This window comes from Danio aesculapii, chromosome 9 (assembly GCF_903798145.1).
Source record: "Danio aesculapii chromosome 9, fDanAes4.1, whole genome shotgun sequence".
Classification (NCBI taxonomy): Eukaryota; Metazoa; Chordata; class Actinopteri; order Cypriniformes; family Danionidae; genus Danio; species Danio aesculapii.
The window spans coordinates 29,417,076-29,561,254 of NC_079443.1; the positions used below are offsets into that span (position 1 = coordinate 29,417,076).

Sequence of the window (144,179 nt, forward strand, 5' to 3'; positions counted from 1 at the left end):
GTTTTCCCTGATCAATTTTCAGTCTGATTTTTGCATAATCCAGTAAAAGTCAGAATCATTAGCCCTCCTATTAAATTTGAATTCTTTTTATATTTTCCCCCAATTTCTGTTTAACAGAGAGAAGACTTTTTCAACACATTTCTAAACATAGTTTTAATAACGAGTTTCTAATAACTGATTTCTTTTTATCTTTGCCATGATGACAGTAAATAATATTTGACTAGATATTTTTTAAGATACTGGTATTCTACAGTGGCTGAGAGAGCTTACTGTGCTGCAATTTAAGAAAACACAATAAATGCAATTACAAAAAAAAAAAAAAAAACACCAGCAAATTGAGAAAAGACCTTCATGCGTTTGACGGCACAAGTTAAAAAAACAAAACGTGCTGCATTTTCTCAAAACGCAAAAAGACAGAGCGAAAATGTTTCAATATACATTTTATTATTTTATATATATATATATATATATATATATATATATATATATATATATATATATATATATATATATATATATATATATATATATATATATATATATATTCATTCCTTCATTTTCTTTTCAGCTAAGTCCCTTTATTAATCCGGGGTAGCCACAGAAGAATGAACCGCCAACTTATCCAGCATGTTTTTACGCAGCGGATGCCCTTCCAGCTGCAACCCATCACTGGGAAACACCCATACACACTTATTCACACACACTATGGTCAAATTTTTTTAGCATACCCAATTCACCTGTACCACATATCTTTGGACTTATAGGGGAAACCGGAGCACCCGCAGGAAACGCATGCGAACACAGGGAGAACATGCAAACTCCACACAGAAATGCCAACTGACCCAGCCGAGGCTCGAACCAGCGACCTTCTTACTGTGAGGTGAACATGCTACCCACTGGACCACTGCATCGCCCATATATATATATATATATATATATATATATATATATATATATATATATATATATATATATTATACATACATACATACATACATACATACATACATACATACATATATTATACATTTGCATCATTGTGTGTATATATATATATACATATATACATACAGATAGTTTTGTCCTCAACTGTACATGTTTAAATTTTTCTGAAGAAACTGCTAGTTTTCAGGGTTTGTGTTGGGTTTTAATCAAATAATCCTAATAATTATTCCTAAAATGCCAAGATTTCTATTTTACCACAATAGGTCATTGCTGAATGGACAAATGTATTTGTCTAGCACATCCTGTCACTGATTTCTGCTTAATCAAGAATTGTCAATTCATAGGCTGTAACCAACCCCCCCCTCATACCCTCATCCACTTTTCTCTAAATTAAGTGGACTATTTTAGTACTAAATCAAAATAAGAGAATTTGAACATTCAGTGCATTAGAAAGGATGCTATTTTGTTTGTTTTTCTGCTTTATAAATACCCGCTGTAAAAAATGTTGGGTAACAATTCCTTCATGTTGTTCCAACACAAATTGATTAATTTAACTGATTTTTTTTGCAGATTTAAGTGGATTAAACCATAAAACATTTAAGTTTTCCTTCCAAAAACTGTAGAATTGTGTTGATTCTGCTCATTTTAAATAAGTAGTTTGAACAACCAGCAAAAATAATTATTTGAGTGAATTTCATTTCTTTTTTTTCTTAGACATGGTCTGGCCTGTTATGTTTATGCTAATCTTCTGATAGCCCACATTCAGATTTAACAAATGTTTATTTTTTTATTTTATTTTTCCTTGTCTGAATAAGTTATAGTCATGTGGTTGGCAGAGGAGTGAGGAATACTATTTACAGCAAAACAGTGGCAAAGGACAGACAGATCTAGCACAGCCACATCAGAAGTAATCAAAACAGATATTTCGTGAGGGTACTAGAAAAGTGTTTTGGGAGTGTGTGCGCTTGACAGTCTGCTGGGGAAATGTTCATCATGTTAAGTTTTGCAAGGCTGTGTGTGAGATCCTCTATTCTTGGAAAGAGGCAGTCATTTCACAGGGATTTCTCTTACTCTCTTTGTTTGGACCAGCAGAAATGCTGATTGGATGCATATTTCTCAAATATTTAGTTTATCTAATATATAAAAATAGGGTGAAGCTAACAATGTCTACATGGACAACAATATTATGATTTTAACACTATTAAGACAATACTCTGTTTAAAGTCTTGGGATGATTTTTTGTTTATGCTTATTGCAAGTATTTTCCGAGATGATATACAACATTTATGCCCAAAAATTTTCACTGATGAGTGGAGTGAATGTGCACAATGACTCCCTGACTTTAAATGGCTCTATAAAATTATGATAACCTGGTACAAAAGGTGGGGTAACACTTTATTTTGATGGTTCATTTGAGTATTAGTAGACTGTCTGCTTAATATCTGTTGATACTGCTCCATCAACAGACCTTTAACTGACTATAAGAGACTTTGCAAGTACATATCAACTTAAACTAACCCTAACCCATAACAGTCTACTTATGTAAATGCAATGTAACTGAAATTCAACAAACAAACAATGAAAATAAAGTGTGACCATGGTCTATAACAAAATGAACCGTTTAAAGACACGAGCAAATAATTACCTTTGTCTTTAAAGCTTTCATAAAATTAAAAAAGAAACATAGTCGTATAGGGTACCGTAACTAAGATAAACAATATGATATGTAAAATTCTGGAGTGAACATTAAAGGGCATTGCTTTGGAATGTAAATTAATTAATGTATGTGCTTTATGTAAAAAAGCATTTCTTGTGAACACCTTGATAACAATGTTGTTTTATTCAGCGTAATGTAAATAATTAGATTACTGATGTCCTTGTAAACTTCCTCAATGCTGTAACATTTTACAATCAAATGCAGTCCATAAGGCCTAGGCTATTTTTTCCGAACACTCTTTGTATGTATACTCATAAACTGAAGCTGCATCCGTCTGCACGGAGGCAGTATTGTTCCAAGCACATGTTAGTTGAGCTACAATGTTTGCCATCATTTCCTGCTTCCAGCCTGTCAGGATACAAGTATTTCCTGTGCTGGGACAACCATGAAACCCTTCATTTTATGCCACATCCCACTCCAAATACCATCTCCTCTGGCACTTAATATAATTCCCCTCCTCCATGGGTTGGAATAAATTGCTGGCTTTTATGGGAAAGCTCTCATTGTGCCCTAACAGCAGATATTTTATATGTGAGTTAATGAAACAAAAGCATATTTATTGCCATCTTAAGATTAAAGGTTTAACGAAATGTGATCATCCCTCCACAGAAAGCAAAGCAGACGTTAAATTATTGCCGAATATACAATGCTTTTTTTTTTTTTTTTTTTAAAGGTTTTTATGAGTCATTTGACATTTTTACCAGTTTCAATCAAGTTTGATGGCAGCACATTTTTTGTTGAATCGCTGGTGAGTGAAGATGCTGATATTCAACACTCTTAATAAAAGGAATAATTTTGACCTCTTTTATCATTTATAAATTTAAAAGAAGTAACCTTCAATTTTACATGCCTTATTTCAGCCTTTATTTGTCCAATGCCCACCAAGTCGGCAGTTCAGTTATGTTGTGTAATCTTATTAGAACCTTTTAATATTTGAACATATTAATTCATTAATAATTTATTTTTCTTATATTTTATTTCTTATAAATTGATTTTAAGAAATGCATTTTAATTAACTTAATCTAATTAATTTCTATATTGTTTGTCTAAAAAAATAAATAGAAATATAATAATTTTTTATTTCTGTTATTAGAAAGTTGATTTTGTTTTTTACATTAATACCCCATGTGTCACCATGATGCGAATCATACATTGACAATCGAGCGGTCAAGTTTTCGGTAATATGCCTCAGTCAACTAAAATTATCTATTTAATTCAATTACATCCAATTTATTAATCAAACTTTTGTTTTCAGTGTTATGAGGGATATTGAGTGGTTCTCAATGACATACGTGACATTAAATAAATGGTGACAAGTTTGCATTCCTGCACCTATGAATGGATGACCATGAAAGGCTACACATTTTTTAATTTACGGTTTAACTTCCATGTGCGAGCAAGTGTTAAATGTGTATAAAACACAAACTATGCATCAAGTTTTAAGGACACCTACAGTACAAATGCCTATTTTACAAGAAACATGTTTTGTGAACACTTACACTGTCTGTTGATGCTCTAGATTTGCCGCTAAATTATTTTTGATACAAACATGCATTCACAATAGTATGAACCATTATGGGGTCAAATGTATATTTACGCTGTATGCATGTATAATGCTGGGAAAAACGGGAGGGTTGACAGGTATCAAAATTATTATGCTAATTATTCAATACCATTAAAGCAAAATCTTATAATCTGTTGCAAACTACTGTGGGGTTTAGTAAAAATAGTTTTGTGTAGAGGTACAAAATGGAACCATGGGAAATTCCTCATGCCTTTTTCTTTCTAAAGCATTCACTTGCATCCCAGAATGCAGTCTTAAGGGAAAATCTGAGCTTGTTTACTATGGCACAATCAAGGGGCTCACAAGAACATGTTGTGCACAACAAAACATTGTTTTCCTGTCCCCAGCCATCTCGAGAGTCCTGTAAATTCCTGATTATCTTCTGCTATCACTTCCTTAATTAAGTGACCTTTTGTTAGTTAGAATCAGTTACAGGGGTTTAGCCCTATTAAAGCAATAATCACATCAGTGGCATAATTTCCATTTAATCAACACACTAATTTTAGTACCATTGTCTCGGCACACAAGGGCACGGGGACGTATTACATTAATAAACTTGGCATGGATGAATGTCTTCTCCGCCACCCAGACGATTCGACCCCTGTGCCAAGAGCAGAGGCGGGGGTGAATGGAGGGGCTGGATATGCACATTAAGCCACTGACACAGATCCCAAGAGACCGAGCTGGAAATTTGTCGCCTGCCGAATTCCCTTTTTTTCCTGATTAGCCTAGGTGAGATTATTCAGCAGTCGCTGACACGTCTATTCCTACAAATTAACAATGCAATTAATTGGGTTAAGGTCTGAACAGTTGACACCAGATGTGTTATGTAAAATGTGGGGAAAAAAAAATGTATGTTATGTAGTTTGGGACAAAGGGCAAGAATATATCTGACAATTTATATTTCTACTTAAGAATAGGGATGCAATGATTACACTGTTTTACTATTAACCATGATTTAATTCGTTATGGTTAATTAATCGTAAAGGCTTCTCAACACCGCGTTTTCTGCACAGAACAAAACAGCTGCACCTAAAAGTGATGCCAACTGTGCACTAGTTTAAAGTTCCAAGCTTGTACACAAAATACCCACGCACACCGGATTAAAGGCTAATTTGAACTATGGCTGAGGCTATTAACTAAGGGCTGTAAGTTCGTTATTTTTAATGGAGGCACGCAGCTTGAACCCACAGGCACTCACGTTTTCCAGGCGCACCTAGTTGAAATGTTGAATGGTGCTTCATACTTTGAATGGAATATACGCATTTTTACTCCAAAGAGAAAAAAACACTAAAGAAAAATACCAAACAATTTTGTAATATAGTTGATCAAAAGTGCATTTTTTAGCAGTCTTTGACTACATTTGTTCTCTTTACAAGGGAAATACCTCCCTGTGTTGGCGTGGATTTCCTCCGGGTGCTCCGGTTTCCCCCATAGTCCAAAGACATGCGCTTTAGATGAATTGAACAAGCTAAATTGGCCGTTGTATATGCGTGTGAATGTACTGTAAGAGTGTATGGGTGTTTCCCAGTGTTGCGACTGGAAGGGCATCCACTGTTTAAAAACATGCGCTGGATAAGTTGGTGGTCCATTCTGCTGTGGCCAACCTCTGATTAATAAAGGGACTAAGCCGAAAATAATATAAATGAATTAATGAAAGGGAAATACTCTGCTAAGATGTAGCTTTGATTTACATTAGACAAATGCTATTTGTTTATTTATTCTTATTTTAATTAATTTATTTATTCGTTGTTCTGTCATTTATTTTCAGTGTAAGATTCTGATGTGTATCTAGAAATTGCCATGTATGCAAGATGCATCATTGCTTCTTTGCTGTTGGTTGTAATGTGAAGGAACTCCACACTATGCTGAAAAAGTGTTAGCAAACACTTGAGAAACAACTATGCTACCATGAACGCCACCATTATTGTGTTTTTGTAGATGGTACTGTGCATGATGTCATCAATTTCAGAGACTCATTTTTGGGTATTTACAAGGACACAACTATTGCGACATTTTCAAAAACTTCCACTTTGAAATCAGTTCCCATTGTTAGCCATAAAAAAGGTTTGTCTTCTACAGGTTGATTTATACTTCTGCATCAAGCGCATGTGTATGCTCTGGCCCATAGCCCTTGCCATGGCTGACGCACACCTTTAAAAAAAAAATGTGACTAAGGCTGTGTCTTAATTGCAAGAACGCTAAAAAAGACCTTACAAATATATGTTGCACAATACAAATAAAACAGATTTTAATGTGAATTTCAACAAATAAACACCCTTAATGTGTTTATGCCTTTTATAAAGATTTTGATGGTAATGTTTACTTTCAACTTTATTTGTTTTTAAGTATTTATGAGGTAATTTCCAAATTTTGGACCATAACAAATCATTAACATAGCTATTCCTGAGAAACAGCCTACATGTTGAAACAATGTGTAGCGCAAGCTCTGCGATTGGTCGTCTTGGTAGCTGTGACAAGTGTGGGCAGTGCTGAGAGCCGCGAGCCCAATGGAGCGAGTATTTACAAGTGTCGAGTGGTGTGAAGGAGCTCCGGATGGAGACTTTTGTTTTGTGACTTTTGTTTTTGTGTTTACCTTATAAATAATGTTGTTGCACGTCCGCCAGTTCCCGCCTCTGAATGAGTGAGTTTTAGCTACTTGTAGTGTTCAGAAAAAAACTAAATACTTGTGAAGAAACTTAACACAGAGGAACATAAAACTTACTGTCAGCTTAGCGTTTTGGAAGTGTTGTTGCAGGGCAACACAATCAGCACGCAGAATTATAAATCCACGACTACGCACAAGACAGGCATCGTGGGTCATGCCGATCACTCGATGCAGAAGTATGAATCAGCCTTAAACGAACAGGCAAAAGGGAGACATTTTAGCATTATTTGCTGAAAACATCATGTAAATGGCCTCTAAGATATTTTTTTTAGTTTGCAAGGTGTATTATTCATGTGCATTAACATGGGTCAAAGTTTATTTCTTTGAGCTACGTTTATGCTAATCCTCAAAGTCCATCTTTATTTTAAAACATGTTTTTTAGCCCTGTCTAGGTGAGTTATAGTCATGTGGTTAGCAGAGCAGTGATGAATACTATTTACAGCAAAACAGTGGCAAAGGTTGCTGGTGAATGGAGGGGCTGGATATGCACATTAAGCCACTGACAGGGATCCCAAGAGACCGAGCTGGAAATTTGCTGCCTGCCTGCCGAATTCCATTCTTTTCCTCTCTGATTATCTTAGGTGAGATTATTCAGCAGTCACTGACACGTCTATTCCTACAAATTAACAATGCAATTAATTGGGTTTTGTCTGCACAGTTGACACCAGATGTGCTTTGTATCAGGTTGCTGTTGTTGAGACAAACGTGCTGGTGTTTGAGCATCTGTCAGGAGTACGGCTTGCGTCAGGAGCTGGATGACGCATAAATCTCACATTTGCTTTTGGTTTGAGGCGATGACAATGTGAATTTCAATTACCAGCATCAGCTATAATAGAGCGGAGCTGATGGAGGAAATCTCACTGGAAGACATTTAGAAGGCTGTGAGAATGTGCACTAGAAGTACCTTTTCTTTCACATAATTACTCTCTAATTAACCATTAGTTATTCGATTAGCCCTTTTAATCCTTGAGTCATGGGTGCGAGTTTCTAAATGGTGGCTTAGTCATTGGCAGCCCTGTGACGACTAATTAAAGGATGTGATGCACAAAGTGGCCCGCGGAGGGAAGTTCGAAAGGGAGGGTCATTAATTTGTAATAAAAATTAAATTATAGTTGTTGTTCGAAAATCTGATTGGTTGAGGGTTGTTCGCAGTCATTGCGAATTTGACTATACTCAACACACCTGCAGTTAAAATTCTGGGATTGTTGTACCATAGAGGACCTTTGTGGGCCCTCATCTAAGGATGCTCATTGCAGAATTACTTGTGCTTATTTACCTTCTTTAGAAGCATTAAATCTGATTGTTTTATGGGCTTCCATAGCAGTCAGAATCGGCCATTAAAAATCAAGATTGTTTAAATAATTAATAGCCAAATTGTATAATTTATATCTTTGTACAGTTGTGCTCTAAAGTTTACACACTCCTTGAACACTACCCTAGAATCTGAAGATCAAGGTAAATTGTGTTCTGGGATGAATCCAAGTATTTTCTGTTATTTCCGAAGGGCAGTGCTAAATGAAGGAAAATTTTTTTAAACAAAGAAAGAAAGAAAAGGATATTTTCATCCTGGTTAAAAGTTTTTACCCCCTTAATGCCTTGTGTTTCTTTCTGGAGCATCAGTGAGGGTTTGAAACTTTTTTTTTTTTAAGTTGTGTTTGAGTCCCTCAATCATCCCCAGTGTGAAAAGATGAATCCCACAATCATACAGTCACTGCTGGAAAGGGTAAAAATCTGCAGGAGATGCTGGAAAACCAGCCTGATCTCATGAGAAAACGTAAGTATTTTACATTGTCAGTTGAATGGCTAATTCATACCAATTCGTACGTGTTCAGTCATACGAAATTGTACGATTCATAAAAAAGGAGGCGTGGCACCCAACCCCACTCCTAAACCCAACCGTCATCGGGGGATGAGCAAATTGTACTAAATTGTACGAATTAGATTGTACGAATTCATATACGTATTACCCACTAAATCAAAAAGTTACGAATTGCCGTGAGATTGTGTTGCGGAAAACATAAGAATCTACAGGATCTGCAGTCAGTTTAACTCTTCAGAGCAAACAAGAGACTCATAATCAACTATCACAAAGCAGAAAAAGCACCCGTAGGTTATCAGGAAAGCACACATATTATTGAAAACCAAGGATATGTAAACTTTTGCAGGGGGTTCTTTTAATAATTTCAGCTAGATTTTTGTGCAGTGAACTATATATTAATATATTTTATGTAAACTATCTTACTCAGAGCAGCTAAATAAAAAAAAAAAAAACATGCATTTTGTATGATCTCTTTTATTTTGCTTAATTATTCACATATTTACAAATTCTGCGAGTGGTATGTCGACTTTTGAGTACAACTGTACCTATAGATTCATTTATCATGTTAGTTTTATTCCGAATTTTGATTGATTGTTAACAATGTGGAATGTGAAATGTTGAATGTGGAATTTACTAGAACCCATTCATTACTATGTCTTATCACTCATAGTAAATAGCAATAGTTTTCACAGCATCCTTCGAAATTTGAATTCACATAAAATAGTAGGAAGTTTAACAAGTGAAATAGTTAAATTTTTTTATACATGTATTCGATATTCAAAAACTTGTCTTGATGTCTTTCTTGTGTTTGTTTAGTATAACCATATGTTGAAATCTATCACATCTACTGTATCTATTTGTACGGTTGCATTGCACATATATATGAGCAATATCATACGTCCCCCACCAGTGCCAATATACAGCCATATCGCACTGCTACGAGTGTGATATAGTGTTTATACAACAGTTCGACAGAATAATTGTGTATTTAAAAAAGAAAATCAAACACAGAGAGTCTCAAAAACCCTTTTGTACGAGGAACTACTTCATCTGCCATTTTCTTCTGCCATCTGCAGCTGACGTCAGAACAGTAGAAGCCGCTGTCAGTTCACAAATGTCACTCTAGAGCTAGCATTTGAATGATTCTCTAGTGTTATGTTTAAAGTGATGACAAAACAGGTCATTTTTGCTGACATTTTAAGATTATAGGGCTGAACGGCATGAAGTGCAGAGATTTCCCAGTATTTCACTGTAGCAATCAGGATATCACAATAATTAACCCTGAAAAAGCCAGAGCAAAGCAAACGCTATCAGTTTCTGTGGTATAAATACAGCACTACAAAATACAAAAGAGAGAGATCGACTCAATGTCCTTATAAATAATCCTTATAAATAAACTACATAGTTGCAATCTAAACAATTACATTTTCGACTAAAAAGCCTTAAAAGTACATTATGTTGTCAAACAGCAGCAATATTTGTCAAACTGTAGAGTGTCCTCTGCTTCTTGCTGTATGTGGGCGGAATAATACACAAGGGTGAAGAGGCTGTACCATTGTTATTATTTGCAGAGTATTGCTCTGCTTTCAGCCAATCAGATTCGGGAACCAGACAGTACTGTTGTATAAATGCATTTATGCATACATACAATCAATTTTGTCAAGTGTTCACAGACCAGTTTGACTATTCCAATAGTCAAACTGCTTTTATATATTGGCCTAGAGAAAGATACGCTAATGAGGGCACAACCACTGCTTGTTTATATTCAAATATCCAGCCATATTCATCTGCAAACAAAGCATGATAGTCTTTGACCTTCACAGAGTTTCTGTTGCTAGTCGGCTTTCCAATTCCAATGAACCCTGGCCACAAAAAATCCATTCAGAGCCAGTGTACACAAAGCCATTGTTACAGAGTGGTGATTTCTGGGACAAAAATTGTCTAGTAATGAGTCTTGACTATTTGAAAGCGCTCCAACCAAAGGTTATGAAAGGCTATGAAAAGACGGTGTCTCTCTCCCTTACTGTCAAAGTAATTTCTCGTTCTCTTTTTATTTTTTTTCGGTCAAAGAAAGCATCAGTCAGAGGCGTTCAGATTCTACCATTTATTACACTTATTACATTCTTAAATAAAAATGCTCCACTGAACAGTTCTTGCATAGATATCTTACAATACCAATTTAAAAAAGAATTATGAAACAGACCAGTAACAAAAATAAATTTCATCTTCTTCCTTAATAAAGAACATTACCATACTAACATTATATCATACAAATAATAATATTTTAAACACTTTGTACAGCAAAAGAACCGATAAAGAAAAACACACAAGGAAAGAACAGAATAGAACAAAAAAACAAAACAAAACGGAGAGGAAGAGTGTGAAGTTTACAGGAAGTGAGGGGGTGGAGTGTTAGTGATGTGGCGAGGGAAAGAGGACAGTGAATATGAGGGTCCCTGCTCTAGCGAGAAACTACATGCTTCAGCCTACATATGGCAAAATGTCGTCCTACTTCCATACAGATAAATCAAGATGGCACATAACTGTTCTATTTTTCTTTCTTTTACCCTTTCTTTCTATTTTTTTCTGATTTGTACCTGCTTTACCAACTGGCAGCTTTCTGCGAGATCCATTTATTGATAAAAGAGAGCACCTGTAAAAGCACTGAGGTCTGTTGTTGGCCGGTTGCTCCCTGCTTAGTAATGTCTAGGGACATTCATAGGTAAGAAATCGCTGACAGCTGGTAACACGTAACCGGAGGATGAAACTGAGGTGACTGTGTTTTAAGGACGTGATTGTGGTTCTGCAGGTGCAGGGTGGGGTAGATAGGGGTGGGAGGTGAGGAACGCAAAAAGCTGAAAGGAAAGACCCGGTGAAAACTTTACGCACTGACATATCAAGTTTGGACAAACACAGATACAGATGCACTTCAAGATGCAGTATATCCCAAGACAAACAAGTCTCTTCGCTGTCTGCGAATGACTGGGAACCTATGGATGAATATTCGAATGTACATGCAGATTTAGTCTCTTTTGGTGTGTCGAAATAGTTTAAGCTTTATCAATCAAGCTGAAGAGTGAATTGTTCCCATGTTCTTGTGATAAGTGCATCTCGAAATGCCACTAAATGTTATGTAGACAATCGACAGCAGTGTCATTTTAACAGACTAAGCTAGCGGTAACAATGACGAGTGTTATTTATGCAGTGAAATGTTGTTGCAATACAGACAATAACAAAAAAAGAAAACGGAAAAGTTGTCACCTCTGACCTTTTATCATAAAATCCCCTTGTGATGTTTCAAGCATCTTTTTCATATAAAATTTAAGCTGCCAAAAGCCTCTTTGAAGCTGAAAAGCAAACGGCTTGGGAAGGGAGCTTCACTGGAAGAGTGCCCAGATCTAGTACACTTAAAATTGTTCCCTTAGAATGTCTTCGAACATTCCTACTGTCATGTAAAACGTTCTGCCACAGCATTGTCTCCGTTTTGAAGTTGTACGGATAACTCGTGGTAGAAAAGGTGGTCTTCTGTACAGCTAAATCAGAATCAAGAGTGTTTTAAAAACATTCGCCTGGATGGTGATTTCTAAGGACATGCGTGACCTGCACTGACTACAGAAGCGCTAGAACCAATGCAACTAATTCGCTGTTTGTTTACGGCTAGGCTTTAAACTCATCCTCAACTTTGCATTCAAACCGTATATTACAAGCACACACACTCGAGACCAAGCCAATGGTCATATAGATGTTCAAGAACGAATCTTAGGAAGCTGGTGTAGGGCACAAAGAGATACTGTGAGAATAATGCAAAATAAGTTTCTCTCTTTCAACACCCAGCAGGTTATTTGCAAATGCTTAAATCTTTGGGCAAAGCATCAGGCGCCTGTGCAACTGACTAGACCGCTGCTGTCGCTCGAAGAGTGAGAGATTGGGGGTTTCGAATGGCACTTGATATGTGATCGGATATGTACGGCGTGTTGCTTGCTAATGAATTTGATTGGCCTGTTCCATATTCATTTGGTAAAGTCTGGAGTATGTTGGCAGAAGAAGAGAGTTTCGTTTGTAAGTTTGAATTTGTCGCTTTGCACTGTATTTTAAATAAGACAGTTACAGTATGTGTATATTCATGGTTTCATTTGAACTGAATTCATATATCGATGTCGAAGAAAATGACAGGATGTTCTTTTGTTTTTGTCCCTGTGTTCTTGCTGTTGTATCCCATATGGTGACTGAACGAATCGGAATTGTCATTTTGTCAAAGCAAAAACAGGAGAAAAGAGCAGTTTTTCATGACTGCTATCTCCAAGTAAAATGGAAATGTAACCCTTTCAAAGCTTTTCTAGCTGTTGTACACTGTCAGTAATAACCGCATTTGTGAAATTGTGGGATAGTACACAATGCTATTATGACACTGTAGCAATGCACCTTCTTGCTTAATTTACAGAAAATAATACAAACAATCGTCACACACACAGGCCGCTTCTTGCGGACAAAAGTGCCACAACCCACAACTGATTGTACATTACTGGAGAGAAACTGATTCATCTCCTATTTAGTCAAAATTTTGGCATGACTTTGCATTTTAATGAAGAAAAACTGTTGAAATGAAAGGAAATCAATTGAAAATGGCAACTAAAATGGTCTAACTGAAGAAATGGTGTGAGTGTGTGGGTCTGTGTATGTTTGTGTGTGTGTGTATATGTGATAGAAGAGCTGCCTTCAGCAGGCCTCAAACCAAGAGAAAGGGACCAACTCTTCACTCTGCACTCAGCATTTCTACACTGAGTTTGTGTATTGATCATTAAGCTCCGGTGGTCCCCTGAGGGGTAACTCTGGGATTGTTTAGTAAAGTCTGCCATGATTCTAAACATGTTACTGCTGAATCGTAGTCTTCCCTCCACCCTCACAGCCATTAAATCAATGTAGAAGAGTAGGGTCAGTAAGGGAACGCCCTGATTGCGACGCCACGACAGGCTTCACGACCTTGGGGATGATATGTTTTTTTGTCCCCGTGATTTAGAAGCTGATTGTTAACACCAAGCTAAACCTAGGCCCGGTTTAGCATAATTTACTCGAGTGTATCAACAAGCTCTCAACTGAACGTCTGACGTCTGGATGGAACGCAATCCTACAAAACAACAATTGCTAAAACCCTGCTGTGAAGATTTTGGTGCAAAACAAATAATGCTGAGAGGCAAGCTGTGCATGTATGTGTGCGAGTGTGTGCATCTATCTGAAAGAGGCTGCCATGCAGTGTTTCGTTTTTAACGCTGTTCATTAACTTGGTAATTATTGTTCTATTTTTTCTTTCGTTTTTTTTCAGGAAAAAGCCAAGAGCAAAGAAACCATTCTGTCTGTGTTGTGATGTGTCTGTAAAAGAGTTTTTTTTTTGTGTGTTTTTTGTTTTCTGCTTTTTTCCCTCCAAGATGTTTTTTGTTTTTATGTTTTTTTTTTGTTTTGTTTTTGAGCTTTTTTTTGACAGTATGAAAAAAAGCACAGAGAACATTGAAAAAATCAGTGCAGACAATGGATACGAAACAGGCAAAGTTTGTCTGGGCTGATGCCACCAAGTTCTTTTGGATCCTGATCCCAGCAGGTGCTCCAATCTGAGAGTCAACGTCCTGCCAACTGTCCCTCCCCCATAACGTCTCCTCTGTTGGCCTCCTACAGTGCACTGGACGACTACGTTCTTACACAGGTGCCAATATCAACACAAAGCAAAAGAACTCTTTCTTTCCAGTGTCAAGAGCATCACACAAGGTCTGTGACAATTGGTTAACTTTTCCCAGATCAAGTCGGTGCAAAGAAAAATGGAAAAACAGAAGACTTCTGTCCTTTTATACCAAGCCAGCAATCCCAATCTTTTTTGGGGGGTATTCTGTTCCTGTCTTATGCTTCAAATGTTTTGTTTCAGTGCCAGATAGAAGCTACTGAACCTTGTGCATACAGAGAAAGCCTCAAAGTTCCCTCTTGTTGCCCGTATGTGCACATTAACGCTTGTTTGCAAAGCAAATTTTCACCTTTCAGAAGTTTAAGACATTTTTAGCTCAGAAGGAAAACAAACCATCTTTTTTAACACTGTCTTTAAACAAAAAACAAAGGCAAGAAAGTGTCGCTGCGCATCATTTTATTCACCCGTGAGGTGACGGGCGTGAAGAGCAGAGAAGAGTTCGCTCCTGAGCGAGGAGTACGAGAAATCAGCACACATCCTGAGCGTTGCCGTATTTTTTCTTGATCACTTTTCCCCAGCCTGCTTCAGGGGCCAGGCATTGCATTTGGCCACTTATTCCATTGGTCACTCCTCAGAACGTATTGGCAATGTTGCTTTTTGTGTTTGGTTGTTTGCTGTATACAACATAGCTGCAGGTTGGTTATTGTGATCTGTCCTTGGAAAAAGAAATTGAAACTCCAGAATGTACAATGAACATGATTCTCCAGTAGAACCATTAGGCTATGCGATGAATGAAATGTGCGTTTCCATTTTGTACATGTAGCGCTCAGTTTCCCGTTCCATGCTAGTGGTGATTTACTGTACAAAAAAAAAAGAGAATGAGGGGAGAAAAGAAAAACCTGGTGTTTGGCAGTGTCTGACCTCCAAGCTAGTGCTCGGTAAGGCATGGCTAATCGCTGATGAAAAGGCTTTTGGACTGTCTTGAGAGTGTGTAGAATCCAACAACGCTTGCCCACGCTGCCTAGCATGTTCTTCCTCGTGACGTTTGCAGCCAGACCCCTCTTGTGCACCCAAAGTCTGTTGTGAATGTTCCCGTCTGGATGGTGCACACCTGTTCTCCTCTTCGTTTTCTCTCACTCTCTTTCTCTCTCTCTCTCTTTCTCCCGTCTTCCTCTGCCTTAGATATGTCGCTTCATGTGCAAAGCCAAGTGATCAGACCTGGAAAAACATCTGTAAAGAGAAAAGAAGAGACAGAGTTAGCATGGATACATTAAGGGAAAGCCAGTTATCATTGAGCTAAAGAGGGTATGAGTCTGAGTTTCTTGGAAGACGTGTGGCAGCTTTGCAGATGGAATAGAGAAAACAACATTTGGCGTTTGGGGAAAAAAAAATGAATTTTTAAGCATAGCCAGCTTTTTTGCTCTAAAACTGGTGACAGATCGTTTAGAACGGATATCTTGCCAATGCAGTTAGCAAGGAAGTCTGTGCCGAAAAAAGTCCTTTTTTTTGGGAGTGGGACCACAAATCACAGCAAGCCTGTTTGAATAAGAAAATATATTTCGAGGCTGGAGGTGCAATGGTATTGTTTAAACTGTGGGACTGCATTAGTTATGTAGCACTTGAGTCATAGCGGTTGGTTTCTCGTCGCAGGCCATGGGCTTTTTTGTGTCATCATCAATTAATATCACATGTAACCACTGCTGGTTAGGAGCAATACATAACCGTGCCTAGAAAATACTGTTGCAATGCCATGTCTGCTTTGCATTAATACGGCTGTGAGGATTACTATTACAGCCATAGTTTTGAAAGTGAATCTTAACTGGAATGAATAAAATCCCGAAGAGTGGAGACTTAGGAGTAGAGAATTATAATTTCAATTCGCCTCTGGCTGTATCCATTATTAATTAGTCGAGAGCTACAGTGTTAACTCCTCTGTTGCTTTTTGGATGGGAAGCAGCCAAGATGGAAATTGGGGTGAGATGAGGGTGTATATATACAGGTAGACATCGTTAGTTTTCAAATCAAGTGTCATCTTGATGAATTTGTGCTTATGTCAGCTGCAACATTTCTGGTTTTCCCTAGTTATTATTTTGTGGAATTTTATTTTAAACATCTAACAGATTTACAGTCATTTCTCTTTCTCTGTATGGAGTTTTAAAGGGGTGGTCCAGAGTGTATTTTTAAGGCTTGGTTGTGTTTCTAAGATGCAAAGCAATGTGTGCTCATGCTTCATTTGTAGAAAATCCTGTTATTTGTACATATATCTTACTTGATTATATACAGCTACTAAACTTACATGAAAAACGGCTGTCATATTTCCTAGTTCCTCTGAAAGGCACACTCTCAAGGGGCTCTGATTGGTCTGCTAACATAATGTGCTGTGATTTGCGGATCGGCTCCACGTCACCAGGAAAAGCGGCACAAAAGCTCATGCTTATAGGCACGTGATATGTAAATACTGTCAGTCAGAGTAGCTGTTAGCCGTATCAGTTTGTGCCTGAATGAGAGATAAAATGAGCGGACACAGCTGAACCTGAACGCCTGCTCTCTAAAATGAATCTTTCACATATATTCTAATAAGCATGTGTAAGTAATATGAAATATTCCTATATGTTTTGCAAGTTTGTTATTTGAGATGTTAAATGCACAGAAAGCAGCCGCATAGAGAGATAATGCTGCAGCTGGTGAAGATTGTGGGTATTTACAGCGATTTGAGATTGCATCGAACTTTGAGCATATCACATTCAGAGATGTTGTTTATGTTCACACAGCTACATTACACATGAGCTAAGGTTTAAAATATGATATCATAGTGGACCACCCCTTTAAGGCAGATCTTTTAATTTAGTTTTCCAAGACCAGTCATACCTGTTTGACCAATGAGGGCTTAAGGTCTATGGAGCAAAACAGCTACATATTCTTAAAGCAACAGTCCCATTGTATGTACACATTGATTAATAAAAGCGTTAATTACATAGTCCCACAGTCCCCCCCACCCCCCAAACTTTTTGAAATAGAGTATTGTGTAAATGTACAGTGAGACTGAGTAATTAATGCTTTTAATGAGGATAAAAAGCTACAGTTCCACAGAGCTATGCGAACAACACAACCATATATACATATATATACATATACATATACATATCATATACAACAATATATACATATATATACATATACATATATATATATATATATATATATATATATATATATACATATACATATACATATATATATATATATATATATATATATATATATATATATATATATATATATATATATATATATACATATACATATACATATACATATACATATATACATATATATATATATATATATATATATATATATATATATATATATATATATATATACAAATATATATACATATACAAATATATATATATACATATACAAATATATATTAATTAATTAATTTATTATGATTTTTTTAAATATTATTATTTGCACACTTTGACTGCAGTATTGACCAGTCACCATCTGTTAGTGGATTTGCATTCATGTGAATGATGTGTTCATTTCACTTTCATCAGGTGTTTACATTTTAGCAGACTCAATGACATGTGCATCACACAATTTTATTTTTTTGGAGATTTGCATCAATCTAGGTGTGAAGATTTTTTTTTAGGTGTGTGTGTGGAGACAGGGCAGAGCGACTGGACAGATGGTCCTGTGACTCACTGTAAGTGGCTGCTCCACCAGCTGGCACACCCTTAGATCTCATAACCCTCCCCCCACCTCTCACTCAACCCCTCTCAACACCCGACAGGGGGCTGTGCTTGATTAGGCAGGATTAATGATGCCCAAAACACTGGTGTGAGTGACTGTGAGACAGTATGACTGTGTATGTGTTGGCTGACTGTATTTACTGTTAGACTGCCCATGACTGCTGCTCCTCATAACCATTGTGATGCTAACCCAAACATGTGTGCAGTCAGTAATTACACCTAGAAGATAAAAAAGCACTACTTCTGCTGTTCCAAACCTGGATGTCTGTTTTTGATTTACAGATATCTTGATTAATGGTTTTTTAATATACCATTTAAAAATATTTTATTTTACCTATTTTGTTTTTCAAGGTTTGATACCTGTAATTTAAATCAGCAATGGTTTTTGAGTACCCACTGACTCGTACCACATTTAAAAATGCATATTAATGAAAAATGTTAATTTTAAAGGAAAGATTGGCACGGAATAACTGAATTTTGTAAATGTATCGAATTGCTTAAACTGCAGTCACAATTTCAATACCAACAGCATGGAGAACTACACAACAGTGAAACAACTTTCAAACCAATCAGATGGGTTAAATGACCAACTTAAACATGCAAAATGTGAATGAATTTTAATCACAAAATTTGCATTGAACAAATTAATATTAGAATAATCCTAATACTGGGCTTTGGTTTGCAAAATTGATCAATGGTAAATGCATACTGGGATATTTTTTATACTACCCAGCAAACAATTTTGTGTTTAATAGTCGTTTAATACACATCAAAACGTAGACAGTTTGGCTAAAACAAGGCTAATCTTGAGCTGTCAGTGAAAATCTAATATTTGTCTAAAAATAAGCCAAAACTAGACTAGTCGTCAAATAGACAGATTAGACAGACTTTATATGTGTAGTCATTCAATTCTGTTTATTTGATGACTAGTCTAGTTTTGGCCTATTTTTAGATGTCTATTAGATTTTCTCTGACAGCCCAAATTTAGCCTTGTTTTAGCCAAGATAACTATGTTTAGATGTCTATTAGACCTCTATTAGACATCAACTTTTAAAAACAAAAAATGCTTACTGGGAATATTTATATCCAATTTCATATTAAGTTTTCTTTGTTTATTTTTAGTAATTTTATACAATTTAACCATTATTTACTTTTAGATTTTAAAATATATATGTTAGTAATTTTACAACTTTTAAAAGCAAAACTTCTTTGAGCTGATGTTGAAATTTGTGATTTATATTGAGCTAAAAGGTTGTGGGTTTAAAACCTGCTTGAACAGGAAATATAACAGCAGTGAGAACAACTTTCCTAGAAGCTCTTCTTTCTCAAGCTGTTTGAACCTCAAGCAAACATGATATTGTTTTAAATGACGTTACACTAGATTGTTTATATATTTCGCTTGAAGTAGCCTTTATGCAAGACACTTAAACTGCAGAGATGCTCCTTCTGGAATAACCTGAGGTTAAGACTGATGCATACAGTTGAAGTCAGAACTATTAGCCTCCCTGTTTATTTTTTTCTCCAATTTCTGTTTAACGGAGAGATTTTTTTTCCAACACATTTCTAAGCATAATAGTTTTAATAACTCATTTCTAATAACGGATTTATTTTATCTTTGCCATGATGACAGTAAATAATATTTTACTAGATATTTTTCAAGACACTTCTATACAGCTTAAAGTGACATTTAAAGACTTAACTAGGTTAATTAGATTAACTAGGCAGATTAGGGTAAATAGGCAAGTCATTGCATAATGATGGTTTGTTCTGTAGACTATCGAAAATAAAATTAAATTAAAAACTGCTTTTATCCAAGCTGAAATAAAACAAATAAGACTTTCTCCAGAAGAAAAAATATTATCAGACATACTTCCTTGCTCTGTTAAACATAATTTGAGAAATATTTAAAATATAAAAACAAATGCGGGGGGGGGATGGGGCTAATAATTCTGACTTCAACTGTATGTCTGCAACTATATTATAAATCAAGGAAGACTTGCAGTATTGTGTGTTCGTAAATATGTTCAGTTCTGTTCTGCAGGGATGTTACCACATGTCTGCAACTGCCTTTGTTTAATAAGGACATGGACATATAAATTCAACAACACAAAAGCTAGCTGAATTGTAATGACAAGAAGACAGCTTATCGTCGGTTGTACAGGTTTTGGCAGTTCAGGTGTTTAACCAATCAGAAAGTGGACAGCTGCAAAAAATAATAATGCCATAATGGGCAATTTTGCACATTTATTTAAACAATATGCACTCTGAATCACCTTTTGCCCCTGGCTTATTTGATCCAGATTCAACTGGGCATCAGATGGTACAACACAGCGTCCTTCCACCGTTCCAGCATATTATTCTGGATTGTTGTCCCAGTGAACAGAAATAATCTTTCACAACAAGGCCACCTTCACAATCTGGTAACATTTATATTCTTTTTTCACTATAATTCAATGTATTTTTCAATCAAAAATGGATATGCTATTAAGGCTTACCATGATGTGTAAGGCCCTGTTTACACTAATATGTTTTCGAGCCTCAAAACGGAGCATTTTGGAAATGCTGAAGAGGACATTTTCGTTTCAAAATGCTGCTCTGTATCAGTGTGGACGGGGGAAAACCAAGACATCTGAAAACGGAGGCATGGCTGCCGACATTCACACTACCTGATTGGGGCTTTTTCTCAATCTCAAGTAGCCTACATAAAGTTCAGACTTCTTTCCTTGTAAGTTCAGACTCTGCAAGTTTATAATGAAATACTGAGGACACATTGGGTAAATCTTCAAATGTAACGGCAGTGTACAATATATGTTGTCATTCACCCTGGCTACGTTTCGCTATCTTAACAATAAAATGAAAACATGGCATAAAGCACTGTCTTATAATTTTTATATTAAACTTAAACATGACGACACCAAAAATGTTAAGGCATCCTATACATATTTATGACCATCAGCTTCACTGTATGCAAATGTAAAACAAAACGGAGCCTAATAACTGCTTCCTTACATTTTCATTGCAAAATTGGAAACATTAGGCTCGCTGTGTGGTTTTGGCAATATGTGCTTAATGTCAGGCTTTATGCACACAATAAAGATTATCAGTGGAAATGCATGGTGAAGTACGAAATAGATGTCTCTTTTGCTGAATATAATTATCAGTAAGCTATAATTTTAATAATCAATATTAACAACTACAGAGAAATGAGATCCAGCAGTTGATTCGGGATGGATTGGCCGATGTTAGGCTGCTCTCAGCCAGGCAGGCGTACTCCGAGTTACTGCTGACTGCCTGGAGCTCAGACATGTGAATACACTAAAGCAGCTTTCAGCACAGAGTGCATGTAGTCACGTGATGAGCTTTTTCAGTGGTGTAGCATGAACTGAGAGCTTTTCAGAAACGCTAGATGAAACACCAGTGTGGATGTGGATCGTTTTCGTTCTAAAATGCCGTTTTAAAACGAAAACACATTAGTTTAAACGGGGCCTAAAAATCAAGGTAGTGCTAAAATTGTCTGTTATACCGTTCGGTATGCGCAAGTTTTTTTAAAGACTATTTTATTTAGTTTTTTTTTTTAGGGGAACCGTATCTCCAGCAGAAATGAACAATCCACAATAGAAGCCCACGATTCGGCAAACATTTCACTAAACAAATTGATATAACACATTTGCACCAACATCCAAGCATGCTATAACAGTGCACTGGATTACTTTAAATCCATAAAAAAGAAAGATATCCAAAACTGTATTTACAAATTGTAAAGAAATCTGTGTTTTTAAAACTAATGAAGAGAGCAGAAGTAAATGATTTATTATATTTATGTAGCCTGACAGGTTTACTGATCTAAATTATTTCAAATATTTCTTAAAATAAAATATATTGTGTTCAATGGAGAAAAAAAATCTGATTTTTTTTTTTTACCGTATATTTAAAAAGAACATATTTCAGAGCAGTAATCACAGTACAGTGAAACTTTGATCTTTCCGGCCCATGCCTACCCAATAGTACAAATTTTCAAGGTTAGTGCAAAAGATTTATAAACGAGAATGCTGGGGGTTTATCTGCAGCAGGAAGTGCTTGGGCTAGGTTCCAAATTCTGAATATGCCCTTGTTTATACCTGACATCAGAGAGAAAGAATTGCCAATGTAGATTTGCTTATCCAAACGGGCTCCTCCTCCTTTTGTCATGCAATAGCTGCCAAACACTGAGTAATGAGTATAGGGACACAGATTTCCCCATGTGTTCCCCCTGAGAGTTCACAAGCTCTGCTGTGCCCGGGGGAAAGCGGCGCTGTTCAGGTGTCAGCAGCAGTCTGCAGAACAGAGGCCGTCCCAGTCGCGACTCGTCCGCTGGGAACGCAATGGCTTCATTGTGATGGAGCGGCAGAGAAATGTTCAATGGACAACTTTTCAAAAGGCTGGGACAAGGTTGGTTTGATGCCGACGGCGAGACAGGGAGCCGTGTCTAATTGTGCTTCCACCTGGAGCTGGCTCAGTGGGCACGCGGCCTCCGCTGTGTAATTGCTGCCCGCATGCCAGGCCCGAGTGACAGCTCCCTAATACTGTCACCTGACAGGCTATCACTCTTCCTCCCCATGCTAATGCAAATCTCTTCTTTTCTCTGCTGCTTCGGTGTCTCTTCACCTCTTTATCACCAAACGCGTTTGAACACGCTGCCTCTGCATCGCCTGGATGTGTGTGTCAAAATGTAGCTATTAATATTTAAATATAGTTCCATAGACATGTAAAACCTCCAAATGTAGAGGAACTTTCCAGACTAAAATTGTCCTGATGTTTTCTCTCACTACTTTTTATGGTTCATTGAAAAACAACTCTTAAATGGTGATTGGACTCCCAGAGAGCAGTTTTTCTGCCAACAAAATATTTGAGGAAAAAACAAATCTAAATTGCATCCCAAATTTGCATGCTCCAGCGCACTCAAAGTGTTGTATTTTGCTGGTGATTGCAAGCTACATACTTAAGCATGTGGACTTAGTAAGTCAATTTTGATTCACAGACTTCTTTATTGCATCCATTTGCATTTACATTTGGTTTTATTTATTGCTTCTTGAAGTAAAGTGTATACTTTCTGTACCACAAGCATCATTTGGACACATGGACGCTGTTGTCCGCTATTGGTCAGGTAAAATGTATGTCCATCTTAAACTACAGCTCATTTCAACCATTTTTACATTTTAAAGATTAAATTTGCATCTAACTCGACTTTAAAGTTTGTTTAAAAACACTACTAGTCTAATAACATTATTAAATGTTATCTTTAGCTAATACCAATTTCAATGCCATATTTTGGACAAACTAAAGTTAATATACAGGTATCCCACTTATAGTCCACAATGACACCAAAACAGTTATTGCACCATTGCGTTGACCACAATTTTAATATCAGTGCACAGGGCTGGGCGATAAAATTGGTATCGATATTTATTGATTGAACACCATTGTCAATATCGATTAAAAAAAAAAAAAGGTTCTGTTTGAAGTTTAGGTATGAAGAGCTATAGTTTTATTAAAATGTGGCTGCTGAGCGCACACCTTGCAAGCAATGCCAAAGCTTAGGGTGTAAGTTTGTCATTCCCAATGGAGGCGCGACGCATGTTTGAAAGCAACGCGCACAAGTTGTACAAGCAGTGCACATGTGACACGCATGCATTTTCCAGCCCCACCTAGTAAAACATCTGAACTTTTCTGAAGGGCGCGAGTGCACAGCGATTCATGCAAGCAGAACTAACCAGTAAAAATGGTAGACTAATTACCTCAGACAAACACAGCTCACCCAAACACTGCAGTGCTTTTTACTTTTTTCCATAAACTTGCATCGGAGCTGCAGCAATGGTTTGTCTGTTTGATGGTCATCTATGAGAGAAGCCAGGGAAACGCGAGTGCAAAGCCCGTTGTAATGGTCAAGGAAACCTTGCGCTTGACACTGACTAGGTCAGAATAACAATACATGCCAAAATAAGTGTGGTGTCTAGCAGCAGTGAGGAGATTGTAAATAAAGGATGTAAGGATGTCGCCAGAGTGGCTTTTTGGCTTCTTTTCTTGCGCATTCCAGCCACTAGCTCCCCATCTTAAAGATTTTTTTTGCATGGGGTAACCAATCTGTAAAGTTGCAATGAGTATTTGAAAAATGATGGTTGGTTCCTTTACTTGAAAGCTCAGATTTGATTATCTTATTTTGTGTTGTTGGCAGAATTTGAGGTTTACTGTATCATTATCACACCTTAAAGTTTGCTTTGATTGTAAAGTATTTACGCTTTACCATTGCACACACTTCGTAACATTTTATTGATCAAGTAAAGAGTTTAAGAGACTCTTTAACACGTATGTTTGTTTTATTATGAAGAGATGAGATTTTTTTTTGCTTAAATATTTTTGTTTTTGACTATTAAATCTATTTGCCTTATTAATGTTGTTAAATTAAAATGAAGTGTTTTTAAAAAAAAATCCTAACATTCCTAAATGTTTTGTTAATCATTATTGTTCAATAATTATCGATATCGAATGATCTGAAACAAGATATTGTGAATTTTTTTTTTTTTTGCAATATCACCCAGCCCTATCAGTGCCTCACTAATCGTATGCAAATTATGATTATTTATTCCACATAATGTCCTACAAAAACCGCTAACTGCATGCTGATGTTTCAGCATACAGCCAAAAAAGAAAAAAACAACCCTCATCAAATATGCTGTGTCTTTCCTCCAGAGCTCTACGTGCATCCATTTCCTCTCCTGTGCCTCTCTTCATCTCTTTTATATTACTGTTATGTAACTCCTCTTACCTTGGAATGCATATCCATGCCTCTAACTTCTCTTTGTCCCTGCACTCGAGCCACAGTGTGGGCATACGCCGTACCGATGGGAGGACGGAGGAAAGTGGAACAGAATGTGAGAATGAGATATTCGCAGTAATTCGGTAATGGGTATCACAGGACCAGACTGTGAATGAGTTATTCAGCAGGGAACCGGGCCTGTGCTAACTTCCAATGAGCCCGATGCAGCACTGCTATGTGCATGCCATCAGAGAGAATTTAAGAAAACAAGAGCCGAAGGGAGGGTGCGATGGATTCTTTGAGAGGGAGAGAGTTTAGTCCTGTGGTCTCATAACTGGAGGAATTTGTTTATAGGCACTTGAGGACTGTGGACTAGCGTGGTTGAGTTTGTGTGTGGGAGTGTTACAGAATTAAAATGGTTAAATGCATGCATGCAAAGCTAGCTTTGGAGCTTTTGCTGTACGTCTCTTACCTGTCGCAGTGGTTGCACTTGAAAGGTTTGGCACCAGTGTGTTTGCGGTAGTGCCTCGTCAGTTCGTCGCTTCGTGCGAAACGCCATTCACAGCCTTCCCAGGAGCATTTGTAAGGCTTCTCACCTGCATGCACAAACACACATCATTTAATCCCCGCTTCACCATTCACACACACCTGTACACAGATGGTGCGCCTCTGGAGCGAGGCTGCCGCTGTGCCACTGCGAGTACAGTCAGCAGTTCCATTATCAACATCATTCATTACTGTTTCTCTCAATCACACATCCTAGCCAGCCAATCAGATCACTCAATTTCTTGACTAGTTGTCCAATCACAGCCCTGTAGCTCAAACCTCCTGCATTCTCAGTAGTCAAATGTAATATATATATAGAGAGAAAGAAAATGAACCAGAATTTGATTCAATCAAACGGCTGTTTTACATTTTTTTTTTGTCTGAAACTGAAGAGGGGCTGCATAAATGTGCTCAGTCACCATAACAGAACGAATTCATAACCCAAAGTCAAGTATCCAAAATGAAGCCATTTGTGCTAAATGTTCTCCACCCTCCCAGTGAGCTCTGAAATTCAAATGAAGTTAAACAGATGGGAAAGGAGATACCAATTGTTCCACATGCTGTATTTTTATGCCTCAGATTTAAAATATGGCCTTGAGTGAGGAAGGAAGGGGGGGTTCCAGCACCCGAAGAGAGGGTCCCGGCACAGTGGCAGTGTTCCTAGGGAACAGAACGGGCTTCAGCCTGGGGCCTGGGTGGGAGTGGGGAGGGTGTCGATGGCACTGATTCAGATCTGGAGGTGGTAATGATAATTGGGGTCTTAATGATGCTTAATGGGAAACAATGCCGTATTCACAGCACAAGAGCTGCCAGGTTTTCAAGCAAATGTTGTGTGCACCAATGTTACTAACTACAATAAAGCTCCATTTAAAATGAATGTTGCCCAATCAGAAAAAGTTCTTAATTAAATTGGTGCCTACCATGCTTCTAAACTAGGCTGAACACCAGGTAGGGATAAGATTTAGGGGTTTTATGTACTGTATGTAATATTTTACACATTGACTACTTTGTTGAATTTAAACAACGTGTTAAAACATAATACTGTTGTTGGCTTGATCTTCTATATATATCTGGCTGTAATAGACTAATAGGTTAGTTGATTATGATTATGATGAAATTATGCATCATTGCTAGGGTGTTCTGGGAGGTTGATGGGGAAGTAGCTATTAGGGGTGTAAATCAGACGTCTCATCACAATGTAATATAGTATCAATACTCTTAGCCAGCGATGGGATATTTGATGATACAAAATTGTATGATTAAATTCTGATTGAGTGTGAGTCTGTGGAATATTGATCAATATATCTACTGTGTACAGTACCTGGTACTCATTTCCAATTGAGCTGTACATTACATGCAGAATGGAAACTGCAGATACTGATCGGACAGAGAGTCACTACACGCTTTGTTGGATTTGCTATAAGAGATACCAAACCCACTATATTTAAATAAACAGTCACGAAGAGCCACTGTAGGATTATTTAAATTACTGTTGCATGCAAGTTAACATGGCTGCATCATGATCAGTAAATGAGATGCAGATGTTCCTCTTGTCGTGAAACATCTGTCTGAGTATTATTTATAATCTGCCCAGGTGAGGTGAAGTTTGAGAGGCGTGAAGAAAAAAACGTAACTGGTAGTCTCAAACTTTTTTATGAGCCCACAACACGCAAAGGTGTGAAAAGGGGATAGAAGGGAATTAACACACTTACAAATGTTACTGATGAAATTAAACAAAAAGAAAATTATTAGCTGCACAGCAAGTCTCTGTCTCGCTCTCCATCGATGTGCTCTCACACACAAGAGGAACTCTGTGTGTCCTCACAATAATGACATATTTACTTGCTCCCAGGGCAGTTTATATCGAAGTTGATATTTAGCCGCACCATGTTGGTGTTTCGCAACATCTATTTTTTTTCGAGGTGGGTCGTTAACCCAACGCTCAACCCCCAATCTGGAGGACCCCACAATGATGACATACAATTTAAAAATCAAATTGAAGTAATATCACCATCAACTGGTGGCTGAGCAGTAGATATCGCACTAGATGAGGCAATTCAGAATGCCACAGCAGAAGAGGTGGTGCAACTATAACCATACCTCTATAATCACACTGAGTATGAAGTGGTACTAAAATCTAATGGAAAAGCAAACCAAGTTGAGCCATACGGAACTGTGTCCGAGTCGTACTTTGCAGTGGAAAAGCCCCAAATAATACATCATTCTTAAATTGGCTGAAACTGCTGCTTTGTTGCTTCACAACGAGGCATGCATGTAGACCTCTGATTCATAAATACATAAGAAAATGTGTAGATGCACATGAAGATGTGAGAGAGAGTCTAAATAAAAGTAGATCTTAAATTAGAGGTGGTATCTACAGTTGAAGTCAGAATTATTAGCCCCTCTTTGAATTTTTTTTCTTTTTCAAATGATGTTTAACGGAGCAAGGACATTTTCACAGTATGTCTGATAGAATTTTTTTCTTCTGGAGAAAGTCTTATTTCTTTTATTTCGGCTAGAATAAGAGCAGTTTTAAAAAATTTTTAAAACCATTTTAAGCCAAAATTATTAGCCCCTTTAAGCTATATTTTTTTAGATATATTCGATTTATTGATTTTAAAGATTGATAATCAAAAATTAATGATTAGACATTAACAATCCGTTTTTAAATAAAAAGATCATACAAACAATTTTAAACTGGCCTGGAGTAGCGAGAAATTCAAGCAGTTCCACGTTAGTCTTTAAGAATGTGTCTGCACCTCTGTGACTGACTCTGAATACTGACGGAGAAAATCATAGAGAGGAGTGGAAATGATTACAGGCTGCTATTTTCTTTTTTTCCCTTTGTTGTGAGGAGAATATGATCCAATAAGATGTGGGGAAAGTGGAAGGCATTCCCTAGCAATATTTCATATCCTAAAAATGTATGCAGCTCTTATGAGAGCACGTATTTCTGTTATGAAATCAAAGAAATCCAGTCTCGTATTTTAGCTTTATGATGCAAGATGAGGTAAAAGATGACATAACGTCGGGTTTACCGCTACATTGCTCGGTCGGTCCTGAAAGTCCTATGATGCAACGCAAAGTAAAGAATGACACTGCAGGGTTGACGAGGAAAACGGCTCCACGTAAGACGTCTGGACAGTTCCTTTTTCTTTCCCCATAGATATATTTCTTGACTTTCGATGACAAAGAGAAGAGGATTTTTAAATATAATACAATGTATTTGGCCTTTTTTTTTACCAGTAGTTCACCTTTGGGAAAACGGAAAACAAGCAGCAGGCTTTCCTTGACATCCCTCATCTTTCTTTGCCAGGCAAGATGCAACCAGACAAACAGCAGGTCAAAGTGCCTTGAGGTTTATTTTATTATGTTTGCCTGTCCTTGAGCTCCTTCAATATATAAAATCAGTTGGAGGAAATATAGCGGTGTCTGCTCTCGTGTGTGTGACTGCTACAAGTGAGCAGAAAGAGCATCTCTGTGTCATTTGAAGAGTGGCGGGGCCGCAGGTGTGAGACAGCAAACGTTTCGCACTACACTTTCAATAATTGGCCAAAGACCCCCTCGTGCTTGCTCCCTCCTTATGCCGTAGCCCCCTTCCTCCCCCTCTTTATTTTGTTCCCTCACTTGCTGTCTGACAGCAGCAAGGCAGGCTTGGACCTGCAACCACGGCAACCATAACACAGGCCAATTATAACTTGGAGAGTCATGGATGCATGATGGAGTCTCCTAGCAACCAGCTGAGAGAGAGGGGAGAGAGAGAGAGTGTTAAAAGGAGAATAGAGAGAGAGAGGCATCCAGTTGGTATGCAACCTATGGACACTCCGCAATACCAACCAATTATTGCTTGCTTTAGATATGCATGATGTAGTTGCCTGGCAACCTCAACTGTACCCAAAGAGGGTAGCAGAAAGGTGGGATAGGTTTAGAATATTGGAGCTTCTATTGGCGTCTAGAGCTGCAAAAAATCAACCCATTACAGTCTTTTGATGGTCTCCTAGCAACGGGCTCCTTCCAAAACAGCAAGTTCCTTCCCTCGCACCAGTGTCCTAGGTGTGTATGGTGTGCTTAATTACATTTTCCTCAGGACAGAGTGCCGGCAAGCTATTATTGTCTGCAAAGTTTAGATTTCAGTGGCAGGGTCCAATTATCATCCATTCATTTCATCATCTCCAGTGGCTCATGATGCTTTTCAAAACGAGCTCTCTGATTGTAACCCACTTTTACCTTGCAAATCCCATTCAGGGATGTGTTATTAGCTGCTGAAAACACTGTTGACAAAGCAAAGTAGGGCCATGTCATTACCACATGGCACCACAGCTGCTCTGTGATTGATTGTGCGCATTTCAAAACATTATTTGAGAGACTTTAGACACTCAATCAAATGTATTAATGCACTTATATGATCAGAATAAAACTCCTTGATTCCTTCCAGAGTTGGGTGCAACACGTTCCCCAGTAGCAGATTACTGTATTCTAATGATATTTTAGGGGAACGCAGTAATGTAACGAACTACATTTGAAATTTGTGTAATTTGATTACAGTTACTACAGTCAATGACATTGTGTTACTTACAATATAGGTTTTGGAAGAAAAAAAATGTTTCTTTTAAATCCCGTTTTCCTCTGCAACATCATTTAATAAGCATGCGATTTTAAATTGCTGGAGAATATGAGCTGAAATGGTTGCTCTTGAGAGTGGTTGCTTCTTCAAGTGGAAATACAAACATCACTTTGATTTCATTGAGCGTAAAAACTAAAATATTGCTGTGAAATTGAGTCTGTGTCCAGTCTCTAACAAACTTTCGACAGCTTTTAACTCGAACAGCAACTTGTTCAAGCACTTGAATAGAAAGCATTCTACAACAATACTTGAAGGACACTGGCGCCCAAAAACACGGCGTACCAACTCAGCCTAAACAGGCTAAATTGAATTTTTGTGCAGGATCTGGAGTGAAGGTATCTTTTGAATGTGAAGGCAAGCAAAGCGGTATATGGGGCCGTTCACAAATCGTGTCTTCTGTGCGCGCGCACATATTAGGAGCACTTCCCAGGTGCACTCTGTTGAGTCACAGGACAAGAACGGACCGATCAGGAATTTGGAATATACAAATTAAATTAGACTAATTACCTCAGACTAACACAGAACACCCAAACACTGCGGTGCTTTTTCATGCTATTGATGTCAGTGATTAGAGGTATTCAGTTTTCTTCTAAATGTTTTCTTTTCCGGTTTGGAACAAGTGAATGAAGAGAGAATTTTAAGTTTTGGGCGAACTCTTTAAGTCTTTTGAATATGTCCAGCTGCTGCTATTTTGTATTTTTATAGGTATATTTTATATGTTTTAAAAGTAACTTCAAAGTTAAGTTATTAGTAATCTGATAAGGGGCAGCACGGTGGTGCAGTGGGTAACGCTCTCGTCTCACAGCAAGAAGGTCACTGTTTTGAGTCGTGGTCACTGTTTGGATCAGTTGGCATTTCTGTGTAAAGTTTGCATGTTCTCATGTTTGTGTGGGTTTCTTACGGGTTCTCCGGTTTCCCCCACAAGTCCAAAGACATGCAATATAAGTGAACTGGGTAGGCTAAATTGTCCGTAGTGTATGTGTGTGAATGGATGTGTATGGGTGTTTCCCAGTGATGGGTTGCAGCTGGAAGGGCATCCGCTGCGTAAAACATATGCTGGATAAGTTGGTGGTTCAGTCCACTGTGGCGACACCAGATTAATAAAGGGATTAAGCCGAAAAGAAAATGAATGAATGAATAATCTGGTAAGTAATTAGCAATGTAATCAGATTATAAGTTTCCAGTAGTCGTCAGTAATTTGAAATCGATTACTTTTTTAAAGTAACTTACCCAACACTGATTCCTTTTGTGTTCTGGCCAAATCCTCAGATAAAGAATGGCTGCATGTTTTTCCATCATACTTTCCTATGTGTGTTGTAATTATGAGGGTATAGTTATACAAAGATGTAGGCTTACTAAAAACTTGAAAGGTTTTGTTTTGCATTTTTGAAGAGTTCGGAGTACTGACGCCTATGCTGTCAGAACAATACCTATTCATGTGCATCTGCAAAGACATCATAAGGCTGTATTATGCATGTCAGGCCAGCTGGTAAAGAATAATTATATCGTGTATGTAAACATATACTACTGTTTTTGCTATTGTAAATTGTCTTTGTATTTTGCAAGGTATTTATGTATGATTTTTGTACAAAGCGATGATAAATTAATTGTTTCAAGAACATAGACTTTTAAAAAAATTATGTTGTCATGCAAATAAAAAAAAATAAGTTTTTAGGTAAACAGTTGTGAAAATTACTTATAAGACATCTTCATGTTCAAATACAGGTAAAACGTAGCAGGATTTATTTCACCCACTGAGTAAAGCGTACACCTGAGAGTAAAGGCTAATTTATACGTCTGTGTAATGTGCATGTGTATCCTCCGGTGCAACCTGCATGGTAGCATAGCCCTCGCCGTGACTGACGCTGAAACGCACCTCCCAAAAATTGTAACTACATGCCGCAACGGCACATAGTGCAAGGTCGGCTTAGGTAGCTGTGCCGCCACGGAGGGTTGTGAGCCCGATAGAGCGAGTGCTTACAAGTGCCGAGTCCCAAGAAGGAGCTCCAGATGGGAACTTTTGTTTTGTGTTTACCTTATGATTAAAGTTGTTGCACGTCCAGCAGTTCCCACCTCTGAATGAGCGAATTGGAGCTACTTGTAGCGTTTATATCCGTTATAGTAGGAATATAACATAACCTACTCCCAGTTAGTGTTACAGAAGTGTTATTGCAGAGCACGAACAGTGTGCAGAAATATAAATGCACGACTATGCACAAGGCAGGCACCATGGGTCACGCCAATCACTCAATGCAGAAGTATAAATCGGCCTTAATGCATTTATGTCTTGCAGCCAATTAAACTCTACATTAGTCTACAAGCCTACATTAAATAATCAGGCTTTTCTCTTAGTAGAATTTCTAAATCGAAACATGAATATATTGAATAAAAATGGGGTAGTGTGTGCAGGTTAAACCAGATATATTGACACTTCATCATTTTTTTTCTTCCTCTGGCTAGTTTAAAATGTAAAATGTATCAGCTTAAGAACCAAGGTTTTACGTTTGTCTTATTTCTGAATCCTGAATAAACTCTTGATTCTCTTTTCAGGGTCAGAAGAGCTCCTAAACTAAATATTAGCATAGAGTCCTGCAGCATGTAGTCTTCCCTTAAATCCAGTTGTAATTTTTCATCTCCCCATTTTTGTAATCTATTAAAATAACTGAAAAAAAAAAACAGGATTAAGCTAATTAAAAGAATAAATCTGACTTATAATATGATGAGCCAAAATGCCTCTTCAGGGTTTTTTTTATTTTGCCATTTTACCTGTTATTACTATATTCCAGACATCTAGAAAAGCTAAAGTGCCTTCAATACGCTAGTCAACAGCTGGCCACAGGGGCTAGATAAGCTGCATTGAGGCCACTGTCACAGTGGGTTTCGGGGCCACGGCAGAGTGCAACATGCTCTCAGGTTCAGCGAGAGGGCAGCAACGACAGCACCAGAGCGTGCGAGCCTGAATTAGCTGGGAAACGAGATTTAGCTCAGCTGGTCTATCAATCATCTTGCAATTACTGACTGCAGTGGCAGGTTTTGAATGGTATGGCTAGGCTCATTTTAGTCTGAGATTAAGGTGCAGGGAGAGAAAACCAGCTATCTTGCTTTGGGGCTGTGCTGCAGAAATCGAGTTAGCTTCACAAGATATTGTGTGACCCTTCTATAGAATCGAAACCTAGGCAAAGGAGATTTTCCAAACTCTAAAACTTCATCGCATTCCGTGCACAGCTACAGTTGCTACACACTCTACAGGGAAACAACATGTGAATAAAAATAGACAATCTTATGTCTGAAGTCAATCACCTGTATGTGTCCTCTGGTGTGCCTTCAGGTGGGAGCTTTTTGTGTAAACCTTTCGACAGCCATTAAACTGGCAGCGATGGACCCTCTTTTTGTTCTCTGGGATGTCCCCTCCGCCTACTGTTGCAAGTCCTCCCTCGCCATCACTCTGTGTGCCACGATTTGGTGGTGAAGGTATCGAATGTGTTGCAACCAGCTTTGCCGCTCCAAGGCCGACTTTCTTGGCCACCAGTTTCAGTGTGAGTGTGCCATCAGCTGTGGCAGTAAGAGTCTGTGTGGGCTTAACAAGATGGCGACCCAACTCTGGGGAGGAAGGTGGCGTGAGGGACGTGACTGCATTTAGCTGGGCAGGATTAACCCCTCCACTGGCTTCTTTCAGCCCTGCATCAGTACTCTTAGTGTTGGCTGGGGTATGGAGGGTTTTGGGAAGGGACACAAGTAGAGGTGGGGGGCTAGGCTCGTCAGATAAACCGGGCAGCAAAGGGTCCATCAAGTCCTCGTCGCTGTCTCCCTTCATGAATGCTGGCGTAAGAAGGCAGTCTAGCTCCTCGTCAAAGAGTTCTGAAAGCCTTTTGGGCTCTGTCTGCAGGTACCTCTCCAGTTCCAGACATGTCTGCAGGAAAAAGAGAAATGCATAAACATGAGATTTTAGCCTCAGAAAACTTTAAGTACTAAGTGTCTGAAAAACTCTGGTATAGTTGAATGTGCTACAATGAAACACGCGGTGCGCCAACACGTTTTCAGTTGGGGCTGGTTCAGTTGGTTGCACTTTGGAAGGTGTAAATGAATACATCTGCTACAAAGAGACTTTTTACACAGAAAATTGTTCAAGTGCAGCTGGGGGTGCAAGACTTTCTGGGAGAAAAACCGAACATCCATGGAATTTTTATTGCACTTGCTGCGGTTGAGGGAACAGTATTTATCCATGTAGCGTAGCACATTTCGTACTGTGCTTATTGAGCGAGAAATGACCGTCTTATTACTTAAGATACCTTTCCTCTCACTCTGGTTTTTCCTCTGATGAATACTTTGGCAGACAGAGGGAGGACGAAAAAGAAAGACGGCACTATCATGGCTCACTGACTGCTCACTCAGCAGTTTCTTTTTCAGTGGTTTAACATTATTGTTCCCCAGTCACAGTGGCCAGTTTGGATATTAGACAGTTCTGTTCAGTGTGTTGCACTAAAAGCACTTTGGCACTGCACTGGAAGTGGAGTAAACCTTATGGTTATTTAATTCATGTCAGTTGTAGGTTGCAGCTGCTGTATGTGATTTATCTACACTTATTCGGTCATCTACTTTATCTCAGACCTAAATAAACTGTCCAAAATGTAATTTTTAATCTATCATGTCTGCTAATAAGGTAATTTTTTAGTCTTTTTAATTAATTAAAATACATATGTGTTTTTACCACTAGGGAATCTGCAAAAAAGAGAAAGATATATGATTGTACAGAGTCTATTTTGCCAAATAATAAGTTTGGTAACACTTTGTTTTGATGGTCCATTTGGGTATTAGCAGACTGTCTGCTTAATATCTGTTGATACTGCTCCTTTAACAGACATTTAACTGACTACAAGAAACTTTGCAAGTACATGTCAACTTACACTAACCCTAACCCCAACCTAACAGTCTCCTTATAATCTAATGAGAATTAGTTGGTATGTAGATGCAATGTAACTTAAATTCAACAAACGGACCATCAAAATAAAGTGTGACCTTACGTTTTTGTCTTCATTGAGATAGGACAGTATAGTGATGACAGAAAGCAAAGAGGGAGAGAGCAAGATAATTTGGGAAAAGGTTCCCAAATTGTGTCTTTTGACTGTCTTTGACCAAGAATGCTACTGTATGTCATATTTAATATTTCCAACACTTTATAAATGTAATTTAATGCATGTTATTACAAAACCCACTGTGCATGCATGACTTTATTTGAGGTTACTGTTCATAATGCGCTGAAGACTCAGTTATTGCTTAAGTGAAGTATTGATCATTCATTTAACCTGAAGCCAAATGGTTCCTGTGCACTTTCTCTGACCTCATTGGTGACATTTAAAGAACAGCTAATACTGTAGCTACAATCTGACTTGTGTTATGGAATGCGGCATGGGCTTTAACAAAAACTAAAATAACTAAATCAGTCCACTGCAGCAGCTACAATTTACCACTGCAAGCTCTCCCAGTGAGCTCAGTATTCATTTATGATTCTGAGCACTACCTGGAAAGCACATAAATTATCCATTCACTAAGGCTTTTTAAAGCCATGTTTTAGTGAGCATGAATTTTAGCAACCAAGAAAGATCATGCACCTCTGGAATGATTCCATTCTTGTGCATTTTGTATTCCTTATTACTTTAATAGATACTCCGTGGACATACTCAACCTACATTGATACGCACAGAGCAGCATAAGGATACATTTTTTCTATGTCATGCAGCTTAAAGCAACATGCTATTGAGGGATGGCAGAGGGTTGAAAGAACTCAGGATAAGTAAGCACACTGTACTTTTATAGGCATCTTCACATACACATAAACAAAAAAAGAAAAGAAAATGTAGGTGCGATGCATCAACTCTTCGGGACTGGCTGCTAGAGTAGAAAGCCCCTTCATACCCAGATTATATTGTGCGTACTGAGCTCCATCTATTATAAATGCAGTGCCAGGGGGTTCATAGGCAGCTCTAAGAGGCAATGTCAGACAAAGAGCGGGCAGAAAGAGATGAGGGGGAGAATCGCAAAACTGTTATTAGCAAATGTGGATACAGTCCAAGTTAGACACAAAGGGGAAATTATCGCCAATCTCAGAGTCAGTTCCTCTCGCTGTCTCCGCTCCCTGCTTGGATAATAAAGTCGGCACATTATCTAAACTAATGTGTTTATATCTCCACCCGCATCTAACAAAACAGCCTTTTTTTCACACCCTCTCTATTTTTGGGGTTGAAATTATGATGATTTTTTCCTCATACAAATAGATTTTAATTAAGCATTTTGGCTTTCATCAGATGTCGTTTGAAGTTCTACCTCTTGATGCAAAACCGATCTCTCTCCAGCGCTCCTCTCTCTCTCTCTCTCTCTCCCTACACAGCATGCGCTGATGACTAATTAGCCACTCAAACGACCCAGCAAAGAGAGGCTCTTTATTCAGTTAATTTGCTGATGGGAAGCCTAAGTGTGTATGTGTGTGTCTGTGTGCTTGTATGTGTGTAAGATGTAGTGACTAAGAACAACACTCGAGTTAAAAGTGCTGTATTTATATATTTATTTAACATTTTGTAGGACTGTAGGAAGCACTTCTGATAAACATCCTATAAAGGGTTTTAGAATCTAATGCAATAGAAGAATATTCTAGTTTTTCATCCCTGATGAAAAACTTGTGCTCCATCTTATGCAGATATGTCCGCACGGCTATTAAAGAGTTCTAAATTGCAAATTAATCGAGTATAGTGGAGTTCAACACATGCGCAGAACCACTTGGTGGACTAACAAAATTCACCTCACACCTGTGCTATTGTAGGCTCACTATCCATGTGGACTAAAAATTGGGCTGCAAATGCAAATATTGCATCACAAGGAAAGTGCATGGACCTTTATGGAATGGCGGAAATATACATTGAGTTTAAGCATGCTCATCTTAGACGGTCTCCCAGATGGGACAATTTGGATTTCAGCTGTGGCTAAGCAGGGTTTCCAGGCTGACTGGCTGACAAGTGCCATAAATCACTTTAAACCAACATGGTCACTTGACCAGCCTAGAAGACCGGGTATTAGCAAACTAACCACAAAAAGCCCAACCAGGAAAAGGAGAACTTGAATAACTTTGGTGTCTTCATTCATGTACCAATGTTTCATGGGATTAAAGGCTTTAGGTTTCCTCTTTTTCAACATATAGCTAAATTAAAGGACCTATAATGAAACCTCACAAACTTGTTTGTGCGATCCCAATCTGTGAACCATATCCAGTTGAAGTCAGAGTTATTAGCCCCGCTTTAAATTATTTTTTCTTTTTTAAATAATTCCCAAATGATGTTTATAACAGAGCAAGGAATTTTTCACAGCATGTCTGATAATGTTTTTTCTTCTGGAGAAAGTCTTATTTGTTTTATTTCAGCTAGAATAAAAGCAGTTTTTATTTTTTAAGAACCATTTTAAGGTCAAAATTATTAACCCCTTTAAGCTATTTTTTTTTCGATTAGTCTACAGAACAAGCCATCATTATAAAATAACTTGTCTAATTACCCTAACCTGCCTTGTTAACCTAATTAACCTAGTTAAGCCTTTAAATGTCACTATGAGCTGTATAGAAGTGTCTTGAAAAATATCTAGTCAAATATTATTTACTGTCATCATGGCAAAGATAAAATAAATCAGTTATTAGAAATGAGTTATTAAAACTATTATGTTTAGAAATGTGTTGAAAAAAATCTTCTCTCCGTTACACAGAAATTGGGGAAAAAAATAAACAGGGGGGCTAATAATTCAAGGGGGTTAATAATTCTGACTTCAACTGTATACTAAAGATGAACCAAAGAAAATTATTCTTTAAACCTAAAATATTATTAATGTCATTCAGAAATATGAACGATCCAGCTGTTCTATCCATTAAAACCTTTCCTAAGCTCTGGCAATGTTTTGTTCAGAGCACAAGCACTCTCAATGATCTGGGAATGAAATCAGCCTATAATATCCTATCATTCCAACCTACAGAGTTCATAATAGTTTCCCAGGGTGCTGTGATTCCATCATACCCATTAACTCTTTTACGATCATAGCCATTCCCTTGTAAGACAGAATATGCGTCCTTCATGTACTGATGGGCTTTTGGCCTTTTTGCACACCATTTATCTATATTTCGTTCGTGTGTGTATATATTATTTGTTTGCTTTGGGGTGGGGGTAAACTATGGATGTTGCACAATTACCTTCGTAATGACACAACAATTACCCGGGAACCCTCAGAGAAAACCAAACGACACACACTCGCCATCAGCCTCAGACTCCTGAAACTCTATAGCCCATAAGGACCTCCCTCCAGGATCTGTCTGTCCATGCACCGAGAGAGATACCGAGTCGCCTGCAAATTTGCAGTGGAAGGCATATCCTATCTGTCCTGATGACATATAAACCATCATCACAGCAGGGTGGACATCAGAGTCATCTGAGGCCCTCACCGTCATGGATAGGATTTCACGGATCTCGCGTGCCTTTTCAACCGCTCTCTCTGTTTGGCTCCTGCACCTCGCTGGCTGAGCTCAGGGAGGGGAGCTGTCACTGCTGTCCTGGTGCTGGAGTGTTGGGGTGAGTAATGGTGGGGAGGCTGACAGGGGTCCGGGGAGGGGGAAGTGAGTGTGGAAGAAAACAGCTGTCAAACACACACAGTAGAGTGAAGCTTGAATCTCTTCACTTCGTCTACTGTCATCGTCCCATCCCCCTGCATCCCCCAGCTCTGGGTCTCCTGACATTTAGACAATACAGTTACAGCATGGGGATGTGCATAGTTTGTGATTTACTGTGGACCTCGGTGTGTGCATGATTGTTGTGGATGGCCAATTGATAAGTGTCCATAAAACCAATAAAGTACAAGACTTCCCAACTAAAAGAGCCACAGTAAAGTAGTTAATAACCAATAGAAGAGCTCTAAATTGAAAAGTACACATCAGTGTGGTATGATCCTGAACGGCTACTGCTCCTTTTCATCTTGCTTGTGATTCTTCCCATCAAAGCGAGCGCAGTCAATAAACGGCTGCTTCCATCGCAACCTCACTCTCACAAAAGAGATGTCAGCAACTTGTTAGGAGTCTATGGAGACACAATTGCATCTGAAAACGTAGCCCTAGCCTTCCCACTACCCGTCACTTTCACTAAACTGCAACATTTGAACAACAAGCAATCTGTGTGGCTTGAGATTGCACCAAACACTTGCAGAAATATAGTCGTATGTCAGTTTCCAAAAGTACAAGGAGAATAAACCTTAAAATATAGGTCAACAACATTTACATATATATACAGTGCTCCATATATATGAGTACACCCCCCACAAGTCTTTCATTTAATTTAATATTTTCTAAAGGATGCTTTACAATATGATATTTGTGCATATTCATTAGTTTAGTCAGTACTGAAGCCAAATCTGGAGTTAATCTAACAAAATAACTTATGATGATGGTTCAAAAATTAGTAACCCAAATGTATATGTTACGGAAAAATATAAAATAAAATTTGAAAAATAGCCAATCAAGAGAAACAAAAAATATATATAATTTTTGGCAATATTTTGCATAAATTTAAATGAATTATCTTTCAATTTCTAAAGATATTCTGTGACTAAAATATTATTTTAATAAATATATCTGTTTAATAATTCTGTTTTGTTCAAATGCACCAATAAATATTACACATATTCACTGGATAAAAATATTTTTTTAAATGGGGTGTACTCGTTTATGTTGATATATATATATATATATATATATATATATATATATATATATATATATATATATATATATATATATATATATATATATATATATATATATATATATATATATATATATATATATATATATATATATATATATATATATATCATATATATATATATATATATATATATATATATATATATATATATCATATATATATATATATATATATATATATATATATATATATATATATATATATATATATATATATATATATAGCTGAAGTCGGAATTATTAGCCCCCTTTGAATTTTTTTTTCTTTTTTAAATATTTCCCAAATGATGTTTAACAGAGCAAGGAAATTTTCACAGTATGTCTGATAATATTTTTTCTTCTGAAGAAAGTCTTATTTGTTTTATTTCGGCTAGAATAAAAGCAGTTATAAATTTTTTTAAATCCATTTTAAGGTCAAAATTATTAGCCCCTTTGAGCTATTTTTTTCCCTGATAGTCTACAGAACAAACCATCGATATACAATAACTTGCCTAATTACCCTAACCTGCCTAGTTAACCTAATTAACCTAGTTAAGCCTTTAAATGAAAAATATCTTGTAAAATATTTAGTAAAATATTATTTACTGTCATCGTGGAAAAGATAAAATAATTAGTTATTAGAAATGAGTTATTAAAACTATTGTGTTTAGAAATGTGTTGAAAAAAAATCTGCTCTCCGTTAAACAGAAATTGGGGAAAAATAAACAGGGGGGCTAATAAATCAGGGGGCTAATAATTCTGACTTCAACTGTATATACACATAATTATTTTTAAAAAACATTAAACAAAAATAGAGACCCTTTTGCAGTATGAAACCTGCATATGTACACCAAAATTACTGTGGACACCTCAACCCATAACCATACACAAATAAAGCAAATAAAACTACTTCCACTCCATCTACTTCTACTGTTTTACCACTACCTACAGCAGACTCTCCCCTTTGGCCCCCTCCTATGAAATTTTAATCAGGGGTCTGTGATGGAGTGACTTTTTGCAGACTCTCCTGCTGTGTAATAGCCCTCCTTTTTCCCTGTTTCTGCACCTGTGTCATCCCTCCCTTCCCCCATTTACACTTCCACATCCCCTTTATGCCAAATCGGTAGACTTCTCAGGAACACACACATGCACACACAGATATTCTCAAGCGTGGTGAGGCAATTAGCACCCAGGCACCACTCTTTGGTCCCCTCTGCCTTACTTTGGCCTAGTCAGACTGATAAATGTAGATTTCAAAATAAATGAATGGCAGGGACACGTGGGAGATAAATGCTAACAGCTGTTAGCAGGGACAAGACAGATATGCTCTTTTAATTTGGATGGATAATTTAATCCCGGTTCCCTTGGCCCTTGGCCACTAGTGCAGTGGATGGAGGGTTGTCTCAGGTCATTTGTCAAGTCAGGGTCTCTGTCCTCCAATGTGCAGCATTTGTTTACTGAAAAAAACGTAGATTGTACAAGGACAATGTTTCACTTACAGTGGGTTGAGAATTTGAAGGTGCAACCACATATTTTAGATCAAGTTCTTTTAGCTTATGTGTGTGTGTTATCCGGAAAATTGTGTAATTTTCGTAAAAAGCAGGATGCTAGAAAGCCATGTCTAAACCATTTGTCATTCTTCAGTGACATGCTAATGACCACCTGCCACTGATTTCTCCTTTGCTGCATAGCTGAAGAGTAGACTGAGATGCTGGTGTTGAGATGGAGCTGACTATCTGTCATGAGGAGAGTGCTGGTTGCATGTTAAGAATGATCCATTTTAAAGAACAACCAAAACAGACATCAGAGCTTCAGGAGAAAATGCAGAACTTTCACAGGCAAAATTAAAATGTGCAGAGCAGCGATATAAAACTGAAACAATAAAAAAAATGGCCTATTACTCACTGAGGATGGTGTCCTATTAGCGAGTTGGCAAAACTGGACACTCAGTGACGAATAGGCCATTGCAAATAAGCCCAAGGCTCTGGCAACGCGACTGCCTGAACGTTTTCAGGGCCAGATTTACTGAACGGCTCTTTAGTGGAAGAACCTCTGCCCCAGATTTCTCGAGAGAAAAAGACTTGATTTTTGTGTCCTGCATTTACATATAGGTTTCATTATTGTTGTGGTTGCCTGGGAACCAGATGATATTTAAATCCCGTGTGTACAACTGCGAATGTAACTTGCATGGCTTGTCAGGAAGGCATTCTGCACAAACAAAAACACATTTGGAAGGCTTACGCTGCAAAACGTCATAGGGTTGTCATCAAATTGTTCGAAACCACCTTAGCACTACACATTTGATTAATAAACAAGTGCCTTTTATACAAAAATGTAGTAGTTCATTATGGAATTTCGCATTGCAGATCCTAATTTGAAATTATACCGTACAAGGAACATTTCAATAATGAGAATAACCTGGCTTGTGTAATATCCACAAATATTTATTTACATGATAAGGTTCTACAAGGATAAATATAAATACTTGGTTTCACTTGAGCAGAATTCATGGTTTATGTGGACGTCGTCTTACCAAACACATAGTATTACATTTATCTGGATCTTGTAAATATAGAATATCTAATTGTGAATAATCATTTGGCACATTTTTACATTTTAGATGACCAGAAGCTTTAATTTAAAATACTATTGATTTTAATATAATATTTATGAAATGTCGGACTGTACATGCCTTCTTTCTGGATAAAATGTAATGGTTATATTAGTAATGTACCTGTTTTGTTTTCTTAAATTTCTTTTTATTCATGATAAAATCAAAACATGGAAGAACAATTGTGTTGTAATTAAAATAAAGGTTAGAGTTTACAAATTTTACTGAACATAATAATGCATTTGCCACAGTTTCTTTGATTTAAGCCAGATATTTATTTTAATGTGACAAAGATGCTTTTCAAAGACACGAAAGTTCAAAGTTTTGAGCATTTTGGTTAGATATACAGCACTACTTTTGATCAAATCATCCAATATTACCTCAGCCAAGTTACACATACAGCTAATTTGGTTTTAATGACTGGATTTCAGACCTTTTACAATAGATGTGTTTATATTAATTACATTAACAAATTGGTTATAACCTTAGCCAGTGTGTGCATGGCATTAAGGCTGGTTTATACTTCGGTGTCAATCGATCGCCGTGACCCTTGGCGCGTACCTTGCGTGTAGCTATGCATTTATACTTCTGCGCGCTGTTTGTGTTGCTCTGCAATAACACTTCCGAAATGCTAGCTGTACGTGCAGTAGTAGGTGATGTTATGTTTCTCTATGTTGAGTTACTTCATGGTTGTTTTGTTTTTTCTGAATGATACCTTAATGTACAAGTAGCTAAAATTTGATCATTCAAAGGCGGGAACCAGTGCACATGCAACAACTTTAATCGCAAGGTAAACACAAATCAAAAGTTTCCATCTGAAGCTCCTTCACAGGTCTTGACACTTGTAAACACTCACTCGTTAGGGCTCGTGGTTGTCAGTACCACCCACACTGGTCACAGCTACCAAGCTAACCAATCACAGAGCTTGTGATACACGTCGTTGCGACATTTAGTGACATTTTTTGAGCAGTGCGTGTCACTGTTTGCGTCAGCCATGTAGTGTAAAGTAAATTAGTTATGGGCTGGTATAAGATTTTGACGGTATGATAACCTTGGATAAAAATATCACGGTTTCACGGTATTGTGATTACTGCTCTAAAATACATTCTTTTTAAATGTCTGGGTAAAAAACAAAAACTTTTTTCCCTTTAAAAACAATATATTTTACGTAAACCTTATAATATATTTATATTACAATATATTTAAAACCTTGATTTTTCCAAACCGTGGTATACCTTAAACGGTTATCATCCCATGCCTAGTATAAATCAGCCTTTAGATGCTAGGTTCTCTGCTATGTGTAGATAAATACTCAAGTTTTATTTTCCTTTGTCTAGTGGCCTGTCTGTCTGCCAAACCTGTGAGCTAGTGAGTGTCTGAGTCCTTGGTTATGTAATGACTGCTCTTCCTAATATGAAGACATTGGCTGCAGTTTAAACCATTATGTCTTAAATATCTGTGTACCGAACTTGACCTTGCTTAGATGTGTACTTAGAGTAATTGAATCACTGGCCCTCTCCCAGTGCACAGAATCTGTTGTAACTGCTATAATTTTAGACAACAAATTTGACAAGAGCAGCTAGTTCAGAGTCATATTTTAAGGAGTCAAACATGCTTGCGCTACTGTCATTTGGAATCGTATCAAGATTATAGTTTTACCTCTCATTGCAGTCTCTTTGATCCAAAAGGAAACACGGTGTCTGTGCTACTTAATGCTCTGTTCATTTGTCTGCCTCATATCTATCATGTTTCCAATCTTGTATTATTATATATTGATGAAGGTAATGTCTAGAGCCATTTTCCTGATGCGGCTTCTGTTCGTCGCTCCTGTTGAGTTTTTTTTCTTGTCTCAGCGTGTTCACATCTGTTCGGAAACAATATTACGTGACTCCACTAAGAAATCAGATACTTGACACTAGACTGCTTCTAAGCGCTTGTAATGTCCCTCTTCTCGAAGACCATAAAAAACTCCATGCAAACACAATGCAAGGATGATCCCGCCGAGCATAATGGTCGTACAGAGCGCTCTCTAGAAAGGCTAAGCTTGGCTTTGGGTTTCAGATTAGCGTAAACTCCATGTACTCATTACTGTGTGTCAATATTTACACTTGCACACAAAGCTAATTACATGTTGACCGTGTAATGCGATTTGCAAATTTGTTTTGAAATCCTCATCCTTTCCCTGCCCTCCATTTTCCTTCCTAGCCTTTGCGTCTTGCTTATGCAGCTGCACCTTGTGAGAGAAAGAGGCTCTCCAGTGCCGTTCCTGCTCCTGTGTCTTTCTTTGGCTGGTAAACACAGACCAGCTCCTCTGGGAAATGAGAGGAAACAGACAGACAGGAACTCGGCCAGAGATGAGCACAACAGGCTTGGCAGCTGTTTCCATAGCAGCCACATTGTTGGGTTTTGAAATCTAAAAAGACAGCAGGACGCTGGTTTGGGACGTTATTGTGCGTGTTGCCTGTATCAGAAGGCACATTTTCCTGTTTCCATTATCAAGTGCAGGATAGAGCAGTGAGACCAGAGTCTGGTGAAGCAAGTAAAGAGCAGAAATGTTCTTATAAAATGAGAAGTTTTTGTGTTTATGATCAGTTATTTCACTTTAAAGGCAGTGAAATGTACCTATTCTTTGTCATAAGGGAATTTACTGAACCTACATGCATGCGGATCATTTCAAAAGTAAATTTCAAACATCACTTATAGAGTTCAGATGCAAAAACCTCTAAGTGTAGAATGTCCAAATAACAGGGCAACAGTAATGACCACTCAGAGACTTGAGAAATTCAACTTTAAATTACTTCAGCTTTGTATTAGTGAGAACAACAGCATGCATCAGCATGGAAAAATCTATCTTCTATCCATCTCACTACATACTTTTTATTCCTTCATGTATGCTAGGGCTGTGCGATTTAATTGAAATCGAATCACTATTAGCTAATCACAAGAGGCTGAGATATGAATTTGTATTATTTCATTTGCCCAGAGCACTGACTGCGCAGGTAGCAAAGAATTCTGGCCTAGATTTGGCATAAATCTGGCACAGAAGGCATACAGCATGTGGGCCAAACACGGCTCTGGTTTGGCAGAGGTGGCACCATCTTTAAAGCGGCACAGAATACTTGGGCCAGATGTAAATTGTAGTATGTGGCCCAGATGTTAATAATTGATATGTGGGCCATGTAAGTTTGGCCTATCTTGATCCACATTTAAAATACATTTTTAATATTTTCAAATAAAGAAAAAATATTCTACCAATCAAGTCACGTAAAATAAAGCACGCCTAAAGCGCAATGATTAATGGATTTATCAATTTCACTGCTGTCATGACACACCAACATATCTGGCCCAATTCAGATTCAGTTATAGGTTATTAACTTGGCTGAGACTTGGCCCAGATATGGTCCATGTTTGGCTCTTGTCTGGAAGCCAGACTTGGTCCAGTCATATACCGTAATTCACTGCTGCATGTGGGCCAATCAAAAGCTGATTGTGTGGGCCAGAGATATTTTGCTATGTGTGTGCTGTCTGTGTGTAATAGTCTTACTAGCCAACTGAGTGAGCACAACAAAGTGATGAGTGTCTTACTAAAAAGTCAGCCGGAGAGTATTGCCAGTGTCACTTAATCTAGAAGCAAGCAACAGTAAAGTACAATTTCAGAGTTGTTTCAGCCAACCTAGTTTGCTGAGTGTTCTGTAATTTTATAATAATATATATTTTTTGTTTTTATAATAAGTTACACCATCTCCCTAATTTGAGTTCAACTTGTTTACAGAAAGGTAAGGTAATTTCCTGTGTGTTTACTGTTTGCTCTAGAGAAAAATTAGTGTTTAATTTCTTAATATTTAAAAATAAATCAGAATAAATGTTTAGGTTAATATCTTTTCAGTTCCCTTTTTAACTAACACTCACTGCATTTTAGCAGTAAGAAGCTACGATGCAGATTATTGAGCTGAAGCTTGACTACAAAATTAAATCGCAAATCAAATCGAAAATCGCAATATCTGTCAAAAAATATCACAATTAGATATTTTCCCCATATCACACAGCCCTAATGTATGCTGCAATATACACAACCATTCCAGTGTATTTCTGTCATTAAACCATCAATGCGTCCATTTACATATTCTGCCAAACACTGGTCAAATGTTTTTTTTTAATGCCAAGTTCAGACTGCATGATTTTAGCCCCGATTTTGACTCTCCGACAGCTTTTGAGAAATCACATTGGTTTTCGTTTTATCACATAGATTTTCTTGATTTCTTGATGAAAACCAATCTTCTGTCCATCTACCTACATACTTTTTATTCTTTCATGTATGCTGTAATATACACTACTATTCTTGTGTCTTTCTGCCATTAAAACATAAACGCATACTTTTTCATATTCTGCCAAACACGTTTTTTTAAAACGCCGAGTTCAGACTGCATCATTTTAGCCGATTTTGACTCATTTTTGAGAAATTGCTGACAAATGCCTGACAAAATTTGCTGACAAAAGATATACTACGTGACCTTGCGTTGTTTCCATGTCACTTCTCGCATGTGTTTGGTTGCGAGACATAGTTTGAGGACCAAGACAAAGTTGTCAGTGATTCTTCCTATTAGAATATCATGCAGTGTGAAATCCCCTGTCGCTGATCCATCTTGCAGTGTAAACACAGCAGCGATGAAATGCTACCCAAGATAGTCATGCAGTGTGAAAACATCTGTGACATGACTATTTTGTAAATCGTGTAGTCTGAGCCATAACAGTAAACCGCTACTTGGATGTATTGCATTTTTTTTAAACTCTAAAATGCAAAATGAAAACTAACTTGAAGGTGAAGAAGGAAAAAGCTCTGAGAACGTTGGGCAATTAAAATGTATTCATTCCAGTAATGACAATTTTACAATTCTCAATTTTATCAGCCTTTACTCCAGCCTTCAGATATTAATCTAATATGCTGATTTGTCATCAAAAACATTTGTTGTGGTATATAAATTATGTTAACTGTGTTATAATAAAACCATAATACATTAAATTGCTCAGTAACTTTTTTTTAAAAGATAATAATTTATTTAAATGCTATTAAATAATTTATTGCCATGTTTGATCAAAAATAATAATAACAACTCATTCATTTTCTTTTCGGCTTAGTCCCTTTATTAATCAGAGGTCACCACCGCCAACTTATCCAGAATATATTTTACGCAGCAGATGCCCTTCAAGCCGCAACCCAACACTGGGAAACACCCATACACTCTTGCATTCACAAATTTACACTATGGCCAATTTAGCTTATTCATCCACCTATAGTGCATATCTTTGGACTGTAGGGGAAACCGGAGCACCCGGAGGAAACCCACGCGAACACAGGGAGAACATGTCAACGCCACACAGAAATGCCAACAGACCCAGTCAGTGCTCGAATCCGTGACCTTCTTGCTGTGAGGCAATTGTGCTAGCCACCGCACCACTGTGACGCCCAAAATAATAATGATGATGATAATAATAATAATTTCAAAAATCTTGCATACTAACAAACTATTCGAAATCCCAATTTAATATTTGGACTTGAGAATTGGCTTGGGCCTGTGACAATACACTTGAGAATAGTCTTCAACTCTCCAAGACTTTCTGCACATATCTGCTGGCTAAACATTTAGTTACATTTCTGTCTGGAAGTCACCTAACCATCATTGGTGAGAAAATACTAGCTGATAAAAATATCTGGCAGATTCGTCACCTGGTGGAAGAGGGTTGGGATAGAAAAGCATTCATTAGCCATATTTGTAGACGAGTTTATCCACGCTGACAGCTCTTGGCGGAACATTAGGGCCCTGATCAGGTTCATGACATAACCGAGACAGCTTTATTATGACAAGAACACTCATGAGGTCAGGAACAGGAAATATGCACCCTTGGCTGTCCAGTCCATCAAAACAACTGGCAATATCACTGAAGCTTTTCTCCACAGACACATGCCCCATTTCTCCACAATACGTAGAGTGATTGAGCATGCATGTAATGCGAAACAAAGAGCAATGCTAATCATGCAAGATAACAAGCAAACATTATCTGTGCACTGTACCCTTAGAGGCAGGATTACTTCACAGATGGATGCTACTACAAGCAGAGAAGTGTTACTGAGAGCATTATGACACACTTGGCACCAAAAAACAGCAAGCTAACATTGGTCTGTATATAGAGTTGTTCTGTCAAATGAATAATCCCGATTAATCGCAAAGTTTGTATTTACGTATTGTGAATGTACTATGTGTTTTTATGTATATACAGTATAAATATATGAACACAAAATATTTACATATAATACAAGTGTATATATAAAAATAAATGTATGGAAATATAAACAGGGTATACAAGCATGTGTATACTTAAACATGCATAATAATACAACCATATATATTTTGTACACGGGTAAATGTCAACCGTGCCATGGAAAAAAAAAGTTTTCACCAAAATAGCAAAAAGCTCTTTCTAAGTTCATGTGCGTAGGTTAATATTTAACAGTGCTGTTAAAATACTCAAATATCCCTGTCAACATTTTCAAACCATTTGATTTATCAGGCACATCAGTAGCAGAGAGATGTCCCATCTATAACAACACTTTTTCCTCATAAATGCAGTCATGTAAATAAATACATTTTTTTTCTATAGGGAGCCAACTCTTATCTTTTTGTGTTGTGCAGCTTAATTCACAGAATTTGTATAAAGCGTGTTGTATACTGTACACTATCTGACAAAAGTCTTGTCACCTATTCAAGTTTTAGGAACAACAAAATATAACTTGACTTCTAGTTGATCATTTAGTATCAGAAGTGGCTTATATGAAAGGCAAAGGCCTCTAGATTATGCTTATTTTACCAAAATAATATATGACCATGCCTTGATTTTTAATTATTTAATTAAGACAGTAAGGTCTGATTTTGCTTAGACAAAAGTCTTGTCACTTAACAGAAATAATGTACAGTATAGAATATAAAGTCATGGTGCAGTGGAAAAATAAGTAATTTTATGTAAGACTCCCATGAGCTTGGAAGACTGCTACTTGGAAGTATGAGAAGGAGCACTATCTTGCTTAATATTTTGCCCTCTCCTGTGGTTTGTAATGTAATGGGCAGCCCAAATGTCTTGATACCTCAAGCTGTTGATGTTGTCATGAACTCTGCATATCTCTCGCACATCCTATACTGAATGTAGCCCCAAACCATGATTTTTCCTTTAACAAACTTGACTGATTTCTGTGAGAATCTTGGGTCCATGCGGGTTCCAATAGGTCGTCTGCAGTATTTGTGATGATCGGGATGCAATTGAATAGATGATTTTTTCAGAAAAATCTACCTTCTTCCACTTTTCCAGATGATCAACTAGAAGTCAAGTTATAATTTGTTGCTCCTACAAACGGGATCAACGACAAGACTTTTGTCAGGTAGTCTAAACTTGCATACATTTTGGACACATCCCTAACACATGCTTACTTTCCTCATTTAATATATAAGACACATTTAAAAGATCGATATTTTTATGATCCCCTAACTCTGTGTGTTAGTTGGTTTGGAAAATATAAACCAATGTATTTTCTCTGAATTCAATTCTCTCTGTTTACAGCATCCATAACGCCGGAATTGCTCAACTACTAACTTTTATTAAATATGCAATTCATGACAACACCTATAGGTATATATTTGTGTTGCCTATTTTTTTTTTTTTAATCGCCAGGTAATTAAATAATATGTTGTATTCTAGCTGAGGCCACGACTTAAGCATTAAGCTCAGTCATAATTTGATGGCAATTATCTACTTGTTTCTCTCAAAGTTGTATTTTTAGTTGTTTTGTAACCCTTTTAGGCTAGATTCTTTCATGCCAGCCTTCAGTCGACGTCTCATCAAAGCTTTTACTTGATAGAGACTTTCAATAATTTAAGATTGACAGTGAAAGACCGTGTCTACCGACTGCTCCATCTGCATCCAGCCGCACAAGGAGACTTTAAGTCTGACATGGCGCAGCTGCAGCTAATGAATACCTCCATTTAAAGATGGAAGAGGCGGCCTGGGTGCCAATCAGGCTTTGGGTTTTGCTTGTATGGAACTGCTGAGAGCTATTTCTGTGTACACAAACACTGGTTTTGCTTTTAAAGTATTGTGGGACTTCAGCAACAGGGGTCACAAAAGGGACAAAGAAGCTGTGAAAGGACAGAAAAGGCACTGTGGCATCTCTCAATAACTTCATCAGCACAGGATTGTATAAGGACATAATGCGACCTTGATCTTGTTCCCTAATGAACAATGTCACTATTAACTCTTGGTGAACTCTGTGAGAAACACCTGATGAATTTGTAGTGGGGAGGAGGGACAGATGAAGCTGCTGTTGTGATATGTGCTACAATGTGGAGTCTGTGAGATGACAGAAGGCAATTTGGTTAAATAAGCAAACTTGGTTATTTGAAAGATTTTGGTTTCATGCATTTTAATCATAATCAGACTGCTGGTCATGTTGTCCATAATGTGATTAAAGTGGTGCTCTGTAAATATGCTTAGTTTGAAAAATGAATGAAGTAATTAATAAATATGATATAATGTGGTAAATGTGTATACCCCTCTTGTTTTTCTGAATAAAAATTAATGGTTAAATTAGTAAATCAGGAAATGTTATTTGCCTGTTTTGTTTTCTCAAATTTCTTTTTATTCACGATAAAATCAAAACTGAAGTACAATTGTGTTGTAATTAAAATAAAGCTTGGGGTTTACAAATAATACTAAACATAATATTGCATTTGCCACCATTTCTTTCATTTAAACCAGATATTTATTTTAATGTGTTTTGTTGTATACTATAAACTCACATAATTTTTGGTCAAATCCATAATGCATGTTTATTTCCCTCATTTAATGTATAAGACATGCTTAACAGATTGTTATTTTTCTGATCCGTTAACTTTGTGGTTAATTGTTTTGAAAAATATAAACTGATGTATTCTCTATTAACTTTTTTTTTCCCCAGTGTTTACAGCATCCACAACACTAGAATTTGCTAAAATACTAATAGGTATATATTTGTGTTGCCTTCATTTTTTTTACCAGGTAATTAAATAGTCACATTTGTTGCATTTTAGCTGAGGCCATGACTAGCATTAAGCTCAGTCATAAATGGTATGGCAATTATCTACTTGTTTCTCTCCAAGTTGTATTTTAATTTATTTATTAATTTATTTTTTTGTACCCTTTTAGGCTTGATTCTCTTTTACCAACCTTCAGTTGACGTCTCATCAAAGCTTTTGCTTGATAGAGACTTTCAATAATTTAGGATTGACAGTGAAAGACCATGTGATTAATGTGATTTAAAGTGGTGCTCTGTAAATATGCTTAGTTTGAAAAACAAATGAATAAATAAATATTCTTTAATGTGGTAAATGAGTAGAATTTATATTGCTAATCGAATTGGTTAAAGTGAAAATTGATTGACTATGGATGATGTACAGGCAACTTTTTCCCTGCTGCTGACTGAAACACAACAGCCAAATGTTTCAGAATGAATAGTTGAACCCACAAAGCTTTAGGGGTGTTGATTGAACCCATCTAAACAAATAGTTCTGAATTTGATCTATCCGCTTGTTAAGTGTGCTAAACAAAGCGGCTTCCGGGTCCAAACACTAGCGCTGGGTGATTTGGCCTAAAATCAAAATCTCGATTAATTTAACATTTTAACTCGATTATGAATAATGAATGATTATTTAATTTAATTTATATTTTTGCCCTCATAGTTTACAAGTTACATATAGTGACAGGTTTTGTGACAAGTTTTGTACAGTAACGTGTAGTTGTTACAGTTGTGATGTGTAGTTAAATGTTTTTGAGAGGTGCGCGTGTATGTAGTGAGAAATTGAGTCCCCCCTGCAATCGAGTCCGCTTAGGACCCCAATGGATCATCTGCGTTGAATGCCTGATCAAAAGTGCTTTTTATATTCTATCTTCAGTCTTGAGATTTTAACAAGACTTATCATATTAGTAACATTATTATCGGTAACTACAAGCATAGTTAAAGTGATTGAAATGTTTGTAAACATTTAATTATGTCTTTTTGATTTTTTTATGTATTTATATGTAACATTATATATTTATATAAGAATTATTTTTTTTTTAATCAGGCTTTACAAACTCTACCTGATACAACTCCAGTGAACCAATAGGATCAGGCAGGGTTCTAGGCAGACCCAATTGTCAGGGGGCACTAGATTTCTCATGACACCGGACCATACATGTGCACTTGGTAGAAGCATAATACCATAATAACATAATAAGGATAAATAATAATATAATAAGTATAAACCAGCCTTAACAGAATGGGGTTACATGACTCCACACACTGTAGGAAAAGTAATTAAAAAAATTGACTGGAAAAATTTGATCGATTTATAGGTTCTGAATGTTGATTTCGATAGCTTTTCGATGAATTGCCCAGCCCTACTAATCAAATAGTAATAATAAACGATTACAAAGTGATGTATTACTTTTGAAAATCACAATATATATATATATATATATATATATATATATATATATATATATATATATATATATGTATATATATATATATGTGTATATATATATATATATATATATATATATATATATATATATATATATATATATATATATATATATATATATATATATATATATATATATATATATATATATATATATATATATATATATATATATATGTATGCCTAATAAAAAGTGATGCATTTTTTTATATATTAACATTTTGGAATTTGTGATGCAGCAAGTCCAGAGACTGATGTGTCCACTATGATTTGATATAAAATTCTATTTAATGTGTGATATGACTAAAAGTGGTCATAAACGAATATTTTCTCAATTCAAATGAGTAGCGGCTTGGACACGAAAACAGTATTTCCTACGCAACCGATATGTCACAATTTAACAAGCGGATACGTTAAAAAATGTTCGGAAGTAGGTGTTAATGTAAACAAATGTTTTAATGCTTTCGTAGTTTTTTTCTTTTAATGTATTTAATGTTTAGATTTTTTAACAACAAAATATTCTAGCAACCATGAAATTGTAAAAACATTTTATGCAGGCTAGTAATCACACTAATATATTTATTGGATATTTAATTGTTTTTGTTTTAATTATGGAAAAATTATATAATCTCATTCATAATATTTAGCATTTAAATTGACGTTTTCTTTAATCGTAGATTTCAGAATTAATTCTTTTATAAGGTTGAGTAAGAAATTACTGACCACAATTAATAGTTGACAGTAAACAATTCATTATCTTGGTCTCAATTACCAAAATTACAGCATCCATCTGTTTCACCAATATGAATGAATGCTTTTTTACAAATCACATAAATCTTCCTTACAGATGCACCATAGAAGATCACGCTTGGCATAATGACAGTAAGCAATGAGACCCATGCAATAATGGATAGAGTGGGTACAGAGGAACGTGAATGAGTCCTCACCATAGATGTGCCAAATGGGGGATAATCCCACTGACAAAGGCAGTAAGACTGCAGGCTGGTAAGAGGCGAGCTGAGCCTCAGAAAACCTCTCTCCGTCTTCCTTTAACTGGATTTGCGGATCGGGGCTGCTGTTTATCTGTGTACGGGGTCGGCTAATGGCCACTGGCTGGCGGCACTGGGGTAATCTAATCAGGATACAGCGATTTTCATTAAATCGCTCGGGCTGGATTATTCCCCGTCACAAGCCGATTGAAAGGGGACATTTTTAAATGGGGTTAACAGCTTGTTATAAGATTGGGGAGCCTAAGTAAGGGATACTAGTGATGGGGGGCTCTATTGTGACGGACGCCAGGCTAATCTTCATTACTCAATGCAAAGAAAATGCCACATGAGTGGGGGGGATACAACACATGGAGACAAAAGAGAACAAGAGGAACAAAAGAAAGCTGGCCGTCATGGAGCGAGCTGGAAGAGGGGGCTGAGTTGGAGGGCGTTTTGTTTCATAAGATGCATGGCCCTCTGGGTATTGTATAGAGATCTCCGGTTACATACCATACTGTAACAGGCAACAGACATGACTAATAGGCCAAGTTCTCCAAAGGAGTCAATTTCAGCTGCAGTCCCATTATCAGGCACCGGTAAATGTCTATACCCCTAGGAGACATAAAGAGGGCTCTTTATTTCACCAAGAAAGTCTCCAATATTGGTTGCGGCGACAAACACTACGACATATTTGAAGCACTGTGAATGACTGCGCCCGTTAACTTGATGACATTTCTCACAAATCCTTGCAAATGAGCTCCTATTGACCTTGTATTAAAACTTCTTGAGGAAAGTGGTTTGGATTAAAGGCTATTACTGGATTCAAATATTCTTGTCTTAATCTGTGTGTTTGTTTTAATCATTATACATACTCGATTGGAATAACGATTCATATTAGAGAAGTGTCTTTTAGATCCACCTCACGCATCAGCACTTTTGCGCTGAGCGGGAAGCCACATGGAGAGCAGATTAAAATTAGCCTGGTGTGACGACCCTGGCATTAGTGCGAAAGGGTTGTGCTTTCAGTTATGTCACTGCAAAGCAATAGCCCACATGACTTCAGACTGCAAGGAGCTCAAGTTCAGTGTCACGTTGTCTGTCTGTCTGTCTATGCCGGACAGAGTCTCAGTCGGGAACCCAGCAGGTGCTCTCATTACCCCTATCCCACTGTGGGCACTATCAGTCAGGCTTCCCTGCTTTCTCCGCTCTGCAGTGTGGCATAAAACCGTGGGCAATTCACATCTAGACAAGGAACAGCAGGGGAGAAATGAAGAGGCCAGTCTTATTCATTGACCACAGAGTCAGTTGTGGGTACTGACTGATAAATGGACTGATAAATGTCTTTGGTAAGTAAAAAAGGATTGCTGCTTAAACAGGCTTATCCAGTGTCACACTGCGTATAGCACAGACCCTGGTATAAATGTAGTGTATATAAAGATACGTTTGAAAATCTGCTGTTCATAAATGCTGAATTGGTCCTCAAGAAATATTGACAATCAAGTAATGTCGTCTGGGCTTGACATTAACTTTTTTTGATCACCAGCCATTGTGGCTAGTAGATTTGCAACATTTAGCCACTCGTCATTTTCACTAGCCACAATTTTGTTGTGGGGAAAATATATTTCATATGCATAAATTTGACTTTGACATGCTAAAATGACTTGATTTAGATTTTGTGTTGTCCACATGCCTCCTCATTCATTTCACGTTTTGTGTTGTGTATGAGCTAGCTCAATGTGCAGGAGCAAATGAGTTGTGTTGCATCGCAATTAGTTTTTATTTCATATGACTTTTCAGGCCTCAAAATTAAGGATTTACCAAATAATCACTCTATATCACTATAAATAATAATTTCTTAGCCACAAATTTTAAATGTGTAACAAGTACAATATAGCTGTATACATGCACGTTTTAATTCAACATGAAGTTTAAATTTATTTTCTTTAAAAAAAAAAAAAATATATATATATATATATATATATATATATATATATATATATATATATATATATATATATATATATATATATATATAGCAAGTAAACATGAGCATGTGCGCATTTTAACAGTCACGTGCATCACATCACCCGTGCGTGCGAGTGATCATCCTCTCATATTCACCTGCTTTCTTTTGCTTGCGCGAACACAATTATTTTTGTCAGTCGTGCTGCTTCTCGATTCTAAGATCACATTTGCACGAATATTGGGCCATCTCTATTGTCGAACCCTGCTTTTAAGAAAACTACAATTTAAAATGAATTGCGAGTATCTATCTAACTCGCCACAGCTGAAATCTACTCGCATTTGGCAGGTTGGTAGAAGCCCTGAATGTCGCCACCAGTCTGAAGTCTTCAAAATATTATGATTAGAAACATTTTTCTAAATCTTGAACAAGTTTTTGTATCCGTGTAAACGTTTTTGACACTTTTGATCAGTTTAATGCACAACTGCTGAATAAAATGTATTTAGTTTTGAATGATAGTGAATTATAAATGTTTTTTTTATTCTGTAGAATGGAATATGCCCTGATTGTTTTTATCATGAGCAAAAACATATTTTCATATTTTTTTATCATGATTTACATAAGATCACAGTGCAGCCAGCCACAAAATACAAACAATTTTTCTTTCAAATCTTTGTACTTTTGTCAAGAGAAAAGGTAAAATTTTCATTTTGGTCTATCACTCCAGTGTTTCACTGGATGTAATGTTTGATCATGCTGGGTCATCACTGCATCCTCATGCCATACAAATGGAAATCCTGGGTGATTATTTGTAATAAACCATAGGATGTGAGCTGCAGGAAGAGAGCCACAGCATCAACAAGGAACCCTCGCCGAGAGGAAACACTACATCTAACTGAGCTTCCTGTCCCTTGCGAGTAGCACACACAACTAGCTCGGCCAGGCAGCTAAAAGGAAATGGAAAAGGAAATTGCATAGATAGAATGCAGGGGTCCATGCCTTGCTGCAGATGCTACGACTGGAGCAGAGAGAAGTTATGTAACCCTGCTGGGCCTCCATCCTCTGGCTGCAATCCTGCCGATAAGCACACATAAAAAGATCGGCCCGGACACATTTTCTGGCTGGAGTCGTTATGGACTAGTGTGGGCACGCTACCCTGAGGGGAATGGATATGGTAACCTGTCCAATCTCCAACTTAGCCCCTGGATCAGGCCACGGTGATGGACAAAGGCAGTTATGATAACAGGAATTCAAGACCCCTCCCAACCCAGCAGCTGCCCCTACCAGTCTTTGTACTGCAGGGATTTTTCACGCACGAAAGGCTCCAAAACAAAATGAAGAATGCAGATTAGCAAAGCCGCTTAAAAAATTAAACAACTTGCTTGAGCCTGTTCGCGAGGCTCACCTCCAAGAGATAGGAGAAGGCTGGCCGTTTCTGGTTTGCGCGATAACTGACTGAGGATTTCCAGCCCAATTTCTCAGTGCCGGGATAGGCATCCCAGTTAATTGCCATCGCTCACTTAAGTGCACGTAAATGGCTTTTTCATCCCTGCATCTGTCCTCTTTATAATTATCCTGCAGTGTGGTAATTACACAGACTCCGCACAACTGGTATTTTATGGGACAACAAACTCCTTTGCTCTTTTCTAGTCTCTCTTCCTCCCTCTTTCATGCACAAGGAAGGTAAACACAAATCCAGCCTTTGAAAGCCCATCTCTGGGGATGTTTACAAAAATCAGGCAATTGCTATTTGCTAGACGCTTCCGAAGTATGTAAGCTGGAGCGATGAGAACGTCGTCTGTCATGAGTGGAGAGTTAGAGCTTTGACGACTGCAATAAAGAAAAAAACCCAATCTCTCAGAGAGCATACTACGACTGTTTCATGCTAGCAGCAAAATTGTCCATTCCATCTAGATGTCTCATTACTGACACGTACGGGAGAATTTACAATGAAACAATAGCCTCTTGTAGCTTTTAAAATGCTGGCATAGATCATAGACGCATCAAATCAGATGTCTGCCTCAACAGTACCTCCTATTATCTGATACCTTTCTTGTGCGCGTGTGGAATACGCAATGGCAAGTCACCACTGTGTGTGACGTCTCAATCCTTGCAGGCTGTTCTGTTTTCTCCACGTGGCTATCAGCCGAGCTCATCTCTCCAACAACAGACACAAAGCCCTGCCATCCTGCCAGTCAGACATAAATGGCATGAGGTGGGAGGGAACATTTGATCGTGAACTGATGCATAAAAGCTCTGACGAATGAAGCTACACATAGCAAGCAGAAAATGTATTTTTTTTTTATGATTAATGTTTGGATGAAATGCCTTTTTTATTTATTAATTATTTTTATTATTATTTTAATTTGATCCAAATGTTAAAAAGCTCAAAAATAATGCTAATACGTCTGTAATAAGTCTCCCGTATTTGATGAGCATCAAATTAAAAAAAAAAAAATTAAAACGATTATATTTTTTCTTTGCATAAATCAGATTTGTTTTCTCAGTGTCACAAAGTAGACTCAGAAATCTCACCCTTATCTCTTCCAGCGCCTATCGTTCATGCTTGCAGACATGAACACAAAGACACCTACGCAAATCTAGACCACACACTCCCAGCAAAAGAATGACCTCATCCCCCACCTCCTCCCTGCACTCTGGAGCAGCTGGGCCGAGAGTGAGGTCACCTGAGACGGCGAGGGCCCGCCCCTTCTGACTCACTCCCACACAGCCTTTTACTGTGATGGCACTTTGAACCCAATTACCAGCATCTGACAAGACTGCTACAGTGACATAAAAGGAAACCTAACTGGGACTTGATGAATGCCTTTGCAGTCTATTAATTCCTGACTACAATAGAAGACGTGCAGAGGGAGACCTTTGCCAAGCTTGCATGGTGAATGTGGGCATCCAGAGTTGCACTTGACTGCACTGAACTCTTGAGTTTTCCTCTCTGGGGGACTAGCATGCTCATCCAGGGGTTTAAGTTTTTGAAGCCACCGGGCTCACAGACGGGGTGGGATGGCTGAAAGGCAGGTGCCCCTGCTGCCATCACACCTGTCTGCACTGCGGGGGATCCCGTATGGGAGCTCCAGCACCACCTTGCCAAAATTCCCCAACCCTTTGCTGATTAGAACAAGGTCAGGAATCCAATGACAGCAGTGTTGCTAGGACGAGGTAGCAACTCTGTGTTGCATCTCAGGCATTACCTCATCATTTTACTGGAATCTACAGTGCAGTCGGGCGCATTTAGCACTCGCATTTGACAAAGTGGGTGAGCTCATCCTGAATATTGTAGTGCATGAGATGAGTCACAGGCACTCAAAATGTAGAATTGAGCTGTTGGCCTGTCTGAGGATCGCCTGAGGGGGAGGGTACCACAAGAGCAGGAGTGTCATTGTAATGTGTTCACGTGTGCATGCTGGCTAGTCTCTGCTGGGTTTGCCCGGTGCAGCGGCCCATGCTTAAAAGCACACATACATGCCGCCTGCTCCACTGAACCTAAGAGGCTACGAGTGGTGCCCAGTAGGCAACTCTCATACTAACACAAATCTTTAAACAACCTTTCTGATCTGCACGCTGTGACCCTCCATACCTATGCATCCACATAAACTGGCACTTCCGCAGACAAGCCCCCTTTCCAACAGAGCCGGGCTGTTCCCTCAGGTATTCCCGGCAACATTACAGATTAAAATAGCAGCCGACCCACATAGCAGTACACTGGCTCAGCCTCCCCTTCAGAGAAGGCGGTCTTTACATTCTTGACTGCAAACGCACCTCACAATTGCTGTCAATTTTTGCACTCCGACTACCGTGTTCGCACCAGATGGTGAGAACACTATCATAGCATCCTGGTGCTTTGAGAAACCCATACAAAAAGAACTCAGTAACATTACCAAAAACATGGATATTGCAGCCATGTTTGTCGAAATTGAGATGATTAAGACTCTCTAGTATAAAGTGGGTCTCTGTGCTAAACAAAGAGAGAAAACAGTCTCAGGACAAACGCTCCAAGGTCACTGGTCCTCCGCATATGACCCATTTAACTGAGCCATAACAAACGGGAAGGACTAAGAGCAGCACGTTTGTTCCGTCTCCTTCCCAAAAGCACTCAGCAGGACTCGCGTTGCACAACCTTCAGGACGAAAGCACAATTTAGAGTTTAGTGTGAGCATAGTGGGGAGGTTGTTGTGTTTGTAGGGCAGCTCTAAATTATGAAGAAAAGTCTTCGGCTTTTATATCATACTTTTCAAGATAAGAATGACTGTAATACTAGAGACATAATAATAGCAAATTGACTAACAAGCAAACTATTACATGTATGTTATTTATATTAGATTACACTATTTAATAAAAATTCTATAGCATGTTTTAAACAATCATCATCCATATTATTATTAATATTATTATTTTTTTTTTTATTATTATTAATATTACCACCAAATAATATGGATTCTGCTGAAGCTCGTTTCCGCCTTGATTTCTGTTTAAATGTTTGGTTTCCACAGAATAGTATTTGTGTCTGTTACTCACACTCATGTTATATTTATTCAGTTCAAAGCTGAACTTTCAAGTCAACGCCAATAGCCTAGTGGTACTGTGTGCTGACATATAACACTGACATGCTCACGGCGACCCGAGTTCGATTCCCAGCTTGAGGTCCTTTGCTGATCTTTCCCCTCTCTTTGTTCCCAATGGTTTCCTGTCTGAAATCTCTACTGTCCTATCATAATAAAGGAGAAAAACCCCTAAAAAATTATTATAAAAAAAAACTTTCAACATCTTTATTCCAGTCCTTCAGAAGTCATTCCAATATGTTGATTTGGTGCTCAAGCAACTTTTCTTAATATCAGAATTGCAAACAGTTGTGCTGCAACCGTGATCTTAACTGCTATCTATTAATCTTTGTCAACTTAATTTTTACTCAGTCTTCCATAGATCTTGGCTTCATTTGAGATCAGTGCAAAGTGGAGCGTGCCAGAAATGATGAACAGGTGGGTCTCACAGCAGAGCAGCTCAGAGCCGCCTCAAGGAGAGACAGCAGAGCCCGCAGATCCTTAGCCAGAGCTATATCAGGTGTACAGTATGGCACCTGGCACAATTTACAGAGGGTCTGGCCTGCCTAAAATAAAAGGCTTAAAATAAAGCTTACACAATATGGCGCATGCACAGCTTAGCGACCAACACAAGGGGCTGTAACCAGTATAACTGTAACAGTACGGCTGTTGCATTGATGAATGGAGAGGATGTTGGCAGCAGTCCATGAGAAGTGAGTGACTTTTGGGGCAGGGGGAAGGAAAGGGGGGTGGGAGGATAGTGGAGAATCCTGTCTGTAAACAAGGGCTTGGTTTCCTCTACTGAATTGGCGACGAATAGGGAGGAAGTGGTAATGAAACTTGCTTTCGAGGAGCAGAACCGCAAATATTCTCTGTGTGTGACTTTTGAACTGTGCTCAAAGTCAACTCTCTCGTGTGTTTTCATCCAGCTTCTCTGTTCACTGGAGCAGAGAGTCGGGCTTGTATGCTCTTCCACACCACGAGGTTGGACACACACCGGTCCTGTGCCCGGTGCCAGGGGGGCATCTGCCCTTTTCATTTTCTCCCTATGTAATTACTGAGCAGAGCTGTTAGCTAGGTGGAGGGCTCTGTGAGGGTGATGTACGCCAACAACCCTGCCTGCACACCTCTCAACATAAGTGGGATTCACCTGCTTTGACCTCCACATAAACAAACAAAGTCTATTTTTGGTTTACTATTTATTATTTTACATAAAATATTAATTGTCTAGAAACATTTGGGATCTTGTTTTGATTTTTATTTTTTTTGTATTAAAAAAGCAAACATCATGCAAATTGTCTGGAAAGTATTTGCTGTGCTTTAAAAAGTCAATGTCAGGCAGGGTCAAAAATGAGTAAGACTGCAAGAGAAACAGGAATGTATGAAAAGTATACAGGAAATGAGCAAGTATAGTGAAATTGGACAATGCTGGAGTGACTCCAGCTCACGTGACCACCAGAGAGATGATATGCAAATATGCACATACACACAGATGTTTATTTTTCTGTCATGGTGGGATTTTTTCCATAGACTTGTGGTGATTTTTCAGTTTTTCTAAAAGGCAATCCTATCCAGATTTTCACATTGCAAGTTTTTTTTCTAGTTAATACAATTCAGTTTTAAAAAAGGCAAATGTTATGTGATGGACTAAAGCGATTATCAAACAGTGATTATTCTCCGTGCCCTCAGCAAGTTTAATTCATAAAAGATTTATTTGACTCCAATGGATATTTTTACATGTTTTATTTAATGTCTTTTTGCATCTGTGAGGCTCATGCATAGCCCACCATAGCGATGCTGATACTTTGTCTACCACAGTTTAAATTATCAGCAGAGAGCACACAATTACTATTATTATTACTACTACTACTACTACTACTACTACTTTTATTTTTATTATTATTATTATTATTATTATTATTAATACTATTACTATTATTATTATTATTTTTACTATTATTATTATTATTATTATTATTATTACTATTACCATTACTATTATTATTATTATTACTATTATTATTACTATTACCATTACCATTACTATTATTATTATTATTATTATTACCATTACTATTATTATTGTTATTATTATTATTATTATTACTATTATTATTTCTATAATTATTATTATTATTTAGCATTTATTCATTTAGCAGAACACTGAGACTTAGCGGTGAGGGTAGCACGATCGCCTCACAGCAAGGAGGTTGCTGGTTCGAGCCTCGACTGGGTCAGTTAGCATTTCTGTGTGGAGTTTGCATGTTTTAGTGTGGGTTTCCTCTGGGTGATCCAACTTCCCCAACAGTCCAAAGACATGCGGTACAGGTGAATTGGGTAAGCTAAATTGTCCGTAGTGTATGAGTGTGTATGGATGTTTACCAGTACTGGGTTGCAGCTGGAAGGGCATCCGCTGCATAAAACATATGCTGGATTAGTTGGCGGTTCATTCCACTCTGATTAATAAAGGGACTAAGCCAAAAAGAAAATGAATGAATGTTTGCTCAAATAGTATGTGAATATTTACGAAAAATACTATAGAAACACTGAATTTATAAGTTTTGCACACACCTTTTTAAACATAGATTTTAAAGTCATATATCTGTATAATGTTTTATTAAAGATGATACTTCCAGAGACCTGAAAAAGGTCTAGCCAATTACATGTGTAGCATTAATTGACCTGATATTAAACTAAAATTGCTAGAATAATAAAACAAACAAACAAAAAATATCTAAAACCACAACAAACTAAACACCACGTTGTCTGTTTGCACATGTACTACACAAAGTATAGCCTATGTTTTTTTTTATTCGCAAATGTATACTTCAAGTTCTTTCAAGGTCACAAAAACATGCCCCAAAGGCGCACTTTACCTTGTGGAAAAGTACCTGTTGCTGGTCATTGTGTACGAATGGGTTTGGTGACGTGTCCTTATTCATTGTATGTCACTCCACCAAAACAAACAACGACCTCACCACTCCTGTTTGGCAGCTTGACAGCAGGTGTTGGGTAATTCAAACTTGAGCTTTCTGTCACCCTGAAACCAAATCCTAAATCACAGTCTCCAGTCGCCTAAATTCCTCTACTTGAAATGCATTATGTGAATTAAATTCCCCAATAGCGTTGCTACAAAATTTGCATGCAAAATAGAACAATTTGATAATAATGGAAAGATATCTGGATACAAAAGAAAATGGCTCTGTGTACTTGAGAGCAGGCTGTGTGTGTTTTAGTGCTGTGACGTCAAATCAAGTGACGAAGCTTGTACGAATATGAACATTAGACAGTCTGACAGTCTTGGATTTGCCTCACGCTTATTCCCATCTGGAGAATGTCAGTGCAGGGATTTACCAGAAGACCAAAAGAGGCTACAAAGAGTGCAGGACCATCAATCCCATGCCAGGAGCATTTGAATAAACATGAGACAGCCTTTACTTCACTCCTCTCTCTTCCACTTCTGCTCTTTCCTTTCTCCAGTTCTTTATTTTTACCTTGACATTCTGCAGGGCTACTTATAGCTGGTTAGGAATACACAAAATACCATATTTATTATTCATATCAAATGCTCTCCTGGTTTATGTAACACTCACTTTTGCGGAATACTGAGTGCTGCAGTCTCAAACAGCGTTGAGGTACCATTTGCAATGAGGAAGTATTGATTTCCAATCTCCTGGGTTTTTTTTCAGGGTGGTGTGAGAGATATCATCAGGCTGTTAGTCGGAGTTTGTATGCGTGTGTGTGTGCACTTGCACTTAGAGAAAAATGGCTGGTTCCTCTCAGCCTGTTAATCAAATCCTTGAGTGGCTAAACTGCCTCTCCATCGAGACCAAGGGGGACGACAGGCCTCATGCATAAAGATGCATTCCAAACACTCATCCTTCTCTGTCTTTTTCTCTCTCTGTCTATCCTAGTGCTGCTTTTCGTCTCTATGGGTTGATGGACTCTCAAGAACACGGCAGACAAATGACCCTCACCGTCCCCACCATCCAACAGCTCCTCAATCAGGGGCCCTGAAAAGCTCTTGATCCCTATATAAAAAGATTACTTCCATCAGCAATCACTTGCAGGCATGGACATAATTAGTACGCTGGCCTCTGTCTGAAAGCTAAATCCTTGGATGAGGGTAAGTATATTTGGTTTAGCACATACTACGGTTGGGTCAAACAATATTAACCTTTCACCTCATAAAGTATAGATTTTGCAGAAATTTCTCATATGTATGCTTGAACTTCTGAGAATCATCTGTATTTCCTTGGGAAGCATATGCGACCATGCATTTCCCTGTGCCCGCAGCTATGTGCTGTATGTGACACACTGTTAGACAAACAACAGACACCCTCATTGAAGATAAGCATGGACCATTAGTGTCTCAGAGCTTGTATGTCCAGATCGAGAGTGAGATCACTTTTAGTGCTTACTGGAAATGGACGGGATGTTTCTCATAATCACTATATTACTCAGCAAATCAGTTTCTCATAACATTTGTGTTCATCATTCCATCATTAATGCACTATTTTTTGCTGTTGAGGGATATTTTTGGCTTAAATGTGAAACTACAGTACTTACAGTACTTCAGCTTCCTTGAAATGTTGTGCTTAATGCTTCCAGTTTATGGTTGTCATCTATTTTCCATATTATCTTTATACTATAGCACTATATATAATTTTTTACATTTTCATATTTGCATGCTATATCTTCCATTAATTTCTGTGTTTTGTCTTTCTATATGATTACAAATAATGCCAGTTTTTTTTCTCATGTGACATTTTAGAACACAAAAAAAGATATTTTGAGGAATGTTGTAAACATTTACATCCATTGTAAACTCTAGGAAAAAAAGGTACGCGAGCTGTCACAGGGGTGGTACATTTTCAAAAGGTACACATTTGTACTTAAAGTATATCAAAAGTATATTTTAGTACCTAAAAATTTTAAAAGGAACACTTTTGTACTTTTTAGGCACTAATATGTACCCTTTAGGTATTAATATGGGCCTTTAAGGTACAAATTTGTACCTTTTGAAAAGGTACCACCTCAGTGACAGCTCACGTACCTTTATTTCTGAGAGTGTAGGAGAAACAAATACTATGGAATAGGCATGGGCCGGTATAAGATTCTGACTGTATGATAACCTTAAAATATAACGGTATTGCATAAACCTTGCGGTATTGCATAAACCTTGCATAAAATACAGTTTCACGGTATCACAGTATTGTAATTACTGCTCTAAAATATGTTATTTTCCCCCACTGAACACAATATATTTTATTTAAGAAACATTTTAAATATTTTGGAACAGTAGCTTTTGATGTTGATGATCCTTTTCAGCTGAAGATACTGTTGCCCTAAAAAACTAAATAAAATAGTTGTAAACAAACACGTAAATTTAAAAAAAAGCTTACATATTTTGTACGAATGGTATAACATAGTTTTGGCGGTTTTAAAACCTTGACTTTTCTAAATCGTGGTAAACCTTGAAAACGGTTTTCGTCCAATGACTACCATGGAAGCCAGTGGTTAATGGTTTCAACATTCGTCAAAGTATCATTTGTTTTTAACAGAACAAAAAGCTCATACTGAAAAAAAAAACAAGTCAAAGGTAAGTAAATGATGACAGAATTTTTATTTTCTTATTTTACGTTTTCTTTTAAATAATTGCAATAAAAACATCTTGTAATATACATTTTTAGAGTATTTAGGGACAGATATTTATTTAGCTAGTGATATTATGCATTTCCAATATTTTTTTCAGCCTGTTGTTGTAGGTTGTGTTCTCTGCAGGAGCCAATTATCCCCAGTTTCTCATTTCACCAAACCTATGTTTGACTGTTCAAAAACCCAAGAACTGCCAGTCTGACATAGTCTTTGAACCACCTCATGTGTTGAGAATAAATTATAGAGCAATTGCCAAATTTCATGGCAAACGATATTTGGTAAACAGAGCCCATAGTGTAAATGAGGGTGAACCAGGACTTCCCATCAAATCACCTAATGACTTTGTGAGCAGTTTCAGTTTAATGTAGTAACTGAAAACTCATAATAAATGACTTGGGCATTGCTTTTTTATTTCCACCTATTTCCACAGTTGGTTATGTCAAACAAGGTTGTGGTTATAGCTTTTTAACAAAGACGCTGAATTCAAGATGAAATTGGTTGCATCAGAAGCAGCCAGAATCAAAGCCATAGTATGAATATAACAGGAGAATGTGACTGAAAGGTCCCCACTTCAAAGAGAGACCAAGTACAGTTCTATACATGAAAGACCCTGTTGTCCCTCACTATTGTCTAATTACTGTCAGCTGTCTGGGGGCTGAGTGATCTGCTGTGTCTGAGACCGCTTTTGCTGCAGTCACTAAGAATATATGCACAGTTACATTTGTGCTACAGTGGGTTTTTGTGTAATAATGTAGTAGTTGTGTAACATAACGTACACATATTTGAATCAATCCTTGGAACAAGTGTACAAAACCAAGGTAAACTGTAGTCAGATTAATGTGTATGCATGCTGTGATGAAGCTAAGCCACATTTGCAATGTTCCAGATCTGTTAATTCATCTTTAAATTAGACTACAATAAGATTTTTTTATTTAACCTTGTCATAACAATTTTTGGCTTTAGCCTTAGTGCTAGGGTTGTGCGATTTAATCGAAATCGAATTACAATCGCAATTTGAAACATTGCAATTAGTTAATCGCAAGAGGCTGCAATATAAAATATATACAGTTGAAGTGAGAATTATTAGCCCCCCTGTTTATTTTTTCCCCAATTTCTGTTTAACGGAGAGATTTTTTTCAACACATTTCTAAACATAATAGTTTTAATAACTCATTTCTAATAACTGTTTTATTTGATCTTTGCCATGATGACAGTAGATAATATTTGACTAGATATTTTTCAAGACACTTCTATCCAGCTTAAAGTGACATTAAGGCTTAACTAGATTAATTAGGTTAATTAGGCAGGTTAGGGAAATTAGGCAAGTTATTGTATAACGATGATTTATTCTGTAGACTATCAAAAAATATATAGCTTAAAGAGGCTAATAATTTTGACCCTAAGATGTTTTTTTAAAAAATTGCTTTTATTCTAGCCAAAATAAAACAAACAAGACTTTCTCCAGAAGAAAAAAAATATTATCAGACATCCTGTGAAAATTTCTTTGCTCTGTTAAACATCATTTGGGAAATATTTTAAAAAGAAAAATAATTTAAAAGGGGGCTAAAAATTCTGACTTCAACTGTATTTATATATGTAAACAAGAATTACAAATAACATCTGAGGTGAAGTGCTTCAAAACCAGTCCACTATGCTTCAGAAAATTTACCATGCTAGACTTTCTGCGATAGTGTCGTGAGGCATCGCAGAAATGGTATTGGAACTATGCAACATTACATGAGAAGAAACGATTGAATCTTGTCAAGACATACATTTGTCATTTACGACTCCCCACGACACCCTACATCAAGGAAATCATGTCTAAATAGTGTGATTTGATCGGGGATTTATAACTAGCCAATTGAGTGAGCACACTTTCGTTCTGCCCAATTAGAATTGCGCAACTGAACTACGCCCACAATAAAAAAAAAAAAAGAAAACAAGCAGGAAAGCGCTGACAAGTGGGATGATGGCATCTGCTCCTTCAGAAGCATTAATAGACTAATTAATATCAAAGAAATAGGTAAAATAGTAAATAGTAAATAGCAAAATTTCCTTTTTAAAGTCGCAGACACAAAACAGGCATATTTTAAGAGCTGTTGCAAAATTGTTGCCACGGCTTACAGATTATTAAGCTGAAGCTTAAATTAAATTAAAATCAGCTTGAAGTTTGAATTTAATCGTAAATCAAATCACAATAACTGAAAAAAAAAAAATCGCAATTAGATATAAATCGCACAGCCCTACTTAGCGCAATGGAATTTTTTAATGCATTGACTACCAGCAACTCTACAGCTAAAATCTGAATCACAAGAGCAATTTAGGTACTGTAGCTGGAAAGAAAAACCCAGCTCTTTTGTAATTTTAGATGATGACTTGACAGTGATTCAACGTGTACACCAAAACCCAGACAGTGTTTGATTTTTAACCAGTCTCGTCATTGGTAGGGACAGGTTTCAGGAAATTCTCTGAACAATGGGTTGGTTTATGATGTCACACTGATACCATCACAGTGGTGACTTATGAGTGCAGACTGCTCACTGATCCCTGCAATTATATGGGCCAGTCAATAGTCCAGTGGAAACCAAACAGCTGACGAGATCAATTAAGTTATAAAAAGTTCAATTCAGAAATGGGATAACAAAGAGTGACAGGTACTTTCCATTGTGGGTCAAAAGTATGTACCACCAACATTTTGACTAATGAAGCCTGCTGACTGGTTCAGCAGTGGTCGCTGAGGTCAAAACTTTGGGAGGAATAGGGAGGTGTCAGACTAGTCAAGCCTCCACAGACGCATTGCATATCTGTTTAAGATAAGTTTGTGACATGTTATGTTGATGTGGGAGTCCTTATATTTCAACACATGCCTCAGCATCAGCAAGAACCGATAGACCTGTTAACACTTCAAAAAGTGGCCTGTAAAACAGGTTTGAGATTAAATGTCAAGGTGTTTCACTCTGACTGAGGACAAGTGAGCAAGTGAGGATATCACCACAGACAAAACAGTAGCACAGGGATTTGAGGGAATACAAGAAACCTTTGCCCAAACCTGCAAGTCTGCAAGTAGATAAGAAAGAGCTTATTGCAGTATCTTGGTGTTTGAAGACATCCTACTGTTACCACTCACTCCACAACTTCAGGGCTGCTTTCTCTTGTGCCGTCAACAATATAATGTGTTTGCCCATTACTTTGGTGTCCTGGAGCTTTACCAATTGCAGAAAGAGACCAGAAAAAGAGCTTGAGAATCCTCTGTGCTGTCAGAAGATATACTGTGAGAAAGCAGATGTGTTCCTCAGGGTATTACATAATGCACATTTCAGTGTTGGCTGCAAAGAGAAAGCTTGAATGCCTTCAGATGGTGCTAGCTCAATGTGGACGTTGAAGGAATGTGATAAAGGCACAGCCAGAAACAAAAACAGGTCAACTACCTGCTCCATGTGTTGCATATGGAAATTGGCAAAAATCATAGAGGGGCAAGCTAGTGAATATGGTGGGCTCCTGCAATCAAGTGTGGAACTTCCATGAGAATACCGACAGAGCCTGAATTAATCCATTTTTAATGGTATCATGTAGATATACCGCCTCTTTCCCAACCCCCATGCACCGACCCAACTATCTAGCCCTTTGTTTCGAAAAGTTACTGGGCTGTGAAATGCAAAAACTCACAGCACAGAATATGCAAGCAGTGTGATACATTATCTTGTCAAACTGGGCTTCTCTGGGACAGACCGGGCTCAATGTTTGAGTGCTGCAGCGCCTGTGCCTCAGATAGCTGCTGCCTTCAGCTTCTCTCTGGGGCTTACGTGACCCTGCTCAGACGTGTTCCAGTTCTACTGACTGTGATGTGCTTCTGTGGGTCAGTCGTCTGCCCTCCAGCTGCCAGTGAGCTTTGAGAAGTTCACCACATCTCAGATTCTATTCTTCAACCTTTAGCATAAAAGCTATTGATAGAACAGTAGCTTTTAGGTTTTTCTGGGATTATCAGGATAATCATGTCTCGTGGGTTTGCTTTGCAACACTTACAGTAGTGGTGGTAGTCCTATGCATGTTTTGGGAAAGGTGTGCAACAATGACTCTCTGCGTATGTCCCTGCAAAGTCATTTGGAATGAGCGGTGTTGTTAGAATCTTTCTGGACTTAGCACTTGACGAAGAGAAGAGTGTTGTAAGAACAGGTTTGCCAGACTTTGTAGGCAGAGACAGAGAGTGACCCATTTTTGCAGTGACCCAAAAAAGCCTGCTTGTCAGAGGACAACAACAAAGGTCCACGTGGTGCACTAGCTGATGGAGGACAGATGGATAGGTGCAGACAAACAGACTTAGCCCCCCAACCTGTCTCTTAGGTGATCCTTACTAATTGGCCAGGCTGCATTGACTGCCTCTAATGGTGTTGTTTACTGCCTCTGCTTCATTCCCTAGGTCACTCCACCTGCTCCTCCAGTCTCCACTGAGGATCTCTGAGAGTTGTACTGGGTGGCACTGCATAAGGAGGGGGTGAGAGCCAACAGGGGCTCTCTTGTTGCACAAACAGACGTTATTTGAATTAACCTCGCTTGCAGGTCACCGCCAGAAGAATTCCCCTCTTCTCTGCCCCAAGAAAAGTTGGCGAGCTGTGATTCCCTGAGTTCTTTTCTCTCTGTCTTCTGTGTCTCTTCTTGACAGTGGGAGATAGAGTCTTTGTTCAAATTGGGGGAGACTGTGCCAACAGTTGGCGTCCCTCAAGGGGGATGGATGCAGTGCATGTCAGGCCTCGATAGGACTTCATCACGTTCAACAGGCAACCACTTCTCATCCCAAAGCACATAACCTCAGCCGCCCTCCCCTCCATGCACCCTATGCCCCATTCCTGTTTGCAGCCTTAGCTCTGAAACTCAATTCACCCATATCGCATCCATTAAGGTCTGATTCATGCTCCACTCGCAAGGGGCCGAGCACAGCTATCCATCTTGTCCCCTGCTCAAAGGGTGCTGTTTACCTTTTGCTGGCAGATCTAGGGCTATGCTTTTAAAATGATCCCAACCTGTAAACGCATCAAATTTTAACTATGATGTCACTCAATGGAAAAAAAAACTTGTATATTTACCTGTCTACAGACCTCTGACTTTTTCTCATTTTCATGTCGTCAAATGCAAGTATTATTATTATTTTTCCATGTGGTTGTTCCCCTCCTCCACTTATGTGAGCTGATACTCTCTGCTATCTCTAAACTGTCTTTGCCAGTGGCGCTGGCATATGAGCACATCTGCAGGTTTTACAAGCTCACAACATGAGCTTGTTTCAATTGAATTATTATTGGGTTGGTAGCTCTATCTTGATTTATGTGTGTGTGTGTGCGTGTGTGTTAGTTAATGTGTTTTACCCCCTCAAATTCTCTTGATTTCTATCATGCACATGGCCAAAGAAGTGTCAAACTGCAGGCAAAATTGTAAATCTTGTGTGCTTGGACAGGCAATTCACAACACTGCAGGGAATGAACGCTTCACACACACAAGCTATTGTCTGATATGATCATAAGACTTTGATTAACACCAGAACTGTGTTATTGCACGACATATTCATTTAATCATTGAGATGATTTCACCGGTCCTCATTTTCGTCCGATACTTATATCAATATGTCTATATTTGCATTTGCTAGCTGATAATATTTGTGCTGGTGTATAAGTGCTGTGTGAGTTGCTGGTAGGGGTAGATCTGTTTCAAGTCCACACTCTAGCGATAAATAACCACTCGCTGCATTTCCCTGCAGTTGAGCACATGGAATTGCAATGAGCTCAAGACAGCCGGTGCATGCCTGCAGAGGTGCCCATCGTCACATCGATAACCAGAAGTCCTTCTACCACAATTGGTAAACCGTAATATTGCATTGATGCTGTTTAATTTACACAAAATCCAAATCCCAATGTTATCAGTACTGTATTTAACTACTAAACAATTATCGCACGACACACAGCAATTAATTTGCATTGATTTTACACAGACCTCACGTCACTTAAAACATGACCCTGACAGATATTTCCCACTGTGCATCACTTCCACCAGATCTTCCAGAAGGCTTAAGTGGGATGTCATAAAAATGTAAAACACCGCTATTGTCATTGATTACCTTTACCCTTCAAGAGTCAGCAAATTGTTATACAGATGCACAGCAGCTCTCAGAAAGAAAAAAAAAGTGTAATTTGATTGCATTCTCCTCACATCCACTCACGCGCGCACCCTCGCGGCGGAGGTAATACATAATACATGACGATCGGGAACTGCTCTTGATATCGTCGTGCTGAAAAACACGAAGTAATCTGACAGATGCGAATGCATTATTTAATAACAAGTCGCTTATTGTTAGCTAAGCTCTTACTTTCTCCATCCATATAACGTGCGCCTTTGACAAAACGCCATTCAGTCAGTTTCAGCCAGAAATAATGCACATGAATCATCTTGTGTCTCATTCTGTCACTCTATTTTGCCTGGAGTATAACACTGAGAAGTACACTAAATAGGCACACATCATATTGCAGATATGCTTCTCACTAGTAATCACTTTCACGTCGCTAAAATAAAAAGGACGCAGTTCTAGCTATGCTTTCATGTGAGAGCAGCAACACAGCACCTGCATCACTAAAAACCACTACGCGCAATAATTTGGACAGCGTGTTTTGAGATAGGCGCGCGCACGGTGAAGTTGTGAATGTTTCCATCAGGTACATCTGCGCACACAAGCAATGCTTATTTACGCGAACAACTAACAGTCCAAGTAGTTTCGTGCAAACTCTCTCACCTGCTGCCAGTTCTCCTCCAGCGACGGCATCGCTGAGAAGTAGCCCGTGTCGTGCACCAGCTGAAGTTCCTGAAAAATACTGTAATTCGCCAACACGTCCATGTTGATGCTCACAAGAAAAACAAAAGTGTTGCTTTGATCCTCAGGTATAGAATGTTTTCTTCTCAGCTCGCTGTCAGACGCTAAAAGGAATGCTTCAAATCCTTCGTGAAGTGTAGTTAAAGCTGGTTATTTTAAGCGCTAATGGAAAAAAGGAAGGAAAAAAATAAAAAATAATTCTTGTCACTTAATTGCAGTCCCCGCGAACTCTCAGATCCTCAGCCTGGGAGTGGGATGCAAACTCGGTGACATGAAGAGTCCACCTATTTCCGCATTGCCTCTGTCTGTTTTGCGCTATAAATTCCAGGTAGCCTTTCTCCTGAATGCCGTGGATCACCAAGGCAAGTTGCTGGGCTCGCTGTCTCGCGAGCGAGAGGAAGCAAAGGGAGCCGAGGAGGCGTGGTTTGTTGTCAATCAATTCCGTGCGTGACCATATACGGTAAATAAGGTTGATGATCTCACTGGCGTCCAAGTAAGGCGGTGCTAAAATGGCCAAAGAGGAGGAGTAAAATTTGAATAATATAGCGCGATTGGCTCGTGACACTTGTCAATCGGGCCGTAGAAGGCAGTGAAAGGTGAGCTATTTTTAGAGAGCTATATAGCAGCGGCAGCGCGCTGGCGTCGCTCATACGGCCGGAGAGAACGCAACTATCAGAAGCAGAAGTTGCAGATTGTAACGTGAGGCAAGTCTCTATGTAGTCATATCTGCTGGAAATGTTACATTACGGGTATCTCACACCGCAAAGCTGCCTATAAAGTTGGAACTGTCGTTTGGAATATTATTGTTATGATGCGATGTTCAAGCGTAGGCGAATGCTGAATAAAAGTCTCAGATGTTTCAAAAGCACTAGGATTGAGCGGTTCACAGACCAGATCGGGGATACTTTAAATATTTTAATTCTGAAATAAGAGGCTTAGCACTTAGAAATGAGTTTTAGCTTCTCTAATGGCATAAATTGCAGCAAAGAGCATTGCAACTGTTTCAGCAAAGCAATTGATGGCATTGATTTGCAGTACTGATCTGGTTATTGTTCTGTAAAGGGTAATTGACTCATCAGGATGGTTTTTCACCCTGTGGGCAAGCCAGAAACACTCCTAAAAGCAGTTAATTCCTGAAATCCATAAAAACGCAACCTAAAAAGTGTAATATTTCTGAATAATGACTGTTGCCCATAGCAGTGCTGTAACGGACCACTCAAACTGCAAGCCAACGTTTACTTCATTCATTATCTATCTATCTATCTATCTATCTATCTATCTATCTATCTATCTATCTATCTATCTATCTATCTATCTATCTATCTATCTATCTGTCTGTCTGTCTGTCTGTCTGTCTGTCTGTCTGTCTGTCTGTCTGTCTGTCTGTCTGTCTGTCTGTCTGTCTGTCGTAAACTGATTTATCTTTATTCAACAAACCATAAATCAAGCAAAAGCTTTTATTCATAAGTTATTATGAATCAAGCAAACTAGTTTCTTAATGTAGCCTACTTAATATGAACTTGCTTGTAGTGTTAAACTCATCACAATGTGACGTCTGAGATGACACACTTTACATTCAGATTTTTAATCTAAATACGACGTGTGTGTGTGTGTGTGTGTGTGTGTGTGTGTGTGAGTGCGTGCATGCGTGTGTGTGCATACAGTTGCCAGAAGTGATGTCTGGCCTGGAAGTTTATATTTCACCCTTTATTCAAACATTGATGTTATGTTATTGTAAATATTCTAAGCAAATTTAAGTGTGTTTGGTTAGAGAGTGTTCTGTGATCAAGGAAAACATACTTACTGACAAATGTACAGGATAATGGCTGCCAATCAAATACAAGAGAAAAACAATGAAAACAATAATTAATAACTACTTATAAAAATAATTAATAACCGAATGTAGTCACTGTGCATACTTAATCTTGTGAGATTTTGTTTTTCTTTACATTTATTTAACTGTAATTATACTTATTATACTGCACTTACTGTAATTAACTGTAACCATAGTTTGTCTGGGTTTTTTTTTTGCTGACAAAAATAATTCATTCATTCCATCATTTTCTTTTCGGCTTAGTCCTTTTATTCATCAGGGGTTACCACAGCAGAATGAACCGCCAACTTATCCAGCATATGTTTTACGCAGCGGATGCTCTTTCAGCCGCAATCCAACACTGGGAAACACCCATACACACTCTTTCACACACATACACTATAGCAAATTTAGCTTATTCAATTCACCTATAGCGCATGTCTTTGCATCCGGAGGAAACCCACATGAACACGGGGAGAACATGCAAACTCCACACAGAAATGCTAACTGACCGAGCCATGGCTCAAACCAGCAACTTTCTTTGTTAATGAGAGGCAATCCACTGCGCCATCGTGACACCCCCAACAAAAATAATTTGACAGTAAAATACATTAACCAAGTGTTTTCCACGTTCCACTACCCTAAACTTGTGGTCTCTCCAAAACAAGTATTCTACAAATGTCCCATTCTGCCATCATTTTGGCTACTGCTATGTATTTTTGGTATGTTGTGGTTCTAGATTTTCTTTAATACATAGCCATGCTGATTTTTGTTCTATTGCTTTCCTAGAAGCCACTGGCATTACTTTGAAAAAAAAAAACTGTTTCCTTTTTAAAATTCATTAGTTACATATAGCAATTAAATTACTATAATCTGAGTCGGGAAAAACTATGACTGAATGAGAGAAAATGTCCTGATAGGAATAATTGAATTCTATGTTTAACAAAGCAAATGCTACATTTAATCATTTAATAGGTTCTGACAGCATAATAGCATCTAACACAGATTTATTGCTCAATGCGTTTACTTTATACTGCGTTTATTAGTTATAGTTCATTCTTAAGAAAAATAGCTTGAGAAAAGACTAATACACAAACCTTCTTAATGTTCGTATAAATCTTAATGTTTGTATAAATGTTAACACTAGTTCAGCTGAAAAAAAGGTGACAGGCAGTAGAAGACAGTAAGCCTGAGTTTGCAAAATAAAAGACTGTTTTAGTTGTAGTGAGTAATTGAGTTTGTATGTGTGTTGTGCTGTCTGTCTCTTCCGTCACTTTCCCAGGGGACATTGGTCTTTGTCTCAGTGGAGTACCAGGGCAGATGGTTGCTAGATTGGCTGTTTCAGGACATTTTCCCTATTGATTTTTACAGGTCTCCCTGCCAGAGAGAATTAGCCCGGAGTGGGGGTTGGATGGAGGGGTGGAAGCTGCACCGCATGACACATTAGCTCGTCTCTATCAAAAAATATATACACTGAAAGATATGAGGCTGAATGTCAAAGTGTGTGTGATTTCCTTTACTGCAGACTCACGCAATGGTTCAGTTGTCTGGGGACACAGACAAGTCCTGCCTCTTCCTTATTGGCCAGAGTGCTCTACCGAGGGACAGAGGATGATGGAAAGAAGAAGCAGGTGTGTGCTTGGTGTTATTGCACAGCGGGTTAAGGGCAGGTGTGAGTCTGCCAGGCTCGGTGGCACAGCTGGGCAGTGTAAGCCCTGATGACTGGCTCATCACTCCCTCCCATGGCTAACCCTCTGTCTCACAGAGTCTGAAACAGCTGGTTCCCACTGAGCCTAGCCCTGACCAGGTCAAACCTTGCACCTTCCAAACTGGGCCATGGACATGGAGTAAAACACATTCAGGGTGCCCTGCAGTTTCTGGCTCACACATTTACCTTTGGGGCTAAAGCGTTAAATTTTAAAGGCTGTATGACGTCAACGGCAGAATCATTTGTTATGCTTAGACACAACTACATGTAAGATGCATGATATTACATGAAGTTGTGTCTGAGCAAAAGAAACTACGGTTTTTGACTTAATAGTCGCATAGAAAAAAAGCAATGGTTCATCCAGAAATGAGATTTTAGTATTTTTAAATAATTAATTCTAGAATTATTTCTTTATTTTTGTTTTTCAGCCAACATTTCACTATATTTTCTGCACATTTAATGTTAGTAACATTAGTAAATATACCTTAGTAACTAGTATTGTATTATATTACATTTTATAGACTTTTATAGATTACATTTTACATTTTTTGCAACAATCTGAAATAGCAAGGCTAATATCAAACTGCTATATATATATATATATATATATATATATATATATATATATATATATATATATATATATATATGTGTGTGTATGTATATGTATATGTATGTATATGTATATGTATGTATATGTGTGTATGTATATGTATGTATGCAGTTTGACATTATCCTTGCAATTTCAGATTGTTGCAAAAAATGTAAAATGTAATCTATAAAAGTCTATAAAATGTAATATAATACAATACTAGTTATTAAGGTATATTTACTAATGTTACTAACAATAAATGTGCTGAAAATATAGTGAAATGTTGGCTGAAAAACATATAATAGCACATCTGAGGAAATACATTAATTGAATCCATTTTGGAATAAGGCTGTAACATTAAAATATGTGGCAAAAGTGAAGCGCTATGAATACTTTCCGAATGCACTGTGTGTGTGTGTGTGTGTGTGTGTGTATGTGTGTATATATATATATATATATATATATATATATATATATATATATATATATATATATATATATATATATATATATATATATATATATATATATATATATATATATATATATATAATTATTATAATTGTTATTTTATTTATTTTTCAACGCACTATTTCTGGAAAAGTACAATGGAAAACCTCACTGATTGATTTTTATTTTTCATTACATTTGAACTTATGCTTTCAAGATTATTACCAGTCATTTTGGCATTTTGACAACCTCATTTAAGATGGCCAGCTATATTACATAATCATTGTGACAAAATTGCAGACAGAGTCTGCCACAACAATATAGAAATCATCACAGAAAAGCAAACATTAAAAACTGCAAGGCAAGAAAATGGATGTGCAAAATCAATGAACAATGTTATTGCAATTTTAGTCTTAAATAATTTAAGAGCTCTCTTATGGCTTCAGAAGACTTAGAATGCAACTCATTGGTTGTATGGATTACTTTTATGGTGCTTTTTAGCTTTAAAACCCCTGTTCACTGTATGCCTTTGTTGTGTAGAAAAGGAGGACTAGCCTGAACATCCCTAGCCTGAACACAAAAGGAGACATTTTGAAAAAACATCAGTCATACAGGTTTGGAACAATGTGTGGGTGAGATAACAATGCTAAAATTGTACTCTTAAGGTGAGCTGTTCTCCTAAGCTGTGCATTTAATCAAGACATCACAAGTGTCTCTGATTTGTTAGTGTTACAGTGATAATTCTGCTTTGCATGGTCCTGAATTAGTCATGTTTCGCTGTTATTGTTGTACCTCACCACCAAGGTGACATCACGTGAATCTGCCGCTGCTTCAATAGTCATGGCAACTGATCTGTTTGCATAAACACATAAGGCTGACTCTCCTCCCCTGCAGTCCCTTGTGTCACCAGGATTCTAGCACCTAAAAGGTTGTACGATCACTGCACCCCACTGTGTCACACACTCAGGGAGAGCCTGGTGCCACTCCTGTCTGCTCAGCCGGTCCAACTCCCAGAGCGACCCCTACCAGCCAACCCCGGGGCACTCTTCACCCGACCCAACACCCCTCATCGATGACATCCCTCCAGCGCTTACATCACAACCCTCCACCCTCTCATCTGTGACCTGTGATCACACTCGACTTTCTGACATCTTTTTAAGTGTTCTTGCACAGCGGGCGCTTACGGCTTGGAGCTCATAACACAGTGGAGTCGCTCGCAGCATAACATAAACGTTAGTGAGATGAAACAGGAAGGAAAACACGGACTCATTTTTGTTAGGATGAATCCTGCTTGCTCGGTTGTGACAACACACGCTTTGTGTGATAAGACCAAAAGTTGTATTTCATGCTCCCCACAATGTTTCACAAGCACATTAATTTGTCATCGCCAATTTCAGACAAGACCCCGGACTTTCTTTTGGTTGTAGATCAAACTCCAGTTGGTAGTACAGCGGTCGCCTACGTGGCAGAGCGCGAGACGGGGAATCAGAGGAGAAGTAAGAGGTTGCAGCATGAGATCATACGAGTCACACTGAGGTAGGAATGAAATTATATCACTAGTGGGAATTGTCCCAATTAGGTTGGACTGGAGCTCTGCCACAGAGATGAAAACGTCCACTTGCATTAGACTGGCCATGTTGTAGACGTGCTGAGATTCCCCTTTTCTCTTGGCCTGTGTTGCCGTCTCATTCAGCCTCACTTCTTTTTCCGTCTAGGCACGTGTACTGAGATGACCCTGACCTTTAGCACCTTTGCTCTTGCATGAGAGAACACCTTTTATGTGGCTTTGAATGGAAGGAGCAAGAGGAGGAGATGAGAAATGAAGAGAATAGCGCCATCCTCCACCGTTATTATCAGGTTTTTGGAGGGGGCTCTGCTACAGCGCGAAAAAAGGTCTTCTTTGAAAAGAAGGTTTTCAGATTCAGACCTCTTGAGAACAGAATGATTAATTTAGTATAAGGAATAATACTTTGGACGATAAAGGGAATACATTTATCTTTTCGCTTTCATCCAGTCATCTCTGACTGTGTGCGGGAGAGTCCAGGAAACCTTGAGGTATTGCGTAAATTCAGGCACAATTATAAAAAAAAAATGCAGTGAATGTCTTCCAGAAACTCATGTTTTTCATTACATGAATTGTTAGCAAAACGTTCCTGCTGAAGATCACTGTTTGCTTTTGTTTTGCTAGGAAAACTGTACCGTGAAAATGGAGTCTGGAATTCCTTCAAATAGATCCAAGACTGAGAGAGTTCACTGGAGCAACTAGCCACGGTTCTGCTTTAGCATCTATAGTGAGTGTAGTGTGAGGGGGATTCAGTGCAGCTCTATTGAAGTGGCACACTGGGCTATAATCTCATTAGTATGCTATGAGGCTGACCCGGCAGTGCTTGCCATGCTCACGGCATTATGGGGGAGAGGAGAGTGGGCCACACATCCCGGCATCACATCCATCCATTTGACACATTTAGAACTCCCTCACACTGTCCCCTCAAACACTCTCCTCCTTTTCCCTTTTATACCAGGTCCTTAATCACATGTTCAGACAGTTTTTTTTTCTTTTCTGCATCTAATCTCACTTTTATCTCTCACTCTTTTATCCTTCTGTATCGCTATATTTCCTCCATCTTTGTCACTGAAAGCGTTTGTCTGTGCAGTCTTTCTCTGTCTCTCACCTCTCCTGTTTCTCGCGCTTTCTATCTCACACTTTTATCCTGATCAGTCTCTGCGCCTCAATGTTAGTGTGTTAGAATCAAGATAAAAACACACAGTAGCTCACAGACGACAGACTGCTTCCCTATATGTTCTCTTTACCATGTGGAGGTGGCTGGCTTCTCTATTGCATCGCCTTAGTGCCTTATCTCTGCTCTGCTAAGTGTAAATATTTAAAGAAGGCTCCAGTAACAGCGCTGGTAGCATCTCTGCAGACCCCCACCGCACATCACAACTGCCCACACTATCCATAGGCGATATGATGGAGAGCCCAGTGTTCAAATTACACACTGACTTTTAGAGTGGTCCAATTTTAAAGGTAACTTTCTATAAAATGTATGTATATTTGCTGAAATTTTGTCCTAGCATATTAGGTAATAATCTTCCAAGAATATAGTTTACCATAAAATAAAACTTGGCATCATTTATTTCACACACTAATAAAATTCTGTCATTTAGACAGAGCGTGAGCCAGGTCACACAAATTAGAGGGTTAACTGACCCCCCTTGGTTGAAGTGTGTTCTGTTAGAATTATGGCTAAAATTGCATTCCAGCTTAAAATGTTTTTGGGCAGGTGCCACATCTCGCACTTGCCCCACTGAGTTGGCACAAATCAGATCCTAGGGCCTATATCATGCAGTGCCTGCTTTGGTCCCCACATGACGTTAGGCCTATGTACTGGTAGCTCCAAACTTGTATGTTTTGTCCATGTAATAAGTCAGAGAGGTCAACAACAACATTTAGATCCTGTTGAGTTTCAGTGTAATTACAGAAATCTGATTTTGGAATATACACTCCCTTTTGCCTTCAGAATTGCCTTAATCCTTTGTGGTATGGATTCAGCAAGGTACTGGAAATATTCCTCTGAGATTTTGGTCTATAATGACATTATAGCATCACGCAAATGCTGCACATCCATGATGCGAATCTCCCGTTCCACCACATCCCAAAGGTGCTATATTGGATTGAGATCTGATGGCTGTGGAGGCCATTTGAATACAGTGAACTCATTGTCATGTTCAAGAAACCAGTCTGAAATTATTCACACTTTACGACATGGTGCATTATCCTGCTTGAAGTAGCCATCAAAAGATGGGTACACTGTAGTCATAAAGGGATGGACATGGTCAGCAACAATAATCAGGTGCAGCATTGACACTATGCTCAATTGGTACTAATGGCCCCAAAGTGTGCCCGAGAAAATATTCCCTACACCATTACACCACCACCACCAGCCTGAGCTGTTGATACAAGGCAGGATGGATCCATGCTTTCATGGTGTTGTTGTAGAATGTCGCAAGAGAAATTGAGATTCATCAGTCCAGGCAACATTTTTCTAATCTTCTATTGTCCAATTTTGGTGAGCCTGTGCGAATTGTAGCCTCAGTTTCCTGTGCTTAGCTGACAGGAGTGACACCCGGTGTGGTCTTCTGCTGCTGTAGCCCATCCGCCTCAAGGTTCAACATGTTGTGTATTCAGAGATGCTCTTCTTTATACCTCGACTGTAACGAGTGCTTATTTTAATCACTGTCGCCTTTCTATCAGCTGGAACCCCATTCTGGTCCCCATTCTGATGCTCAGTTTCAACTGCAGCAGATCGTCTTGACCATGTCTAAATGCCTTAATGCATAGAGTTGCTGCCATGTGATTAGCTGATTAGAAATTTGCTTTAACAGGCAGTTGGACAGGTGTACTTAATAAAGTGGCCGGTAAGTGTATATTCATGTGACATTCATGTCACTTACCAGAGTTATACTATTACTGTACATTTCCATATTTATTTTTAAGCAGTCACATGGGTGTCAAATGAAATATTTCACAAAAAATGATGTGATTTGTTTTAATGTGATTGCTGAATGTGTGCGTTTATATCTTGTGTTCACAAAATGGCCATGCAAGCATAGCAATGCCAGAAAATTTTGACCTCGTGGGGTAATAAACTCACACAGAATGAGGTATTCTGAAAACAAAAATGGAGATTGTTTCCTGTGAGCATTGGGTTTAAGGATAGAGTTGGGGTAGGGGATGAAATAAACAATCTGTACAGCATAAACATCATTGTCAGAGACATTAATGTCTATGAGAATGTGTAAGCGTATATATGGGATGTATTTATGAGATAACCTGTAATGAAAAATAATGACTGTATTTATAGTTTTATCACAGTAAGGTCCAATAATTATCCTAACCAGAACGTGCACAAGCAGCCTTCTGTTGCTATGGTTACCTCAGTTGCACAAAATCTTTAAAATGTTTTATTGAAAAGTGTAAAACCCACGTTTAAGCTTCCACGTCTTTATTTTTTACTGCCTTTGGGTGTTTATGCATTAATTAGTACGGTCAGACCTCATAATTGGCACCCATGGAGAACCCTAGTCTTGCCATCGTCATCATGTGTTATAGGCCGGGTGAATGAGGTGGGATTTAGCTGTTCAAAGCGGTCATAACTGCACCCCCTCTCCACTTCTGTGCTGTTACCAACGTAGACCGCGCTGAGCCTCTAGATATGAGACCTGACACTTGCCTCGAATACACACATAAACATTCTTTAAAGCAATATAGTGCTCATCCTGCCTACAGCTACTGATATTACACCCCAGCCCCCATGTGCTTGTGATTTTATTAATAATAGAGAAGAGGCAATATATCCTTCTGCTGTGGAAGGTATATGAGGTTAAGCATATTCTCTTGCTAATTCTGCCTTGAGATTTTAATAAAGAAAAGATGCATAAGCCAGTGTCATAGAAGCACATCAGTGCAAATAGCATATGGGAAAGTGCGTTTGGCTGAATAGCAGTAATAATGGTGGCTGTTACGACTGGTATTTACATTGAATTAAAATGAATGGCTAATGTCCTGGGAACGTGCTAGCATTAATTGTCTCCTCGAATCTCTGTGTTAGCAAACATCTTAAAACACTCAGATGCATTCGTGCATTGAACATTTCAAGTTTTCTTATGCAGTGTGGTGTCTATACGGAAGGAAAATTTGTCGACAGCAGCTTAAATGCTTTCAAAATATTGGGCCTTCCATTTGTGAAGTCTAGTTCTTTCATCTAAAACAGTGGAATCCACCATCTTGCTTTAGGATGAAAAGATCACATGACTATACCACATTTTGGAAAACATTTACCAACTTTACACAATATTTATTTTGTTAGTAGAAATTCTCAACATGGACAGAAAGGCAAAATGGGGAGGACATTTTTTTCTCAAAAAATTTACTCAACCCAATACGTTCACTTTTTTGATCTGTTAAAATGCTTTCCATGGTATGTAAAATCCGATCCAGCTCCTGTATATAAAATCCAAAGCACCAGTGTGCAGAAATATTGAATGATCATATTTGTATGCATAGAATTTCCAGTCTGTTTCTGTTTGCTTTGAGTGTCTGTGTATGTTTGTGCTTGTTTACCAGCAGATGTTTATGTGTGTGTGTGTGTCAGTGTTAGCGTGTGGGAGCATGTCATCTGGGTACACTGATACACACGCGCACACACATGCCCTGCATTGGCACCCTGTGCTTGCAGTCGGATGGCGTTTGAGCTGGGGCCAGGACAAAGCTGTGCACTGGTGGACTGTCACTCCAGCTTAAATCTGCTTTCTGATCAAAGCCTCCCCCCTCAGAGGCGGTCAGTCGTCCCCCTTCCTCGTCACTCTCCTCTCCCCAACCTTGACTCTTGACTTCAAGCCAGACACCAGGCCACTGCGCCACCACAGACACGAGGCCTGGCACTTCAGAAGACGGAGGGCGCGAGATCACACTGCGAGATAGACGGGATGCTGATGGTCCCATTGAGACCCATTCTTTATGAAGTCATAAAAACCAAAGCTACGGGCAGACTGTTCATCTATTAGAATGACCTTCCTTTTGATGATCGGCCCTTGTCAGTGGTGATTTTTACTGCCCAGGTAATGGCTGTTTATACATACACAGTGTATATGGTCAATATAACCGTGTAATTCAACATAACCACATAATTAGAATTATGCGGCCGTGTAGTGTAATCCCTCTGCTGGGGTGGGCTTTTACAGCGTGATTGACATTTGAAAATAAATCTTCTTGTTGGGTGTACTCGCAGGAATTAATTACGTGCCAATTGTGTCTAACATATTAATTTGGCGAGATTATACGAAGCATTAACCAGGCCCTTATTAGTCATGGTTATTCAGTCTATTTTCAGCCTTGAAATCTCATTGCGTTAAAGCCATTTTTGTTTCTTTTGCCTTTTTTAAAGTGATTTTTCCTGGATTAGCCTGCAGCATTAACTCACCCAGCATCTCCAAACTCCCATTAGAGGTTGGAGCAATCCCATCACGCTTTGCTTCTTTTCAGTCACTCAGCGAGGCGTTCGCCGCACGACAGGCTTGTGCACCATTACATTTGGAGCGCTGCGCGTTTGTCATAAAATAAATCGCAAATAAATGAATTCATAATTGGACGCGGGGCTCACGCTGGGAAACAAGCGCTGTGCCGATGATTAAATTTAGTTTTGTGGGTTTGCTGCTTGGTGGTGCTGGTGGTGCTGTACGCTGCCTGTGTTTTTTTGATGGAGGGGGATGCTGAAGTGTTGCAGTAGGAAGTCCCAATTGCCTTGGGAAAACTTAGCATGTAGCTCTAGCACACTCGTCTCTCATTAGCAAGTGAGCCTGTGTGCCTTGCTCTAGCTGATAGGCTGTATATTTGGCTCCAGCATTTCTTTTTTTCTGTGTGTTTTTGCTGTATAACAGCAGGGGTGATGTCTGGTATGTCCGGGGCTGCAGTAGGGCTTTCTCGCAGAGTTTTTGCAGTGATCGTGGACTGTTTTTAAGCTTTACTGCTAGAGAGAGTGTACAGTGATGTGCTTAACCCCTTATAAGTGCTGATGACCGATACCCAGTGAAACCTTCAACACGTCAACTTGTGACATTTTCACTGTTATCCACTGGATAAGGTTCCTTGAGTGTATTGCCTGAACATTTGACAAGCCTCGAAACCTAAACCATGAAACCCTGTTTCCTTTTCCATCAAGTATTTTTATTTTTAGGATCATTACTTTAATGATAATCATACACAGTTTTGAAACATCCTATGCACTTTTAACAATATTCATTTAGTTTTAAGTACTAATAAAACAAAATGTATGTTTTTTTATATAGAAATTACCACTTTTCCGCCTAAAATGTCCTCGTTGGACGGTACTGAGATTGATTGTTGACTGTTACAGTTATCTTGGAATCTGGTTAGATGGTAAACTGTCATTTGAAACTCATGTAAATTAATTGCTCAAAAAAGGTTAAAGCCCGGATTGGTTTTCTTTACAAAAACAAATCTTCATTTACGCACTCTTTAAAGCAGCATTTGGTCAAATTAACAGTAATACCAATTCTGGATTATGGGGATTTCATTTACAGATCAGCTTCCAGTTTGTAAAGGCGAGTTCTTGATGTTATTTACCATTAAAGCTCAACACTTTTATTCCACTGTCATCCTTTAAAAATTCAATCCAGTTAATAGTACAAGATCACTGTGCTTGTTTTTAGTTTTCCCTTGGTTTTATATGATATTATTTATTTTTGTAAAATTGTTTTGCATTGCTGCTTCATATCTGCTTTTGATGTTGCCTCTTGGCCAGGTCATCATTGTAAATGAGAACTGGTTCTCAATTTTACCTAGTTAAATTAAGGTTATTATAAGCAAATTTCTGCAGTGTTTTTAAATTTCTTTAGCTAAATTGGAATTCAATCAATTCAATCTATTTACTTTACTTTAAAGTGTACCTGGATGCATTCAGCACATCCTTTATTAATTTAACATAATTTTTTAACATCTTTGTTTAGTTAAGCAGATAAGCTAATTTTGACAATTATACTGGTCTTGTGACAATAATGTTTATGACAGATTTATGACATGATTCAAGTCATGTTGTCTTGATATTTTGAAGTTGTCACGGTAAAGGCAGGTTATGAGGTTTTTGGTTGTCAAGTTGTCTTAAAGACCCTGACAATTTTTGATGTCTTGATAATGCTAAGTTGTCATGACAAAGTTATGCAATTGTCAAGTCAATGTCCTCTTTGCATTTAAATTGACAGAACTAAGCAAATGACACTTAATAACAATTATCATAAGCATGCATGAAATTTAATTAACATTCATGATGTTATGATTATGAAGGTTTCATGACAGCCTTACAAGCACCCCCTTCAAGTAAGGTTTTACCGAATCATTTTTATGTGAAGGACTGGGTTGTTTTTGCTGGAGAAATCAAAAGGATGTGACTTGTAAATACACTTATATATAAGATCAAATTTTCATTGCAATAATTTTTTTATTTGTTCATTTATCAACATTATCTCAGAGCTTTTGCAAACATACATCACATGCCTTATTTATTGCTGCTTTCTCTTCACTGTTGTTATTGCTGTGTAATTTAAGAGAAAGCTTTTATGCCGCATACTTTCATATTTATCTAAACATCAATTTCAGTAGCTGTACATTAGTGTGTCCATTAGCTATATTTCACAAAATGTATTGTCAATGTATTTTTGTACTTAATGAGTGTAGCTTACATCTGGTCATTGAATCAAAATCAGTCTCTTGCAGTGGTGGAAAGAGTACTGAAAAACATACTCAAGTAAAAAAAAAAAAAAACATTAGTTGCCAAAGAATGTAGTGTGAGTAAAAGTATCTGTTGTAAATATTATTCAAAATATAAGTAAAAAGTTGCCCTTTTAAAAGTACTCATGAGTAGTGAGTATTTCTGTGAAAGGTTTATGTGTTTGCATGCAGTTTGTGCAGGCATGTGTAAATGTAACATTCTGTAGTGCATTTAGTGATCTTCATATATTTGTTTGTTTCTTCCAACCTTCCTTCCATTGTTTGTTTGTTCTATCCTTCATTCGTTTGTTTGTTCCTTCCTTCATACATTTGTTCTTTTCTTCGTTCCTTCCTTCATTCTTTCACTCATTTATTCGTTTGTTCATAGTTTTGTTCCTTCATAAGGTCCTTTGTTCATTCATTCGTTTGTTCCTTTCTTCCTTAGTTTGAATCTTTTCTTGAACCCTTCCTTCATTCGTTCGCTCATTCATTTGTTCGTTCTTCATATTTTTGTTTCCTCCTTTATTAGGTCCTTTGTTCATTCATTCCTTCGTTCCTTTGTTCTTTCCCTCCTTCCTTCCTTCCTTCCTTCCTTCTTTCCTTCTGTCCTTGTTCAGTCCTTCCTTGAATTGTTCCTTCATTCATTTGGTCCTTCCTTCTTTCATTAGTTTGGTCCTTCCTACCTTCATTCAGGCCTTACATTCCTTGTTCGGCCCTTTCTTCATTCTTTATTCATTCCATTTAGTGAGTGTTTAAGGCTGTTTGGCGATTTCAGTCATCATACAGTTGACATCCTTCATTTTCTCATCAGTGATATACAGTCTATAAAAGTCTCTCATTGTGGAAAGATTTTGGACGTTTTCTGGGGTATTTTTAATGCTTTCAAAAGGTTTCCTGCATTTATAAAGTGCCCATGTCTTTGGTTGTTCAGTATGATGCGATTTACTTTCTGTTTGCAATTTGATTGGACAGGAATCGCAGGACTGTTTTTCTACTTCAGCCAATCACAATAGACAAGAAAGAAATAAAGTTGTGACTGGAGGTTGAAAAAATAGTGGAGTAAAAGCACTTAAAATGTACTCAAGGGAAAGTAAAAGTACACATAAAAAAAAAAATTAGTAAATTACAATTCCTGAGAAAAACTACTCAATTACAGTAATTGGAGTATTTGTAATTTGTTACTTTACCCCACTGATCTCTTGTACGTTATCTGTGCACTAGTGCGAGCATGAGCAATATGTTTCTGGCTGCAGTTTGCTTAGCAGTCACCGGTGTCCTTAATAACAAGGGTTAATGTATTTACAAATAGCTCCTTAAAAAATCCTTGTAAGTTCTAATCATTCAAATCATGGAATTAATAGGCTGGTTTTGTTTGATTTCTTCTGAATTCTGTAATATGTAAAGACAAAATAGTATAATTTAAAGTCTAATTAGAATAAAATATGATTTTTAAAATTATTTTTTTCACATGTTTTATATTAATCTGGATATAAATGTAAATTATATTAGGGCATTATCAGTGTAATGTGTGTTTATTACATTTAAGGTGTTCAAACTGTACAAGAATACAGGTTTAGATGCTGTCAGCATGTCCATATGTTTCTTCTAGGGTATATCCAAATGGACAGAAATGTATGTGTAAACGTTATCCATGAATACTAATAAGATCTGGCTGTGTAGGAGTGGCCAATCAGATCACTCTTCTTCATCAGAAACCAGAAACTCAAATGTGTTTCTAATGTGAGTGGAGCGGGGGGAGTCTTTGAGCAAATAGCAGTGCAGACGGGGTGTGCGTGGGTCGATAAGACCTATATTTACTGATGGAGAGAGGGCTACAAATCATTCATAGGAGGAGTTCATCAGAGCATTATAGATACTCACTGATTCTCAGCTGGAGGGATTTGGGGAACAGTCATTTTCAGTGCTCCCCAGGGGTGAGAGCGAAGGTCACAGGCTACAGACTAGAAGAGATCGCAAAACGCCGCCTGGTTTAGGGTGAAGTTGAGAGGAGAAGAGAGAAAGAAAAAGAAAGAGGGGGGAAAGAAAGTGTGAGAGAGACAGTCAGAAAGTGCGTTCTCAGCGGGGTCAGCAATAGTGCTGTGTTGGTGTTTCTTGTGCCAAGAAAAAGAATAAACAGCAGAAAAAGAGGGAAGAACGTTGAAAAAACGGCAATGGAGTACACACAGGGGGCCAAGAAGGGCATGCATTTACAGTGCATTAAACAGGAATGGAGGGAGGAGAAGGACGGATAGAGAAAGACAAGATTGCGAATTTGACCATTTCTCCTCTAACCTTTGCTTTTTTTTTATCTGAATGTTAATCTGATGCTAATGTGGCATGCTTTGTAAGAGTGATCATGAAGCAAGACAACAAACACCTGTGCATTAGGGATCTAGATGTGCAGAAGAGCTCTAAAATCATTGTCAGTTGCATGATTTGACTTAAAATCATATACAGAATAAATCTCATAGTGAATGCTATAAAATGGTTCTTTAAATGTTGTTTGCACATATTAGTACACTGTAAAAAATGCAGAGTTTCACATAATTTTGGCATGTTGTCCCAACACAAATAGATTAAGTTAATTTAACAAATTTAAGTGGATCAAACATAAAACAATTAACTTGTTCCCCCCCAAAAATCTCAAGAATTGCGTTGTTTCAGCTCATTTTAAATAAGTAGTTTGATCAAGCAGCAAATATATTACTGGAGTTTTCTGGGAGAAATAACAAAACGGGAGAGTGGCGGGAGATGGGTCTGAAATACGAGAGACTCCCAGGAAAAACCGGAGTGTTGGCAGGTATGCTTACACATACACCCTGCACTCTGACTACTTCAACATTGTTGATAAGCCATGGTGGGCATTTCTCTCTGTCTCGCGCTTAACACAGTTGACCAATCACAACAGACTGGGTCATCTGACCAATCAGCACAGATTAGCATTGCGTTAAGGAAGGATTTGGGAACAAATGAATCGCTGAACGAATCATATGAGAGTCGTTGGGATAATTAGGTAAAAATAAATGCATATTATAAGACAATGAAAGTGTTTTTTGACCTTGCATGCATATCTGTTTTTGGACTGTTATTTGACCAAAATATGACCCTTTTTAATGCATAATAGGGGCTCTTTAATGGAAAATGAAAAGTGAAATGCTATTTAATTATTGTTCATCTACACATTTTCTAGTTTCATCATGACTCTAGTGATACTATAAGTTGTATAACCATTAAACATTGCCTAGTTTGTTTCCAACCACCTGGTATTTATATGCACACACATGCTCAAATACTCATCTAGTTCATTAGATCTGAACTGAATACAATGGAAATGTGAATCAGAAAGACAAAAAAATGCATACACATTGGCATCAAAAAATCTGTTAAGATTTAACAGTTTAAACCAAACTTAAAGGTAATAGTTATAAAAATAGACAACAAAATATCAACTGAGAGAGGCGGCACGGTGGTGCAGTAGGTAGCACGATCGCCTCACATCAAGAAGGTCGCTGGTTTGAGCCCTGGCTGGGTCAGTTGGCATTTCTGTGTGGAGTTTGCATGTTCTCGCCATGGTGAGTTAGGTTAATTAAATAAGCTAAATTGGCCGTAGTGTATGTGTGTGAATGCAAGAGTGTATGGGTATTTCCGGGTGTTGGGTTGTGGCTGAAAGGTCGTCCGCTGTGTAAAACATATGCTGGATAAGTTAGCGGTTCATTCCGCTGTGGCGACTACTGATTAATAAAGAGACTAAGCCAAAAACAAAATTAATAATTGAATATCAACCGAGATAGCATTTAGTTTTAAAAGAAATATAAGCCAAAAAAGTTCACATTAATGGATCAGAGAGAGTAATGTGAAGAACTGCACTGTGTGTGAACTTGTGAAGAACATTCATTTACTTTACTTACATATCACCTTGAGACCATTTGGTTAAGTGTCATTGCAAAATTCTGGCTCACAGATGTGAAGTTAATGTCCAAATTCTTTCTGGGGTACTGCATACAAGATCAAAATCAAGAGAAAAATGAATTGTGAAGGTCAATGAAAAACCAGAACAGGTTGTCATGACTCAAGACAACATCAGACTAAGGTTAAATACAGCATTTAAAATAGAACCTGTGCAAATTTATATATTTCTTATGTCCAGGACTATAGTTAATATGTCTGACATATTACTGGAGAGTCTTTAGCAATATTTTGACAATTTAATATTGGTATTGTGGCTAGCATACTAAAAATCTGTCTGAGACTGTCTAGAAATTAATATTCACTGACCTGTAATGACCTCTGCAATTAATTTTCCTGGAATACATTTTGCTCATTTCATTTTCTAACCACACTGCATATTGGCTCCTGATTATTATGACGTTATAATTGTTTGGACCTTCTATGAAGCCAATTTAGATGATTTGATCTATATAATTTGAAAGGCGTAGCTTAGAAAATTTACAACATTGTTGAGATGTCCTGTGGAGACCAATTTAATTGCTGTGGCCTTTTACTGGATACACAAGTCTTTTTTGCTTTACTTATTATTCCTCTTTTGGAGAAATGATTAAGATATTGATTTCGGATTTGTCTTTCTGTTTTATCCCTATAGGAGTGTTTTCCCATTCTAAGGCAGGCAAATTTGGGACTGCGCTGAGGTTACTGGGGTCAGTACCATAGGGATTGGTCTTTCAGCAAGGGAACCATAGCAACAACACACAGCATGTTAGCTGCCAGGTATCGACCTCAATAACTGGTGGAGCACCTTTAAAAGCAGTCGGAGCCCGAGCCCAGGAGTCGCCCAGATCAAAGGAGCAGTCCATCAATATCGTCTTGACTGTCAGCCCACAGGTAACTCTTCACCATCACCCTCAATCTCACCCACTGATCAGAGAGACAAAACCACTGTCAGTTTGGATTTGATTCAACTTTAAATTGTCATCGCGCCCTTGTTTTTCCACTCTAGAGCACTGTGATAGTTAGTCAGGTGAACACGAAATTGAGGAGGAATGAGTGAATCTTTACTTTTCTCAGATTATAAAATGCTGTTTTAAAGAAATTAGACTTTGCATTTGAGTTTCCATGTCCCCTTCAATTTCAATTCAAGTCAAGTTGAGTTTTATTGTCATTTCACTATGTGTGTGAACATACAGTTGAATGAAATGTCGTGTCTCACAAGATCACTTTTATCATTTGGCCAAGTTGTCCAAATGATAAAATTAAAAGTCAGTTCAATAGAAACAGTGACTAGATTTAAAGCTTTAGTTCTTTAATCACTACCATGACCTGCAATCCACCCAGAACATAGGTGTTACACGAATCGGTAGAGATCTCTGCTAGTGCGCTGCTTCAGGTATTGACCAAATGCTGCTGCCCACATCGATAACCACTGCAGTCCAGCCGAGTGTCTCTGGAGCAGCACAAACGAGGCAGATAAAGATTCGCTTTTGCTCATCCAAGCTCATCTGAGCTTGTTTCCTTCCACACACAATAGTTCTCAAGCTTTATTGCTGTTTCTCGATAACATTGTGGTTTAAGGTGATAAATATTAAGAATCTTAAATTTTTTTATTATTATTAATATTATTGCGATAGGACAATATAAACAGAAGAAAGAAGTGGGAGTGAGCTCTAAACTACACTGTAAAAGATATCTGTTAATTAATATAGTATTTTGTGTATTTACTGTTGTGAATTCAACTCTACAGTTTAACAAAATGACTTTTTTTTGACATTGTAGTAGTTTGAGACAAGATATTGTTTAAGAAATAATATATTGAGAACCAAGTTTGTAAAATAACAGAAAATGTTCTGCCATCCTATTACCAGGTTTTTGCAGCATAAAATACAACACCAAACCAAACAATATATTACTTCCAACTATTAAACATTTTTCATAAAAGTTACTTTTATTTTTACTTTTTAAGGTTAAAGGTTGTTCAAGGTTAAAGGTTGTTTTCCTTTAAGGTTAAAGGAAAATCAAGGTCCCATAATGCAATCTAACTAAATTAAAAAATTAAAAAACATGCATCACAAAACTATAAGAAATATCAAATTTACAGTGTAGATATAGGGAAAGGTACCCTGGATTAAAATTCCTGACATAGAAAAAGGACAAAAGGATATTTCTAAGGTGCCATTTACAATGTTTATCTGTTTTTCTCTCAAACAACTTAAAGGCTGACTCATAACATTGAGGCAAGAAACGATGATGCAAACTATCCAAATAAACACTTGAGCATGCCCTGATTTTTGCATTGTGTGTGTGTGTGTTCTAGGGTCAACATGATTTGTTAGTCCTGGAACAAAAGAGAGAAAAAAATAAATAAAATATATACATATACATATATATATATATATATATATATATATATATATATATATATATATATATATATATATATATATATATATATATACATATATATATATACATATATATATATATACATATATATATATACATATATATATATATATATATATAAATATATATATATATACATATATATATATATATACATATATATATATATATACATATATATATATATATATATATATATATATATATATATATATATATATATATATATATATATATATATATATATATATACCCCACAAAACTGGGGTATTGAATCCTGCTCATTGAAGCCCATCTTTATGAAACAATTTAGCTCCAACAGCAATTACACTTCTGAACCAGCTAATCAAGGTCTTCTAGATTACTATAATCTCCTTGCTGGTGTATAGGACAGATTGAAGCAAAATTTTGCAGAACACTTTCTTTCCAGGCGTAAGATTGCTCCCCCTTGTCTTAAACAATAAGACATTGACTAGAATACAATCCCAAAACACAGGGGTGGACATGTACTTTATGTATGGTTTTGGAGAGCCACATATCTGCAGATTTCCACTTGAACCTTATTTGAACAAGCTTATCAAGGCTTTATCAGTGGGTTGCTAGAAAGCTACAAGCAGTTGAATTTTAATCAAGATATAAAAACTCTGCAGGACCATGGCTTTGCAGATCCGACCTTACCCACCTCTGCCATAACATGACCATAACATGTAATTGGCTGCTGGAAATGGTGTTCCATCAGTGTCAGTGTTGCCAGATTGGAAATGTCAAAGTATCATAGCAGAACCTCAAAATTATTGTATTTGGAGGAAAATTATAGTACACGAGTCAAACACAGACTATACAGATATTATTTAGACAAATAGCATTTTGACACAATGTACAAATTACACAATACAAAAAAACAACAAAAAAAAAAACAACAACAACAACTAGGCGTACCTTAGTGGAAAACTCCACCTCAGAGTTGCTGTCATTGATACCTGCATGTTGCCAGATGTTGAGGGATTCATTTTGCGGGACAATTTGGATGGTGTCATGAACTGCAACATAGTGCTGGCTCACTTGAAAGAAGTGCACTCTCGTTGAATTTTAACACACTTTAAGGTGTCCATGAGCCCATTTAGAGTATCTGTAATGAGCCGATTTCGTAGCTTTGTTTTGATGAGATTAACTTTGGAAAAAACACATTTGAATGGGGACAAACGAGAACATCATAGGCAAACTCCTTCTCACCTTCCTTTTCAGCACTAATTTTTACATGTTATTGCCTAAACAATCGACCTCTACCTGAAAACTAATGACCTAAGCACGAATGTTAACTCGTGAGAGAGTGCCATTCTCCACGTTGATTGGCTGAGAAGATGTAACGTAAGATGAGATGCGTAACTCCACGTTCTCCTCACAGACAGTAGACAAAAGATGCAGCTAGATCAATAAGTATAGAAGCCCTAAGATTACAATGAAGTTGATTTTAAATGGCAAAAAAAGTATTTTCATTATTCATCGTATAGTGCACAGAGGTCGAAATTAACGTACAAAAATGATAATTATTGTGATCAACATATTGCTGATCAACATGCCACATTAATTTAAAATTGGTGGATAATAGAAAAGATTAAAGCATAACGAAACACTAAAACACATTTTTTCAGCAGTTGACAGTCATTAATGTGTCCTACGCTGCTAAAAACACTTTTAGGATACATATATTTCACAAAAAAGTGAAAATATATATATTTTTTTGCGTTATTTCGAGCAAATTCGTTCTGCTGGTTTGACACAAATTTTTGAAGCTGCGTCACGGCCATGAGATCCTTGCATGTATTCCAGCATGGAAAGTGCATGTCTGTATCCGGGAGTACTTCGTGTCGTCTCTGAGTTTGCAGCGTTAATTAATATGCATTAATATGCATGATAGCTTCGAAGACTGTTTTACCTGTTACAGTGTTCAGGCGGCAGAGAGACGCCACGTTGTGTTGCCAAAACATGTGGAAGAAGAAGAATTGTTTGGAGACACAAGTTGTCAATGTTGCGTTTTTAAATGTGCTGCAACAAAGGTTTTGTTTTCATTTTCTGCTATGAGCGTGCAGCTGGACTCACGTGTGGATTACAGTGCACGCGACAGAATTACAATTGTAAGGAAATTTTTTTTTTTTACCCGAGGGCATCTGGAAATGATAAAATCCCAATATGCTAATCGTCTCCTTTTAAAAAAGACGCGGCTCCAGTTGGTGTTGATTGTCTTTTCTCTACAGATTTGGAAAGTAAGTAAATAGTTGTCCTTGTTTATGCAGATGGCAAAGTTAGTTTGTATCATCAGCAGTACTCTTTCAGTGTTTAAAGACAGACCTTAGTTAAAATCATTTAGTTACACAGTTTACAGTACGTTCATATCACTACAATATTATGGGCTGAAAGATCCACTGTAAATGCTTCTCTCTGAATGTAAACATGTAAACACCGCAATCAAACTATTACCATCATGTAGGATTTTCTCCGCATTTTGTGACAGGATAGTCTATACACACACGGCTTTCTGATGCTACCTACAGAGTGCATCCAAGTTACTGAGAAATGCAGAGTTTTTTTTTATCCCATTCGCCATGCGGTTTCAAACATTTCATTAAAATTACACTCCTCCAGCAGTTTTTCGTATCCAATATCTCATTTGTCACGGGGAGCATGCATGAAATGTTCCTGAATGAAAGTGAAAGTGCCAAACTGCAGTTAAAGTCCACAAATTAATTATTTGTCAAATAATTTGATTACTGATGTCCATGTAAATGCAGTCACTGTCATTCTCCCCTGTATCTGTGTATTTGTTTTGCCTCCGTGAAAATCAGCGTGTGTCCAAACCGAAACTCCCATTTTTATCCAAAACCTTCCCTCTTTCCCTCCCTCGACACTCCTACCTAAACAGAGCTAGACACACCTACTTTCCTGACTTTTTCCAAAGTAGAGGTGTAAAAAAACACTGCTGAAACAGAGGGGTTTTGTGGCCCTTTAAGCAAATAAGTAAATTGTAGGACCAGGTCTTATAGTTTTGATTTGCAGTCGTCAATACCAAATTTTCGATCTATGATTAGCGCTTACACATACATCGATAAGTCTCCCACGATAAGTCTCTAGAATTGCCAGACTTATTGGTGTTTGCTTCAGAGATACTGTCTAATAGCCTTGTATTCTCCTCTCCTTTCAGGTCAATTCCATCTCCCTCTTTATCTGTAATGCCTGAAAGTTCTAATTAACATGTTTCAGTGTGTTGTTTTGCTCCTTCATCGCGTTCTAATTTGCCTAATGCTATGATCTCCCATTTGTGTTTTGTGGGCAAGCTAATTGAATCGCTTTTGATGTGTTTATATTTTTAGGGAGGGAGACCTGCCGTTAGTTTCATTGTGCAAACTGGTGCTAATTGCTAAATGAGAGCCAGTTAGCGGCAGCTGCTAATTCAGAGCAACACCGAGCAGATAGAATGCAATGGCGAACATGAGGGATGCACTCGAGAACTGAAGTTAAGGTGTGATGAAGGGGAAGGAGGCTTAATCAAAAGGCTTCTTTCTCCTGAGGGAGAGAAGGGGGTAGCGTTGCCCTCAGCTGGCACTTGCTTCGTTCCAATCCGAAGAAAAGTGCTTCAAATGCACGACGAAAATAATGATTCTCAAGTGGGGGCTGTTGTCTCTTCATTCTGCTGGAAATCATCTGACGAGCTTTGCTGACACCGCTTGACTTCTCTTGTACCTTTCTTCTCGCTGGTCTACAAAATCGTTTAGTGGACTACACCTCTGAGCCCGGCGGCCCAGCAAGTGTTTGGCACACCGGGTCCCTCCTTCTAAGCTGCTCTTGTATGAAAGCGAAAGCTGGGCTTATTTCTTTAATTCTTTATTTCATCATTTTGTTCCTTGCAGCCGTGTTCAGGAAAAAAGGCTTTCCAGTACGCTCCCATGGGATGCTCATCTCCTAGCTTCTGTGCTAATGTGGCACTGTCAATTGAAGTGGTTTCTGTACCAGTTCCAGACTTGGCAACTCTTGTGGTACTTTTGCCTGTTTTCTTGGTCCTTGTTTTCTCTTGTGCATGAATGCATTCATAAATAAATGCACAGATTCTGCCCAAAAATAAAACCGTGCTCCCTGCGTGCCCCCCTGTTTTTTTTTTTCCGTTTTTTTTTTTGTGCTGTTCTTTTTAAGTGTGTCGACAGGCAGGGGAACGGCGCTCATTTCATTAGCATTGACATTAGCAGATGCCACCGCAAGCTTCAGAACTACAAAGGCTCCAGGGTTCAAAGCCACCCTGCCTGGATAAACAGATCCCCTGGAAAAGGAGAGAGCGAGAGGGGGAAGAAAGGAAAAAGATCATCGTAGTTCTTGCGTGGAAGGGTTGCCATGTGTTCTGATCATTTAGTGGCTTCTTGCTCTGCATTCACCCCCTTCACACTCTCCCCCCAGCAGAGAGTTTATTCATTTAGATAAAACCCCCTGCTGACTTTGGTACATCTGGGCCTTCGTTTTCTATTACGAGTCCCAATTTGGTTCCATGTTGCTTAAATTCAGCTAAATCCACAGAGATGAATAAAAACATCAGGTCATATTTATGTTAAGGGCTGCTTTTAGCACTATACATGTGTTCGAGAAGGTATACAGTTGATGTCAGAATTATTAGCCACCCTTTGAATTTTATTTTTTTTATATTTCCTAAATTATGTTGAACAGAGCAAGGAAATTTTCACAGTATGTCTGATAATATTTTTTCTTCTGGAGAAAGTCTTATTTGGTTTTTTTTCAGCTAGAAAAAAAAGCAGTTTTTAATTTTTTAAAAAACATTTTAAGGTAAAATTTCTTAGCCCCTTTAAGCTGTATTTTTTTCGATAGTCTGCAGAACAAACCATCGTGTTATGACCCTAGTCTAGGGTCAAGGACGTAACATAAATAAAACACTCGACAAATAAAATAACTTTTATGAACCCTAGAGTCGGGTCTGATTATTTGTATTTTTTTTAAACACCCAAAACGTGAAGCCTATACCTCGGAGAGGACCCACAAAAAATAATCAACAAAAAGCACGCTCTACCTAAACATCCACAATAAAATTGCCTACACCTAACAAAGAAAATAACCTAAACCTCACTTCCTACCTATATATAAAAACATGAGAAAATATTTACAATAAAGAAAAGTGTGGAATCCAACCCTTACTGCTTCAAACCGTTGATAAACAATAATGGCAGGTACTTACACACACCAAATTAACCTAGTTAAGCCTTTAAATGTGACTATAAGCTGTATAGAAGTGTCTTTAAAATTAACTAGTAAAATATTATCATGGCATGTCATCATGGCCAAGATAAAATAAATCAGTTATTAGACATGAGTTCTTAAAACTATTTAGGAATGTGTTGAAAAAAATCTTCTCTCTGTTAAACATAAATTGGGGGAAAAAATAAACAGAGAGGGCTGTGGGAGGAAGGGGCAATAATTCAGGGGGGCTAATAATTCTGACTTCAACTGTATAAAAGAGAAACTTGATCCCGTTTTGAATGGGATTTTTTGTGCACATGGACATAAAGTAATTGCTGCATTTATCAGTGTTTTTATTACTCTCCAAATTGAAAATGTCTGCTTTTCTGCAACCACCCACTTAAAAAATCCCAGCCAAATTACCCATTAATGAACCCCAGAATCATGTGGTAATTTAATTCTTGTTTAAAAACATTTTGGATTAAAAAAAAAGACACATTGCTAAGTGGCGTGTTCTTCCATTGTATAGTAATTTGCGAATTCTATTAAAATATTTCCCCCAGTCTTTTGAAATCACAGTGGAGCCATGAAAATTTTGATGTCACCCTGAGAATTACCGTCCGAATAGTGCTAATGTATGTGTTTCTGAATGAGCTGTGGCTCTAATTTCGTAGCATTGTAGTGACTCCGTAATACAGTGGTCTCCCTGATTTCCATACACAGTGTTTGCAATGATTTAAGGCTTGATGAGAGATGATTAGGTGACAGGCTTATAATGAATAACTGTGCGCTAGAGGGACACAGAGGAGAATGCATTGCTTTTCTCCCCACTGTTTACAGGATCTGTGAGATCGCAATCTAATATGCGATTAGCCCCTCTGTTATTTATTCTTCAATTTGGAAGGATTTTTATGTTTTGATAATATAATGTGAATTATTTATTAGCCTTATCTCCACATTCCATCTCCTTTACATGTCATTTTGCTCTCAAAGACAAAGATATATCATTAGAAAATGGAAAACAGAATTTGTCAATAAAACTGTGGGTTGCACAGGACATTTATTATAGTACATTTCTTTTAGGCTTGTGAGATACTGAGAGATTTTACTGCAAGCATTGAGAGCAAGAGCTGTGCTCTGAGCCACTTCACAGTGTCCCAACTGACCCGGTCTTAAATTAAAAGCGTCTCTGTGTAGCCATGGAAATTTGTGGTAATTAGACCTATTTGGCAGAGGTTAATCACGACTGACATGAGCAGATGAAAAGGCGAATAGTAAGCACTGCTGATGCAGCTGGTAACCTACACTGAACTCAGCGGGTAATTTTGTTCGCACTTGCCAAACACTCAACATTGTGTTGCTTGTACATGATACTGAGGCATAAAATATACATCAATTATAGTCATATATGAAGTTGGTTTTGTTGGACCTTATGCATTTGATCAATGGACTCTATGCACACAGACTTTTCATTTTCAGCCAGGCAGCCCAAAGGCTTCCGGTGAACTGTTTTTCCATTACAAAACTGTCACATTTAAGATCTGATTTCTTTAAAAATCAGCGATCTTCACTGCCTGTTAGATATACAATATGAAGTGGATCTCAGATCGGACAGGAAGCACTGCATTAAATTCCATTTCCCCCTGCCATGTCTTTAAAATATGATAGTTTATTTTACCACAGTATTTTCAATGGAGTTTCTGCACTAGCCTGTTGCTACTAACTGCGCTAGTGCTTACAACGGTTTTTCATCTCGTTTTACGGTTAAACACCTAAATGAATGCTTAAATCTATTTAACTGAATGTATTTTAATTACATTACAACATCAATACTTTAAAAACAACCTTGTGAAATTGAAAATACTCACATTAAGCTTTCACCAAATGTTTATCGTTGGCTATAAAACTCTAGCTGTGCATGGAGCCCATTGACCACCAAGATGTTTATTGTTATTAATTTAGCTATTATTTATTACTTTTTTTTTTCATAAACTATAATGAGCCATTCATTATGCATCATATACAGAAGCACTTCTTTAATTGGTGTATATTAAAATTTAGGCTCTGTTTCAGGTCATTTAAATTGGACCCCATATATAATTACTTTTTTATTTAAGGCTTAAAGCAGATGCTTGTCAAGTGAGCCCTAGTTTAAATTATGCATTGATCAATTACAATATGTTACTGCTACCTTTTTTTCACTTTTAGCTCCATCACCTCTGCTACAGTAAGTGGGAAAATATTATAATTGAATTCAGCAGTCCAACACAATTTTATTAATGTTATATATATTTTTTGGTAAGTAAATTAACTATTTCTTAGTTCATAGTGTAACCCTTTTTTTCAATATTAAAAAGCTGAGTTTAAACATCTTTATCTGCAATCACTGCACTTTTACCTTCATTTTGTGCTTGAATTTTCACTTACTGGATATTTTGGATCTCCCTTGCCATCACAAGAAGCCATCTAAGGCCTAATGATGTGTGGTCATGTACACAGTTTATCTTCAGTCCAGCAGTGTAATGAGTGTGAAGAGCTCCACTGAATGGGCCCGCTGGGCCAAGGGATTCCATTAGCAGGAAAATGGGGTGGCCATTTCAGCTTCTTTGTTCACAGCTCGGCAAACAGATGTTTTCTTGCGTATTCATCAAGTTGCCCAACCTTATGAAGTGCATGATGCTTTTGGATATGAGTTAATGCAGAAATGCATGACTCTGGGAAACCGACTGAGCATCATAAGACTTGCTCTCTCTCTGAAAGGACTGCATTCAGTATGGTTGGGTGCTGATGGAGATTTACAGTTGTTGTTTTTTTAAATTAACAAACTCTTGATTCAATTTGATTGAGTTTGGTACATTTCACTTGCATGATCTGTTTAGTTTTACATTTTGATGGAAAAATTTGTATTATTTCTGTAATTTAGGCATTTTGGTAACCGGGTTTAATAACTACACACTATGAATAATTTATTAAGCAATAGAAAATAGTTAATCCATCATTTGTTAAGCATTACAACTCTACAAATGCTGTATTCTTGACTTATAAGAACATGTATAATGTGCTCAGTGATTGTATTGTCATACTTCAATGAGAAATATTTGGTTTCTAAATTAAGTACTGCATTTTTTACAATCCAGTTATTTAACTGGTGTTTTTTAAGCTTATTCAGAATGAGTAAGTAAATGATTAATTAACTATTCAAATTTACATTTATATGCCTTATTATTGAGGCACATGGTAATAAGTACTCTGTGTCTTAATAAATGCTTTATTAACAGAACTTCATGCAGTTTTGTGACCTAAACAGAAAAGTAAAGTAAGGACTATTTCTGCTTTATAAATCCCCTTTAATTGACTATTAAAGTCGAAATTCTAAACAGACAAAAAGGAAAAATAAAGGACAAAGTGATTCCTCTCATCTTTTAATAATTCTTTTGTATAAAAATAAAATTATTCCACCATTTAAACATTGCTGAATATTAATTGTCTATCATTAGGGATTTGCAAAGTGTTTAGTGTCTTTTTTCGCTTTTCTGCAAATGTTGAAAAACGTCTAAATTATTTTGTGAAATACCTGATATTCTCTAAAATATGTTAGAACACTTCCTTTGTTTTTTAAATGCGTTACTAATGATCATATTATTTGTTATATGAGGGGTAATGGGTACCACCATGTTGCAGGAGAGATTGGAGCGGCTGGATTTACAACATGTTTAGACATAATTTTCTCGCAAAATACATGAAAGTAAATGGATGTTTAACTGAGAGAATCAGAGTAAACTTTCTAATAACATAATATAATATATTACATGATTAAAGCACATTGCCCAGTTATATTTAAAAATAATTAGTATTACCATCTCTATAGACATCGGTGTTTACTTTACAAACCATAAATGTAATGTTTTGCTGGTACCTACTGTATGTCTGTTTAAATATCTGAAATCTAAAATAAATCTCATGTTAACAATTTGTTAGAAAACCCTGATAAATTACTGCTTATAACAAGTACCGTATGTTTCTTTCCATGCACCATCGTGGGGAATTTAGCAATTGATGAATATTCTAATCACAGCAGTGTGAGGGACCAACCTAGACTGATTACACCAATGTGATTGTACATGTGAAAGAGAATTACCTAGAATTAAGGCTCATAGGAGTCTGTTGTTTCTTAATTAGACTGCAGTGATAGTTTAGTGCTTGTTTGAGAGGGGTCTGGCTGCAGAGTCGGTGCAGATGCAATCTGAGCTGCATGCAATGCTTTTGAATGAGCTCACCTAACCCCATCCCTAACCCTACCCATCACAATGACGTCACTAGCTCCATTGAGTGCATTGGGTCCAACAGTATTTGGATGCATCCTTTATGATGCAAGCTGAGATTTCATCACTTAGCGATGCAATGTCAGACACAATGCACGCAATGGAGTGAGTGACGTCACTATGACTGGTAGGGTTAGGGGTGGGGTTAGGTGAGCGCATTAAAAAGCATTGGATGCAGCTCAGATTGGACTGCACCAGGTCTGCATCCAGACCCCTCTCATTGGGTCTGACATTGCCTCTCTGAGAGATGCAATCTCAGCTTGCATCATAAAGGCTGCATCCAGATACTCTTGGCTTGTTTTAGCTTGGCTTGTTTAGACCTTCACTGCCCTCATGGAAACACTATTTCTTTATTTCCATTACTTTATTTTTTACATACAAACGTTGAAAATCAGAACAGCCTGAAACTGTGATAAATAAATCATAATAGCTAGTAGAATATTACAAGGTTGCAGCACAGAAGACGCTGTAGCAAATTAGCAAGTGAGTCTAACTCATTCATAATGTGTTTTCCCCTGTTTAATGTCCACGAGGGTCTCACTGTGTGCATATATTGATGAGCTCAAATGCAATATGATGCTGTGTTTGTGCTGTCAACACTTGTCGTTGAGGTTTGGCGGTGCTTCCCCTAGTGTAGTGCTAATGGAGGATGCCAAAATGAGATAATTAGGGAACCAAATAATGCTGCACTTAGACAACCACTGGGGGTACAAAGGAAGGATGCGCGTGTGTGTAAGTGTTGGTGTGGATGCAGTGGCTAGGAGAGTAGAAGAGGGATTAACAGAACTGATTTAAAGGGATTAGCAAGTCCCACTGAATCCAAGGAGCCGCCAGAGCCCCCTACCACATGCTCCTCAACTCGTAATCCTTTTCAAGTGTGCCACAGAATTGGTGTTCCCTGTAATCTGCCCGATTCATATGATGAAACCCAATACACTTGACAACCTCTGTGAACGAGGGCAGACAGAAAACAATGACTGTAAAATGCCGCTCATCCAAAGCTGGATTAGTACAGATGGAAGTGTTCCACTGGAGCTCTTTTTGTAGTTGGACTTCATGGAGGTACACTGTAAAAATAATCCTTAATATTTATGGTAAAAAAAAAAATTGGCAGCTGTGGTTGCCTGAATTTTACAATTAAAATGTTTTTACCAACCCAGGCTGATTCAGAAAATGTACCACTATATACATTTCTGGAGTGCGCCAAACACATCCCAGGAGCTACATTTTATTGAAGTTTTTGTTTTCACAAAACCACAAGAGGCCAGTTTGTATGCTTTTTAAACCTCAAATTTCTCTCACAAGTGCCATTCGCACCTGCTGTTCTTGCATGAATTCACCAGAGGCAGCTGTCGACTGACTAAATGACTGACTGACTGACTGACCAATTGACTGACCCACCCTCCTCGTTCCCTAAACCCAACCAATAGTGTTTTCAAAAACACAGATTGACCCGCCCACCCACTTCCCTAAACCCAACCCAAAGTTTTAAAAAGCAATCCAGAAAAAGAAAAGCCCTCGTCTGATTTTTACTATGTTTTTAGATTTTACTACATTCTCAACCTGTTATTTACTTGTCTATTTTATCTTTTGGCTTCTGTTTTTGTCATACCCACTTTTTGGAACCATTCTTCGCTGGACTCGAACCCCATTATCGTGGTCAGCTCCTCTCTGTGTTTGTAGTCCGCTGACCTACATGGCGAGCTAACTGGAAAAACGAGTAACAGCAGGAAAGCTGGTTAGCATGAAAAAGAATGGCATCATATTGGCTTGTGTTCGTTTTAAAGACCAGATGCAGCCATACGTACTTCTGGCTACATAATTCTTGACCTCCAGAAATATATATATATATATAGGGCTACGTTTTCAGAATGAGCCTGTGTTGGTTTTAATTAGCATATTAGCATAGGTAATTTATTAGCATATTAGCTTATTAGCATATTAACATGGGTAAATTAGCATATTACATTCATCAACAGTATTATACATGTGTTTTGAACATAGTAGTTTGCTACACAGACAAAAACACAACCATAAGCATGTGGTGATGAGACATGATGAACCAAAGCTCATCACAAACAAATGTTCCCACAAGCAGGGAAACATACTAAACTAAACACCATCATGGTAAAACAAATTAATATTATAAGTTTTATTTTAAGTTTTACCAAAATTAGATGTAACAAAACTATTTTACATAACTAAGAAAAATGTTTAAAATAATTGTAATAATGTCAACAAGTTTCAAGCAGGGAATACTAGGAAGGTCAATTTATAGTTATTCACCATATACATTAAGAAGACTTATTGTTAACCAGGTTACAGTGTTTTTTACTGTTGTACAGTTTTTTCCTGCCATTTTAGTCTACAGTACTTGCATCAAGAGCGTCTATGTGACACCTGTGTTGTTTTGACAGTGGATACTACTTGTCCTAGATTTGTGATACATGTCTCTAAATGCATTCATACCTCATGCTCATGCTAAAAGGGAGGGTGTAGATCTATGTTAATGTCCCCAATCCATCATGTGGATATTAAATGGCAATCACTGCTGATAAGAGGGGCCTGAATGTGCCTACAGCCACTTAGAAAACAAAAAGAATGTGTGTCCATCAACATTAATGGGCCAGAGATGCATATTCAGTATAAAACATACATTAGTGCCTCAAATGGAGCTGGGAGGAGGCTGTCCTTGCTATTTGAGCAAAATGGGAAATTTAATTACACGACCATTTGGCGCAAGCAATGGTAACATCACTTGAGGCACTGCCAAGTCCCATCCCTCTTCCCCTATCCAAAGGGACGGTTTTGAAGAGGAGCGATTGGATGGCTTGAAGACCAATGGAGTCTCAGGTATCGTTTTAATGTGATGGACTGGAGGACTCGTGGTGCCTGTGGTAATTATTTTGCTGCTGTTCTTTTGGGAGTTGGGTGGCGGGGCAGCTGTAATTAACGCTTGGCTGATGGATCCGGTGACTTCCTGCTCTAGGCGTACTTCAGGGATGGCACAAGAATGAGAATAAGCATCGCCTCTAGAGAGCAAAACCTCTATATGGTGGACCTTTAAATTATTACAGAGTGAGACGTGTGATAGCACATAACCAGATAAAGCATTCTAGAGATGGTGTGATTTCAGCAATCTTATAAAATCATTACAAATCACATTGCAACATGGACCAAATAAACCAGAGTAGAACATGTATGTAAACTGTATGACACCTACTGAATCCTGGACTACAATGGAACTTTTTGGCATGTGCAAGTAAGATGAACCACACTTTAACAATTGTGGATTTTTTTACATGTATAAAAAAGGTAATGGAAGTGTGCAATGTGGATCTGGTCATCCTGCATTAATTTAATAGGCCATTTTTATTAAGGTATTTTAAACACTACAGAAAATGTTTGTGATATCTCTTTGATTGCAAGATCATTCAATCTCAACCTCAAATATCACAAGTACAATCACCAACAAAGTATAGCAAACACTCCTGTCAGCTAAGAACAGGAAACCGAGGCTACAATTCACACAGGCTCACCAAAATTGGACAATAGAAGATTGGAAAAGCGTTGCCTAGTCTGCGACATTCAGATGATTGGGTCAGAATTTGGCATCAACAACACGAAAGCATGTCTCCATCCTGCCTTGTATCAACGGTTTAGACTGGTGGTGGTGTTATAATGATGTGGGGGATATTTTTTTGGCCCATTAGTGCCAATTGAGCATTGTGTCAATACCACAGCCTATCTGAGTATTGTTGCTGACCATGTCTATCGCTTTATGACTACAATGTACCCATCTTCTGAAGACTACTTCCAGTAGGATAGCGTATTATGTGATAAAGCGTGAATCATCTCAGTTTTTTTTTTTTTTAACATGACAATGAGTTCACTTTACTCAAATGACCTCCACAGTCACAAGATCTTAACTGAGCACCATTGGGATGTGGTGGAACGGGAGATTTGCAGCCGACAAATCTTCAGCAACTGCATAATGCCATCATGTCAATATGGACCAAAATCTCTTAGGAATATTTCCAGTACATTGTTGAATCTATACCACGAAGGATTAAGGCAGTTCTAAAGGCAAAAGGGGGTCCATCCTGGTACAAGTAAGTTGTACCTAATAATGTGGTTGGTGAGTGTATTTTTTATATAAAAAAAATAAATAAAAAAACTTGCCATATATGTTAATTATCTTTTATATGGGATAATTTGCTTAATGATAAAAGATCAGTCATCTTTTACTTACACTCTTGTAATTGTAAACCACTGCGATCTCTTATTGTTTATTAAGGAACACAACATGAAACTTTTGAATGCTCACAGCAATTTGAACTTTTCCAGTGCTTATTTGCCGTTTTTGGAGCTTGGCATCTGTTGCCCACATTTATCTTTCACTGTGTGGAAAGAGGAGTAAAAACACCCTCCTGATCATTTTTTTCCGTACCTCAAACAGTACATCACAGTCCTTGAAATGTCAAGGTTACGAGTTTAATTCTCTGGGAACTGCTACAATTTATGCCTTGAAACTAGCAAATGCATAAATGTAATATTAATTGTGAACATTTCCTCTATTTTTTCATTAATACGCTGGAACTGTAAGGGCGTCACGGTGGCTCAGTGGTTAGCACTGTCACCTCACAGCAAGAAAGTCACTGGTTCGAGCCTTGGCTGGGTCAGTTGGCATTTCTGTGTGGAGTTTGCATGTTCTCCCCATGTTGGCGTGGGTTTCCTCCGGGTCTCCAAAATCCAAAGACATGCGGTATATAGATGTTTCCTAGTACTGGGTTGTGGCCGGAAGAGCATTCACTACGTAAAACTGAAAGTTGGAACTGCATAAGTGTTACACTTTTGTGGTCTGTCCCTTTAAGACAAATATGAATTACACTTTATCCATATTTGTTTTATATGAAATGAAGCTGTTGTCATTAAATTCATATGCCAAATGAACACACAAGTGGACTGACCACAGACTGATGTTTAATTGATTCAGAGGTTAACGATCCAGGCTTAGCAATCCGCTGTTAGTTTTTAAATGTCAGATCTCTCAAACCTGCCCTTTGTGTCAGTGGCAGAGAATGGGAGCGTGTGTGGATATACGCGCACAGGTTAAGTTGTAACTATCTGCAAAGGTCTGTCATAGAGCACATTGTTACAAGACCCGTCAGTGGTTCAGCCTAATAACACCGAGCCTAATTCATGTATGAAATCAAAGCCATGGCAACATTTGAAGCGCTACCCTCGTGACAGCAGGAAACTCTTTGGTCTTTGCTTAGTGTCCTCAAAATGTCAGATTTTTATCTTTCTCTGAATGTCCACCCAACGCTGCAGAGAGGAAGGTTTCAGGCCATGGTGAGAAGAATGTTCCTGTGGTTAAGCGTTGTCTTTTTTTTTCTTTGAGGCTTTCTGGAAGAGAAATGCATTTAATGACCTGTGAAGGTGGGTAGAAGAGAAACACATCCAAGTGATCAGATAATATCCTCAGCAGGACGGTCACAAGCTTTGCCACAGTCCGATTTATTTTGGCCTCAAACACATTTTAGAAACGTCTGTGTCATATCAATGCATGCTGAGGCTTAAGAAAAGCATCCCAGGGTGAAAGGAATCAAGCATTGCTTGAAAGGCTGCTCAACAGGAGCTTGGCTGTCTCTCTGAAAGAATAGCCTACATGGTACGTGCTGACGCTGTTAGCTAATGAGTGCTTTATTTAAACCACTCACACATGCTTAGGACATTGAAGCAGAGGTCTCCAACAGCTTTGTGGGCACTCAGCATGCTGGGGATATGAAAGCGGAAAGTCTTATTTTGACATGATGATCGTGTTAACCAGGACTGCTTTGGAGCCACAAAGCCAGATACTTTCAGCCTCGAGGGCCACATTATTTATTTTTAAAGTATGTCTTTTCTGTTAATACAATGTTTTGGTTACTGGAAAATATGTGAAATCAGAATGGCAGCAGGATTGTGCATTATTCAAAACGGTATTTAGCATGCCTTTTAAATGAATTAATTTCTTAAAGAGATGTTACACATATGGGTCCACAGAGTTTACACTAGACATGTTGCGTTGAAAATCTATCCTCCAGGGTCACTTTTGACCCAGAACTCTTTTGAGTGCTTGAAGATCATTGGACATTTAGTTTCATGTTGTCATTTTCAGTGCTGCTCTAGTTTGAAATCAATTTAGTTTTCTTCAACAGCTGAATGTACACTCACCAGCCACTTTATTAGGTACACCTGAGCAACTGCTCGTCAAATTTTTAATCAGTCAATCACATGGCAGCAACTCTATGCATTTAGACATGTAGACATGGTCAAGACAATCTGCTGCAGTTCAAACGTGATTTAAGTGACTTTGAACGTGGCATGGTTGTTGGTGCCAGACAGGCTGGTCTGAGTATTTCAGAAACTGCTGATCTACTGGCATTTTCACGCACATCCATCTCTAGGCTTTACATAGAATGGACCGAAAAAGAGAAATATCCAGTGAGTGGCAGTTCTGTGAGTGCAAATGCCTTGTTGATGCCAGAGGTCAGAGGAGAATGGCCAGATTGGTTCGACCTGATAAAAAGGCAACAGTAACTCAAATAACCACTCGTTATAACTGAGGTATGCAGAAGAGCATCTCTGAATGCACCACACAGTAGACGCAGCAGTAGAAAACCACACCATGTGCCACTCCTGTCAGCTAAGAACAGGAAACTGAGGCTACAATTTGCAAAGGCTCACCAAAAATCATGGCTGGTGAGTGTATAATATCACAGCTTTAAACTGAAGTAGTTATTGCATTGGTATAGTTGGTGTAAAATTGTCATGTAAATCTCTAATTGCAATAGCTTTATGTTGCAGTGCAGGGGTCAGTGTGATATACTGTAGAAAAGGAGAGTAATGCTACTATATTTTACAGTGTACATTACTTTCTTCGACACAACAATTATGGAGATGGGATTTTCATCTATGCGTTCCAATTGCCTGACTGTGTTTTCATATTAACGGCATATTGATCTCAGATTGCTGGAGCATGTTATTTGCCTAGATACATAATGGCCATCATGGCTCCATTTCTACTGCAATGGTATCATCTGCCTTCTGAGACCACAAGACTAGAATAGGAAGATTTATCATACCAGTGTCTGTTGTAGCTGTACTGATCTCACAAGCTCATATTCAGCTGAAGATGGGAGCAAGGGGAACATAATATTTGCCATGATCTGTCATTTTGGTGAGTCTACTTTTGAAAACATGCTACATTATTGAACACTATTGAGTGACTTGTATAACAGCATGATGATGATGATGATTATTATTGCTATTATAAAAATATATTTTTCATGTGGACATGTGACACTTTTATGTGTCATGTGAAGGATGATGACAATGCTGGTTTATTACAAAAATGATCAGGCAGGCAACGCTCAAGAGGGTCAAACAGGTACATACAGAGAATCCAGAGTCGTTGTCAAAGAACAGGCGCATGGTCAGTAAGGGCGGCAAGAAGCGTAAACAAACAGACAAGGCAGGGGTCAAACACGACAAGGCAAGAGAAATGTATCGAAATGTACAATAAACAGATAAACAAGACTCATTCAAGATATCTGTGTGTGTAAGCTGCCTTTATAGTTCAGATAATGAAACAATGAAGAGCTTCAGCTGTGAGTCTGTGTGTGAGCGTGTAATCAGAGAAAACCACAACAGGTGTGTGTGTGTGGTGCTTGTTGGGATTTGTAGTTCTAGTGAAAGTGATTCCCAGTGATCTGAAAGAATGGAATCCTTGTGATTGTGACAAGCGATGGTTTGCACCTAACGTCTACAAGTCTGATGTAGGTAGTGTCATGCAGTTGCATTAGCTATCTTCTCTTTTTTTTCCTCTTAAAATTAATAAACATTGCTAGTTTTTATCATGCTGTTTAAGAAAAAAGTCAGAACTGCAAAATAAAAACAAGGACAGATTCAGAACTTTATAACTTGCAATTCTCAGTTTATCACAGTGTGAGTTAATGTCAGAATTGTGGGTTATATCTGTCAATTCTGACATTTATTCTTGAAAATAAGAGCAAATATTCCAAGTGGCAAATACAAATTCACATCACATGAGAAAATAGTTTGATTTGTCGCAATTGCAAACTTGCAATTGCTAGAAACAACAAAAAAAATGAGCTAAAAAGTCACAATTACCTTTTCAAAGTTTTTTTTAAATTCAGTTGCAGGAACTGGTTTTCATAAGTTAGAGCTAGGGTTATTCGATTAAGTTGATAAGTCGGTAAAGCTTTAGTTTAGGTCACAATTCATGCTATTAGCTGTAATCTGTAATCTAATCTGTAAACTAAACATTACTTTGATTAGTTAAGGGGCACACTAATCATGAACTAACTTTAACTACAACATGAGTCACATGAGTTCATGTGTGAATAACGGCTACCTTAATTACTTGTTAGTTTATGTTGTTATTTAATATATTAATTAACATTTACGTTTAAGCTAAATGTATGCAACAGGAACTCATGGGCTGTTAATGTATAATTATTCCATGACTTTACTTGGAGGGGCACATTAACTCATTCTTAACTACTCATCAACTCGTGTTTAAACTGTTCATGTTGATTTTGACAGAACACCTTCCTACTGTTATTCAGTGTAAACACACTAGACGGACATGCATAAGGAGTTCATAGTTAAGAATGAGTTAATGATGATGTGACCCTCCAAGTAAAGTCACCACATAATTATATATTAGCAGCTCATGAGTTCATGATGATTAAATTAAGCATAAACTAATACATTAATTAACAAACAATCATGTACTAACAAGCCGTTATTCACACATGAACTCATGTGAATCATGTTGCAGTTAAAGTTAGTTCATAATTAGCACATACATTAACTCATCATTAGTTCATAATAAAGTAATGTGTAGTTTACATAATAGCACATCCTTATTCATGTACCGTTATTGTAAAGTGTTACCTAGAATTCTAATAGTCTGTAAAATGTACATTTTGAAGACATTTTTCATTAGCATTGCATTTTACATTTTAATTTATTTTAAATAAGAGGAAAATATGTCAGTAAGATATCAGTATATCAGTAAGTCATTGAATAGACATGGCTTTAGAAATTAATATATTGTTTGTTTTATTGCCATATAGTTTGTTCTGACATGTCTGTCGGTGAGCTGTAACAGCCTTAAGGGTTTTCAATCAACATGCTTTCTTGAATAACATTTTTTCAATGTAGTACGTATGCAAATGATCATCTTTGGTCTTTGTCACATCCTAATCCCTGAGTTCCACAATTTCAAGCTTGCATTAGATATAAATAGTTTTAAAATGACTCTAAAGACCTCTGAGTGTCATTCTGCTGCACGTCATCTCATTGTCTTTGAAACATATTGGGCATGATTAATTGCATACACATTTTTAATCATGTTTTCTTTAATTAATGACTTTAATTGACAGCTCTACTTGTAATATTTTACCCCGACACTAATGAAATGTCACACAGATTCAAGAAAACGATTCCTGATGTAGTTTGGTTAGTTAACATAGCTGAGAGCTGCATGCGTGCAACATGGGTATTTATAATCCTCGCAGCAGAATGTTAGACATCGATGGATCATGCTCCGCACAGAAAGTGAATGAGGTAGGGCAAATTAATTGAGACAGCGAGAGATCTGCGCTGTTGCTCAGCCTCAAGGGCGAGTGGCCAAATTTAAGTCAGATTCCATTGAAGACGCCGTGTAGCCTAATTATTCTGGGCTTCACATCTGCTTGTGTGTCTAGGTTGCTTCTTCTGTCTTTTCAGTTTAGTGAACCTTGGAGGCCCCTGACTGTTCTGAAGAATCCTCCCACTCGCTGTAACACACATACACACACATTTGCAGACAGTAATGAGAGGCAATCCGTGAAGAGAGACGAAAAAAAAGCATGGCAAACTACCCACAGCCACTGCAACTTTCCTTACTGTTCATCGGCAGAACGTTTCCAAACTGCATTCCGCCTCCACACCTCATGTCTCTTCGCACTGCCTGTCTTCCCATGATCCCTCACTCCTCCCCAAACCTCCGCCGCCCCCCTCTCCCATCCTCCTCGCTGATGTTTCCAGCATGGCTTCTGGGAGATGGAAGTTGCGAAAACCTCCCGATTGGCCTTGCAGAAGGAAGAGACAAACAAAAGGGGAGCTGAGAGTTGTTTGAAGCCTGTTGAGAGAAAGAGAGCGAGCGAAAGAGATGGCAGAGATTGAGGAAGCGGTGGAGCAGGGGCTCAGCTGCTCCCTGGAGGGCTGGCAGAGGGTTTTCGGGCAAGGGAGGAGAGATCTGGGATGTGAGCGAGAGAAGAGAGGAAGAGAAGCATAGCTTTGCCCTCGGTGACTGGCAGCGCAAATTGACAGAACTCTGTCGTAGCCACGTTCTCCATCCAAGGCTGAGATGAATTTGTGTCGTCCCCTCTCACGCTCTTGTTAGTTGGCCTCCAGAGGGAACGGCTCCGCCACGCGCCAAGAAAAGAGAGCTCAAACTATGACTAAAACCGTGTCTGAGCTAACCGGGAGAATGCTGACTTCTCTCTGCGAGCCGTTTGAAGCAAATAGCACCGGCTGGAGCAATTCTTCCACTTATGGATTGGGCTTTGGGTTAAGCCTTGACCGTACAGTTTCTTATTTTCTCAAGAAAAGGAGCCTCGGGTCTGTGTTGCTGCTGCTGCAAACTCGTTGTTTCTCAGTGTATTACATAGCCCTTTTAGCCTCCGTTTCCCCTGGGCCGTGTCACCTTGTCCGTTTCCGTGCCCTTAACTCATGTTGAGGCCGAGGTTGACGTGCTGTGAGAAGCTTATCTATCGATCCCGCCGGAAACCCAGCCACGTTCGAGAAAATATGCTACAAATTGCATTATGATGATGAACATTTTCCTCTGTAATTCTAATGCTATTATGCAGACAGCTCCATCAAACACAATCAGCGAATGTGCGAGTCTAGAGCAGGGCTGCGTTTGAAACGGAAGCCGTGGCAATCGGTTCATTTTGTGTGTACTAAGGATCCATCATAAATTAATAATGAGGTATCTATAAGATCACAGTTGTCATTTATGGTAAGCATGCACTCACAACGCTGATTTTAGGATGAAGCTTTTGAATATATCTAAAGGAATATGAGTTGCTGGTAATATGTGTTAAATGAGTGCTGGAATTAATTATCAATTTTATGTGGTTTTGACTTGACAAATATTCTTATTACACACTGCTAGTTCATATTATGTGGTGCTTTCAAGTCATTCCAGAAAGACTGGATTTACAAGCTGAACCTACATGATTAAGAGTGGGGAAGCTTGGAACTTTCTTTAAGCCAAGAGAAATGTCTGAAGCAATGGTTGCAGCATCTACTATTTTCAAAGTTGTTTTAGTTGTGTTTTGTCATTTCCAAAAGGCTAGTTGCCTTTACAAATAATAAGTAATTCAGTTTACAGAATTCTTTTTTTTTAAATAATCTGTGAACACTCTTTAATCAGCATTTTGCATACGAAGTGTTTAAGTTTAAATTGTTTTTGGCCATTTATACATTTTCTGTCCAAAAAACAAACAAACAAAAAACCCTTAGTATTATACAGTGATTAGCATAAACGAGTACACCCGATTTAAAAATTAATATTTTTACCAATTTCTCAGTGAATATAGGCAACGTATTTTGATGCATTTGAACTAAACAGATATTCATTCATTCATTCATTCATTCATTCATTCATTCTTCATAATGTTTTATTCACTGAACATCTTTAGAAATAGAAAGATTAAACATTTAAATTCATGCGAAATATTGCAAAATTAAATTACAAACTGCAAAATTTCAACAAAACCTTTTTTTTTTCTCAACTTTTGCTATATTTAAAAATCGTATTTCATATTTTTCCCTAACATATAAATATGAGCTACAAATTTTTGGACCAGGCCGTCACGTGAGGGTCAAAGTGAGCTGTACCTTAACCAAAATGTGACGTATACACACTGCTGATTATCAATTGGTCATAAAGAATTGTCACTACCAGAGTCGATGGATTTGGCCACTTGATTTGACATTAAACCTGTTTGTACTGCTTAAGAACATCATTTCATTAGTAGCATCCATTGACTTTGTGAATTAGTTTGTGTCCTGCTTTGTGTCATTGAAGATGTCACAGCAGTAGAGGCGGCACAACTATACCGATAATCCCACCCACTTTAAGCGGTACAAAACTGCAGTGTACTGTAAATGCAAATGTAGGACTAGGACTAGCCTTAAGACTTGTCTCTCTGCAGTAGAGTTTAAAGAATTGGTAACACTTTATTTTGATGGTCCATTTGAGTATTAGTAGACTGTCTGCTTAATAACTGTTGATACTGCTCCTTCAACAGACATTTAAAAGAAACTTTGGCTGTAAGAAATTTTGCAAGTACATGTCAACATACACTAACCCTAACCCCAAGCTAACAGTCTACTTATAATCGAATGAGAATAAGTTGGCATGTAGATAACTTAAACAACAAACCGACCATCAAAATAAAGTGTGACCAAAGAATTTGATTAGTTGGATCAGGTGTTTAATGAGGGTTGAAGCTAAAACTAGTTTAAAAAGAAGAACACCTGTAAAATTGATAATAAAATTTAATTATATTGCAAATTTTAAGTTGATATCTCAAAAAATGAGCTTTCAGTAAGATTTTGTTTGGGCGCAGTACCACACTTCACTATCAGATGACATTACATTTTATTGCTGTATTCTAAGCTTTCAAATTATAATTTTTTTCATGATAGCTTTGTGTAGACTACAAAATTATGGTTTAAAAATGTATACGCAAATGCTCAGACAGGTTGTAGTGTCATAGTACATGAGTTTTTGATGTATTACTTTTCCTATGTAACAACTGTAGTCAAATATTTATTCAGGAGTCTTAGACCCCACCAATGATTTATAGTTTTTATATATAGTTATATCTGATTATATAGTTTATGATTTGATGAGGATTCAATTGCAATATAGTGACAGTTAAGGGGTTAGAGATCATGTACTTTAACATTACATTTTTTGGCACATTAAGAAAATGTGTTTGTCTTTAAGTATTTCTCTAAACAGCTGCAGGTCTGATTTTCTGCCACAGAATAAGTGCTTGTTAATTCTGGAAACATTTTTTTTTATTATTGTTAATCATTGTTTATGTCTGTTAGTGACTGTTGTTAGTTTGAGTTAGTCATTTATTGTGAATTTTTACATTTTTATTTTAGTTAAAGAAAATGACCGATGGTTTTAGTCTATGTTTTGGTTTTGTTTACTAAAATAACCTTAGGAATCATCGCAGTATGCAGTTGCATCATTACAAACATAGTTTGTTGATTTGCCGTATCCCAAATCCATCGCTCCAACGAACTTGCGAGCTGCATCGCAAACTTGCGCACTTGAAACTACACCTCTGAGGCTATAGTTAGAAACATAGTTCCTGTCTGTGTTCTATTCCCACTTATCCCCCCTTATGCTCTATTAATTTAGAACATTCTAACATTCAAAGCTGGAATGATTAAAAATAATAAAGCATTTAAGTCATCTCTCTTATGTGTAATTTGCTTTCAAACTATTTTTACTCTTCAGTTTTAGCGATCTTCATGTTTACAATTGTGCTGCCTCCGCAATGCACATGAAAAGTATTGATATAATTTTGAACACAGCCTCATGGCGAAAGCTATAGGTGACCTATTATTAAAAGCGGAATCTATGTTATGTCCCCAAAGCTTGTAAAAACAAACAAAAAACATAGCAAAAGTTAATTCTTTTCATTTATAGTGGGTTATTTATTAAGCATCTGTACTGTATGACATGGGCCTGTTGGTAAGAACTTTTTGCTGTAAAAAAAGGAATATAAAAAAATAATAAATAAAAAAAAAAAACAATATCCTACTTAATAATAATAATAATAATAATAATAATAATAATAACAATAATAATAATAATAAAAAATAATAATAATCATCATCATCATTATTAGTATTAATATTATTAGTAAAGTAAATATATAATAAATAGCCTCATAATTTATTTATTTTTATGATTTATATATGATTTTTAGAATAGTGTATACTTTTGTAAGAGATTTTATGTTTTAGAATCGAATATGTAATGTTCTCAATAATATTAGTAAAGCAAACATAGGCCATATATGTGCCATTTACATATTTTTCAATTAATATGGAAAACAAGTGCATGCTTTTACCAAAACTGATATTGGATTTTATTTTAAATGTGTGTTTGTGTAAAACAATATAATTTGCACCAAGAAATGATGGGGTTCTTCTCTGAAGAACTTGTTAATCCACCCTGTTTAGAGCATCATTATGGGCGTTTTACGTTATAACTAACGTGGTTCAAGCGTTGGATCTGCGACAGAGAAACTAGGGGTTTTGGGAAACACTCGTAACTACATCGTTCTTTTCCCAAACGATGCATCGTACTATGATAGTTCAGCCGCGAGTTACGTCGTTATTTGGGAAACGCACCCCAGGTCTGCACAGAGGTTAAAGAGTAGTACTATTGTTTAATCTCATTTATTAGCATATATTGCTATAACACTTATTTGCATAACTTTATGAAAGGAGATCTACATGTACACTCCTTTGCCTCTACAATCTCTTAGAAATTGACTGACATTTATCTTGATAAGTTAGAAACCCAGTCTTGATCCTGATCAATATGTAAGAGAAACTATTAATAATGTATTTTATATTCATACGTATGCTTCAGCTTTTATGTGTATGCTAGGGTACAGATACACTGATGATGAATTTCAACATAAGAACAGTACACGCATACTTTATGCATGCACTACTTTATCTCCAATAAATAAACATAAAAAACTGGATGTTTACTGTGACAAGAGAACTGACAGGGCAGTTTAAATATCTTTAGGACTGATTTTACAAACAGGACTTGATTTAAGGCCTGCAATAATTTTAGAAAAATGACTCATAACAACGCATAATTGATGTTTATCCTGAAACTGTTCCATGTGATTTTTTTTTTTGTGTTACTGCAAGTTATATTTAATCAAGACAGCTCACACATGCAATATAGTTATAGGACTAGCCTTAAGACTTGTCTCTCTGCAGTAGAGTTTAAAGAATATGATCAGGTGTTTAATGAGGGTTGAAGCTAAATTGGTTTAGAAAGAAGTAAGTTTGGACAACCTCGTTATGAAGGCGTATACAATTTATGCACAGCTTGCATATGTGTTTTCAATTGTTTTGGCAACTTTGGCTGAGGTTGTTGTTTTATGGTCAGAAACAAAGGCAGACACAGAACAAGAACAGCAAACTGCTGAAGATGTCAAGAACAATAGACACAAACAACAATATGGGCTTATGTAGTAAAAGATGCCTGCAACATTAGAATAAAAGCTTGCTTAGACTTTTTTTTATCATGCAGTGTGCGTCTGTGTTAACTTTTGCTGTCAAATGAAGTATAATTTGAAAGTTTGTGTGTTGAAATGAGCTAATAAACAAATGTGCGTTAACACATACTTCAGGATGTTTATGTTGTTTTCAAATACTTTATGAAGGAAATTCTTTTATAGTACTGTTAAATAATTGCATTTAAATATAATAATCAAACAGGATCATGGTTTTACATCAAGGTTATTATACGTTTTTAAATGTGTTTTTAATTTGATGCTATTTTTGTAGTTTTAGTTCATTTCGTTATTGGTCTTTATTAGTTTTAGGTTAGTTTTTATTTTGTGAACACATTTCTATTTAGTTTTTTTTCTATATTTAGGAAGAATATATATAAAAACCATTAACATTTTAATAATTCAAAGTTAACAGAGGATGTCCATTGCTGACCAAAGCAAAGTTTAAAGTTTGCACAGCTTTAATACATTAAATGTTTGCAACTGTTTATCTTAGTAATAAATGTTTGAACAATATAATATAATGTAATAATTTGTAAAGACACTGAACGCAAAACCACACAATTGCAACTTAAGAGAATGAAATGAAAAATTAGTAAAAATGAAGACAAACTTCACTTCAACACTTAGATTTAAACATCATCTAATTTTAAAGAAGACACTTGTCATATGCTGTACGTGAAGAGTTAAATAAATGTGCCTTTAAGTTATGAAGATAATAAAACAATTGTGTATTTTTATATTACATAAAATATAAATTTTACAAAATCTGTTTTAACCTAAAATTGTCAAATAATCAAACAAATTATATTTCAAATTTGAGGTAAATTATTACTTACCAATACCATACTTCACCACCAGATCACCAGACATTATGTGTCTTTGCAAAATTGTAAGCTTTCAAAAGATATATAGTTTTTCATGATTGCTTCTCGTTTAGATTTTTTTTTTTTTTACAATATTATGGTTTAAAAATGTACATGCAAATTCTCCAACAGGTTGTAGGGTCAGAGTACATGGGTTTAAATGGATTACTCTTCCTAGGTAACAAAAACCTGTGGTAAAAGATTTATTCAGCAGTCTTAGACCTTTCTAACAATAGACCGTTTTTCATGATTAGATGAAGATTAAATTGCAATATAATGAAGTATAATATAAGTCACATTTAAGGGGTTAAAGATCATGTACTTAAACATAATTTTTTTTGGCAAATAAAGAAAATGTGTTTGTCTGTAAAAGTGCCATCTACGATTGTGTCTCTAAACAACTGCAGGTTAAATTTTCTGCCACAGAATGAGTGCTTATTAATTCCGAAAATTATTATTTGTTTCAGTTAGTTACTGTTGGTTGTTAGTTATTTATTTATTTAGATTTTTTTACACTCAATTTTAGTAAACAAAAACTACCAACAGTTTTACTTTTGTTTACAAAAATTACCTTATTTAAAATTTGTGGACTCATTCAGCTGCCACTGTAGTACCTGAATTGTTTCACTGTACGATCCAAATGCTCACAAATCCTCACAAAACGGTCCAATCATTTATTTCACTCTCAACCCTCCATTCACATCCATCAAGTCCGTCTTGTCAGACAAATTCCCCATGTGTAGTAGAGTCTGTACATCTTCCTCACTCTCCTGGATTTGCTCTTATCTCCTCTGCGTGATATACATCCAGGCAGGAAGCTGCAGCCTCTAAGATTCTATCGCGTCCTGTTTGCCTTGTTTGAGCGAATGACTGAACCTTAGTCCTGTCGAGGAAAATGAGATCCGGTGCTAGACCAGAGAACGAAAAATGTTATCTCTGAGTTGGAGGGCCCAATCCACCAGTCTGTCGGTGTTTACCTGCCAGGTGACAACATGATAAGACCCTTAAAGCTGAAGAACAGCCCCTCTCACTTCTCCTATCAGTTTTCCATCACACACTATTATATGAGCATTTAACCATTAGCAACTGTTTGTTCCTTTGAGATTTATGGATGCTTAAGATTGGAAAGGACATGGTGTGGCTTGCTCTAATTAGACACTGAAAATATTAAAGGTGCTGTATGTACGTTTTTGACTCTTCTAAAGAGTCAAACACCATAATAGCCGGTAAGTATCTGGAAAATTACCGGAATGACTTTACCAGTAGATTCAAAAAAGTGCTTTTCACACAGGCAAGAACATTCCAGATTTTTTCCGGAAAAGACCATTCACACATCCATTCCAAAATACCGGTAAATTCATTACCAGAAATGACCTCTAAGGACCTACTCACACTATGCTATCCGAACCTTGCCCAGGCCCGTTTCCCGAATCGTTTGAGAAGTGTGAGTGCTTTGAAACGGGCTCAGGCACAGTTCATTTGGAAGGCCCTGGCCCGGTTGCAAGAGGTGTGCCAGAGCCTGGTTCACTTGGGCTTTGGTGTGGTACGCTTGTGTGTGAGTGCAAAACGCGCCAAAGCCCGAAACTGAAAGCGAGACGTGACTTTTAAGGAACTGTTTCATATGCGTTTATTAATCATTCTTACTGTTCAATGAATGTAAACTGTCTTAGTTTATTAAGACGCAAACCTCTCACTGCACGAAAGCTCCGCACCTTCAGCAAACCTCCTAATTCCTGCAGCACGAGGACTTTATGATTGTTTATGAGCGTCAAAAGTGGCTGATCTGTTCGGCGAAATATTTGACTGCGTGTCGCTGCATATCAATAACTTAAACGATGATATAACTGAAGAAATCTCCACTGTGCTGAGCGAGAGCGCTTCTGACCAGCCCATCATCGATGACGTAAGCGTGCCCAGGCCCGAATGTAATGTGAGTGCGGGCTGTCGGGGGAGACGGGAGGGGGGACAAGCATACTTTGGCCCAGTTCAAGGAAACTGTACATAGTGTGAGTACGCCCTAAATGGCTGTGCTTGTATATGTAAACATAGAAAGGGTCGGGCTTTTGTTGATGGTACATAATGTTTGTGTGCTGGTGCTCACTGGATGCTTCACGTGCACACGCGTCAAGCAACTGAAGCAGCGCTTGAAGGTAAACAAACAGCAGTTTATTATAAGCATTTTATCCATAATTTTTTCCACAGTTGGCATTAAGAAGGAACTTAGAAACGTTATCTGACTAACATCTAGCAGCTAAATGTGTCTGAAAAAAATCCAAAGGCAAGTTTATTTTCATAAACAGCGCGGATGTGAATGTATCTGAATGTTCTGATTGGCTGGAATAGACGTCTTACGTCAGCTCTTTCTAATCGTAAGGCAGTCTTTCTGGCGATTTTCCTTCTGCGTTCACACTGAGCAGCATTCCGGCAAATTACCGGTAATGTTACAACTTCTCTTTACGGAAAATTGCTGTAATGAATTTATTGGTATTTTCAAAAAGGGCCTGTTCACACATGATCCCTTTCCGGAAATTTGCCGGTAATTTTCCAAAAAGGTCTGCATGTGTGAAAGGGGCTAATATGTTTGTAGATATTTAAGAAACATGCTAAGTGAACATAGCCTACATGTTTATCTGAAAATGTCCATTATGTGCTGGAACGGCTGTCTTTGTTTTGGTCACTTAACCCAATGCCAGTTTAGTTAATTATATTTCAGCACCCCGGGTTGCCTTTGTGGAAAACAATGTATTTCATTAATTGAGTATGAGATGCAGATTCAAAGTCCCACATAAGCTGGTAATTAATTAGCAAATAATATAAATATAACAAACCTAAATATTAGTTGAGCAGTTTACATTGTAACCCCCATCCTAAAAACAAGCTACACAAGGATATTTGCCGTGATAAGCAATTTGGCTGTTTACATTAGATGAAACACAACAGAAATGTAAATACAGCCATCCAGAAGCACAGAAAATATGTGCACTCACTGCACTCTAACAAAATGGTAAGGTTTATAATCTAAATTCATACATATTAAACCTCTTTAACATTATTAAATGTATATGCAGAATCACTGATATGTGTTGGCTTGCACTGAGTCACAGTTCTAAAGTTCCATTTCAACTGGTTTATTTTATTTTTTAAGATTTGGGGTGAACTGCTGCTGCTTTCAGTAGTATGGCGATAAATGGCATGTGAAATGGCATTCAAACTCACATTATTAGCATTTAACACTGACTAAAGCACATGAGGTTTACCTGAGGTGATCATTGTCAGTTTATCCTATTGTTCAGCTGCAAGAAATAAAAGCCAAACATGTCAGGTGTCGGTTAGTACAAAAACACCTTTTAATATGAAAATATTCCTTTTATCACATGCTGTTGCTTTTATTTAGAACACAAATCAGTCTTTAGACTCTACAGTCAGGCACACTGCTGTTGGTCTCATCAATTTGGCAACCGACGCTTGCATGTGTTTTGAACCAGGTGTGCAATACCTAGTTCGACCACAGGGTGTCAAACTTACAGTACATGTTGCATCTTTAAGTACTGTTACTAAATACTAAATACAGTTCATTTAGAATAAAAACAACTGACTCTCTGGGAATTAAAAATGCCAGGTTTCTGAAGAATCGTGTGACATGACGGCTGGAGTAATGGCTGCCAGAAAATAAAATTCTGAAATATTTTAATTAAGTAATATTTTTATATGTTAAGTTTGAAGTTATTTTATAGATTATAGTAATATTATATGGGTTTTTAACTGTGTTTCATCTATCAAAACGAATGCAACATTGAATAAGGGACTAGTCTTCAAAAACAAAACATTTTAATTGGTTTTTTAAAAGCATTTTAATCTATATTTTTGGATGTTTGCAATGAAGACTGATTAATCCAAAACTGTAATATAAAAATTAAAAGTTAGATAAAATAAAAAAGGTGTGTTTTAAATTTTGTTTTATTTATAATGTAAATATTTGAGTGTTGGTATAATTGAATAACAACCTAATAGTTTGAAAGAGCTTTATTTGACATTTAATATTGTTGTTTTTTGGTGTGTAATTTTTAGTAGTTTGTTAGTTGTCTTGTTTTTGTTATATTATTATAATATGACTTTATGACTTTCATGACTATGAATTTTATTAATTCATTCATTCATTCATTCATTCATTTTCCTTCAGCTTAGTCCCTTTATTCATCAGGGGCCACCACAGCAGAATAAACCGCCAACTTATCCAGCACGTTTCATATAGTGAATGCCTTTCCAGCTGCAAACCCAGTACTGGGAAACATCCATACACACTCTTTCACACACGGCCAATTTAGTTTATTAATTTCACCTATAGCGCATGTGTTTTGACTATGGGGGAAACTGGAGCACCCAGAGGAAACCCAAACAAACACATGGAGAACATGCAAACTCCACAAACAAATGCCAACTGATCCAACTGCGACTCGAACCAGCAACCTTCTTGCTGTGAGGTGACAGTGCTAACCACTGAGCCACCGTGTCCCCCCTACTATAAATTTTAGTTAACATTTATTTTATTATATATCAAGTAACAAAGTAGTTTTATTTAGCTGATTTTCATTTTATAGTTTTAGATCTAGTTTTCTGTTTTTACTGTCGATCTAGATCTGGTTTCTAACTGTAATATATGTCTGTAATTAATCAGTTCATTACATTTTTTTTTTTACAACAAATGTGGTTTGAAGTCTGTCAGAAAAAAAGGTTTGGTTAAAATAAAGATCTTCATACTCAACATCTTATATTCTATAACATTTTTATAATCCAAAGGTTGATCTTTGACTTGATGGCTATTTATAATCGAGTGTTAATAACTCTTAAACCTGTCTTTTTAATGAATAGTTAAAAAGACAAGATACCAGTTTTATTTAACTCTGTCTTACTGTATCATTTGCAGCGTTAGTAGAGAGATAATCCTTTACTATTAGAGCTTTTATTTTTACTTTATCAAAATGAATGAGAATCGCTTTGACACTCACACAAAAACATCAGTAAATAAATAAATTAATTAATTAATAAATAAATAAATAAATAAATAAAATTGCAAAAATAAAAGAAGGGCCATAACAAAAGTGACAGTGTTACCAGCAAAATCAAGCTAATGGTAAGAATGTACATCAGGTTTTGCTTGATTATGACCTTCACATGCTAAAAATCAGCAGTTAAAAGGATTTAGATGATCTTGTACATTGACAGGTTAAGCATTATTAGCTTGAGACTGTGCGCACAAACATGCTCAATAAAGCACTGTTTGATTATGAAGAGCGCTCACATTGTTGTTGTTCATTTTCTACAACATTCAGATAGACAGCAAAAAACAGCATGATTAGCACAATCCCATTTGATATTGATGAATACACAAAGAGAGAGAAAGAAGCACAAAAAATGCTTTGTTTCCAACATAATTACAAATCAGCCTGTGCAGAAGGGAGCCTCTGTTTTATTTATGCTCTTCCAGTTGTTGTTGTTTTTTCTTCTCCACCATGCTGAACAGTGCTGCAACCAGTCATGTTATTGTCAGCTTGTGTCTTCTGGATGTCTCTATTGATCTGCGATGTGGTGTTACTGGAATCCTGTTGTGGCCCCAAGGAGATACATGCTGAATTGGCTGCGACCAACCAGCAGCTTGAAAATCTGGAGGGATGAAGTACGGCCAGAGGCAAGTTTAAAAAAATAAAACCCAGCGAGCAGGACCGCATGATCACATGCACTTTTAATTACGCAGAGTCTTCCAGGGGGTTTTAGCATCTGTGTGCATCAAGCGCAGAAGAAAAACAATATGGGATTACCTGCGGGATGGCGTCCGGGCTAGACAGAAGTCTGCTGTCGATACTCGGGGACAGTCTGTGAAATCTCGCTTAAGGGGACGTGTTACACTAAAATAACGGGGCTTTTCTGGTGACAGAGGCCCCACTGGGGACACCAGAGTTAAGAATGAGGGGGTGAGAAAAGGATGAAGAAAGAAACGTGAAATGTTGTAAACAATCTTATCCCACTTGTCCTACTGACATCCCTGCACAGGTGTAAGTTAAAACAGTCTTATTGGCATGGGTGCTATTGAAAGAAACGAAGCCACATAACCAAAACACCGATGTCTGGAGGACTTTTCTGCTCTGTAGTCTGGACCGGTATCACACTGAGCGGTGGGCTTTGGGACCGGCGTACTCCCACCCCTTGTGCCTACATTCTCCACCCACTCAACCCATCCTGCAGACGGAAGAAGAAGGGGAGGGATGGACTCTTTGTGAATAATTTATTTCACTCCTGTGCATGACTGCTAGTGTGTAGCCAGGCAGAAAGAGGACAACAGAGTCGGGACAGTACCAGTTCCAGCTAACAGAATGACCCACAAGGCTGGCACAGTACATAAAACAAAACAAATTTTGATCTTCTTTTCATTTTGGCAGAAGTGCATTTCAGATAATAAATACGTGTTGTAAAAAGTTGTGGCTTAACACTCTGATTTATGTGGTGTTATGTGAGGAAATATACGTAGGCTGAAGCAAATAGATCATAAAAAGGCCACATGTTTGAGGTTTGGATGGATTAGATGGTAAGACAAAAATCTTTTCTAATAATCAACATGGGCAGGAATAAAGTACCAACTTGATATTGCAAGTCTGCTGGGTCAGAATATCTCTGAAACAGTAAAGGTTAAGGTTGAGTTTATTGGGTTGCCCAACCGGCTCTAATAATCAAACTTCTGGGCAGATTTGACAGTGCATTACACTGTTTGGTGGCAGCAACTGAAAATGTACAATCTCCTTTAAGTTACAACAAAAAGACCCAAAAGACCTAAGAGAAGAATATTTGTTCAACAATGTTTTTAATAATTAAAAAAAATAAATAAAATAAAATATATGATTAATATTTTTTTTTATTGAACTGGCAACCAATTGTGGTACAGACAGCAGAATTGTGGTATAATGGCATCTGCCGTGGCACTTGTAAGTTTGTAGGTTGCTCCTGGTCAGTAGTGAGTGGTGGGAATTTACCAGTAGTGCTCAGAGGCTTGGACAACAAAGGCCCTCCTGTCTGGTCTGAACAAACAGAAGATCTACTGTGGCAAAAGTTGTACAAAATTTTAATGAGTTGAATATAATAATGAGGGTAATATGTCACAGAACAGAGTTCATCACACTTGGTTGCATATGGGACTCTGTAGCCAAAGATTAATTATAGTTCCCATGATGACCCCTGTGAAAGTGCCTACAATGGGCATGCCACTTAGAGCAGGTTCTGACCATTCTTCTTAGATCTATTTCTCTTTTTTTGCTTTAAATTGAGAGATTTTCACACTTGGATGAACTTTTTTTTGTTGTTCCTAGAACTGTTTGCAGTACCTGATTTTATTTGTCTTTGCACTGCATGAGCTAGGGATTTTGTGATTAGAAATGCCTTTGAGGGAACTAAATTGGATCATACTTCAGCGAAGGAGAGTAGATTTTGTTGAATAGATTTTTTCCCACTTGATTTCACTGTCAGCGGGCTGACATCACCTCAGTTTCTAGCGACTGTGCGAAAACTACTAGGAAGGATAAGTTCTTGAAAGACAGGTCTGGTGGCTTGGTCCATTGTTAATAAGTTGGTGTGAAAAGACCTATTGTTTGAAACCAGGTACCCTGTTTTATTACAGCAGTGTTCTCTAGTGGAATGGGCTCCTTTCAAGAGAACAGTACATCCTGTTATGCTGACCACATTGTTCATGAATGGTTTGAAGAACTTGAAGAGTTCAAGGTGTTACCCTGGCCAGATCTCAATCCAATCAAGCCTCTATGGAAAGTTCAGTCAGACCTTTCTAACTAGTAACTCACACAACTTGTGGTTGCCAACGCTGTGGTGCAGGATTCTACAGGACACTGTTATGGGTCTTGTAGAAATTGTGTTTTACTAAAAGTGCACTCACACTATGCTATACAAACTGTGCCAGGTGCATTTCTCTGTTCGTTTGACAAGTGTGAGTGCTCCGAATTGGGCCCAGACATGGTTCAGTTGGCCAGCCCTGGCCCAGTTGGAAGAGGTGTGCCAGAGAGCGGTTCGATTGGGCTTTGGCACGGTACGATTGTAGTGTGAGTGCAAATCACGCCTGAGCCCGAAACTGAAACTGAAGACTTGACGTCACTTTTAAGGGATGGGGGGACAATCGCACTTTAGCACAGTTCAAGGCAACTGTACCTAGTGTGAGTACACCCTAAGGCCCCATTTGCACAAGTACATTTTAGTAATAAAACGGATGAAAACGATCCGCGTCCACACTAGCGTTTCACCCAGTGTTTCTGAACAGCTCTGCATCTACATTACACCGCAGAAAACGCACATCACTAGACAACACACACTGGCATGCACTGCAGCATATCTACCCAGATGAGAGCTGTGCTCGTCAGACACTTCATCTATGATCTACCGCTGGATCCAATCTCACTATATTTGTTAAACATGAAATTTAATTCATCTTGTCTAACGACCTATTCCCTGACTTTGGTCTGCTGAATCTATTACTTGTTCTCAGGTAACCTGCTGTGGATGAGTTAATAATTAAGTTAATTAATAATTAAGTTAACTTAATTAAGTTAATAATTAATGTAACTGCACACACTGATTCTGCACATTTGACTGATTGTTTGTATTTATTTCCTTGTACTTTTATGATGGCCATTATTGATTATTAAAACTGATTTTCAACAAAAGAGACAGGACATGTTTCATATTTTCAATGAAAATGAACGAAGGCAGTTATGTTAAAGGCTCTGTTTTGTTATAAATAAGCATAGAGTGAAGATGACGGTCATATAAATATGGAGCTACGCGACGCCTCAACTTTTTTGGTGTCTGTTAAGTTGCTAACATCAAAATGAAAATAGGCAGTTCCTCATATCATGTTTTCATTTTATTGTTAAGATAGTGAAACAACGTAGCCAGGGGGATGTGAATGAGGTTATACAGTACACTGTTTCCTTTGAAGATTTACCTGACGTGCACTCAGGAGTTTGTTTTCCATATCAAACTTGTAAAGTCTGAACTTACAAGGAGAGGATGCAAGACTGAACTTTGTTTAGGCTACTTAATATTGAGGGAAACGCCCCAATCAAAGAGGCGAATGTCTGCAGCCATGCCTCCGTTTTCAGATGTCTCCATTTTCCCCCATCCACACTGACACGGAGCAGCAGCATTTTAATATGAAAATGTCCTCTCCAGCGTTTTTCAAAACGCTCCATTTTCGGCGCTCTAAAACTTCGGCATAGTGTGGACGGATGGCGTAACCGTAGGAAAACTTATGCATTTTAAAACTAAAATGTATTAGTGTAAACGGGGCCTAAGTTGGCACTGTTTTGGTAGCCAGTAAAAGAACAACAGCAAATTGGGCAGGTGGTCATATTGTATTACCTCAACAAGGTCTGTGTGTCTGTGTCATTGTTAGTGTGATTTTTAAAATTGATATTTATACGTCAGCTGATAACTAAATAAATACGCATTCAATTAATGTATACTTTAGTTGTCAGAGATGTGACTATTTAAAAAAATATGAAATCCGAGGGTTCATGAAAATGTAAACATAGAGAAATATCACTTTTATAGTTGTAAATGAAATGCTATACATATTAATAATAACCACAAATGTAGTTTTTATATATTTACAGTATTAAATTTAAGAAATAAAATCATTGAACATTATTTTATCTTAATATTCAAGTGATTTCTGCCATGCATAAAAGGAAAATCAATTATTATGATCCATATTGCCAAAAGTATACTTGTGCAAAATAAGACTGGTTTGTGGTCGAGGGTCGCATTTGTGTTTACACACTTTATTTATACCTTATGGGAAAGCGGATGTTTGAGAATTCATGAGTAAACACAGAGCATGTAAACCATGCTAGATCAGTTATTCGATGTAGAGAGGCATTTATTTCTAATCTTGAAGCTGCACTGTTCTCTTCTGTCACTCTACAAAGAAATCAAGGTCAACTTGGACCTCCCACTGGGTGATAAAAGGTCTCTACCTGCCCACCTCGCAGCTGGATACCAGATGCAGATAGTAATCAGGCCACGTCCTTCTACTCCTGTTCTCTGAGGAGAATTTGTTGCTATGCTGTCAGACACCTGTATATTCAAATCACATTCATTTAGGGAGAAAGAAAAAAAAGCTCAGAGAGATAATGATTTGATAGGAGAATCCATTAATGAGTATAGTTTTGACACATGAAGGGATTTGATGCCGAATGAGATATGGCATATTATCTGCTGCTGCCGCAAAGGAAGATGTGCCAGAGTTTCTTTGGAGGATGAATAAGCTCTCGCTCACTAAAGCCCTTCATCTCTCTCTATTCTATGTAGGATGTCAGGATGTCTGTTACATTAATGGGATAGTGGCCATGCAAGGGCAGGCTGTTTCCAGTGCAGCAGAAAGAAGCGTGGACAACAGTTGATGGGGAAGGCACAACTGCGGACTTGTCTCCTATGTTAAATGTTTTTGTGATGCAGTAGATCAGACAGAATAGTCATTATCAGCCTTCAAAGGAGTGAACAGGGAAGAAAAAGGTCACCACGGGTGGCTCTGGGATCAGTAAATTCATAAGAAATGTGCAGTTGTTATCATACATAACTGATATGACCCTTACAAATTATATCAGTTGGTATAACACAGGGTTATCCAAATTTTCATTAATTTTCTTTTCGGCTTAGTCCTTTTAATAATCATGGGTTGCCACTGCGGAATGAACTGCCTACTTATCCAGCACATGTTTTATGCAGCGGATGCCCTTCCAGCCGCAACCCAAGACTGGAAAACTCCCATACACTCTTGCATTCACACACATACACTACAGCCAATTTAGCTTATTCAATCACCTATACAACATGTCTTTGGAGGGGTATACAGGAGCACCCGGAGGAAACCCACATGAACACGAGGACAACATGCAAACTCCACACAGAAATGCCAACTGACCCAGCTGGGGCTTTCCAAATAAAAAAAAAGTATCAAATTATGTTTATCAAATCAAAGGCTTCTGTTTAAATTAAAATGGTCATTACCTAACTTGAGAAAACTGTAAATATGCAAATATTTTGTTCAAATATTGAAATATTAATGGTAACACTATATTTTGATGGTTCAGTTCAGTATAAATAGACTGTCTGCTTAATATCTGTTGATACGGGTTCTTCAGCAGACATTTACCTGACTATAAGAAACTTTGCAAGTACATGTCAACTTACACTAACCCTAACGCCAACCATAAGCCCAACCTAACAGTCTACTTATAATCTAATGAGAATTAGTTGGCATGTAGATGCAATGTAACTTAAATTCAACAAACAGACCATCAAAATAAAGTGTGACCATATTAACTTGTAATTTCGATAGTAAGTTCTGGTAAATATGTCTAAAGGGTAGAGATAGCAAAGATTTTATAAGCCCTAGGTGTAATCTAGTTTATCTATTTTCCAAAGCACGTGTCCTATATTCTGTGGTAGGGACATTGTAGCAGCATTTTAGGCAGGGAAAAATGTTGGATGGCCAGACTATCACAGTGATTCATATTCATTATTCATAATTAATATTTCTGATCTAATTAGAGGTTAATTTAGAGGTTAATACATTTTCTCAATGTGCATGTGTGTCTGGGGCCATATTTGATCAATTATTTTGATTTAATATGCTGCAAAACACATTTTGAAAGGCTTCATCAGTAGTCATTTAAAAAAAACATTTTTTTTTTTTTTACCTGAGCTAATAGTAAGTACAGCTGTAAGCTACAATTAAGGGACCAAGCATTAAAGCAGCATCTTTTAAAGTCAATTTAATCATCCCTAATAAGAATTTCAATGCAATATATATTATTTTAAAGTTGGAATGAAATCAAAATGTACTCTACTTGATATTTATGTACATAGTGTTTGTTATAAATGATAAATCTGTGAACTTCAATATTTTGTAAAAATAAATATATATTTTTGCCCTGAAATCTTTAATCAAATATTATAATTTTCTTTACCCCCTTAAAATGGCTTTCCAGCCCGGTCACATTGAATGCCTTTTGGAAGGGGCTATCTGTGCATCTTTCATTTCGGCTCTGCCTTTGTCCATTCGTCAATCATTTTTCATTTTGTCAGCAGCACCCATCTTTCAACATTCAAATCAGTTCCCAAAGGACAAAATCATGCACCTCCCTAATTTTTTTTTTTAATTTCACGTCTATTTCAAGTGGATGTACATCATGATAGAGGAAAAATGGACAATCTTAAATTGTGTTTAATGCCGACTTTAAAATAACTGACCAATCTTTTGACAATAACTGGCTCAATCCTATATAGATGCTTTCATTAGGGTTATGATGCGTGGCTATTTACAAAATTGCTAAATTTTCTACTGTATAGTGGGCAATGGTGAGTTCATAGTATTCAATTCATGTTTATTTCTATAGCGGTTTACTATGTAGATTGTGTCAAAGCAGCTTAACATAGAAGTTCTAGTAAATTGAAACTGTGTCAGTCCAGTTTTCAGAGTTGAAGTTTAGTTTAGTTCAGTGTGGTTTACAAGTCCCAAACCAAGCAAGACAGTGGCAAGGAACAAATCTCCACCAATTCACAAAAGTGAAGAAAAAAGCCTTGAGAGAAACCAGGCTCAGTTGGGCATGACCATTTCTCCTCTGGCCAAACTTCCTGTGCAGAGCTGCAGTCTAGGCACCGGAGGCTGGAGAAGCAGGACGTTTATTGTGGAGAACTGCAGGTGTGAATAGGTCACTAGCGGGAGATCAAGCTAGCCCTTGGGATCAGTGCGAAGACTCGTCTGTCACTGTGGTCTTACAAGAATTAGTCTCTTGCTCTCCACTCCTCCATGACCACCACAGCATCAGTTCAGGATACGTCCTGGTCCAGGATTATGGATACCTTGGCATCATTTCTTCACAGGTCTTGAATCGCATCAATGGCGCAGCATAATCTCTAGAGGCCTTAGGATGAGTATCCCTAGGTAGAAATAGAGAATAAAGAAAATAATTATAGCGTAGCTGCTGTTCGTAGTATATTTAAACAAGAGATGCAAAAATAAAATTCTTTAAATTAAAGTAGTAGTAATATAAACAAACATAGAAACAAACACGTAAAGCAGAAGTATTAATTAAACAACAGGTGAAAATTTACCTGATGACCTAATATTTCTGTTGAGATTCTGAAGTGTACATCCCATGGACACTTTACTGTGCCTTGGGGCCATGGAAGAGAATTTGTGAATAGCACTTATACAAGACAACTTGCCCTAATAGGTCACGTAAGAAAGACAACCTGACAAATGGCATAAGTTATATGGGGATAGAATTCTGATAGCATGACCATTTGTTGGTGCTGTCTCTTAACTACTTACTTTTAGCTTATGATGTTTAGGACATATGCCAAGTTTCAATCCAATAAACTGAAAGGGTTGCAGTGATACAGTGTCATTTCCTGTTCTGTGTTCTCTTTATTGAATTCATTGATTCTTTATACAAGAATAGTCTAGCCTCTCAAAAAGCTTTTAACAGCTTCTGGCCTGCATTGTCAAGAGGCAATGAAAGCTTTAGAGCTTCTTCTGGAACATCCAAAAAGTTGAAAAATCTAGTGTGGTGGAAAGTTAAAGGCAATTTATTCATTATAATTTTGCATGTCCACATGCGTATTAATGATAGTCAAATTAGGTGTTTTTTTTGTTAATTTGAGTGAGGGATCCCAGACATGAACTAAGGATCTTTTCAGAGCACTTCAGTGTTTCAAATTGTTCAGAGGGTTGTTAGCATTAATTGTTAGTATGTTTTAAGGCACTGGGCTCTATTTTAATGATCTAGGCACAAAGTCTAAAGCACACAGCGCAAAAGCATTAAGGGCATGTCCGAATCCACTTTTTGCTATTTTAAGGACGAAAAAATACGCTCTGCGCCCCGGCGCATGGTCTAATAAGGTTTGCTTATTCTACTAATGAGTTATGGGTGTGTTTTGAGCATAACATTAAACCAATCAGTCTCATCTCCCATTCCCTTTAAGAGTTAAAACAGACCATCTGCAGTGCAAGGATAAAAAATGAGCCTCTTCCATTTCACCTCTTTACTTTACTTTCACTTTTTACTTTACTCCTTTGATTCCGTGGATATGGAAATGATGTTGCCGCACTTTACTGAAGACATCCATTAGCCTACAAATGTCATTTAGTTTAATCACAAAGATTTGTTTCAAAACTATTTATAAATTCAGTTCTAATTTCCAGTAAAGGAATAAATGAACAATAACTATGATATCTGGTCAAAAAACTGAGATATATCCAAAAACACGTCCTATTCTTATGCCCCATATGGTGATGCATATATCTCCAAATCTCCAAATATAAATATGCATATATTAAATAATACTGCTAATAATAATAACATTATACAAATGCAAATTGTCATGAATAAACTGATAAAAGCACCCAGAGATGAGGCATGGAGGCAATGGTTTTTATATTTATGTAGAAACTAATAAGTTTTGTAACATTTTAATTCTTTAATATTTTTCATATGCAAAGATATTTGTGTACTGCTGAACATCCTGTGTGTATTAAACAATGTGTAAGTGTTTGGACCAGGCCCGGCTCCACGGAAGCCAGGGTGGGCCTGGCCCACCCAATCAGAAGCTTGGCCCACTCTGGCCCTACATCAGATAACAACAAGTTTTTTTGTGTTGCGTTTCATAACTAAGAAATCGGCATACATATGATGTGACCGTGAGGTTTGAAAACATGTTTTGCAAGGCTGGCTTATTTACAATCCTGATTAAAGTATTCTGTTTTTATCATTTTAAACCACTCAAACTGCATTAGATGAAAGAGAATCTAATTCGGCACAGAGCGCAGATTTCGATGCGCATCACGTGTCTCAGTGCGCATAACCAAATGTACTTCCCTTTTATATCAATTCATGCAGTCGTAATTCATACAATAGAAAGTCTTAAAGAACGCAAACAGTTCAATATATATATATATATATATATATATATATATATATATATACATACATACATACACACATACATATATATATATATATATATATATATATATATATATATATATATATATATATATATATATATATATATATATATATATATATATTGGCCCACCTGAAATGTCTCTTGGCCCACCATAAAGTTCCATGCTGGAGCCGGGCCTGGTTTGGACTCGTACAGGCACATAACTAATGCATTCTGTGCTGGACTTTAGACCAGTAATGCGCCTTAACACACCTCCTTTATAGACCAGCACATCCATGAGTCCATAAAGTAGTGCAAAACAATGTGGCGCAAAACATGAAAATGACTTTTGCGCTGTTCTAAATAAATAGCAACAAATCACGCCAAAATCGTCTTGCGCCTTATTGCGCCAGGTAATAGGGCCGATTGTCTTTTTAACACAGGTTTTGAAAGAATCACAAATTGCCAGGCTTGTATTGAAAGTTTGTCTGCAGATTTCTTGAGCTGTTAAATACCTGAGAGCGTTTTCCACATGTAGATAAATGACAAATTGGAAGCATAAATCACAAGTGTAACAAAACTACACTGCATCGTAATAAATGACCGACTTTTAGGCGAGAGATGGATCTCATTGGTTTAAAACTCCAACCCTAAGGAAACATGTCAGTGCCTAAGAAAATATACATGCCATTCTATATCACTTACCCTGCTGTCATGCGAGGGAGTGTCTGTCTCCAAAGGCACTATGCTATCAAAGTCATCTGTCACCTCCGAGAGGGACGTATGCTTCTTGCCATGGCATTTTGCTCGCTCTGCTCATCTTCACAGTGGACAGTGTGAGCAGATTGCATTACCAAAGCACTCATTGAGGAGAAAGCTCTTCATATAATCCAATTGCTGGCGGAGTGTGGTGGCCATTCATCTACACGGGGTTGGAGGATGGGGAGGTTGTATCGTACGACTGTCCTGCCAGAGTCCAAAACTCATCCTTTTTCACTGATTACTTCTGCAGAGACAATGCATACACATTCAATGTCCAATTGTAGCTAATCCATCATGACGGTGCTGGATATCAGGGGCTAAACCCTGTCATAAAAATATGGAAATATGTGCTTATAGCTTCTTCTTTTTACAAGGATAATATCCCTAAAAGTAAGACTATGTGCTATACAGTATCTTTGTGTAAATTGTGCACACTAAACATGTATTGGGCATATAATTGTAATGGACAACATTGTGAACTCTTTTATGAGAGTAAAAACAAAATAGGTAACACTTTATTTTGATGGTCCATTTGAGTATTAGTAGACTGTCTGCTTTATATATGTTGATACCTCTCCTTCAACAGACATTTAACTATAAGAAACTTTGCATGTACAAGTCAACTTACACTAACCCTAACCCCAACCTAACAGTCTACTTATAATCTACTTATAAATGAGAATTAGTTGACCTGTAGATGCAATGTAACAAACAGACCATCAAAATAAAGTGTGACCAAATAATATATGATTGAGTATTATGACCCTTTTATAGTCATATCTTTTGGCACAATGTTTTTTCTTGTTTGTTAAGATGTTTATGATCTAGCTGCTTTCAGAATTCCAGAGTTCTTGGTCAAAATTTGGTGTAACAACGTTTACGCTTTTTCAACTGAATACATACTAAGATAATAATCACACCAAAATTTATTTCAGTTGAACCAAACTTGCCTAGTGAGAACTCGCCAATAGACTACCAATCCTATTTCTTGTTAGCAACTGAAAGGCTACTAGTCAGTTCACTCACTTATTAGAATTGATTATTAGGTTATTACTATAATGTCATTAAATCAGACCCCCTAGTATTTCATGATTCCGTGTTCGCTGAATCCAACGCAAAATTCTTAATTGAACGCAAAATAATCCAAAAAAATTTAAATATTCTCATAAAACATCTAACTCCAAACCATATAAACAAATTATATTTATTTCAGTTTGAAATTAAATGTTTTACAAGACTTATAGACGATGTATACGCAGTGCATGTGATGTATCTGAGTGTCTCTCAAAAAATGACGTCTCACCTGTGCCCTCACAATCATTACATTACATGGAAGGGGGCGGAATTGTTTTGCTGCCTGTGCAGTAAGCAGACGCAGATAAAGCGCGAGTGATTTACATGTGAAGTCAATGCAAAGATGTAATTGGACATCCTGTGTTGTGTGTTTGACCTGCGTCAGACAGGAAAAAAGTGGTAGCAAACATCTAACAAACGGAGCAATGGAACAGACAGAAAAGCAAGCAGCTTACAATGATGGAGATTGGTTGAAGGATGACGGCAGCTGGACTTGACTGAATTGAAGGTCATTATTTTTTGTATTACATGTAAGGCTAGTATTATGATGTGTAAATGATTTTCTTTAACTCTTCCCCTGCAGTTAACAAGAGAGCAATTCGTGTTTTAGGCGTTTTACGGTAGGGGATGCCCTAATGCATGTCCTGAGTGAAGTACATGATGCAGATGCTCCGGGGAGTGAAATCTGTTAGAAAGTAGGACTGTGGATAAAAATAAGAGTTATAAAACCTACCTTTGGCTTAATCCCTGCCATTTTGGATCAGTTTTAGATCTTGTCTTGAAAAGAGACCAAAATAAAGAAGCTTTAATTTTATGATTTGTATCATTGTCATTGTTTCATTTTGCACACCTAACATAGTAGACTACCTAATATGGTAAATAAGATATATCATTATATATATATATATATATATATATATATGGTGTCGGTGTTGCATTCTGTTCCAGCAGATTTCATATCCCTCTGCTGGATATATATATATATAGTAGCAAAATTGTCTGCAGATTTCTGGGAATTACCACCACAAAATCAGTCATTTTTATCGCAAAACAATCACAAAAAAAGTTTTGAAAATCTAGGGGGCCTGTTAAATGAATGTCAAGTCAAAATGAGCTTTTTGTTCATAATATTTTTTATTTAGAAGCAAATTCACTCTCGAACCACTTACAATTCTTCATAGACCAATACCTTTGGAAGTATTGCCCCACTGACAAAATTGAAGATCCACATTTTTCTTCTGACTGTGAAGTGGCATCATTTCTCCAGAACCTTTGAACTCTTCGACATAGGTGGCTTGTGGTGGCCTATGTGGAAATAATCAGGTACTGATGGTAGATGGTGTTGCATTCTGTTCCAGCAGATTTCATATTCCTCCACTGCAGGTCATAAAGTGGGATAGTTGAGAACATCAGGATATGAAGACAATCCTGTACCTTCCGCTAGCGTTGTCTAACGGAGCTCCATTACTGGAGCCTTTTCGCCTGGCAACAGCTGTGAGGCTGGGCCGCTTGCCATCCTCATATTGATCGGGCCTGCACCCGCCTCCATTAGTGCCCCTGCCTGCCCCCTGAAGGAGGCAGACTGTCTGTGGGGAGCTATCACAGCCAATAAATTACCATACAGGGCCTGCCACAGGAACAGTGTACCAGGGCACATACTGAACAACTTTACCTGCAGCGGTTTCATCTCAGAAACCTATTCGGGTTCACATTGTGTGAAAATGCTTGGTAAATGAATGAGAATCACTTTGCTGGTTTGCGTTTGGTGTGGCATGCTTGACTGGCTCCATTCGTACTGACCCGGATGCTACGCACATACAGAGACGCACATGCTTAGAGGGAGATGGGGTTGAAGTCTCATTAACATTTTATAACCTTCCTCCCTCTGAAGTTCTTTTTTTTTAATGGGGCCTAATTACTACATGCATATTGATTCAACCCTTCCCCTGCACTTCCTGGGTGTAGTATCATCTCCCCAAATCAAATCAAGCGGCTCAGCAACCCTCTCTCACATCTCATCCCATCTCATCTCAATGGCCTCATCGCTGGCCTTTTTGAAGACAGAAGATGCTGTGAAATGCAGCTTAAAAGTGCTCAGATATGCATCCATATGTGTGTAAAGAAATATGGGGAAGTTTTTTAAATGGGGTAAAGTTAATGCCTTTGTTGTAAAAAAAAAAAAAAAATGAAGAATTGTGGAGGCAGCTGAAGTGAATCAGGATTAAGGGCTAAAGAGATAAACCTCTTTCCGGCCGTAATAAGACCTGATTACCTCTGATGACTGTGCCGTAAATTAATGCCTGAAATGCCAGAAATGCATAAAAATTGACAGTTAAACAGGAGCTGAGCTCATGAACCCAGCGGCCTTGAAATCCCTGATAAGCACAGCTGTATGTTTAATTTGTTGGTGTCTGTGCATGTTAAAAAGGTCTCTGACAGAAATTGACCAGAGCTGTTGGTACACAGATGCAATTATACGCTAGCTGACACACATACTTTGACGCACAAACAGCAATGGGGTAATTTGGCTTCCTGTATGTATATGTAATACATAAAATAGTGATACTACAATATTTTTATGTATATACATAGCTTTAGAGCCTTCAGAAGAACTACCTTAAATCATTGAGACATGAGCCAAGTTTCCATTCAGTTTGTCCACTATTGTTATCGACAAAGTTGACATTAACCTTGAGCTGTTTTCATTCATAATTTTATTTGTTGCAAATTACTCCCAATTTACAAAACTTTTTATCATATTATTGTGCTTTCAATTTCATAAATAATTGTTCTACAGCATAAGCAGTTGCTTGTCTTATTCAGCTTTAAACTTGAAACAAACCTGCCTCTTGAGAACTCACCAATAGGCTACCGATCCTACTGCTTTTTTGAAATGCTACTAGTCAGTTCACTCACTCATTGGACCTCGACCTTGTTTCCATTCATAATTTTCTTCATTCATTCATTCATTCATTCATTTTCTTTTTGGCTTAGTCTCTATATTAATCTGGGGTCGCCACAGCAGAATGAACTGCCAGCTTATCCAGCGGATGCTCTTCCAGCTGCAACCCATCACTGGGAAACAACCACACACGTTCATCCACACAAATACACCACAGACAATTTAGCTTACCCAGTTCACCTATAGCGCAAGTCTTTAGACTGGTGGGGGAAACTGGAGCATCCGGAGAAAACCCACGCAAACTTGGGGGAAACATGCAAACTCCACACAGAAATGCCAACTGACCCAGCTGAGACTCAAACCAGTTACCTTTTTGCTGTGACGCGATCATGCTACCCACTCCGCCACCGTGACGCCCCTCATAATTTTATATATGTTGCAAATTACTCCCAATTTACAACAATTTTGTCATATTATTGTGCTTTCAATTTCACAAATAATTGTACAACAGCATAAGCAGTTGCTTGTCTGATTCAGCTTTAAACTTGAAACAAACCTGCCTCTTGAGAACTCACCAATAGGCTACTGATCCTACTGCTTGTTAGCAAGTGAAATGCAACTGAAATGTTAGGCAGTTCACTCACTCATTGGACCTCGACCTTGAGCTGTTTCCATTCATAATTTTGTTTATGTAGCAAATTACTTCCAATTTACAACAATTGTAGTCATATTATTGTGCTTTCAATTTCTTAAATAATTGTACAACAGCATAAGCAGTTGCTTGTCTGATTCAGCTTTAAACTTGAAACAAACCTGCCTCTTGAGAACTCACCAATAGACTACAGATCCTACTGCTTGTTAGCAACTGAAATGCAATTTAAATGCTACTAGTCAGTTCACTCACTCATTGGACCTCGACCTTGAGCTGTTTCAAATTCATAGTTTTATTTATGTTGCAAATAGCTCCCAATTTACAACCATTTTTGTCAAAATATTGTGCTTTCAATTTCATATATAATTGTACTACAGCATAAGCAGTTGCTTGTCTGATTTAGCTTTGTCGGTAAAGATTTAGATGCACTAAACCTTATTTCACAACAAATCCCTTGGATAGAAACCTGCCTATAAGACTCAACAAAATGGTTTTCAACTTCTGCAGCTCATCTGCTTCAAGGTTTGACATGTTGTACATTCAGAATTGCTCTTTTGCAGACTTCGGTTGTAACGAATGGTTATTTAGGGTACTGTTGCCTGTCTATCAGCTTGGGCCAGTCAGTACATTCTCCTGACATCTGGCCTTTTCAGATCATTCTATATAAACCCTAGAGGTAGTTGTGTGTGAAAGCCCTAATACATCAGCTCTTTTTGAAATACTCAGAGTATCCCATCTGGCACCTACTACCATGGCACATTCATAGCCATGTAAATCACATCAAATAACAATGCATTGAGTTGCTGCTCTGTGATTGGCTGCTTGATTGTTTCCAGCGACGAGCAGCTGAACAGGTGTACTGAAGCTCATAAAATGGCTGGTGAGTGTATTCGTTTAAAGGTTAAATCAAGTAGAAGCGCCTCTTTACCACTTTTTACAGCATGTGAGCAATTGCGAAGCCTATTCTTCTCCTAATATCAACAGCATTATTGCTGCCTCTGGCCACACTGGTTTCTTCTTACCAGGCTGCATTAGAGCTCCTGGAGTAAGAGGAGATTTGGTGGTTGCAAGATTGCATGGAGGCATAAGGAGAAGATGGAGTGGTAACTTCTAACAGTCCCATAAATTTCAGTGCCATGAAATAGGAAGCAGGTACGCAGCTCCCAGATGTTTGCAAGGCTTCATATATGGCAACATGAATAATGAGAGGTACTTGGAGGGAACTCAATTTCTTCAGCTTTACAAGGTTGCGCCTATATATGTGCAGAAAGCTGGAGGCAAGAGTGAAGGACTTGTGGGAGGGGACAGGGGGTTCTGTGCCACTCTGGAGCCTCTTGCTGTGGGAGATGCAGCAAGCGAAGCTGATGAGAGACGGAGAAGATGAGAAAGAGAAGGGGAAGAAAGAGCAAGACCATCACATCAAACCCCTCCACTGGGTCCCTGACGAAGGCTTCCCCTCAAATGTGGGTAATTGCTTTCCTCCCTAACATAGCCTGCACCGTCCTCCTCCCCTTTGTACTGAGCCGATCTCCCAATCTCCAGCATGCACAAAGAAGCACTGTGGAATAATATAGCGCAGATGTCATCCTGCTTATCAGAGTGTTGGCACTGGGGCTGAGGAGTCAGCCAGCGCTTTCATACATAACAACCCTTCAGAATCAGACAGAGGGATCTGTCGGCCCGGAGCGATGGAATGTGACAGGCTCCTGTCAGAGCGATGGATTTCCACATTTGCCCGGGTCGAGTCCTACGGAACAGCCTGAGAAATGGAAAAGAAAAGCTAGTTTCTGCAGTTTCTCTCACTTTTTGCATTCTTCGTTTCTGCCATATACAGTTGAAGTCAAAATGATTAGCCCTTCTGTGAAGTTTTCATTCTTTTTCAAAAATTCCCCAAGTGATGTTTAACAGACCAAGGAACTTTTCAAAAGTATTTCCTCATTTTATTTCTTTTAGTTTGCCTGGAATAAAAGCAATTTTAATAAAAAAGAAAAAGAAAAACTATTTTAAGGTCAATATTATTAGCCCACTTAAGAATATTTTTAATTGCCTACATAAAGCACGGTTATATAACTTGCATAATTATCCTTACTTGCCTGGTTATTATAATAACCTAGTCAAGTCTTTAAATTGCACTGTAAGTTGAATACAGGTGTAATGTGAGGATGCTGGACAACAGAGTTGAGATCCATGTGCAGGTTTTATTAACATAAAATAGTTGTGCAGGCAATGGTCAAACACAGGAGCAATCAGGTTATCTAATAATGTAGTCAAAAAACAAGCTAGTGATCGGTACAGACAAGGAATCAATAATGGAGAAACCAGGCAAGGATCAAACACAGAATGACTAGATAAGACAACACTTCGTAATGCTACAATACAGTAAACAAGACTGAAAACAGTAAAAACTGGAGCATGTGTGTGAGAGGTGCATGACAGGATTTGCAGTTCATTTGGTTCCAGATTTGTAGTTCTCCAGCGATTTGCAGTGGCTAGATTCCTGGTGACTGTAACAACCAGTATCTGGCAAAATAAGTAGAAAAATATTATGCACTGTCACCATGGCAAAGACAAACATATTTATCTATTGGAAATTAAATATTAAAACTATTATGCTTTAAAAACTGCACTCCGTAAAAACAACTGCAGAGGAAGCTCTGCATAGTAATTAATTCATCTTGCTTTTTTATTTTAATTTTTTTCTCTCTTAAGTGAGGATAATTACACACTAATGAGTAACACAATGAAGCACATTTCTCCATCACACCAATCTCTGCCTGTCAGCCAAGTGGAGAGACCTGGGGACGTGATCTATGAATGTCCCTCACTGTAAACATTTCCAGCTTATTAAAATGCAATTAGATATATTTGCATAGATTTAGTGTCTGGGCTCAGTTCTTAATGTGCAGGTTTCTTAGCTGGCAGAATTTGTTTGATTTGCCATATTCCTTGGATTTTTTTGTGTTGATTTCAGTGTTGTTGTCATAGCAACAAGTTCATAAGCTCAAACCTGGTTGAGCAGGTGTATTTAACATAAACATGATTATATATAAGCTTTATATGCTGAGCTGAAACCAGAAGCCAGATTTACTGAACAGGGCAAATAAGCGTGGGAGCTCAATTCCTTAAAATCGCTGATGGAGGTGGAAATTTTTGCGGGTGATTCTACTGACTGCGCAAATTAGAGAACACAGGAACAGAAGCTCATTTTCATAATTGCCAAACCAATCTACCAAGAACCAGGCAAATCATTGGCACAAACAAGCAGATAATGTGGGTAATCTACTTACAATATAGACACAAAATAGTTGTCTTTTAGGTAATAAAAGACAGGTAATAAATAATGCCAAACTTCATTCATTAAGTTTCCTTCGACCTCATCGACCGCTTCTGGCATACTGTATGATTTCCCAGTACTGGGAAGCAGCCAGAGAAAACCCACGTGAACACAGGGACAACAAGCAAACTCCACACAGAAACACCAACTGGCCCAGCTGGGACTCGAACTAGTGACCTTCTCGCTGTGAGGCGACAGTGCTAACCACTGAGCCACCGTGCTGCCTTAATGCCAAACTTTGTAAATCACATTGCATGATTCATTTAAATATGTATACAATAATGTCTTAAATGTAACTACAATCATGTATTTTCATCGCCAATGTTAGTTAATCTTGATAATACTTTTCTGACACAAAAGGAGGATTTGAGCTGACCAGGCTGTTAGTAAATCTGATCCCAGGTAATATAAATATATAGTATCCCCGTTTAAAATTATGCTTGATTGGACATTGCATTCCATTTCATTTAGTGAGTAAAATGGATGTTTGTAAAGTGTAAAAATAAGATGCATGTTAATTGGAACAGTTTTCTCCCAAAAGATATAACCGATTTGGGCTTAAATCAAAAAGCTAATCATCCAGCTTTATTCTCTGCGCAATCCTACCTAATCAAATGTCTTCTTTGACCCTCGGTAAATTTGCAGGCCTGGAAGACTCTGATTCATGCTGTGTTGTTTTCTGTGCTGCGAAAGCAAATCCACTTTGCATGCTCTTCCAAACAGTGTGGATTGGACTAAACTGACATGGTAAAACCCAACACCATCATTATTGTTCACATCACTGTGCATACAAGTGCTGAGGAAGCCTCTGGAGCTGTAATGGTTTTCATTTGGTTTTCCCGACAAATGCTATAAGCAGTGCAGAATAGATTTTGGAAAGGATTGTTTTGAGATATTGGATCCTTGAACAAACTGTTTCAGACAATGCAAGAAAAGAGGTGACAGTGCAGTGTTTATTATGAGAAAATGATTTTTTGACCTTGGATAGATGCAAACCAAGGAAACCTCCACAATGAATAATGATAAGGAAAATATATACATTTTTAATAATTAAATGGGCGACACAGTGGTGCAGTGCCTCACAGCAAGAAGGTCTTTGGTTCGAGCCCTGGCTGGGTCAGTTGGTATTTCTGTGTGGAGTTTGCATGTTCTCCGGTTTCCAAAGACATGGGCTGTAGGTGAATTGGGTAAGCTAATTTGTCTGTAATGTATGTGTGTATGTCCTTCTCCTCCAGGTTGGGGGTTGAGCAATGGGCTAATAACCCACCTCATAAAAAAACTAGATGTTACGAAACACCAATTTGGTGCGGCTAAATATTAACTTCGATATAAATGGCCCTGGGAGAAAGTAAATAATTACATAATATAGTATCA

The 144,179-nt window shown here is 37.7% G+C and overlaps 1 protein-coding gene and 1 long non-coding RNA gene across 2 annotated transcripts; one reads left to right on the forward strand and one right to left on the reverse strand.

Annotated features, from left to right (window-relative positions):
- Positions 1-10,802: 10,802 nt before the first annotated feature.
- klf7b (Kruppel like factor 7b) lies at positions 10,803-73,409 on the reverse strand. The gene is made up of 4 exons (XM_056465393.1): positions 72,956-73,409; positions 33,403-34,012; positions 25,405-25,528; positions 10,803-15,611 (listed from the first exon to the last, which is right to left on the reverse strand). The coding sequence occupies exons 1-4, from the start codon at positions 73,055-73,057 to the stop codon at positions 15,560-15,562; spliced, it is 888 nt and encodes a 295-aa protein (XP_056321368.1). The 5' UTR covers positions 73,058-73,409; the 3' UTR covers positions 10,803-15,559.
- On the forward strand, positions 55,085-71,358 carry LOC130235023 (uncharacterized). The gene is made up of 3 exons (XR_008838352.1): positions 55,085-55,352; positions 64,440-64,651; positions 70,601-71,358. It is a non-coding gene; the product is annotated as an uncharacterized LOC130235023 (long non-coding RNA).
- Positions 73,410-144,179: the final 70,770 nt, after the last annotated feature.

What these genes read in the sequence shown, in the direction of transcription:
- klf7b (XM_056465393.1), bottom strand. Translation starts at nt 73,057, where the DNA reads ATGGACGTGTTGGCGAATTACAGTATTTTTCAGGAACTTCAGCTGGTG. An exon ending in TGGAGGAGAACTGGCAGCAG is followed by an intron (nt 34,013 to 72,955) that starts GTGAGAGAGTTT and finishes TTTTTCCTGCAG; the next exon opens with ACATGTCTGGAACTGGAGAG. An exon ending in AAGTGCAACCACTGCGACAG is followed by an intron (nt 15,612 to 25,404) that starts GTAAGAGACGTA and finishes TTCTCTTTACAG; the next exon opens with ATGTTTTTCCAGGTCTGATC.